Raw genomic sequence first — 144,179 nt, forward strand, 5'->3', positions numbered from 1 at the left:
ACCTCCCAACCTGCCTGCCTTCCTGCCTGTCGGTCTGCCTGCCTGCCTGCCTGCCTGCCTCAGCCTCTCCTTCCTCCGGAGCCGACTAGCCCACTCTGTTCCTTTACTTCAGTTGTTTTTTGGACTTAGACAATTTTAACTTTTATTAAACATTTTTGTTTCTTCCACTCCCTTTGTCGTGTTGTTTCTCTGAGTGCTGGGTTGAACCAGAGCCTAACAGGTTTGAGTGTGTCAAGAACTGCAACCCTGCTGGGTTTTTCATACTCAACAGTTTCCCTTGTGTATCAAGAATGGTCCACCACCCAAAGGACATCCAGACAAATTGACACAACTGTGGGAAGCATTGGAGTCAAAATGGGCCAGCATCCCTGTGGAATGCTTTCGACACCTTGTAATCCATGACCTGGCAAAGTTCAATGTCTGTAATGGTAGAAATCTGAGGATGGATCAACAACATTGTAGTGACTCCACAATAATGACCTAAATGACAGCGCCCCTACTTCCTGCGGTGCTATGTGCATAGGCCTACAAAAAGTGCATACCAAAATAGACCTTCATAGCCTATTATTGGAGAATGGAAAATGCAATATGCAGAGATGTATAGATTTTTGACTCTGACACTATTGCATTACTAACAGGTTAATTATTTGGCATGAATTATTCTGGGGCTGAAAACAATGGGGTGTTGAACTAATTATTATACTTAACTATGTTAAGATATGTCGAATTTTGTTCAAATTGAAAACAGCACTGAAATGGAGATCAATTGAAACAGATATCCTTATTCCCCACAATTTAATATGATCTAAATAGAGATTATTATATAGGCCTACGTCTGGTCGGTGTATGCGCATCCAGCGCGTAATGACGCATGCACGGCCAAGGCCGCACTGTCCAAAGCAGCAACATATCTATCTCACCAATTTACCTCTAATCAAAATGTCATGACATCATAATCAATCTCTATTTAAGTGATAATGCCCGAGAAGCCGGTGTTTGGAGGATATATTGGCAGGGGTGTTGTTATGCGAAGTCGAGGGCCAGCAAACCGTGCCAATATATCCTCCAAACACTGGCTTCTCGGGCATTATGACTTTTATACAACGGGTTACCCCTTGGAGTTAGAATAGGAGCCAGGGTTAGGGGTACGATTAGAATAAGGGTTAGGGTCAGAATAGGGGTTAGAATAGGGGTTAGGGTTAGGTTAGGGTCTGAATAGGGGTTAGGGTTTAGGGTTAGGTTAGGGTCAGAATAGGGGTTAGGGTTAGATTAGGGTCTGAATAGGGGTTAGGGTTAGGTTAGGGTCTGAATAGGGGTTAGGGTTAGGTTAGGGTCAGAATAGGTGTTAGGGTTAGATTAGGGGTCAGTTCTCCACCGTTCCTAAAATTATTTTCATATTTTTATTTTCAGATGAGAGGTTACAAGAAAATATCTGATCGTGGTGGCTATGGTGACGAGGCGCTTCGTTGTGCCCTGAATGCTATTTAAAATGGGCAGGGCATTGAGGCAGCTGCCCCTGCTTTTAATGTGCCACCCAAAACCCTGAGGCGCCACCACTGTTTAGTGTGTGTGTGTGTGTTTAATCAATATTTAATCAGTTATATTCCAATACTTTTGTTCAAACATTTTATAAAACATTACAAACTATTGAAAACCGTTTGCTCTTGAATTTCATTTTAAAGACTGCTGGGATTTAAAATCTTGCCTTATTCAAATGATAATGAGTTGAGTTTAACTGTACATAATGTGTGTAAGGAAAAGGTAAAAGAAGAAAGAGAATATATGTGCAAGTAAGGTAAAAAAAAATAGGGACACATCAGTGAAACCCCATGGCATAATCCTCCATTGGGATAAATTGATAAATCTGTCAACTGTAGCCATGAGTTTTCCTTTATTGTTCTTTACCTTAAGCATGGCCATCATCCACCCCCAAAAAATTATCAAAACGTTGCTTTTTTTTTCAGCAATTAGACATACCCTACAGAACTCTAACTTCATCTGATCTGAGTCCTACTATGAAGCCACAGACGGCGTGGATGGCTAGACACCGCGATGACAAGGTGCTGCCTGCCTGCTACCGATTCTCCCCATTGACCAACTCCCTTAAATTGCTTGTTTCTTGTTGTTGTTGCTTACTGCTTAGCTTTACAACGCTTTGAGATTTCTTTATGTAATGAATAGCTAGCTTTATAAAAGTTAAATACAATTATTATTATTGTTATTATTATTGTTATTATTATTATTGTTATTATTATTATTATTATCCTTGTCTGTAACACCACCTGTCATTCCGGATATCATTGATTAGCCCAGTCTTATAGGGGTGAGTAATCTATCTCATTGCTCTGAGAAGTAATCAGGTACATAACAGTCGCATTAGGAACGTTGAGAGATAGGGGAGGATACTGACCTCAGATAACCGAGGCTTTTTTGGAGGTGCCCAATGTGCACTGCACATCATTGGTATGCGAGAGCGCCGTCTAGTGTGAAAAGATTTTGTGAATGTAAAACGCCTTGTCTGAAATACACATAGAAAAAAAGCGTTCAAGCCTTTTCGTATTATTTTAATTCACCTAGGTTCGTGAAACAAGTAATCAGCGGGCATAGATACATTTAATGATTGGCCATACATTTAAATTCATCAACAAAAATTATGAATTGCTCTAGGACTATTTCATTCCTATAAGGTTATCTTCAACATGTCCCCGATTCAACAGCATGAACATGGACTATGTATGTCTTCTCAAACTGATCACAGGAGTCTAATCTGTTTTAATCACAAAAATTACAGATTTCGGTCTTTATCTTCGTGTTTGATTTGAAGAGGTGGCTATGTTTTTGTACCCTAAATGTGTGAGTTTTGATCACATTTATGTCAAGTTTAAATTCACCATAGGCTAATGGTCTTTTGACGTCACTTTCCTACCACACACGGGTTTTGTTGTAAATCATGCTATTTCTTCATTTGGAGTTCTTCATTTACCGGTAACCACAGTGATTCATCCCAAAAGAAGTGCCAGATATCGACGTGACAAGTTTGAGTCTGCAAAAAAACGGACCCTTGGCCGTGTTCCCCTCTCTCTCTCTTTCTCTCTCTCTCTCTCTCTCTCTCTCTCTCTCTCTCTCTCTCTCTCTCTCTCGCACACACTCTCTCTCTCGCACACACTCTCTCTATCGCTATGTCTCTCTCCCTTCCTCCATCCATCCATCCATCTCTCTCTCTCTCTCTCTCTCTCTCTCTCTCTCTCTCTCTCTCTCTCTCTCTCTCTCTCTCTCTCTCTCTCTCTCTCTCTCTCTCTCTCACACACTCTCTCCATCGCTGTCTCTCTCCCTTCCTCCATATCTCTCTCTCTCTCTCTCTCTCTCTCTCTCTCTCTCTCTCTCTCTCTCTCTCTCTCTCTCTCTCTCTCTCTCTCTCTCTCCCTCTCTCTCTCTCTCTCTCTCTCTCATGCAGGAGCGCCTGAGAGAGTTGACGGGAGGTAATCCCCGCCATGTGAGAGGGCGGCACGAGCTGTGGAGGCGGGTTGTTTTTCATTCAAATCCTGCTGCACCTATAAAAAGCATAACACTGGGAGGCAGAGGCTGAAAACATATGGGAAAAGGTGACTCACGATTGTCTCTTATCTTCCTGCTTGCATTGCTGGCCGGACATCATCTGCAGGACGAGATGCAGAAGTCTGCAGGTGTCCTGACGGTGCAGGCCCTGAAACACACAGCCCTATGTCTGGTTCTGCTTCCCCGGTTCTTCCTGGCAGCGCTGATGCTGTGTCTCCTGGACTTCCTGTGCGTCAGGAGGAAGGTGCTACTGAAGATGGAGGGCAGCAGCCCCGACGACCCGCCTGTCTGCGTCTCAGACTCCAACAAAATGTTCACCCTGGAGTCGCTCAGGGCCGTGTGGTATGGACAGAAATTAGACTTTTTCAAATCGGCGCACCTTGGATTTATCGCGCCCAACACCGAGGTGGTGCAGCTGCAGGAGCGGCGCAGGGTCAGGGTCCTAGACTATGTGAAAGGGAGGAGACCTCTCATCCTCAACTTTGGCAGTTGCTCCTGACCACCGTTCATGACGCGCCTGGCCGCGTTTCAGCGCGTCGCGAGCCAATATGCGGACATCGCCGACTCCCTGATTGTATATATCGAGGAGGCGCATCCCTCGGACGGCTGGGTGAGCTCCGACGCGCCGTACCAGATCCCCAAGCACTGCTGTCTGGAGGACAGACTGAAAGCCGCTCAGCTGATGCACTCGGAGTTTCCCGGCAGCAACGTGGTGGTGGATAATATGGACAACTCGTCCAACGCGGCGTATGGAGCCTATTTCGAGAGACTTTATATCCTGAGGGATGAGCGAGTCGTGTATCAGGGGGGCAGGGGACCAGAGGGCTACCGGATATCAGAGCTGAGGAACTGGCTCGAGCAATACAGGAACGATTTGGAAAATTCCAGCAGAACAGTGGTGGTCCACGTTTAACTTAAAGATAACCATTAGGCTACCGGCGGCGCGTGAAGTGTCCACACAGTGAAGAAGTATTCAGATGCTTCTACAATCTCTTGACACACTGCACATATGCCTAGGCCTATACATGTTGTTTTGGTTCAGAAGCATTATAACATGACGCAGACAGATATTGGTCATGTTTGTTATGATGTAAAACGCACCATAGGCTTAGCTGTTCAGTTGCGCTCGTCTTGTCCCTAATTATTTGTTTGGTTGTTTGTTTGTTTTTGTAAGGAGCTGTCATTGATTTTAACCTGTGCAAAAGTTGTACTTATTTCAGTTTGACCTTCATTTGATTATGATCACTTTATTTTTATACTATATGGTCTCTACCTTGTGTGTGTGTGTGTGTGTGTATGTGTGTGTGTTGTGTGTGATGTGTGTGGTGTGTGTGTGCGGGTGGTTTAACCCTCCCGTTGTCCTAGGGTCAAAATGACCCGCCACTGTGTTGAATCAACTTTATTTAACTTTTATATTTTTTGGATCATTTGTGAGAAGGAGGCAGTGATACTTTCTTTAAAGTCTCACTGACTCCTTCTCACAAATGATCCCCAAAATATAAAAATTTAATAAAGTTGGTTCAACACAGTGGCGGGTCATTTTGACCCTAGGACAACGGGAGGTTTATTAAATGGCTAATACCTTTTACTCTAGTGTTGTTGTGAAGTTCAGTTTTTAAAGGGTTTTAAACCAGAAAACTGATACTGATGTTATTTGATACTAGAGTACTTGGCAACTAGCAATGTCTTCAACGAACAATTGCCAAACGTTCTGTAAATTGTTTATATTTTATTGAACAAATATTTTTAATAAATGTTAGAACACATGGATCTTATGACTCCTGAAAGCATCTTACTGACAAGTAGGTCTAGGTCTATTTGTTCAATATCCTACGCTGATGTTATGTCATCCAAATCTTTTCAACGCACATTTTCCACTTCACCTGCAAGTTCAGAGAGAGAGAAATACAGCTAATAGCTCTGATGTGTCTCTGGTTATCATTGATTAGGTGGCAATGATTAGGTAGGTGTAGGCTAATCATTAAATTCCTTTTTAATTCAACCAAATCAAGAAATCAATTCAAATTCAATGAATGAAGTGAAAATTGTTGATGTGTTCTGTTTTTATTTATTTTATTTTAGCTTTATTTGACCAGGTTAGTCTCATTGAGATAGAAAATCTAGAGCGACCTGCCTAAAATAGCAGCACACAAAGTTTTAGACACAATTACAACATAAAATACAAAGCACTACAGTTTAAAAAAATTTGCCGAGGAGATCTTAGTCGTGCAATTTTACATCTAACTAAGATGTTTGGTGCAGTATTTCTCAATGAAAAAATGCGCATGAAAAAGAGTCGTCTATCGTTGAATGACAACAAACACTTCATTGAAGAATCCCTACTGTTGACCAATCACAGACGAAGGGGCGAAGACTTCGTGTACACGATCACCAGAAAAAAACCTTGCCGAAGACCAAAACAAAGAAACGTCACAAAATGTCTTCATAATATACGCACAAACTGTTCTGAACTGTTTTGGATGGGAAGCATAAGGATGCCTTTAAGGCACAAATTATTTGGGGAGGTGTGATGCATCTAGGGGTCAAAACATTGACAGCCCCCAACTTCATTGTCCCTAGCTTTAAACTCATTTAAGGAGATGAGCTCATGCAATGTCATGTCCTTTTACAACTCATTCGAAGTGGAAGGGCCAGAGAACGCTTTTTTACAGAGCTCTGTACGGTCATTTTGTGACAAACTGTTCATCGTATCTAGTTCATCTCCCAAACTGAAGTGTAATTGATCCTTGGCACCACCTCAATTGTATCCAGATCGTAAACACCAAGTATACACATAGCTACAGTATATTGATTTGACGAAGTAAACCATTGTGTGGTATTATATGTCATGTTGATGGGTGAATCCGCTATAATGGAAGGCACTTAATGCTGTGATTTTGTTTAGCCCCAAGGTGCTCTCTCTCTCTCACACACACACGCCCTGGTGCATGGCTCAGCGACGCGATTAAGATCCACGTGGCCTGCACCGTCCTTGATTTCATGTTATCAACTCTGTTAGTAGCCTCTTAATCTCTATCTGAATTAGCTCTCTCTCTCTATCTCATTCTCTCTGTGTGTGTGAGTGTATTGCTGTGACGCAGAGTCCCTCTTCAATACAGACCATAGTAAGGCCTGGGGCTAGATCAATCAACTACAGGCTTAGGAGGCTTTTACACGCACACAATCACGCACGCATATGCACACACACACACACACACACACACACACACACACACACACACACACACACACACACACACACACACACACACACACACACACACACACACACACACACACACACACACACACACACACACACACACACACACGTGATCTTTCATCCCCATATCACCTGTACAACTCACTCCAACTCCACACCATTCACACAGTGTTTATATTGGCCTAATGTTCTTTGTGTGTATACCCTATTTGACCTGAACCTTGACCCCCATGGCCAGACCTCATCCTATACTCCTGGGGCTTGTTAACCCTTTCAAAAGGCGAATCTGCTTGACCCATGCAGTTGTAACAACAGAGCTGCGCTTTGTGTTGCCGTGAAGACATCGCAACCACTCAAAGAGAGACGTACCAACAGTAACTGTCATTAAGGAATTCAGAAGAACAGTGGGCTTCTTGGCCCTGGATCTGCCAATACAGATACAGAACCAGGAATGACAAAACCAGGAACAGATAAAAGGAAATTAAATAAAATGAAATGGTGTCCACCCACTCTGCCCAGAATGGGTGAAAACGCGCTTTGGTGATGAAATTCTATTTCCTTTTGTTATAAAATGCATTTTATCTGCTATGCTAATGAGGCAACATTATGAACACTACCCTATAAATACAAGCTATACTGATGAGGTAACGTTATAGACACTACTTATAAATACCTGCTATGCTGATGAGGTATCATTAAAACAACTACCATATAAATACCTGCTATGCTGATGAGTGAGATAGGAAACGATGTGAATTTTAGAGTTTACTAGATGAATGAGTGACGATCCATTCAGACCAGCCTTACTGATTGAACTTTCATAACTACATTGAAAATACAGTTTAAAACATATTAAATACAGATGAAATACATATTATAAACAGATTATAAACATTACGTACAGAAAGCTACAGTGATTTAGTCATAGATAAAGATCCTGCACCCTCTCTGGCCCCAGCTAACTCCACAGTCTGGTTGATTCATTCATTTAGTGATTTATTTTACTGATTTAATTAATTAGATGGTTTAAAACATACATTCAAAACATGGAAGCAATAGCAGTACTTTGGTTATTTATTAGTTTATCAATCATTCAGTACTTTTGCAGGTTCTTAAAAAACGAGGAATAATGTCAAACAAAAAAAGCTATCATTAGGTATATTGATATTAAACAAATATTAATTGATATGAAAATCTATTGATAGAGGGGAACATTTAATTGATAGAAAATCATTCATTTGATAGAAAAAAATATTCCATTGATGTGGTCCTTACTACTCAGTACACTGTAGACCAGAATATTATAGCAGAGCAGAGACTAAAGAGGACAGTTATTACATGAGGAATCACAGTAGGCTGCATGCCTTTAATAAACTCTGAGCAGATTACCAGGCTGTGATGGGTTCACTCTTCTTCTCTGGTGCCATGGAGAACATGGCTGCCTGCTATACTATACCCACCAGACAACCACCTTCAATCTATTCAGTTATGTGTTAGATGCACCATTGTTGCAGTTTCATTTATCTCATGATGTCCCCATAATAAGTGTGGCGTTTCATCCTCACATAGCATCAAAGGTTACAACATTGGTTATGGTAAACCTGTAAACTCACTTGATGAACATTACATTGAGCTGATTTGATTACGGGGTTTTCCACAGAATCCTTTTTAGTGGAACCCACTGAAAATCTGGCGTGAACCAAACAAATACTGTACACACACACACACACACACACACACACACACACACACACACACACACACACACACACACACACACACACACACACACACACACACACACACACACACACACACACACACACACACACACACACACACACACATCTAAATCAGATCAAAACATCTAAATCAGCTCATTGAAGTCGTAAAATGTGTTTAAAACCTTCGTCACAGCTTCTCCTGCTGAACAGTGGCTCCTTTGACATATCTGTCTCTGAGTTCCTAGAAAACCACATTCCCATGGTCTCAGCTGAGAGGGTGAACTCAAATCAACTCCCTTCGTCTCTCCTCAACTCTCCCAACCCCCCAGCCACTTACTAAGCCAATCAGTGGAGAGGATTCTGGTGCAAAAGGCCCGCTGCGCAGTGTGCATCACGCAGGTAGTTGTTACACATAACCACCTGACAATATAAAGCCATTTGAGTTTGAGAAACAGTGCTCTGTACCTGTATATGCAAATCATTGTCATTTAGAGAGGCAGGGGATGTAAAATGTCCCCCACTCACTGAACCATCAGAGGCAGTGACAGCATCACTATCTGTAGGTAGAACAGAACCAGAGGCTGAACATCAGGTGACTGGAGTCATAAGAGAGTGGTGGTCACAGATCTGGGACATCTCAGGGCACGCTAGGCACTGTGCACGGGACAGTGTGCACGAGACATCTGTGCTGGAATGAGCACAAACCAACTGAGTACAAACCAACTGAGCTAAACCCTTCCCTCTGCCCCAAAAATACTTCACAATCAATTTATTTTTATTAGATTGTTTAAAATGTCAATTTAAAATGTAAATGTAATGATCCGGCCCTATTTGAGAGGCTGTATAAACAAGCAATTGGACAGAACTAGAAGCTATATAATGGCAGTATATGTCCCAGAGCAGGATGGGATCAGAAAGCCATAACAACGGTCGCATCTGTATGTGTATGTGTGTGTGTGTGTGTGTGTGTGTGTGTCATGCTTAATGTGTAATTCACCGGCCCCATGCAGACCACTGTGAGGTTACGCTGACATTGCGTGAGTGGTCTGTACATTGCTTGTCCTCTCCGGCACAAATTGGATCTTATGAAACGGCCCCACTTGGACTATGCTCCAATTAAGTGATGCACAGTGGAGGTTTGCTGAATTGTATAACTCAAAGTGAGTGACTGTTAAGTTAGTTTTTACAATTACATACTGTATATCTATTTATTAATTATTTGTTTCGGGTTTGTTTTCGATCATCTTCAACATTGCAGATAGATTTGGGGTTCTATCAAACGAATTGTTTGCATTATTTTTATTACATACAGTTGAAGTCGGAAGTTAACATACACCTTAGCCAAATACATTTAAACTCAGTTTTTCACAATTCCTGACATTTAATCCTAGTAAAAATTCCCTGTTTTAGGTCAGTTAGGATCACCACTTTATTTTAAGAATGTGAAATGTCAGAACAATAGTAGAGAGAATTATTTATTTCAGCTTTAATTCCTTTCATCACATTCCCAGTGGGTCAGAAGTTTACATACACTAAATTAGTATTTGGTAGCATTGCCTTTAAATTGTTTAACTTGGGTCAAACGTTTCGGGTAGCATTCAACAAGCTTCCCACAATAAGTTGGGTGAATTTTGGCCCATTCCTCCTGACAGAGCTGGTGTAACTGAGTCAGGTTTGTAGGCCTCCTTGCTCGCACACGCTTTTTCAGTTCTGCCCACACATTTTCTGTACGATTGAGATCAGGGCTTTGTGATGACCACTCCAATACCTTGACTTTGTTGTCCTTAAGCCATTTTGCCACAACTTTGGAAGTATGCTTGGGGTCATTGTCCATTTGGAAGACCCATTTGCGACCAAGCTTTAACTTCCTGACTGATGTCTTGAGTTGTTGCTTCAATATATCCACATAATTTTCCTTCCTCATGATGCAATCTATTTTGTGAAGTGCACCAGTCCCTCCTGCAGCAAAGCACCCCCACAGCATGATGCTGCCACCCCCGTGCTTCACGGTTGGGATGGTGTTCTTCGGCTTGCAAGCGACCCCCTCTTTCACCCAAACATAACAATGGTCATTCTGGCCGAACAGTTCTATTTTTGTTTCATCAGACCAGAGAACATTTCTCCAAAAAGTACGATCTTTGTCCCCATGTGCAGTTGCAAACCGTAGTCTGGCTTTCTTATGGCGGTTTTGGAGCAGTGGCTTCTTCCTTGCTGAGCGGCCTTTCAGGTTATGTCGATATAGGACTCGTTTTACTGTGGATATAGATACTTTTGTACCTGTTTCCTCCAGCATCTTCACAAGGTCCTTTGCTGTTGTTCTGGGATTGATTTGCACTTTTCGCACCAAAGTACGTTCATCTCTAGGAGACAGAACGCGTCTCCTTCCTGAGCGGTATGACGGCTGCGTGGTCCCATGGTGTTTATACTTTCGTACTATTGTTTGTACAGATGAACGTGGTACCTTCAGGCGTTTGGAAATTGCTCCTGTCACGATCGTTAATGAACGGGACGGACCAAGGCGCAGCATGATATGCGTACATGTTTATTTATATAGAATAAACACCACAACGACAAAATAACAAATGAAACGAAACGTGAAGTCCAAGGTAGCATACAACCAACATACCTTACACGGAACAAGATCCCACAACTAACAGGTGCCAAAAGGCTGCCTAAGTATGGACCCCAATCAGAGACAACAAGCTACAGCTGCCTCTGATTGGGAACCACCCCGGCCAACATAGATCTACACATTCTAGATCTAAAACATAGAAAACAACATAGCAAACACAACACAGAAAATACACACCCTGACTCAACAAATACAAGTCCTCAGAGTCAGGGCGTGACAGCTCCCAAGGATGAACCAGACTTCTGGAGGTCTACAATTTATTTTCTGAGGTCTTGGCTGATTTCTTTTGATTTTCCCATGATGTCAAGCAAAGGTAGGCCTTGAAATACATCCACAGGTACACCTCCAATTGACTCAAATTATGTCAATTAGGCTATCAGAAGCTTCTAAAGCCATGACATCATTTTCTGGAATTTCCCAAGCTGTTTAAAGGCACAGTCAACTTAGTCTATGTAAACTTCTGACCCACTGGAATTGTGATACAGTGAATTATAAGTGAAATAATCTGTCTGTAAACAATTGTTGGAAAAATTAGTTGTGTCATGCACAAAGTAGATGTCCTAACCGACTTGTCAAAACTATAGTTTGTTAGCAAGAAATTTGTGGAGTGGTTGAAAAACTAGTTTTAATGACTCCAACCTAAGTGTATGTAAACTTCAGACTTCAACTGTATATAACCTGAGTATACAAAACAGTAAGGACACCTGCTCTTTCCATGACATAGACTGACCAGGTGAATCCAGGTGAAAGCTATGATCCCTTACTAAAGTCACTGGTTAAATCTACTTCAATCCATGTAGATGAAGGGGAGGAGACAGGTTAAAGAAGGATTTTTAAGCTTTGAGACAACTGAGACATGGATTGTGTATGTGTGCCATTCAGAGGGTGAATTGGCAAGACAAAATATTTAAGTGCCTTTGAACGGGGTATGGTAGTAGGTGCCAGTTGGACCAGTTTGGGTGTGTCAAGAAATGCAACTCTGCTGGGTTTTTCACACTTATCAGTTTCCAGTGTGTATCAAGAATAGTCCACCACCCAAAGGACCTCCAGCCAACTTGACCTGTGGGAAGCATTGGAGTCAACATTGCCCAGCATCCCTGTGGAATGCTTGACACCTTGAAGAGTCCATGCCCCGATGAATTGAGGCTGCTCTGAGGGCAAAAGGGGGTGCAACTCAATATTAGGAAGGTGTTCCTAATGTTTTATACACTCAGTGTATTATGCACTGTACTTTACGTAAGCTGGCCTGTCCTCCTTTTGCTTGATTGTTTAGTTTGACCTCATAGAGAATACATATGGCCGCTGTATAAGTAAGTACAGTGAGGGAAAAAAGTATTTGATCCCCTGCTGATTTTGTACGTTTGCCCACTGACAAAGAAATTATCAGTCTATAATTTTAATGGTAGGTTTATTTGAACAGTGAGAGACAGAATAACAACAAAAAAATCCAGAAAAACGCATGTCAAAAATTTTATAAATTGATTTGCATTTTTATAAGGGAAATAAGTATTTGACCCCCTCTCAATCAGAAAGATTTCTGGCTCCCAGGTGTCTTTTAACCAGGTAACGAGCTGAGATTAGGAGCACACTCTTAAAGGGAGTGCTCCTAATCTCAGTTTGTTACCTGTATAAAAGACACCTGTCCACGGAAGCAATCAATCAATCAGATTCCAAACTCTCCACCATGGCCAAGACCAAAGAGCTCTCCAATGACGTCAGGGACAAGATTGTAGACCTACACAAGGCTGGAATGGGCTACAAGACCATCGCCAAGCAGCTTGGTGAGAAGGTGACAACGGTTGGTGTGATTATTCGCAAATGGAAGAAACACAAAATAACTGTCAATCTCCCTCGGCCTGGGGCTCCATGCAAGATCTCACCGCCTGGAGTTGCAATGATCATGAGAACGGTGAGGAATCAGCCCAGAACTACACGGGATGATCTTGTCAATGATCTCAAGGCAGCTGGGACCATAGTCACCAAGAAAACAATTGGTAACACACTATGCCGTGAAGGACTGAAATCCTGCAGCGCCCGCAAGGTCCCCCTGCTCAAGAAAGCACATATACATGCCCGTCTGAAGTTTGCCAACGAACATTTGAATGATTCAGAGGAGAACTGGGTGAAAGTGTTGTGGTCAGATGAGACCAAAATGGAGCTCTTTTGGCATCAACTCAACTCGCCGTGTTTGGAGGAGGAGGAATGCTGCCTATGACCCCAAGAACACCATCCCCACCGTAAAACATGGAGGTGGAAACATTATGCTTTGGGGGTGTTTTTCTGCTAAGGGGACAGGACAACTTCAATGCATCAAAGGGACGATGGACGGGGCCATTTACCGTCAAATCTTGGGTGAGAACCTCCTTCCCTCAGCCAGGGCATTGAAAATGGGTCGTGGATGAGTATTCCAGCATGACAATGACCCAAAACACACGGCCAAGGCAACAAAGGAGTGGCTCAAGAAGAAGCACATTAAGGTCCTGGAGTGACCTAGCCAGTCTCCAGACCTTAATCCCGTAGAAAATCTGTGGAGGGAGCTGAAGGTACGAGTTGCCAAACATCAGCCTCGAAACCTTAATGACTTGGAGAAGATCTGCAAAGAGGAGTGGGACAAAATCCCTCATGTGATGTGTCCAAACCTGGTGGCCAACTACAAGAAACGTCTGACCTCTGTGATTGCCAACAAGGGTTTTGCCACCAAGTACTAAGTCATGTTTTGCAGAGGGGTCAAATACTTATTTCCCTCATTAAAATGCAAATCAATTCATAACATTTTTGACATGCGTTTTTCTGGATTTTTTTGTTGTTATTCTGTCTCTCACTGTTCAAATAAACCTACCATTAAAATGATAGACTGATAATTTCTTTGTCAGTGGGCAAACGTACAAAATCAGCAGGGGATCAAATACTTTTTTCCCTCACTGTAACTGTCCAGTGTTTCCAGATTTCGATGGAATATGAACTATAATTAATTACAATATGAGTGAAATAGTTTTCCTTCCAAAAAAGTGTCATTAAGTATGGTGTTGGACTACCCCAACAACAGAATGGTGTGTGAGTATACCGGTCATTAAACATATTCATGCGAGTAGACCACTGATTGGCCAGCTCATCCTCCTCAGGAGGATGGCATAATATTCTATGAGGAAATAGCAAGCATTTTTGAAGTGTTTGTTCTTCTCCAATTTATGCTTTGGCTACAAATACGAGTATAGGACGAGTCAACAACATTATTTTGGTATGAGTTAACAAGATATTAACTATTAAAAGTGAGAATTTCACTGGACAGTTACTTTAATATACATGGCATTCGGAAAGTATTCAGACCCCTTGACTTTTTCCCCATTTTGTTACGTTACAGCCTTATTCTATAATTGATTAAATTGTTTTTTCCCCTCAATCTACACACAATACCCCATAATGACAAAGCAAAAACAGGTTTTTAGACATTTCTGCCAATTTATATATAAAAATATAAAAATATATCACATTTACATAAGTATTCAGACCCTTTGCTACGAGACTCAAAATTGAGCTCAGGTGCATCCTGTTTCCATTGATCATCCTTGAGATGTTTCTACAACTTGATTGGAGTCCACCTGTGGTAAATTCAATTGATTGAACATGATTTGGAAAGGCACACACCTGTCTATATAAGGTCCCACAGTTGACAGTGCATGTCAGAGCAAAAACCAAGCTATGAGGTTGAAGGAATTGTCCGTAGAGCTCCGAGAGAGGATTGTGTCGAGGCACATATCTGGGGAAGGATACCAAAAAATGTCTGCAGCATTGAAGGTCCCCATGAACACAGTGGCCTCCATCATTCTTAAATGGGACAAGTTTGGAAGGTGGCCAAGAACCCGATGGTCACTCTGACAGAGCTCCAGAGTTCCTCTGTGGAGATGGGAGAACCTTCCAGAAGGACAGCCATCTCTGCAGCACTCCACCAATCAGACCTTTATGGTAGAGTGGCCAGACGGAAGCCACTCCTCAGTAAAAGGCATATGACAGCCCTCTTGGAATTTGCCAAAAGGCACCTAAAGGACTCTCAGACCATGAGAAACAAGATTCCTGAATGCTAAGCGTCACATCTGGTGGAAACCTGTCACCATCCCTACGGTGAAGCATGGTGGTGGCAGCATCATGCTGTGGGGATGTTTTTCAGTGGCAGGGACTGGGAGACTAGTCAGGATTGAGGGAAAGATGAACAGAGCAAAGTACAGAGAGATCCTTGATGAAAACCTGCTCCAGAGTGCTCAGGACCTCAGACTGGGGCGAAGGTTCACCTTCCAACAGGACAATGACCCTAAGCACACAACCAAGACAACGCAGGAGTGGCTTCGGGACAAGTCTCTGAATGTCCTTGAGTGGCCAGCCAGAGCCCGGATTTGAACCCGATCGAACATCTCTGGAGAGACCTGAAAATAGCTGTACAGTGATGCTCCCCGTCCAACCCGACAGAGCTTGAGAGGATCTGCAGAGAAGAATGGGAGAAATTTCCCAAATACAGGTATGCCAAGCTTGTAGCGTTATACCCAAGAAGACTTGAGGCTGTAATCGCTGCCAAAGTTGCTTCAACATAGTACTGAGTAAAGGGTCTGAATACATATGTAAATGTGATATTTCCGGGGGGGTTTTATGTCTAAAAACCTGTTTTTGCTTGGTCATTATGGGGTATTGTGTGTAGATTGATGAGAAAAAATGTTTTAAATCCTTTTTTAGTATAAGGCTGTAACGTAACAAAATGTGGAAAAAGTCAAGGGGTCTGAATATTTTCCAAATGCACTGTATTGCTTTGTATCTACCTGGTTGAATATATGTTATGTATCAAAATGGTAACACTTATATACATGTTACAGAACAGGACCAAACACGGGTATACAGGACATGTGCAGAACTTGTTGCTCATCCACTCCACTTGTGGCACAAAAGCATGTACTATATGGCATTCAAACTTATCAGTCAGAAACAATACGTACACACACACACACACACACACACACACACACAGAAATGGCAGACAGCTACAGAGGAGAGAGAGAGGAGCAAAGAGAGGAGCAGATTTCTGGTGGGATGACGTTTCTCTCGATAATCTGATGACCTTTTATGATAATATTTCATTTGATCAAACACTCCTCTCCTCCAGGGAGACTTAAAGATAGATGAAAGCCTGGGTGGCAGACACATGGAGAGGAGGGGTGGCAGACACATGGAGAGGAGAGGTGGCTATAAGTGTCTGTAAAACACAGGACCAGTGTTCTGATTGGATACAGGAAGTTATGCTGTTATGAAAGCCATAATGCACCATTAAGTGGATATCTATTCTCTAACCAATCTGGTGAATATAGGAATAGTGCAAAGAATACGTCTAAGACAGTTAATGTAAGACACAAATTGAAGTTTAGGTAATTACACACATTATAATTACACAACAGTGCTAAAGTGGATGGGATCTAATAATAGTATATTAGAGAACTGTCAGGGGATGGTGTGAATGTTGCAATGGAGAGATGGAGAACAGAAGAAAAGCAGGAAGAAAAAGAAGATGAGACGAAGTCTTCAGTTTTTTAGGTTATATAGCATCCAATCACTCGTCAGGTCACCTCAGCATGGAATCTGTATCCCGGATTGCCATGGCGACATGGTTGCTATGAGATCAATCCATCTGTAGATCACACAGTGGCTTGTGGACAACACCGGGCGCCTTTACTCTCCTCTCTGCTCAGAACGGACTCAGTTACACGCAGTTAAAACACTAACTCCTAGCTTTTACACTCTGGCTTGTCACTGAAACAGAATCATATCACTTATTACAAAGATTTATCAAATATATATATTTCTAAAGGAAGAATAATCTATAGCCTTAATGGTAATGCTCATGCTGGAAAGAGAAAGAAGGAATGATTGATTGATTCTCCATAAGCATTTCTTTTAATGAAGCATCATTTTAGAGTGTGTTGAATGTAAGATGGACTGTTAAAGATCTCCTAACCACTGTTTCTCCCCTCACCCTCTGGTTCATAATGAGTGAGGTCAGTGACTAACTGCAATATAGAATAGGTCCTACGCTCCACAGTTTCCAGGTAAAAACAATTGGTAGGACTTGTCTTGACAACAGCATCAGTCATACCAAAATAAACAGTGTCAGACTGCGATGCGGGCGGAGCTAGCATGTTGGAGTGAACGGCTGTGTGTGAGAGGCTCCCGCAACTTTTTTGCGAAATAATCTAATCTAACTTACTTTATTGCACTTGTTACAACAAACTTTTCTTTCTAATACAATATTGTAACTTTCTATGTGAAAATGCCTAGTAATAAGCGACCAAAGGACAATAAATCCACATCAGAGGCCTACTCCCCACCAAACAACGAGACAAACATGGCGGAAGGCACAGGTAACAATGTGACACTTACAGAACTTACCCGGGCTTTGGGAGAACTACGTGTTGCTATAGCGGAGGATCTTAAGGCTACTATTGCTGAACTGGACACTAAAATCGAGAGCACCATTCGAACGGTCGCTTCGCAGGGCCAGAGTATTGTGGATCTTGAGAAAGCTTCTGAATTCAACGCTGGTAGGATCAACGAGTTAGAGAAGCTATGCACGTCATTGCAGGATAATGTGCAGAGGCTTTCTGTGAAAGTGGTCGACCTGGAGGGCAGATCCAGGCGTCATAACCTTCGCGTTGTGGGTCTGGCAGAAGGGGTGGAGGCGGGCTCTCGCCCCACCGACTTCTTCGCCAAGCTACTGAAGGATGCAATGGGACCGGATGTTTTGGCGTCGGATCCCCTACTGGACCGTGCACATCGCGCCCTTGTCCCAGTGCCTGGACCTGGCCAGCGTCCTCGCCCAGTAATCATCTGTTGTCACAGTTTCAAGACCAAGGATCTTATCCTGCGCGAGGCTCGAATGAGGGGCAACCTGTTACATAAAGGGCACCCCTTTCGTGTCTATGAGGACTATGCGCCCGATGTGGCAAAGCACCGCGCTGGCTACAGAGATGTCATGACCAAACTCTAGAAACTCCATCTTCGCCCAGCCTTGCTCTTCCCTGCAAGACTAAGAATTACCCCGCCTTCCGGGGAGAAGATTTGGCTCTCCTCGGTTTTGGACGCAGAGAAGTTTATCCGGGAATATACACCAATCCCCCGTACAGGTTAGAGTGCCTTGTCATTGTGTGTTAAGGTCTGCTCATTGACTCGAATCCATACCATACCATAACGGGTGAAACCGTATTAAACGGTCTCAGCAAGGGCTACCGAACATGTAATACGATGAGCTGACCAATGGAGGGCGGTCAGAGCTCTCACTTAACGTTAATTTCACTTTCATTCCGACTGGGTTTAGAGCGATGCCTGTTTGGGAGGCCTTCCAGGTCGGATCATTGACACTTTCGGATGGATATACTTATATTCCCCCATTTTTGTTTTGTTTCGTTATTTATTTTTCAATTCTTACATTATTCCTGTGCGTACATATAATAATTATTATTTGTACTTTATTATTATTTTCTCTTAGCATTTTAGTATTATGTATGTGTATATTATGTGTGTATGCATGTTAAATGTGGGTTGATGGGGGGGGGTAAAGGTTGGGGAAAGTAGGGGAACAGGGTAGAGAGTAAAGGTGCTTGCGGGGGGGGAGGGGTGGGTTGGATACTGCTCGGGTGTAGGTGCAACATATGCTGATCGTGATGGTTTGGTGCGCTTTCTTACCTTTTTAGTGAGTTACATGTTATGCAGGCCACCATAGGAACTACAAATGAGAGGAGGGCGGGACTTACATTCACTTCCTGGAATGTCAAGGGTTTAAACGAACCAATTAAGAGAGGCAGGGTCCTAGCCCACTTGAAAGCACTTTCGTCTGATATTATATTTTTGCAAGAAACCCATCTGAAAAACAAATCTCATAACAGACTTAAATGTAAGTGGGTGGGGCAAGTGTATCACTCTAACTTCTCTGCCAAAACGAGAGGCACAGAGATTCTGGTACGGAAAGGAATTCCCTTTCTACATAAAACCACTATTGTGGATAAAGAGGGTCGTTATGTGATCGTAATAGGAGAGATCCATTCTACTTCTGTAACTCTACTAAATATCTATGGGCCAAACATTGATAACCCCTCTTTTTTCAAAAGAGTCCTTGCCCTGATTCCAGATTTCTCCCATACTAATCTGGTCATTGGAGGGGACCTTAACTGTGTACTAGACCAATATTTGGATAGATCCTCTACCCGGCGAACCCCTACCTCCTATTCAAGCGAATTCTTGAATACCTACATAAAAAATTCTAACTTATTTGATATATGGAGGATCTCTAACCCTACGGGTAGGGAATACTCCTTTTACTCTCATGTTCACAATGTATATACTCGAATTGACTACTTTTTGGTTGATGCTAAACTACTCCCCTATACCTGTAATGTGAGATATCATGATATTATAATCTCTGACCACAGTCCACTCACCTTCTCCCTGAGATTGGGTGACATCGTACCAAACGAGAGGGTCTGGAGGTTGAATCCTCAGCTCCTCACAGAACCAACATTCTGTGAACATCTTAAAGACCAAATTAAATTTTTCTTTGATACCAACGACAACACAGAGACTTCCCCAGCATTATTGTGGGAAACGCTAAAGGCTTATTTGAGAGGCTGTATCATCTCCTTTCAGACTGCCAGGAGTAGGCAAAACAGAAAAAAATTGGTAGAACTGGAGGGACAAATTCACTTACTGGATAGGGAGAATGCTAGACATCCATCTATGGAGAAACATAAAAAAATTATGTCTTTAAAATGTAAATACAATCAGATCCTCTCGGCTAAAATTGCTAAATCTTTTCTCTATGCCAAGCAAAAATATTTTGAGTTTGGTGACAAACCACACAAATTACCCGCCAGACAACTTCGAAAAAACGTGAGTGACCGAATGATTCACAAAGTTAAATCTGCATCTGGGGAATTACTCTCCTCCCCCAAAGACATCAATGACAGATTCCGTCAGTTTTATGAGACTCTATATACATCTAAAGCGGATCCTAACCCCTTAATTATGCCAAACTTTTTGGAGGACTGTAATCTTCCTGCCCTGAACCAGGAAGACTCTAACTTCCTGAATAAGGAAATATCTCTTGAAGAAATTAGAGAAACAATTACATCTCTAAAGAGTGGCAAGACCCCGGGCCCAGATGGATACCCTGGTGAATTCTATAAAACATTCAGCAACATGCTCTCTCCCTACCTGCACAAAATGTTGGTTCGGGCCAATGAGGATGGAGCTCTCCCATCTACTTTGGATGAGGCGTTTATTACAGTTATACATAAGAAGGGTAAAGATCCGGAAGAGGTAGGGTCATACAGACCAATATCCCTCCTTAATACAGACCAAAAGATTTTAGCAAAAACTCTGGCTAACAGGCTTAGCACTTTAATTGGCAAATTGGTCCATTCGGACCAGACCGGCTTTATCCCTAATAGAAACTCATTCTTCAATCTCAGGCGCCTCTTCAACATGATGTATTCTCATAGGTTACCTAACGTGGACCTTGCCGTTATATCTCTTGACGCCGAAAAGGCCTTTGACCAAGTTGAGTGGCCCTATCTATTCAAGGTCCTACAGAAATTTTATATTGGAGATGGGTTCATAAATTGGATCCAGCTTTTATATAGGAACCCCTGTGCGAGAATACTCACTAACCAATCAATGTCGCCCTGATTTAATCTTCACAGAGGGACAAGGCAGGGTTGTGCACTGTCGCCTATGCTCTTCGCCCTAATTATTGAACCTCACGCTCAAGCGATCAGATCTCATTGTGACACTCTGGCTCCGGGACTTTTGTATTTGAGCCAGGGTGTATTTGTTTTGTTGGGTTTTGTTGTGGGGTTTGTTGTATAGGGTGTATTTGGTTGGTTGTGTTTTGGGTGAGTTAATTGTGGTGTCGTGTGACTCCCAATCGGAGGTAACGAGTGTCAGCTGTCGGCTCGTTATCTCTGATTGGGAGCCATATTTAAACTATTTGTGTTCTCATGAGGGTTGTGGGTTTTTGTTCCAGGTTCAGTATTTGTCACTGTTGGACTTCACTATCGTCTTTTGTTTTGTAGTTACGTGCTTTATCTATTAAAGTCATCATGTTCACTCAACGCGCTGCGTATTGGTCCGTTTCCTCAGACGATCGTGACAGAAAAACCCACCATAAAAGGACCAAGCAGCGTGTCAAGCGGCAACAGGATTCATGGACGCCTATCAAGGATTCATGGACATGGGAGGAGATACTGGATGGAAAGGGTCCTTGGGCACAACCGGGAGAATATCGCCGCCCTCGTGAAGAGCTGGAGGCAGCTAAAGCCGAGAGGAGGTGGTATGAGGAGGCAGCACGGAGTCAAGGCTGGAAGCCCGTGGGTACTACCCAAAAATTTCTTGGGGGGGGGCTTAAAGGGAGTGTGGCGAAGTCAGGTAGGAGACCTGCGCCTACTCCCTGGACTTACCGTGGAGAGCGAGAGTACGGGCAGACACCGTGTTACGCAGTAGAGCGCATGGTGTCTCCTGTACGCAGGCATAGCCCGGTTCGACACATTCCAGCTCCACGTATCGGCCGGGCTAGATTGAGCATTGAGCCGGATGTCATGAAGCCGGCCCAACGCATCAGGCCACCAGTGCGTCTTCTCGGTCCGGCGTACATGGCACCAGCCTTACGCATGGTGTTCCCGGTTCGCTCTCATAGGCCGGTGCGGGTTATTCCACCTCCCCGTACTGGTCGGGCGACGGGGAGCACCAACCCGGGTAAGGTTGGGCAGGCTCAGTGCTCAAGGGGGCCAGTAAGCCTGCACGGTCCGGTATTTCCGGCGCCACCTCCCCGCTCCAGCTCAGTACCACCAGTGCCTACACCACGGACCAAGCCTCCTGTGTGTTCCCCGAGTCCTGTGCGTCCTGTTGCTGCTCTCCGCACTAGGCCTTATGTGAGTCCCCAGGGTCCAGCATGCCCTGTTCCGGCTCTCCGCACTAGGCCTTATGTGCGTCCCCAGGGTCCAGCATGCCCTGTTCCTTCTCTCCGCACTAGGCCTTATGTGAGTCCCCAGGGTCCAGCATGCCCTGTTCCGGCTCTCCGCACTAGGCCTTATGTGCGTCCCCAGGGCCCAGCATGCCCTGTTGCTTCTCCCCGCACTAGCCCTGAGATGCGTGTCCTCAGCCCGGTACCTCCAGTTCCGGCACCACGCATCAGGCCTACGGTGCGCCTCAGACGGCCAGAGTCTGCCGTCTGCCCAACGGGGCCTGAACTGCCCGTCTGCCCTAAGGCGTTTGAACTGGCCGTCTGGACTGAGCCTGCAAAGCCGCCCGTCTGCCATGAGCCTTCAGAGCCGTCCGCCAGACCGGAGCCGCTAGAGCCTTCCTCCAGACAGGATCAGCCAGAGCCTTCCGCCAGACAGGATCAGCCAGAGCCTTCCTCCAGACAGGATCGGTCAGAGCCTTCCGCCAGCCATGAGCAGCCAGATCCGTCAGCCAGCCATGAGCAGCCAGATCCGTCAGCCAGCCATGAGCAGCCAGATCCGTCGGCCAGCCATGAGCAGCCAGATCCGTCAGCCAGCCATGAGCAGCCAGATCCGTCAGCCAGCCATGAGCAGCCAGATCCTTCAGCCAGCCATGAGCAGCCAGATCCGTCGGCCAGCCATGAGCAGCCAGATCCGTCGGCCAGCCATGAGCAGCCAGATCCGTCAGCCAGCCATGAGCAGCCAGATCCGTCAGCCAGCCATGAGCAGCCAGATCCGTCAGCCAGCCATGAGCAGCCAGATCCGTCAGCCAGCCATGAGCAGCCAGATCCGTCAGCCAGCCATGAGCAGCCAGATCCGTCAGCCAGCCAGGATCCGCCAGAGCCGTCCAGCCAGGATCCGCCAGAGCCAGCCAGCCAGGATCCGCCATTGAGTCCGGTGCTGCCCCTTAGCCAGGTGCTGTCCCGTAGCCCGGTGCTGCCCCTTATCCTGGTGCTGCCTCTTAGTCCGGTGCTGCCCCTTAGCCAGGTGCTGTCCCTTAGCTCGGTGCTGCCCCTAAATCCAGGTGGGGTAAGTTGGAGGGTGGTCATGTGGAGGAGGCTAGGGAAGCGGGTGGTGACTAAGGTGGGGTGGGGACCACGACCAGGGCCAGAACCGCCACCGTGGACAGACGCCCACCCAGACCCTCCCCTAGACTGTATGCTGGTGCGCCCGGAGTGCGCACCTTTAGGGGGGGGTACTGTGACACTCTGGCTCCGGGACTTTTGTATTTGAGCCAGGGTGTATTTGTTTTGTTGGGTTTTGTTGTGGGGTTTGTTGTATAGGGTGTATTCGGTTGGTTGTGTTTTGGGTGAGTTAATTGTGGTGTCGTGTGACTCCCAATCGGAGGTAACGAGTGTCAGCTGTCGGCTCGTTATCTCTGATTGGGAGCCATATTTAAACTATTTGTGTTCTCATGAGGGTTGTGGGTTTTTGTTCCAGGTTCAGTATTTGTCACTGTTGGACTTCACTATCGTCTTTTGTTTTGTAGTTACGTGCTTTATCTATTAAAGTCATCATGTTCACTCAACGCGCTGCGTATTGGTCCGTTTCCTCAGACGATCGTGACACTCATTCAGCAATACACGGATATAATACTAAAGATACTCTAAATAAGATTTCCCTATACGCAGATGATATTCTCCTCTATGTAACAGAACCCCAAGCTAGTATTCCAGCTATTCTTGAGGTGATTAATTTGTTTGGTACCTTCTCGGGATACAGAATAAATTGGAACAAGAGTGAATTAATGCCCATACGGTTGCAAAACACCTCCTGGCTAGAACATCTTCCAGTTAAGTTATCTTCAGAAAAATGTATCTACCTTGGAATTGTAGTTACCAAACAATACTCCTTACTATTTAAAGAGAATTTCCCTTCTCTGATGCAAAATCTCAAGGCAAACATACAATTTTGGAGAACTCTCCCAATTTCTCTGCTCGGAAGAATTAATGCCATTAAAATGGTCTTCCTCCCACAACTGCTCTACCTATACCAGAACATCCCAGTATTCATACCTAAATCCTTTCATAAACAACTGGACTCTATTATCAATCCTTTCATCTGGGATTATAAAACACACAGGATAGGTAAAAAACACCTATGTAAATCCAAGATGGAAGGAGGATTGTCTCTCCCAAATTTTATATTTTACTATTGGGCCGCTAACCTCTGCGCTGTTACGTTTTTGCTGGATGACGCACCCCCGCCATCCAGCTGGCTTAGCATGGAGCGGGAGGAGTGTCACCCTTTCTCTATTGGTGCCGTGATTTTGTCACCTGTCAATCTGGAGATGTCACTTTACCATAACAATCCTATTATACATAGCACAGTCCGAATCTGGAAGCAAATTAAAGTCCACTTTGAGCTTAGACCAATATCATTCATGCTCCCTGTTGCCAGGAATCCCTCCTTTGCCCCCTCTAACCTTGATAACACCTTTGAGCGATGGGGAGAGTTGGGGATAAGTACCATAGGGGATTTATATATAGGAGGGACCTTTGCTTCCTTTGAAGCGCAGAGGGAAACTTATAACCTTCCCAGAAGTAACTTTTTCAGATACCTACAAATTAGAGACTATGTTAGAAAACACCTCCCAATATTTGAGAGTGCTAAACCTTCCATGTTTGACGGATGCATAAAAATATGCCCCACCTCAGACAAACTGATATCTCGTCTATATGACGCTTTTCAATCTATTAGCGCACCCTCTACAGATGCCATTAAGGCAAAATGGGAGGAAGAACTAGGGACTGACATTTCGGTGGCAGACTGGGAGGATAGCTTGGAGTATATCCACACCTGCTCCATTAACTCCAGACATCGTCTCGTACAATTTAAGGTATTACACAGATTACACTATTCCAAAACTAAACAGCATAGGATATTTCCTGATACATCCCCTATGTGTGATAAATGTCAGGCTGAGCAGGGTACACTACTCCACTGCTTTGCCCTATGCTCTAGTCTGTATGGTTATTGGTGTGGAATTTTTGGGGTCCTCTCTGAAGTTCTGGAGACTTCAATAGACCCAGACCCGCTTCTGATTATCCTGGGAGTGTCCGATTCCCTAAACGGATTAACCAACTCCCAAAAACAACTCATCTCTTACAGTCTCATTTCGGCAAAAAAAGTAATCTTGTTGTTTTGGAAAAGGAGGGAAGCGCCCTCTACCAAATTATGGCTCAGCGAATTGGCAAAAACTGTACACTTAGAAATAATTAGATATATTCTGAACAATAAATTATTAACATTTGATCAAATCTGGCAGCCTTTCCTCTCTTAACTGGACCAGTCGGTGCTGTGAATTTGTACTTTTTAACGCACTCTCAATTGTCATATTGTAATCTACCTTTGGGCAGCGTGTGCTGGCCCCGACACTCGAGCAGTCGGGAGGGGAATAGGGTGGAATAAGGGGGGGGGGGGGGGGGGGGGGGGGGGGTAAAGGGGGGTATAAGTGGGGGGGTTACATCTACCCCTTTTCTTTCTACCTGTCCCTGTTCTGTATGTCGTGTTTTGTAATATTTGTTTTGTGTCCAGAACTCTGGGTCTTGTTGTTCATGTCTGTTCTCGTATGTTTAGATAAGAACTGTACACATGCCTTTCATACCTATACACCATTCTTGTGTGTGTTCAATAAAAAATATTTGAACAGACTGCGATGCGTAGCTAGTTATGACTAGCAGTCATCCCCTACCCAACCAGACTGTCTCCCTCCACCTTCCTCCCCCCTTTCCCTCCCTCTCTTCCCCCTTCCCTGCGTATCCCAGTGACTCTCCTGTCATCATGGTGTCCCGTATGACGCTTGGCCTAGTACCTCTGATGTGGGGTGGTGTTAGAGCCCTGGCTAGCTGTCAACATACAGTTCACTCAAGTGAGTGAGTGAGTGCGAGTGTGAGTGTGAGTGTGAGTGTGAGTGTGTGTGTGTGTGTGTGTGTGTGTGTGTGTGAGTGTGAGTGTGAGTGTGTGTGTGTGTGTGTGTGTGAGTGAGTGAGTGAGTGAGTGAGTGAGTGAGTGAGTGAGTGAGTGAGTGAGTGAGTGAGTGAGTGTGTGTGTGTGAGTGAGTGAGACCAACTGGGGACATTTTGTTAGTCCCCACAAGGTCAAATACTATTTCTAGGGGGCTTAAGGTTAAGTTTAGAATTAATATTAGGGTTAGAATTAGGGTTAGGAGCTAGGGTTAGTTTTAGGGTTTGGGTTAAGAGCGAGGGTTAGGGTTAGGGTAAATAGGATTTTGAATGGGACAGAATTGTGTGTGTCCACAAGGTTAGTTATACAAGACTGTGTGTGTGTGTGTGTGTAGGAGGGAGGTGGAGTTGAGAGAGTTAGATTGTCAAGGCTTTGTGTTACGCGTGGGCCTGGCCTCGAGATAGTCTCATGTTACATGGATGTTAGAGCCTGTGGCCTCATACGACCTACCCTATGTTGTACTGGGAGATATAAATCACAGCCACAGCTGTTGGCAGAGTCTACAATACAATACAGTACAATACAATATAACGTTATTGTCCACTTGTCACAATTGGAAATTGGTCTTCACACACACACAACGGAAATTGGTCACACAATAGAAGTTTAACTCACACACACACATTTTAAGAAGACCACAGGGTCAGGGTCAGGGTTCAAAGGTCAGGGTCAGACACAGTAAAATGCCCCTGCTCCTGGTTATCAAACAATCTCTGGAGGGAAATGGGGAGCACACAAACGGTTTGACTTTTTCGTAGCATAATGCAGCCAGTACCATCCCACCTGAATCTGAAGGAGGTTGTTGTCAGAAGTTGTAAGTGCAATGCGGAGGCATCGGATCCAGATCCTCAAGACATTATGCAGGAACTCTGAGTCTCTGGTCGGCTTTTCTCTTTAGAGTTTAAGCCACAGAGAAGTGATAACGCGTCACAACAGAATCAATCTGTGGATATCATAAAATCAATCTGAAAGTTACAGTCTCTGTTCCAATAGCCCGCCATGGACCCTAACTTTCCCCTGTCTGGTGTTGATGACATTCAGTGCCTTTAGAAAGTATACATACCCCTTGACTTATTCCACATTTTGTTGTGTTACAGCCTGAATTCAAAATGAATTAAATAAAACAATTTTCTCACCCATCTACACACCCCTTAATGACAAAGTGTTTTTAGAAATTTTAGCAAACTTATTGAAAATTAAATATATAAATATCTCATTTATATAAGTATTCAAACCCCTGAGTCAATACATGTTAGAATCCCCTTTGGCAGCGATTACAGCTGTGAGTATTACTGGGTAAGTCTCTAAGAATTTAGCACACCCGGATTGTCCAATATTTGCACAATATTCTTTTCGCATTTCTCCAAGCACTGTCAAGTTGGTTATTGATCATTGCTAGACAGCCATTTTCAAGTCTTGCCATAGATTTTCAAGCCGATTTAAGTCAAAACTGTAACTAGGCCACTCAGGAACATTCAATGTCGTCTTGGTAAGCAACTCCAGTGTATATTTGGCCTTGTGTTTTAGGTTATTGTCCTGCTGAAAGGTGAATTTGTCTCCCAGTGTCTGTTGGAAAGCAGACTGAACCAGGTTTTCCGCTCTGATTTTGCCTGTGCTTATCTGTATTCTGTTTCTTTTTATAAATAAAAAAACTCCCTAGTCTATGCCGTTGACAAGCATACCCATAACATGATGCAGCCGCCACCATGCTTGAAAATATGAAGAGTGGTACTCAGTGATGTGTTGTGTTGAATTTGCCCCAAACATAACGCTTTGTATTCAGGACATGAAGTTAATTTCTTTGCCATACTTTTTTGCAGTTTTACTTTAGTGCCTTATTGCAAACAGGATGCATGTTTTTGAATATTTGTATTCTGTACAGGAATGTCATTTAAGTTAGTATTGTGGAGAAACTACAATGTTGTTGATCCATCCTCAGTTTTCTCCTATCACAGCCATTAAACTCTGTAACTGTTTTAATGTCATCATTGGCCTCATGGTGAAATCCCTGAGCGGTTTCCATCCTCTCCGGCAACTGAGTTAGGAAGGACGCCTCTATCTTTGTAGTGACTAGGTGTATTGATACACTATCCAAAGTGTAATTAATAACTCACCTGCTCAAAGAGATATTCAATGTCTGCTTTTTTATTTTTACCCATCTACCAATAGGTGCTCTTCTTTGCGGGGCATTGGAAAACCTGCCTGGTCTTTGTGGTTGAATCTGTGTTTGAAATTCACTGCTCGACTGAGTGACCTTACAGATATTTGTATGTGTGGGGTACAGAGATGAGGTAGTCATTCAAAAATCATGTTAAACACTATTATTAGTGCTACTTAAATGTCTAAAATCATAATTCCACTTTGACATTATGGGTTTATTGTGTGTAGGCCAGTGACACAACATCTCAATTTAATCCATTTTAAATTCAGGCTGTAACACAACAAACTGTGGAAAAAGTCAAGGAGTGTGAATACTTTCTGAAGGCACTGTAACCTTGACTGTCACGGATCCCCCCGGTACTGCTGCTCATTGCGTTCACCAGTTCCGGAGGTCTACGTCACCGGCTTTCTAGGCTTCACTGACATGGATCATTATCACCAACCCTGGACTGGTTCCCATTCCCCCTGATTAGTATGTGTATATATGTGCCCTCTGTTTCCCATTGTCCTGGTCGATTATTGTCCCATGTCCGTTGGTCTCGTGAGTACCGTGTATTGTGCTCTTGTTGTTTACGGGTCTCATCCCGTGTATTGTGTAGAGGTTACCCCTCGCTCTTTGATTGGGTTACATCCCTTTTGTATATATATATATATATACGTGTTTGTGTTGGGTGGAGTAATAAAACCCCTAATACGTATTCCTGCGCCTGTCTTCTAATCATTATACAACGTGACAATGACTCACAGCTGAACATCTGAATCTGGCGCCAGAGGTTACACTCCTGATGTCATGTGGCCACTCAATCTTTTGACTGCATCCCCCCAGGAGAAATTGAGAGAGAGATGGAGAGATGGCTTGTTGCAATATTAATCAGGAGGATATGTTCTGTTCTGTACAACAAGGAAGAAACACCCTGGGATTGAAAGATTACTGCAAGTCTGAGACAGCTTGGAATTCATCAGCGTTTACTAAATTGATAAATTAACTGACAGAGGGGAGACCAAAATTAATTGCATTGATACTGTACTTCTAAGAGCAATGAATGATTAAAAGCAGTTTTACTGTGAGCCTGGCAAAATAGTAATTTATCCATTATTCCCTTTATTTAACACATCAAAGACATTCATTATGGAAGATCTGTCAAGTTCATTGTCTGCTCAAACAGCTTAACAATGAAGCAGTTTTTTCTGTTTATTTCAATGTTCTGATGGTATTTCATAAAACATGTATTTTGTTGATTCATTATTATAGTGCGGAATTTAACTTTAAGAAAAATTACAGTATGTTACAAGTGTTTTTGCTATTTTGTGTTGAAACAGAGTTTAGAGAATTCGACCAATAGTGTGATCGTCTTCATCAATTGGATGGTAAACACTGTGATTAAATGTCTTACTTACTTAATACGTAGGCTCATAGGAACCATAGGCAATAAACGACTCCTCTCCATCGCACCCTGTTCTGGACTGTCTTCTCAATCTCGTTCCACCCCATGCCAGATCTTTTGGTGTCTGAAATTAAATGTAATTTATATCAAATTGATAATTAGTTCATTATCATGCTGCAAATATCATGTATTTGTCAATGCACCTTTGATATGTTGCACTTGGCTGTTACAAATACACATCAGTCTACATGTCATTTTTCTTACTCAAATGTACAAATGCTCAATCCAAGCAGAAACACACCGGATTCTTCAAATCAACTAATCATAGTCTTTAATCAAGGCTTTGATTAATAGAATTAGGTGTGTTACAGCGTGGCTGGAAAAAAGCCTGGACCCACACACACACACACTGGCAGCGTAAGATTTCCCACTCCTGTTCCTGACAGGCAGAGTGTGGTCTTGGCTACCTGTGGTTTTCCAGTGTGGTCCGAATGTACAGCTACTGGGGCAGCAAGACACACAATTACCCGTCCCTCAGACTCTCACACAGAGGGTGTTGTTGTTGCCATTTGACTCTGGTAGACAATAGCATAGTCCCTGTGTGTGTGTTATAAAAGCATTATCTGAAGATGGAAATTCCTCACTGCAGGAACAATAGATACTGAGGAAAGAGCCTCATTCTGGTCCATGCTACATTTTTTGCAGTGTGTTAAATAAAATAACTTTTTTTGCAAGCAATCTAATTTCGGCAGGGAAAATGTATTTGAACTCACATTTCACAATCTGACATAAGGGTAGGCAACCTTTATCCTTTACATTAGGAATGTTCTATTTTTCATGGGTTTTAATCCATTTTCAAGCACAAAGAGCATTTTTAGGAGCCATATTAACGGCTCATTTTGGTGATCGGAGCCAAAAGTTCTGGCTCACCAAAAAGACTCGGAATGCCCATCACTCATTAACCCAGTCAGCTCTGATCAGTAAATATTTTCAAGTAAACATTTTGTGTGTGTGTGTTCTGCTACAGAGGGTGACAGGGGCAGAGTGTCCTGGTGTAACTCTGTCATATCCTGACAGACAGCGGTCCCAGCTTCCCTGTTGATTGGATTACTGCTGAGGATACCAACACAGCTTTATCCCCTTCACACACACACACACACACACAAACTGCACCGCCTGTCCCGCCTTATCAGCTCAACTCAGATCACGGCGTCTCTCCTCCTCTCACCTCGTTTTACCTCAGACGAACTCTCAGCACTCAAGTTTTATACATACTCCCCCCACCCTCCCGGCTCCCACTCCAGCGCAAAATAGAGCTCTCGGAACAAATCTTTAAGACACTTCCTGGGCAAGAGTTCAGCGAGAAAATACCCACCAATCACAGAAGACCTCTCTGCTCCTAGAAGACACAGGAGAGCCAATCAAGATATGAGTTTGTGGAAGTCACATCTTCTTCTATTAAGAAGCGTATTTATTTGAATCTTAACAATAACAACATAGTCACTAATAACTGTACATTGACAAAGTTGTATGCCTTATTACTTTGTAATTACAATGTACAAAGTCAACATCCAATGGATATTACAGAGCAGTTACAGACAATGAGCCTGTTCTAATACTATAGAAATGCATTTCCCTTCCTTTCTTGGCTAGTTAGAGAACAAAATTAGATAGCCAAGACGCCACGACATTCATTAACCCAGTCAGCTCTGATCAGTAAACATTTCCAAGTAATCACTTCCAAGAAAATCTTATTTTCAAGAACTAGACTAGAACATTGTTGAGCTGTCTTTTTTTTAATTTTCAGGGCCAAGTATCACTCTTATTCTGTAGGGAAAAGGTGTGAACTGCAAGTCTAGCCTATCACAGGCCGATATATATTATTATGACTGGAGTGAACTCTGAGTGAGGTCAAACCGAGTTCATAGAGTACCATCGTAACACTTAACAGCAGATTCATAAACCAATTAACAATGCTGGCCTCCCAGAGACCCCAACCCCATGGACTCTCTGCTTTCCACCTATTGTCCTTTCTCTGTATGGCCTTCACAACGACCTCAATCGTGGCACATTAATAGCTATGTAACCCTCCATTCAGACAGAACAAAACATCACCAACTCTATATCTGTTCCTTGTAAAACCTGTTAGGAGTAACTACACCCCCTTTAAGATACTAAATAGATACCGTAGCTCACAGAAATGTTTGTTTCTGTTTAACCCTGCTGAAAAAAACATCATGGACCAGCATAGGCTTTCACTGTTTTGGACACTGGTGACCAGCCTTCGCTGTTTTTTTTGCTGGTGCTTTTGCTGTGTTTTTGCTGGTGACCAGCCTTCGCTGTGTTTTGGACACTGGTCACCAGCGTACAAACATATGCTGGTCACCAGCAAAACCAGCATCAAAGTGCTTAATTATTTAGGACAATACATTACGTACATTATATTATAATACCTTACTTTAAAGGCCTAGTTATTCTGGCCTGCAAGTCACATTAGAATAATAAATAATATAGAGAGTGCTTATATTTGTCCTATTTCATGCACAAGTGTGTATCATACGCATGTGTGAATAGAACATTTTTTTGAATGTTTTTTGCGTATCCCAACTCTCCCTGAGGCACCCTCGTTGAGTGGGGTCATGGCCAGGGTCAGCCATTATCAACGCCGACCCTGGAGCAATTAGGGTTATGTGCCTTGCTCAAGGGCACATCAACAGATTTTTCACCTTGTCAGCTCAGGGATTTTGGTTACTGGCCCAAGATTAACCGCTAGGCTACCTTCCACTGGCTTGCAAAGTTATGTTTAATTCCTATTGGAATCCAGCTAGAGTTGGGATATACAACAATTGGAAGTTTTATTCACCCACAATCTGCATTTAGAATGACTGCCAGGGTTAGACCATGTAACCTGGAACAACCATTTCAGTAACAGGTGCAATAAATCCAACTAACAGATTGGATTAGTTTAGAAAAATGTATGTTATTTATCTTTGTGTATGATACAATTAATGAATCAATCAATGTACATGCAAAAACACAACAAACAAAAAAGATATTGAAACAATAGAGCATGCTGGGAAATATGCTAATGATGGCCGAAGTTTTGCCAGACCATCTTGACCAGCTAGACCATGCTGGACCAGCATAGACTAGCATGGACCAGCTTGGTCACAAGCATACCAGCATCACCAGCATACCAGCATAAACTGGTCACCAGCATACCAGCATCATCAGCATACCAGCGTGAGCTAGTCACCAGCATCACCAGCTTGAACAGCTGGTCGGCCAGCCTAACCAGTGTCATGACTGTCCCTGGCTGTGCCGGTCTTGACACCTTAACACTGCCATAAATTAGAGAGGAGGAGCATCTCTGGCCCTCTAGTATGGTGAAAGGAATGCCTTTGTTTCAGATACTTTTTGTCGCCCAAAAACTTCAACATCCAACAATGAACATTGAGACAATATATTTCAACATCCAAATGTTGGGAATGATGAGAAATGGAATATGGAAAATTAATGTATATTTTGTGATGTCATTAAAAATGTTATAAAGGCGTTATAACGAAAACATTGTGACTTGAAGAGCTTTTACACTGTGTTTATCAGGCTTACATCCTTTACCTTGTGTAGAAAATATCAAGGAGGAAGACAATGTTTTCGTGAAGATAGGAATGTGATTTTAGCCTTCTAACGAAATCATAGTGATGATAATACTTTTGCCTCGTAAATAGCCACACCCAAGGGAGCTCAGAGAGTGTGTCAGTATGACAGAAGCGCCCCTCTTTACCAGAGTGCATAAAATATTGAGTTAACAATTACCAGACTAGACGGACCTCAAGCTGCAGCTAGGTCCATATTGGTCCCGACCCTGAAAATCAACACAAGGCGAAGACGACAAAGTTGCCTCCACTAACAATCAATGTTACGGCTGAGTAGCTGTTCTAAGTACTGTATCTAAGAAGGTGAATTTAAGTGGGACCTTCCTGTTACTCTCTTCAAACCATCGTCTACTACACTGCTCTCATCACCCCATAGGGGATCATCAACACGACTGATTAGCCGTCCTCAGAAAACCACTTCCAGAACGAGTGAAGAAGAACATTGTGACCTCTTGTGCACAATCTGAGCTTTACATCTAAAAGGCCATCCGAAAGAGAAGGCCCAATCGACCCCTTCCCACGAAGGCCTGGGTCCAACAGAGATACACGACGAAGACCTCCAACACGTAAATACATGCATTACTTCTTACCAAACGGGCAGCAGTTCGGGGCAAGGTATTAGGATTACTGTGAGCGTAGGTCCATGTGTATCCAAGTGTTTTCTCTCTCTCTCGCTCTCTTTAACTCGCCATCTTTTGTAACAAGTGTCATATTGTGTTCGTCCGCTAGGGACCCGTTTTCATTATATTAAGTTTCTAATCCCTACCTATACCGCGTACGTGTTTGTATCTTGTGTTATCATTTTTTATTAGTTAGTAAATAAATAAATACATTTGTGTGGTACGGAATGATCAGTAAGACCCGGGTTCGTGCAGACTTAAAGAGCCTACAACTTTCAGAATGAGACTGATATGAGGTAAATTGTTAATAAACTACTGTTAAATGACAAGAGATATCTAGATATCTTTAGAGTTAATTCGGGAAACGGTAACTCGTTAAACAACTTTTCCCGTGGTGGCCCAAATTCCTAATGAGTTAATTGTTACATGATTAATTTAATCTAGTAACAATTAAACATAGCAGGTAATTACTCGATAAATAATAGTCATCACAATGATGAAAGTCACGTCACGACACCAGCTAGACCACACTGGTCAGACTAGCTTTACCAGCATAGACCAGCATGGATCAGCTTGAAATTTAGGTTGGTCTATGCTGGGGGGTTTTCAGCAGGAAATGCATTTATTTGTTAAAGGCATAGTTAATTGAAATACAGTAGGCTACTGAAGTCTAAGTCTGAATAATAATGCTTTGAGCCTATTTCTGAATTTACAGCCTCTTTTATTCAATATGGAGACAAAGAAGGAGACTTTGAAGCTATGATAAGGTGTGACTGATTTCAGGAGCTTCAGCAGACATCTTGTGTTATGGTTATCTACATGTAGACTGGACCAAAAGCCAGTCTCGAGGTTGTTGTCCCATTGTGGCCTCGGACAGGGTGAGAGAGGACGTTGGCTCGACTCCACCCACTCTGTTGATACTCATGTTAAGTCAATGTTGCCTCTCTCTCTCTCATTCTCTCCACCCCACCTCCCTCCCACTTTCTTTTAATTGTTTTCTTCAGGGTCAATTGAAAGTGTGTTTCATGAATTGGAGGCTACATATATAACCCCTGAGCTGAGAGACACACAGGACCTTGCTCCTGCACCAGTAAGGACGGTTATTATTTAGTTTTTTCCAGGCTATTTTTTATGTTCTCTGACAAATGTGTTAATTTATTAAAGCAAGAGAGCATTGTAAAGTGGTTATCCCACTGGCTATAGGGTGAATGCACCAATTTGTGAGTCGCTCTGGATAAGAGCGTCTGCTAAATGACGTAAATGTGCCCTTGAGCAAGGCACTTAACCCTAATTGCTCCTGTAAGTCGCTCTGGATAAGAGCGTCTGCTAAATGACTAAAATGTAAATGTAAATGTAGAGCACCACAGGGTGAGGTAGCAAATCCTAAACTAGGTATGTCCCTTAAGCCACTCATTTACACTCTCCCTCTCCTTATATATTGATATTGCTCTACCCCCCCATTCACATCTCCCTCTTTCTCTCACTCTCCTACTTTATCTCCTTCTCATTCTTTCCTTTTCCAGCCCTCTCTTCCTCCCCCTCCTTCCGTCTGTCTGCCAAATCTCTCACCCTCCCTGCCCCATGCCACACCACTCCAGTCAGTGTGCTGACCACAGAGAGAGCTGTTTTGGTGGTGGATGACTGAGTGAATGGATCGCATGGTCCCATGATGACTGAGGGAACAGACAGAAAGTAAGTCAGGGAAAACAAACACATCCCTCTCTAAGAAGCAGCACAGCTGAGGACTGAGATATAGACAGATAATTAAACAAGAGGGAGTCACATCACTGCTGCTCCAGACATCCATGGCAGTGAGTCAGTTTCCTGATTCTCAGTAACTCCTTCCTGGGTAGCTGGCCCCCTCCGTGCCCCTTCCCTATCCCATTCATCTACAGACTGCTGGAGAGGGGTGCTGAGTCATGGAGAGCTGGGAGAGGAACACACACAGGCGCACGCACGCGCACACAGACACACACACACACACACACAGAGCCATTGCAACGAAAGTAATGCTCACTGTCGAATGCGTTTCCTCAAATATGATTGGACGCAATCACAATGGAGTCGATGCTTAAAAGTTCAGAGCCGTGTTCCCATGGCAATAAGAGCTGACACCATCCGGTCGTGACAAGATGTCTTTGTATACAGAGACCTGGGATAGCGCTGCAGCGGTACAATTTAACACTGAAGGTAGAGGGAGGTATACAGGAGAACAGGCACATAACAAGTACGTTATCCTTTCTGGAAATCCCTGGTAGCCTAAACAAAACGCTATAGCTGTCGGCAAAAACATTCAGCGACTTCAACGACCTCGTCTGAGAGACAGAGAGAAAGAAAGATAGAAAGAGCGAGAGAGGAAAAAGGGAGATAAACTACAGGGGGAGAGAGAGAGAGAGATAACCATTAGACAACCAGCCGTTTACTTATTTTCTACATCTCAGATTCCTCAGAGAACATTTGTTTTGGGATAAATGGGAAGCAATGTGTCGATGATAAAGCTAATTATTTGTTTATAATAAACACCTCCAAAAGGGTCAAAACGGGGACACTATTCACTTACATAAAATAATGATTATGACACAGATGAATAGTTCTTAGAAGTTGACCATTGATTCCCTTTTCCCTGCTAACCTAAAACGATTTGTTATATAACGAAACATGCAAAAGCTAAACTGAATTAAATACTGGGAGAAAACTGAACCTAATGTAGTTGGCATGACCACAGAGACTGAGGTTCGCCTATGCCTAATGTTGTTCTAACTGGGAGTGATCCACACTGTCTATAGACAACGGCTCTACAGACATACACACGAGTCATCACCCTACACAATACAGACCAGAAAACAAAATAAAGAATTACTGTATTTGTCAATCATAACCATCACAATAATCATTATTATCATCCTGATAATGATCATGGGTTTGAGTGAGCATAATAATTATAGATATGATTCCCTGTGTGGCTGAGTGTGTTGGTCCATTGGATGGATGGTGTGAGGACAGGGCAGGGGTGCTAGACACAGGGTAGCGGCCGCCACATGACAGTCAGCCCTGTCTGCTCTCTAAGTGGCTGGAGAACTGCATGACCCTAAAACAACCTATTAAGTCAGGAGCTGGCACCGTGTAGCCAATTGGCTCACTACACCACCTCCGAGAGTGCACAGAGACAACACAGCACAGAAATAGCCTACACTTACCTCATCTATGTGGTTATATTGGTAGATAACAGCGAAGAGGTAGAGGTTTTGCCTCAAGGTTAGGAAATGGTGTTCTGAGGTTCTGGTCATATATCCATACTAGCCCAAAAGCTAAGGAGGTGGACCTGTAAGCAAAAGGTCGCCGGTTCAAATCCTGGGCTGGGTGACAAATTTCCGTTGTTCACTGTATATCAAATACACAATAAGTGCTATGCTATGGACATTGGAAGGTAGCCTGTTTGATCACATCATACATAATATCGCAGAGAGACCGTCAAACTAACCAGAGACCTCTTGCCCAATGTGAGTGAACACTTTAATCTGGACTAATCTCAACAGAGTACTTGGTTGTACCCTGATCTGATTCAGTTGTGTAGCCCCGAGACTTTGACTAAGCCCTCTAACAGTCAGTAGGTCATCCCATTTATGCAACAGGCTAACTGAAATTAGTCTAGTATGTCAAAACAATAACAGGCCCTTCCTGTATGCTCCATTGAATCAGTTTTATGCAACTGGCCTCTTGTATAGTACGACAAATGCCAGACTAGCAAATCTCTTCAGAATGTCACTATGATCTAAAGATTACTTGTATTTGATTTTCGAAGCTCAGTGTTAAAGTGACCGTTTTAAACCACAAGATGGTAGCAGAGGGTTACAATAGGAAGCTCTAGTCTAGGAGCTTGATCCTGGGGCGTTTCAATGCTTGGAAAATGCTTGCTTGCTTCGAGAAATTGTAGGTGGTGTAATATATATTTTTTAAGATAGTGAGAATTATTGCCTACATTCCAATGTCCTCATACCAGTATAGCATACATGCCCGTGAATTTGATTATAAGACACTATAAGGGTGTCAAATGCTAATAACATGACTGCAGGCAAACATCCTACACATGGGTTCATTCTAAATGGTAGGCGAGTCTGGTGTTTGACTTGTAAATATTCTCTCAGGGTTGATGTGTTGTGGTGTAGAGAAAAAGGTCATCTCCAGATTCTGAGTGACGGAGATTTGAGTCTGAACCCTTGATAAGTGATCGGTGTCCACAGATACAGAACTAAATAAGAGGGATAGGAGATGCAATCCGTCAAGGAGTAGTCTCCCGTGGCCTCCTTTCAGATCTTGTCTCGTGGGCTTCAGAGGCTAGTCAAGGAGGAATGAGGCAAATCATGAAAACACTCAATGGCTGTTCTTGGATGAAAATATAAAAACACGTCTTTATTTACTATATATAGGTAGATGTACACCGCTGGTTTTGGATAAAAGCGCTCACAAAAAGCTCATGTATGTTGGATCTCTTCACATACTTTTTTTTTAAATGCTGAAACAAACAATTTTGAATTACAAATCAATAAAAAATATTAGAATCCAAATTCTTAACGGTTCTAAATCCAAAATAGTTACGTGTTGTAGTCTGTGCCACATCCCAAATGTCTGCAGTAGCTAATAACCTTCGTTTCCTGTACAAATGTACGAAATATGGAATTTACCATTTAATAATAGACAGAACATAAAATAAAAGTACATTATATGTACAATAGTAGATGAAGCCATTTAGTACAGGATGTATACTAAAAGGACACTTGCAGTATTATTCTTTTGAAAGAAAAACAAAACATAAGCTTATGTAAAATAAAGAGGGCTCCAAAGAAGCTATAATATTAAAGCCATTTGATGAAGAACAACAGTCACCAATGTGATGTCCTCTGTTCTCAGGACATTGGGAACAGTCAGGGATGGACTCCATTCTATTTACATTGTCAATTCAGGAAGTCAACTGAAGAGCCAAGTCTCCCCTTTGAGAAGCAATGAATTGAAATTTAAGTTTACTTCCTAATTTATGAAATTGTATAATTGAATTGACCACAACCCTGGTGCCATCCAGTTGTTTGTGCCATCTATAAAAAGGCACTCTAGACTTCCTTTTAGTCAATTTACAGCAGAATAGTTGGAGTGGGAGGGGATGGCATAAATTGGTGAATGTTATTCTTTAAGAAATAAAATAATCAAAAAAGAAACAGCAAAACGTGACCATGGTAGTAATTGTAGTATATTTACAATTTGCACATTCAATCTGAACATCGACAAGAGTTTTTGCAGGCAAAGGAAGAGACCTTGCAAGCATCCAGAAGCAGTGTCTCACATACAAAGCAGCACCACCTGAATAGTGAGCTTCTCTACAGGGATACAGCCAGAGTCCTTGTCTGTCTGTGGGCTCAAACAATGGTACTGCAACAGACACATCAATACTCTTGGCAGCGTCTCAAATGGCACATTATTTCCTATATTTTGTGCACTACTTTTGACCACGGTCTATAGGGGAATAAGATGCCATTTGGGACAGAACCTAAATGGAACAGGGAATAAGAGGTTATTGGGAAGCATCCTTCTATACACGTTATTTATCAGGCACACAGAGGAACTGACAGAACCGAGCAGACCAGATAGCATGACTGATTTCAACTCATTTTGGATCTTTTTATTCTTCCAAGTTTTAAATCAGGAAGTGCTTCTATGTTAAGTCATTGAGACTACTCCACTCCTCTCTAGCTTAACCACCATCATCTGCTTTGTAGATTTAACAAGGCATGTAACTCTAGTTAAACAGCTCGTACGCGTTTTACACTCGACACGGATGTAAATAAATACGGAATATTCTAGGGCAGTGTGTGTTTCTCGGTGTGTTTTGACGCGTCTCTCTAGTCTGTTGGGAAGCTAATGATAAATTTAACATGGTTTGGCATTCAGATAACGTTGCTATTCTATTCTTTCTCAGTTTAGGATGATGTCCCCCCTTGTACAATAAAGGCACTATGAAAAGAAAGGCTTGTGTTCAAATTCAACTCAGTTTCTCCAGACAGAATGGTCTTTATGACTGAACTAGGCTACTACTTGCTAACACATAGCAGCAACATCAAAAAGAAAGGGGTCTTGGTTATGAAGATTAGAAAAACCAGCGATGAGTATTCCTCTGTGTGTAGCCCAGTTTAGTTCCTCTTGTCCCACTCACATCCTAAAACTCAAATGGGAGTCTGTAAACACTGAACTACAAAACTAGACCTTGAAGTTTTCACAACAATAACATGACAGGAGTTGGATAATATTGATCAATACTGATTATTAATGAAGACTGAAAGACTGATAGGGATTGTGAAGAGCACAGATGGACGAGTCTGTCTTTCGCGTTTACATGGACAGTAAACTTCAATGGATCCAGAAAACCATGAATGTGCTGTGTCCTCGGGCTTAGAAACCATTGACCATTGTGTGAACAACCCAAACACACTGCAACCTGGGTCAACTTATTGCCTACAATATCATACAGATAAAATAAAGGGGGGGATAAGCAAAAAAGAAAGAAAGTGAAGTTGGCACCAAACTAGGTTTGTACAGACCAGCAGACGTCCAGTAGAGGACAGAAGAACCCCCTCCTGTCCCTCAGCCTCAACTTTCCTCAGGCCAGCACATTTAGATCCACAAAACTTTATTACAACGTCTGTTGACCAACAGACACAGTCCGCTGACTGTCCCCAATGCTTCCCCTCCTATTAAATCAGTCATAGCAGAACAAAGAAAAATACATAGAGAGAGAAAGGTAAAGCTCATGGCAATAGTAGCTGTAATGGGGCTCCGAGGAAGAAGTGCGGTGCTTTCCTTTCTATGCTCAAGTAGAGAGAGATAGAAAGAAAAGAAGAGAGAAAGTGTTCCCCTACCAAGCTGCTTCTTCCTCCACCCATTATGTACAGTATGCGCCTATAATACATGTCTGTCTGCCAGTCCTATTGCCAAAACACATGACATCTTGAATGAGAGAAAAAGAACGACAGAAACAAACCAACAAATAAAAACAAGAAAAGAAGACCTGAGAGAAATTACCAGAAGGGGGCACCACTGCACCCTGGAGCGCTTTTACAAGACAGCGAGAGCGGGACAGAGAGAAGGATAAGGAGGTGGGGCAAGAGAAACAATGTCATGTTTGGTCATGCCATAATGTCATGTGCCATTGACATCTGTTGCGCAGGGCTGGAGTGGACTGGGGAGCAATTGTCATAGTTGGACTGGGCTAAGTAGAGTTGTGCTGATTTGGTTTGAGCTGCAGCTTTTTTTTCAGCCAGGTCATTCTGTTCTCTTCTGTGCTGGACTGTTCTGGGCCTTTGGGTGCTGGTCCGTCCGTCATGTCCATCCGTCCTATTGTGTCCGTCAGTATGCATCGGACTGTACTGTGTGTGTGGGGTCTCTAGTGGCCGTCGTGTGGTGTGACCATGTCCTCGGCCCTCCGGTGCGTCTCCAGGGCTTTGACGGTGGAAATGTCCTGAGGCAGCTCAGACTTCCTCCTGACCAGCGGACGCTCCTTACGCTCGTTTCTCTGGAGCTATCGGGGACAGGCAGGAACAGAGGGAGAACAGTTACGCATAGTCCATTCATACCAAAAGCTACAACATTGTAAGAAATTGCCAAGCTCTCCCATTTTTGGGTGTATTCTCAAAATAGCAACCACAACTTCACGTTGGCTGTTAGCCTATCCAGCACGGTGTCGAAGCTAGCTAGCGAGACCCTCCTCTGATTGGTTATTGGTCGCTGCTAATTTGCATAAACGTGGGATTCTTAGTTGCCGACCATTAAGTTGCTGAATGTATCCTCGTGTCTCCTCCCCCCATTGAAAACGAATGATCTCCGGTAGTTTATCGTTAGAGATAGTGCCTGGTGTAATCAAAGCATTGGACTGATCCCACACCCATACAGGTTCCTCTGCACCAAGAGACAAGGGAACGGTTACACATCCAGAGTGAGTTCACCCCCTGAAACAAACATTCTCTAGTCCTTCATACTACTCAGTGCCGCTAAAATAGAAAAATAGCACATTTCACTAGGTCCATCACGCCTTGACTAGATCTCAACTCAAAGTGCTTCATATTGTATCGCTAACTCAGCCCAATCCATCAGCGATCACGAAACCCTCCTAGACATGTAGTAGTCTTGCATGAAGTGTACACTATGCTGTGCATTGTAGGGCAGCGGTTCCCAACCTTTTCCGGGGACTACCAAATCACTGTCAAAAGCTCTCGAGGACAATCACTCGCAGTCACATTTTCATTTTTCAATAAAATATCTTGGCAGGAAAATTTAGTAAATTTTAGAGGTGAATTAAAACAAATTAAAGGCCTATTATTATTATTATTATAATTATTATAATAAACAATGTGCATTGTGATAAGTTATGAAAAATTGCTTATAATACTATTAATACTCCAAACATTATTTTGGAAGAAAAAACGTCAAATACATAAATTAAAATATATGTGTGGCCAACTTGCAATACACCCACAGACCACAGGTTGAAAACCACTGCTGTAGGGAGTACACTACAGTACGGTGTAGTATTCATTAATGTCAGCTCTCCGCTGCCTTTGAAATGTGAGCTTGCCTATATCTGATCCTGTCAATAAGTGCGTCACTCACAGCCCTCTCCCTGACCTTGTTCTTCACCTACAACCTAGATTGCGTCCCAAATTGCAAACTATTCCCCATGTAGTGAACTACTTTTGACCAGGGCCCATGCTACCCGTGCTACACTGCTCATACACATATCCCGTCTCTCCACCCATTTAAAACTGCAACAAGGTGTGAGATGGCCCACAAGATGAGTTCTACTAATGTCACACTGGTGCTACATTTCATACAGTGAGGGAGACACTGTGCTCTGGACATTCACGTGAACACACACACTAATGCAATGCACTGAGTAACAGCATGGAGGAGGACAGAGGAAAGGAACACACACACACACTGTTCCAAACCCACAGTACCTGTGTGGCCTCATCCTCTATAGTCCTCTTCAGCATGTTGAAGTCCTCCATCGTCATTGGTCCGTCTGTCTCCATGGGACTACCCAGGCCTGACGGGTCCACATACACCAGGAACTAAACAAGGAGAGAGAAAGCGGGAAGGATTATAATGAGATATCAGTAAGTACACCCAGCAAGAGAGTGATGAGGGACTCCCAGAACCAAAGATAATAATATACATTTTTAGATCATTTGGTCAAAATATATGATGATGTGTCAGAGAGGATTTCCAGCCTTGGCTGTGTGTCAGGTTCTGCTGGGAGGTTTTTGGGCTCTGAGCCATACACAGAGTACAGCCATAGAGTACATCTATTTATCTGTTGCTGCCTGGGCTGTTCTGTCCTGTGGTGTGGTGGGGGACTAGGTGCTGGACTACTGGGTTGAGAGAGGAATAGACACCGGGGATGAAGTAACACGCAGAGACAAATAGCGACGCTTCGTGCTCACCTGAGGGTTGGACTTGGCCAGATTCTCGATCTTCACCCACGCTTCTTCTCGCTCTTTCCACTTGGCCTTCTCTCTACGCACACACGACGACAGGGGAACAACAGTCATTTCAGAGTCATGGGCAACACGTGGGGTGGACGTTGTGAATAAATGAATAGTTATGAGAAAGGTGTGTATAAGTTAAGGCTTCTTACTTGTTCTTCTCTGCTCTGAACTGCTGTGTGCAGTCGTCAAATAGCTTCTGGTTCATCTCCATGAAGAGCTTCAGGGCGTTGTAGATCAGACCGTGGATCGTCCTGTACACACAGACACGCAAAGAGACACGCTCACAAATACGTATGAACCCAGGAATGCGTAACAATAAAACATATGTTGTTCACTTCCCTATCATAGGGCAGTAAACGGAGACCCAGAAAGAGAGGCAGCACCATAGTGGTAGTTAGTTGTTAGCAGTGACTCACTTGTTCCAGTGGGTCTTGGAGTTGCGGTAGAGCGAGGGGAACATGATAGGGAGGATCCTGGCGGCATTGTCACTGATCAGACTCATGATGTACTCGTTGTTCCAGTAGTACAGCGCTCTCTCTGCCACCTGACACACGAGGGATGCTTGGTCAGGTAACGTCTTAGCACAGATAACCACTAACACACGGGCAACACACTACCTGAGCAAACAACACAAAACACACCTGGAAGTGCGGGCTGGACACACACTTGGCCAGCTGTCTGAAGAGGGGCTCCATGACCTTCACGAACTCAGAGGGTTCGATGACGTCCAAAATCTCCTCCAGCTCGTTGAGGAACATCACCTCCTTTGGACTGTGGGTCTTTGGCCAGTACTTCAACAGAGCCATCACTGTCTGTAGGAGAGAAGAGTAGAGCCATACATTAACACAGCACTAACTAGTCGCACACAGAGCTGTGGGTCTTTGGCCAGTATTTTAACAGAGCCATCACTGTCTATGAAGACGGTTCGCACATTAACACTGAACCAGCATTGGAGCAATGTACTAATCTCACACATTGGGACTGGTGATATTTGCCCAGCGAACTGGAAGATGTCTTACCGGTTCTGTGAGGGTGCTGTCCTTCTCTAGAAACTGCACCACGCAGTACGCCAGCTAGTAAGAGAGACACACAAAAGAGCATATTAACTACAACTATTATGTCAACAACGCTTACTACAACTGGAATTAACATGTATTACAACCTATAACACTGTAGGCCTATATCAAAAGGTTTCTTCTAAAGTAGGCCTAAGGCTTCTTTAACAGTAACGTGTTTACACCAAAGGGAGGGTTAAGAGATGGGGCTAGACACTATACCTGTGGGTGATAGACACTAAGGGACTTGACTTTGTGTAAAGGCAGCAACACTTTCAACAGGAATATCTTGTGCTCCTCTTTCAACGGTAAGGCAAACCCATTGATTATGCTGCAAACAGACAGAAAGAGAAAAGGTTGTGATCAGTAATATAATACAGGTGATCAGCAAAACAATGTAGGCACAAAAACTATTGGAAATAATTACAATTTGACATACCTCCCTAATATTTCCAATAACTCTGCTATTCCGTTATGATGTTCCGTTTCATAAATGAAGCTGCAAAGAAATGACAGTTCTCAATTAAAATGACAAAAGACCAAGCGAAACAGACCAGTGAAATGAATGGTCATTTAAAAACATTGCCACTCGTCGTGTCAAGTGTCTCCGATGATGACACGACTCAACATATGACTACAGTGCCGTATTAGGGCCATTTACTCACCTATAAAATATGTTATTTATCTGTTTCCTGATGTACGCTCTCAGGCCCAGGAACTTGCCGTAGATGCGATGCAGAGTTGTCTTTAGAAAGTCCCTTTCCCTGGGGTCTTCACTGTCAAACAGGTCCAATAGCTATGGAGACAACACAGTGACCTTACAACACCTGTTCACAAAACACACACACACACACACACACACACAGAGAGAAAAACACACTCACAGACAGTCCCACACAGACACACAACCCATGTTGCTTTACTTCCAGTAAGAAAGGACCAGTGCTTACCTGCATTACAAATTTCTGGTCGATATACTTCTTGGCTACATTTGGTTGAAAGTCTGGAGACTCTAGAAACCGGAGGAAGAACTCATAGACGAGCTGGAGAAAGAGGAGCAGAGGCGTACACATTAGTGGTATGAAACAGTGTGCGTTCATTCATGTACGTGTGTGTGTGTGTGTGTGTGTGTACCTGTAGGTGTGGCCACGCGGCCTCTAGCGTGGGCTCATCCTCCTCCGGGTCAAACTCAGCCCCTGTGGGGTTGGATGATGGAGGCAACGTCCTGAACATGTTCACTGCAAACTGAAGGACAGAGACAGGTCACTAAACAGAACACCACATATTACTACCATCAGAGCTATCACCGACAGGTGTCAAAGATCAGCTTTATAACAAACTCTGGCACTTTCACATTGACATAAAAACGGACCTTTTGATTAATGTGTATTGTGTATCAAACTAAATAGAAGATAACGGTACAGATGTTCATCTGACCTCTTCACCCATCAGCCTGTTTCTTCTTGTTCATTTATGTAATCATTTTTACATTTCAAAACCTTTTCTGTCAATGCAGCCAAAAGACGAAGCAAAACCCACTACTGCTGCAGACTAGAGGGTAGAGGAAAGAATGACAGGACCTTTAAGATGACATTTACAAGGCCTCTCTCTCCATCTCTGTAAACAAAACAAGTAGCCTAGATAATTGCTTTCTTTTCACCACTCTGTCCATCTCCCACAACCAATAAAGCAGCAGACATCTCTCTTTTCATCACTTCGTCTGTCAGAGTAGATGTAGGTCGAAGCTTAGTCTACTATTTTTCTCATCTCTCTATATCTCACAGCCTTTTCTCACCTCTCCGAACACTCCATCCCTCCACACCCCCGGCAGGCAGAGGTCAACATGCACTCGCTTGTCAATGTTTACGTTCCGAGAAACCATTTTACCCCCCCCCCCAAAGTGTGTAACTGTCAGTCTAATGGACCACCAAGTCATATGAACAGGGAGCGCTTTACAAATCTGAAGCTGATACGTCTGTAACAATAGTGCACTTATCAAAGAGCCGTCCGTCGTGGCCTATTATAACCATAAAGAATACACCCTTTACAGTGCACTTTGTCCATCTCTCTCCATACTTTGATGTTAAAAGCAGTGAACACTTCAAAGTGAAGGGGGCAGGAAGGGGAGAACTAAAGTAAACCAATAACATATTTTTATGCGGATTTGGCAGCAGCCTTGCATTTTCTGCTGCACTGATCAAATAGAGGCAGGATCAGGAGAATAGGGGGACATTTGCACCTCGATCATCCTCGGTTTCCTGCGTAGCATTGAGGCCTGCTTTGATAAACATCAAAGGCTTTCATTCAGACCTGGCTGGCAGGCAGCACCACATCTGCAGCCATGTCCACAATGGACTCGTTTACATTTAGACTACTACACAGACCCAGTATTTCATTCACTCAGCTACAGCTAGTAGGCTGCCTGACCTGCTAACCAGGGCTGAACTGAGGGGACAACGTGGAGACTGTTATAGAGGTAGGTGAACCGATGATGATGAACACCAATTAGATTTTTTGTCAACTATGTGGCCTAAAACAGATTGAGCCCACAGTGCTAGCCTTTGGCTGATAACAGCTAGCAAGCTAATACTGGTAGAGAACAGGCCTACTGCTAACCGATAAGATTTAAGTCCAGTGAATGTAAAGGCGTCAGTACGCTTCAGTTTGGCTGGCGGCTAGCCGAAGTCGGCTAGGTGAACCGAACGAGTGTGCTCGTATACTCCCTTAAAAAGACTTTGCCTTGAAAAACTAGAAAAAAGCAGCAATACTACTGTTTGTCCATTCTGAGACACCGTAGCCAGTATGCACTTCCTCAAAATAGTCAGTATTAATCTACGATAACTCAAGAAATCTGTAATTAACGTTTTTGCCAAGTGGATCTTAATCGCGCAATTTTACATCCAACTAAGATGTTTGGTGCAGTATTTCTCAATGAAATATGTTGCATGAAAACAAGGTTGTCTCTCATTGAATGACAACAAAGACTTTGAAGAATCCCTACTTTTGACCAATCACCGACGAAGGCTCCGAACCTCGGCTTGTGTGCCCGAACAGCCGAAAAAACCCTCACCGAAGTCCAAAACAAACAAAAACAAAAGTATACATAATATATGCACAAACTCTTGTGAACTGTTTCGGCTGGGAAGCATGCGGATGCCTTAAAGCATGGACTAATTTACATTTAGGGGCTCCCGAGTGGCGCAGCTGTCTGAGGCGCTGCATCTCAGTGCTAGAGGCCTCACTACAGACCCTGGTTCGATTCCAGGCTGTATCACAGGCCGTGATTGGGAGTCCCAAATGGAGACGCACAATTGGCCCAGCGTCGTCTGGGTTTGGCCGGGGTAGGCCGTCATTGGAAATAAAATAAAATAAATGTATGCACTCACTAACTGTAAGTCACTCTGGATTATGACTAATAATAATAATATCATGAAGAATCTGTTCTTAACCGACTTGTCTCGTTAAATAAAACACTTCTTTTTTTTAAGCAGTTGCATTATGCCCTGGGTTCACACAGTTCATCTGATAAGGAATGGGGAGTGCCTATGCCTCAGGAACTAAAATACAACATTAACTAGAACTGAAATAATCTGCCACAGGCAACCTCGACAAAAAAAAAACAGAAATGTGGAAACTTTGTGGGATTTGAAAGCTTCTCTCAATTGATTGAAATAGTTTATGGCTTTTGTGATTGTTTGAGGATGGCAGGGTTATGATGTCAATAAAGGCAGAGAACCATGCACAAAATATTTGTTTGTATGAGGGGCTTATAGGTCTACCTACACCCGACCCAGGACAAGACCTCTAGGGGAAACACTGGGTTGTCTCTGGTGAACATTAAAAGCAAGTGTATGAGGACAGTATCAATGTCGTCTTGATTAGTCCTATGTTCACCACACAATCAGCATGGAAGGAGAAACAAACGGCATGATAGGCATTTGTAAGTGCATGAGGCAAGGCCTTGTCCACTGTGACTGTCTACTGACCACGTGCACCACCTCTGGGTAGATGGGCTCTGTGATGACGTTCCGGTTGTGGGTGATGTACTCCACCATCTCGCTGAGCGCCGCCCGCTTCACCTCCTTCCATTTCAGGTCGCTCAGAGGATCCGACAAAAAGTCAAACAGGACACAGCACTGACGCAGCTTCTGGACAAACAGCTTCTCCTGCTCTGCCGGAGGGACATCTGGGAGGAGAGAGAGAAAGAGAGAGTCAGATTCATACGTTGTCCTCCCCTCACGAGGGAAATTCCTTTTCACTGCTTGACAAAATATGCCGGAAAAACACATTTGCAGCTAAAGCTGTAGGCTAAATAACCAAACGGAGTGGCTGCGGATCCAACTTTTCCTGGACCCTTCTTTTTTCAGGAGGGAGCACATGCAGCTATTTAGGCAAGCTAAAGGCAGCATATCAAAACACAAGAAAGACAGACAGGTAGTCTAAATAGCAATGTTCTTTTTTCACCATCATTGTAAACATTGTCAAAGCAGGGGGCAGACAAGCAGTCAAAGTAAGTGTTATTTTTCAGCAGCTAAGGCCACGATATGGCAGCATAACTGTACACCTTTTTTAATTGCTTTTTGAGGAGGAGCGGAAGTGATCCCTGGAACCCAAAGAACTTCCGGTCTGTAAACAACAGCTGTTCCATCGCGGCTGTAAACAGCTAGCTAACTTAGTCTAGTTGTTTTCAAGGACAACATTTGCATTTGACCATATTATTCACGGGTGGGATGGTCCTTACGACCGGGAAGGAATCTATTTTTTCAAAATTAAAGTTGATAGATTTCCCAAAGAAGCATCGCAGCAGGATGTAGTGCCTCCATTGGATAGTAACGTTAGCAGCAGGAGGTGGCGGCGCCAGGATGACTTGTAGCAAACAGGTAAGTTCTTTATCAAGTTAACCATCTATTCTAGGTAACATTAGCTAGCTACATATAAATAGGATAGACAGCCATCCAATATTAGTTAATGACAAACAGCTTTATATGCTAAAAACAATATTAACTACCTAGCTAGTAGCTAAGCTAGATAATTAACACATTTCCAGTCCCAAAGATATAACACAAAAAATATTGCGAAATATCAACAATACATACATACATTACATTACATTATATACATATATCTCACTTGAGAATAATAAAGCAAGTTCCAGTCTAATTTCTGTGTTTCTTAACCTCAGTACAGAGACCTGTGAAAGCTGCTAAACCCTGTCTGCGGATGAAGGTCCCAATGAAAGTCCCAAGTCCTGAAGAGACAAGAAGGCTAGATCTCCAATGGGTTATATGCTACTGGTTTACTGTTAGAATTTGTTGTAGGAATACAAGAACTGTTAAAGTAACAATGCTTAGGCTTAGAACATTCATGGCCTACCTTGCTCCTAGAGATCTAGATACTGGGTGTGCAGGTTTCTGTTCCAGCCCAGCCCTAACACCTGACATTCTGCTTATTAATTGTAAAAGAGAATTTAACTATTAAAATTATCTTGTTTTGGAGTAAGGTGATGTATAAACCAACTAACCATTTACATAGGTGTTCTTTGCATTATATGAAATAAAGTGTTGATTCTTTGAATTAAGTATAGTGTATTTTATGGTCAATTAACATTCCCTGTTTGTCGGTTTAATTTGGTTGTCACTCATTTTATCTGATGATATTGCACAGATGTGCAGCTAATCTCCTTGATCATTGGTGTGGGTGTAACAATCCCTGTATGGCTGACCTGGGATGCAACCCCTGTCCACAACAGCACTTTATACCCGCAAAGCAGCGTCCATTATCCTACCAAATTCATGATCTTGGTTGGGCTAGGATAACACCCGCAAAGCAGCGTCCATTATTCTACCAAATTCATGATCTTGGTTGGGCTAGGATAACACCCAAAAAGCAGCATCCATTATCCTACCAAAACAATGATCTTGGTTGGGCTAGGATAACAGTACTTTAGGTCTCAGGGCGGGTGACATCCCCACACGATGGCTACTAGGGCTTTGTCTCACTTTGTCTTTCCTTGATTCCTCACCTGTATTGTATCACAACTGTATTGGAGGAGAAGGTAAAAGGTTCCTCCCCTCTGACTTTCTTCTACAATGGGTTGAGGAGGCGGCGGCAAGGAATCGAGGAAGGACGAATAGAGAAAGAGCCTAGCACTCACCTGTAAACTAGCTCACGTGCTACACACTTACCCCTCTACTACACTCACTTCCTCCTTCTCCGCATCAACCTCAGCAGCCAGCAGAGCAGACTGAACGGAGTAAATCTAGCTCCAACAATTAATTTTGCGGGTATATTTAATTCTGCTACATTGACTCAGATCACAGTCGGTGGCTGAGTTATACTGTCGGCGGCTTAGGAGGTGGTGAAAGGTTAATGACTGTAGCGGAGGTGAGCTGCTGTAAAAGTGACCCTTCACTGTGGTCACTCTCCAGGGTATTTCTCTCTTGCCACCACTATCCATGCACTACCCTTTTGGTTCCATTGCTTACAGTGGATGAGAGATGATTTATGGCATGCATGCCCAATTCAGACATATGATGGGATTAGTATTGGCCTTGTGGGCATGTCCAATGCATGTGGCTTGTCATTTCCATACTGAAACAGGATTAGTCAATTCTCACACATTGTTTACATTTATTTGACAAGTTCTCCATTTGAAATGATACTATTAGAAGTAGTAAAAGCACTCACATCTGAGGTAACTTGTGTGGGAATCATTTGATGATAAAGAAAAGGCTCATACTGGTAAGATGAGTGTGGGGTTTTTTCCTTTTTCATTAGACAATTAATGAGGCTAACCATGTTGAAGGATACCAGATTTGACTTCTACAACTACTCTACATGCAGTCATGAAATGTATTAGTGCAAGCCCTACCCTAGCTACAGATTGTAACACCAGATCTGATTTAACCCAAAAACGTTGGTCGCCATTATACTGGGAGTTACAGGTTTGCCTATACAAAACGTTGCCAGAGATTTAACTAACCTTGTATTGCCGATACTATCTTATTTCACGAAACAGGAGTCTCAATGTCCATGTGCAGTTGCAGGGGGCCCATTTGAACTTAGAAAATGCTCTGCTACTAAAATAAATAAATATTTTGCTCCATGAAGTAATCCAACAATGTGTAAGCCGCCATCTTGTCTATTTCAAATCTTCTCTCATTGTAAGAGACAGGTGAGTGTCATGAAATGCGGCACTTTGGGGTGGACCCACAGGTCTCGATCAATGAGAGAAAATTTGAAATAGACAAGATTGCGGCGTATACATTGTTGGATTACTTCACGGCGCAAAAACAAATACATTTTATAACAGAGCATTTTCTAAATTCAACTGGACACAGACATTGAGACTCCTGTTTTGGTTAAATCACATTATTTGTGTTACAATCTGCAGCTAGCCCTACCCTCGTAATGACTGTAGGCCTTAAGGATGACACGCACAGGAGAGAGACATTATTAGCAAATACTACAATCATGAGGGTGTGCACAGAAAGGAATATTTTAAGGTTAATTTGATTTCATTTCTATATACAATCGCCAAATGTTGCTTCAAATAGTCTTAATGTTATGTACCATCCTGGTGTTATGATATGCAGTTCAAAATGATCACCACAAGGTGTCAGTGCTAGCATCTGTATAGTCTAGCTTTACTGTAAACAAACCACTAGCTAGGTCTCATAAGGTGGTCGATAATACACAAAGAGCAGTGTTGCCAATTTAGCGACTGTCGCTATATTTAGCGAGTTCAGACCCCTCTAGCGACAAATTTTCAAAAAAGCGACTAGTGACTTTTTCTGGTGTTATTGGAGACTGACGTGAAAGCACGCATCGTTCTTACTCTTCTCAACGAGCAGCGGGTGCTTTGTTACCCCCGTCCCAAAGCACTCACAGGTGGCCCAGTCCTCACGCAGCAGTCCCTCCCAGCTGCAGTCAGAGCAGGAGATGTTCACCCCTCCGCGTCCAGACTGCAAATGAATCGCGCATGCGGGAAGCCGCCGCTGGCTGATCCCGCCCTGGCTTACATTCAGGGCGGGATGTAAATGTAGGGTGTTTTTTACTCACTTTGTCTCTCCCACAACGTTATTCCTCTCTCCTCCATCACAATTACATGCACATGGCCAATTATGCAAATTAGGTGACGACGTCATTTATCGATTTCTAGCGACTTTTAGGACAGCTAATAGCTACTTTCCTTACTGAGGAGTTGGCAACACTGACAAAGAGGCCAGGCTTTTCTAGTGTTAATAGAAACTAAGTGGGAAAAACACCTGGGTAAAATATAGTTGCGTTTTGGAGGAAGCAGACGAAGAGCTGAGTGACAGATTGATGAGGGGTTGATAGTGGGGTATTTACTGCTGCTCGCTAACTTTTGATGTAAACAATGTGGCCGTCAAACACTGGACTCATAATGCTAGCTACATACAGTGGGGGGAAAAAGTATTTAGTCAGCCACCAATTGTGCAAGTTCTCCCACTTAAAAAGATGAGAGAGGCCTGTAATTTTTATCATAGGTACACGTCAACTATGACAGACAAATTGAGATTTCTTTTCTCCAGAAAATCACATTGTAGGATTTGTAATGAATTTATTTGCAAATTATGGTGGAAAATAAGTATTTGGTCACCTACAAACAAGAAAGATTTCTGGCTCTCACAGACCTGTAACTTCTTCTTTAAGAGGCTCCTCTGTCCTCCACTCGTTACCTGTATTAATGGCACCTGTTTGAACTTGTTATCAGTATAAAAGACACCTGTCCACAACCTCAAACAGTCACACTCCAAACTCCACTATGGCCAAGACCAAAGAGCTGTCAAAGGACACCAGAAACACAATTGTAGACCTGCACCAGGCTGGGAAGACTGAATCTGCAATAGGTAAGCAGCTTGGTTTGAAGAAATCAACTGTGGGAGCAATTATTAGGAAATGGAAGACATACAAGACCACTGATAATCTCCCTAGATCTGGGGCTCCACGCAAGATCTCACCCCGTGGGGTCAAAATGATCACAAGAACGGTGAGCAAAAATCCCAGAACCACACGGGGGGACCTAGTGAATGACCTGCAGAGAGCTGGGACCAAAGTAACAAAGCCTACCATCAGTAACACACTACGCCGCCAGGGACTCAAATCCTGCAGTGCCAGACGTGTCCCCCTGCTTAAACCAGTACATGTCCAGGCCCGTCTAAAGTTTGCTAGAGTGCATTTGGATGATCCAGAAGAGGATTGGTAGAATGTCATATGGTCAGATGAAACCAAAATAAAAACTCCAAAAAAAAACAACTTGTCGTGTTTGGAGGACAAAGAATGCTTAGTTGCATCCAAAGAACACCATACCTACTGTGAAGCATGGGGGTGGAAACATCATGCTTTGGGGCTGTTTTTCTGCAAAGGGACCAGGACGACTGATCCGTGTAAAGGAAAGAATGAATGGGGCCATGTATCGTGAGACTTTTGTTATTGACCAAATACTTATTTTCCACCATAACTCGCAAATAAATTCATTAAAAATCCTACAATGTGATTTTCTGGAAAAAAATCTCATTTTGTCTGTCATAGTTGACGTGTACCTATGATGAAAATTACAGGCCTCTCATCCTTTTAAGTGGGAGAACTTGCACAATTGGTGGCTGACTAAATACTTTTTTCCCCCACTGTAGTTACACTGCTGGCTCTACCTTCACGTCACACTCTGTGGTGTTATTTGCTGTGCTAACCAAATGCAACACCATCGCAAACAGAGAATATACGTGAAATAAACGTTGTCTGATTTTGTTTAGTGGATCTGGTATCAAGTCAATGTGTTTATATAAGTCGTTCGTATCTCTTGATCCAACCAAAAAACAGAACAAACTTTTTTTGCTAGCTAGCCAACTAGCTATCTAGCAATTATGGCACGCTGGAGGGCCGGATATTTACTGGGGAACCTCTTCGTTGTGCATGCGTATAGAACGTGTTATTGTTTTGACAGTTGAAAAGGTGTATACAGATCACATCACAAATATAAAATAGCGATGGGGGAAAAAATAAAATCGCTAGTTACATATCGTGATATTATTTTGGGACAATATTATAATGATTTGACTCCAAGTAACGATAAAAAATAAAATAAGAATCATTCTACTGTAGGTAGCATTAGCTAGCGCTAGTCGGCTGTACCTGCACCACAACTCTGGTATTTTTCATCCTATAGCTTGTTCTCCACCTTTTTAAATTGTGAGCTAACATGTTGTTTTCAGCACTTTTATTTCCCTGACTGATCAAAACTAGTTCTTATGCTCTCATTTCTCTGCAGCAGACATACTGAGAGCAATATGTTTGGAACATCAAAACACAAAATTGTGGTAGCGAATCGCAACACATTGTACCAGCAACCTAGTATCATGATAACATCGTATCGTGAGGTCCCTGGCAATTCCCAGCCCTAATCTACAACACTTGTGGTTAAAACGCATATTGTTTTGCCCCAATGCAATGTGTAGACTTCGCCTTTCTTGTGCTACTGCAATAGCCTTAGTTACAACAGACAGAAGGTTGTAGCCTAAATCACCCTACAAAATGCATTTATTTTTGGAAAGTTAACTCAAATAGACACTGGGTTTTTATTTCTGCTGTTCAGAAATATGAGGCAGAAACATAGGCTACATCATCATGTTGATCCAATTGGTTGAGGGTTCAGAAGAGGGTGAGTAAAGAGAGAAATGTGAAGGGGGAGTTTGAGCAGCAGATACATAAGAAATGTGAAGGGAGGGGGAGGGTGGGCAGCAGCTTCCTAAAAAAAGTGTAAAATAACATGCACATAACAGGAATGAGTGATTGATAGTTTAATAGAAAGCAGTCTAAGACACTGAGTCACTCCTGACAACAGTGCCTGCCGAACGTGGTTTTCCCGAGTGGCGCAGTGGTCTAAGGCACTGCATCGCAGTGCTAGCTGTGCCACTAGAGATCCTGGTTCGAATCCAGGCTCTGTCGTAGCCGGCCGTGACCGGGAGACCCATGGGGCGGCGCACAATTGGCCCAGCGTCGTCTAGGGTAGGGGAGGGAATGGCCGGCAGGGATGTAGCTCAGTTGGTAGAGCATGGCGTTTGCAACGCCAGGGTTGTGGGTTCGATTCCCACCGGGGTATGAAAAATAGTATGAAAAAAAAATAAAATAATGTATGCACTCACTAACTGTAAGTCGCTCTGGATAAGAGCGTCTGCTAAATGACAAAAATGTAAATGAACGAATACAAAATGTAAATGCTTTCAATCATGCTCCAGGAGAACAGAGTGTGACAGCCACCATAAAACCATTAACTTCCAAATAACCACTCATTATCAGTCTCCTGGATGAATGCTCACTCGCGTAGATAGCTAGCTATTGCACACTCATCATTGCCGAGCAGCAGCCTTCTGTCCTTGTGTGCACTGCGCATGTGATGACAGACCACAAAACAGCCGGACAGAAATCAATGTTTAGAACAAAGCAGCCTCATACACTACACAACCATTCCAATCTGCAAAGGAGACAGATGCAGTCTAACATGGGTCTCCCGTGGCCTCAGACAGTTCATTCTGGTAAACCACTCAGAATGTTGCTTTTAACCTGTTCAAGTACACAAATGTTTTTTTCTTTATGAAATGACTGCCTTTCATTATTTTTTTTTGCAACGTCTCAGTGTAGGCCTAGATCCTGGAGCTTAGTGCTTTACTGACCTACCTGTACCTGACTGCTTCTATCTGTACATCACCACTGAGACAGGAGAGAGACCAGGGGCTGTAGGTATCAAGCATCTCAGAGTAGGAGTGCTGATCCAGGATCAGTTGTGCCTTTTAGATCATAATGTATGGACAGTGGGACCCAATGCTAGATCAGCACTTGATACATACAGCCCCAGATGACAATTCTAATCCCTCAGATATCTTCCCTGGGTATTGCTGTTGGTTTATGTTTTTGTGAGTTTTTGGCCAAACTACGCTCGCATGATGGGTAGCCTAACCATGCCTGGCTAGCTGAGACTTGAAGATACATTTGAGCTCCCATAACTAAAATCCCTTGGCTTTAGCTCATAGGGATAATGGTCCTCTGTAGCTCAGCTGGTAGAGCACGGCGCTTGTAACACCAAGGTAGTGGGTTCGATCCCTGGGACCACCCACACACAAAAAAGTATGCACGCATGACTATAAGTCGCTTTGGATAAAAGCGTCTGCTAAATGGCATATTATAATAATAATAATAATAATAATAATGCGGTCTTGAGTTCGATACAGTGCCATGACACAGTTATCCAAGATAGAACCCTGTTCTGTTCATTAGGCTTCTCACACACACAAACACACACACACACACACACACACACACACACACAAAACAAGCAGTTCATGGATATCAAGGCTGAGGGAGGCATCTACACTACTCTATGTATGTATTTGGACAGTGACGCTAATATTTTAATATGGCTCTAAAAAACCCAGCATTTAGGATTTTTATACATAACTGCTTTACCGTTTAGAAACCAAAGCACTTTATATATCTAGTCCCCCATTTGAAGATGTCATAAGTATTTGGAAACATTTCACCTTTATTAAAGTAGTCAAAAGTGTATTATTTGGTCCCATATTCCTTGCACACAATGACTAACTACATCAAGCTTGTGACTCTACAAACTTGTTGGATGCATTTAAAGCTCGTTTTGGTTCCGTTTCAGATTATCTTTTGTCCAATAGGAAGTGAATGGTAAATAATGGTGTCATTTTAGTCACTTTTATTGTAAGTAAGCATGAATGTGGATGCTACCATGATTACGGATAATCATGACTGAATCGTGAATGGTGATGAGTGAGAAAGTTACAGAGGGACCCTGGCTTCAGGTAGCCTAGCGGTTAAGAGCATTGGGCCAGTAACCTAAAGGTCAGTTCCTATTGGGCAAAACATGACTCAAAACACAATCAAACCAAACTGCGAATGCATCCAATGAGTTTGTAGAGTCACAAGCTTGATGTAGTCATTGCGTGCTAGGAATATGGTACACTAAGTGAAATTAGTCCAAATACTTATGACATCTTCAAAATGGGGGACTAAATATATAAATTGCTGTAATTTTTAAAACTGTAAAATCCAATATGTATGACAATACACTCAAATAAAAAAGGTGACATTCTGTACTGTCACCTCATATTAAACATTTGATGTCAAATCCTAAATGCTGGAGTAGAGAATTTATTTTAGAATCACTGTCCAAATACATATGTAGGGGAGTGTATACGGACATGCTGGATATAGGCTAAGCTAAAACAAATGAGAGATACTGAGAAGGCAGACTGAACATCCAACAATAACGTCACACCAAGCACTCAACCTTACCACAGAAACAACACACTGCCTGGCACTCTCAGCCTTTCCCAGTTCCCACAGCATGACCAAGAGGCAGTGTTCCAAATGGTACCCTTTTCCCTATGGAATGGGCTACTTTTGACTAGAGCCTATTTGGGACGCAACCCCAGAGAGAATCCTACAGAAAAGGTTGCGCAAACAGGGACGAGGGCTGTTGATCATCGAGCACAGCAAACCTTGAGCATTTCACTCAAAGGGAATAATTTGCATATGAAATATGAGTAGTGCACCAACCTTAACTAGGCCTTAGACCGGTGTTATTCACAAAGTAAAAAGACACTACCTGACAGCCCTGTTCTAACAGGTCCCTGTCTATCTCTTGTTGCACCACGCTGCTCCTGCTGTGGCACATGCCTGTCTCAGGTGTGTTGAGGCACGTGGTGTTGCTCTAACATGCGTGTCCCATGATCCTCTCCTCCATGCCAACCGTACCCCTGCTCCCCTTACAACAGTACAAGGGTTTCTCAACACGCCTAAAATATTAAGGGATGCGCTGTGGCGTGCGTCACACACAGCTGACAGACACACACACACAGCGTGCGTGCATGGGCTCATGACCTTTATGCCCCCACAGGCATTTACAGTTTAAGAGAAAGCATCTGAACATTCAACGGGTGTAAAAGGCAGAGATCTAGAACCAGCTTCATCAGAACTCCCAGTGAAGACAAGCACATCTGAAGGGTGGTTGCACAGACCCAGATTCAGCCAAGGCACTTGTGGTGGAAAGTCTCTGTTGAAAATGCTTTTAAGTCCAGTAGTAAGCTTAAACTGGGTCTCTGCAACAGCCCTGTAGTGTGGCAAGAAGGGCCTACTCTCAATTTTAGACCAAGCTGAAAGTGTGGACTGCTCTCCCTAAACCAACTGCTTTGAATGTTTGCATCATTTATATGCCTAATAAATGGCATAAATGCATTTCTCATGGCTAGGTATAATAACACAAGTCCCTACCTCAAAGCCAAAACGGCAGTGTCAGTACTACAGTGTCTCACTAGACTACTCGCAACAGTGCCAGTGGCCATTAGCTTTTATGGATATTTGAACGAGTGCTGACGCATAATGCATTGCCCCCCCAAAAATGTCATGATATCAATATGCAGCAGCAGGTCACAGATGTCTTGGCAAAATCTATATGCATAATAAAACAAGATTAGTGTACTGTCCCCATCAACACATAATACAGTTTCCATAAACATTTACTCATATTGCAACCAGGAAACACTTGTTTCTTCAAAAACAGAAAACACCAAACGTATTGTCGATAATGAGATATTATTAACACCCCCATCATAAATAGGATGGGGTGATTTTATATCCTTCCCCTGTGTTCCTGGCCAAGCAGAAAATAACCCAGTTGACTAAAACCTAATTCACCATGACAGCTTGGTGCTAGCAAAAATGATTACAGGAGAACAGAGATGCACACTTCAAGTCAGTGTGTATCTCTGTTTATGTATAGCCTACAATGAACAGGGACAATTTATGTTGATATCGATGGTGTTCTGAGACATTCAACCCAGCAGCAAAAGGACATCAATGAATTCAAGTCACGTCCACACTTTCACCATAGTCTGCTGCTGTTGTACTCATTTTCTCCTTCAAAGCTGCGGTGTAACACTGAGGAGGATGTATGAAAGAGAAACCATTTCCACTGCGAGGGACAGAACATAGCCAAAGGGCCCTGCCGCTTTAGGGCGACACCAAACGCATGCACACGGCTGTGACGTCAGCAGTCTTCCTTTGACGTCAGCAGTCTTGGTGGGGGATGGGAGAGGCAGAAGGCAGTAAAACTAGCCCCCCTCCCATCGCTCGCTCTCACTAAGCGATCCTAGTTTTCATAGGACAAACACACACAACCTCCTTTTCCTGCTCCAAATACACCCCAGCTGCCCAGACAAAGATAACAAAAGACACCCTTCCCTGCCTCCTAAAGCAGGCTTTACTCTCAAACTGTTTCTATCGCCAAAGCACACTAAAAAGCTACAGATGGTAAATGGCAACATTCTTGTCCACCTCCCCCTAACACACACACACACACACACACGATACGCAGACAAAGCCAGCCAGCTAGCGTTGCTCACCTCTAAAATGCATGAGGGCCACGGGCTGGAAAGGCCCATTTGAGTTTGGTGCATCCAGAACCATCGCACTGGCAGCTCTAGTACATGTCAACATCTAGGGGCTGGGGTAGAGGAAAGGATAGGGTAGCCCAGGCTAAGGAGAGGAGCCAGCCTCCATTTTAGCACCAAACACTCAGAGCAGAAAATGAAGCTCTGCCCTGCTGCTGGAGGGAACAGGCTCGTTAGTGATGTCATCCCTCTAGGAAGAAGCCTGATTGGCCAACCTGGGTCACATGGGGAAGGCTGTTAGAATGCATAACCATGAGGCAAGGGATTGGCTGGTGGGCTGAGGCAGGGGATTGGCTGGTGGGCTGGGGAAGGGGCAGGACCTTTGCTGTGATTGGAGCAGAGGCAGGAGGTCTGGCTAACTGAGGCTTAGCTAACCTTTCCCCTCATCTCTTTTCCTCTCAGGCTCACACACGCACACTAGTCTACCCTGCCCCCACACAAATTACAATACATTACATTCCCAACATGCAGAGTTTTTTGCTTATCCTAATACATATCACCTCCTTATCTTCACTCTAGGAAAAGCACAGAGAGTCCATTGATACATCATACAAAGTAGGTCAGTTCTGACATTTTTAGGCTATATCTTTATCTGGCCTTTCTGGAGCCACAACATGTGGATTTCCCTTCAAACAACATAACAATAATTACACAGTGAATGATCAGAGACGTGAACGACAAGCAACACTTGAAGGGAAGCATTGATTATCATTCAGTAAAAGTCTGTTATAAACACAGTATTCACTGCTTATGTGTGTGTGTGTGTGTGTGTGTGTGTGGACAGATGGCCCAGGTGTGAGAGAAACAGGAAGCCACGATTATAAAAAACAGGAAGCCAGTGAGCTCTGCCTCAGCTGCTCTCCCAGAGTGAGCAGTTACAGTGCTAACACCAACGCAATGTCCCCATCTGCACCACAGAGTGCATGCACACAGCAATGATGGCTCACATCCGTCTATTGTTCTTAGTCAGGTGTGTGTGTGTGTGAGACCTTTCTGCTTTATAAGACTTTGACAGGAGTGTAGACTGACTAACTATGGTCATTGTAAGTGTTTAATGTCACATGCACAATTACAGTGAATTGCCTTTCTTGCTCGCTCTTTCCCAACAATGCTGTAATCAATATCTGTAGTACTATAAAAAAATTAATCAGGTATAACAAAACACATGAGAAATAGAAATAAGAACATGAGAAAGTAAGCTACAGTATATACAGATTCAGTTCCAATACCATATTTACAATGTGCAGGGATACTGGAGTGATAGAGGTAGATACTCGATGTATGTATGTATGTATGTATGTATGTATGTATGTATGTATGTATGTATGTATGTATGTATGTATGTATGTATGTATGTATGTATGTATGTATGTATGTATGTATGTATATATTAAGGGTAAGGGGACTAGGCATCAGGATATATGATAAACAGAGTAGCAGCAGCGTATATGATGACTGTATGTGAAGAGTCAGTTTGAATGTGTGTGCGTGTTGTGTGTGAGCAAATTAATCGTGTGTGTGTGTTGGAGTGTCAGTGTGAGTACGTGCGAGTGAGTGTGTAGAGTTTGCGTATACAGTGAGTGTGTGTGTGCATAGAGAAAATAAAATAGAAGGGTCAATGTATTCCTCCTACTGTGGTTGATGACCTAAATCCTTAGGTGAAATTAGTAATTGTGCATCCAGTAAACCAAAATGTGTTTTCAGAAAACATCCCAACTCTAAGTGGGACTCCTTGGCTTTGTTTGTAGCAGGTAAAACTGAACTTGACCAGTCAGGTTATCTGCTCAGTGTTTTTCGGTCTGAATGTTGTAGGTCCTGGGCTGGGTGGCTATAGGAAGGTGTGAGTAAGCATTGATGTTGCTATAACTTTCTACAAAGTTATTGATATAGACCTGCAGCCTTTGTTAGCTAGATTTGGAGTTCCATCTGTTCTGCCCAGTCTTACCAAACGTAAAGCTGATGTTGTAGCATTTGCCTCACTCATATCCCGTGAACAGATTTTACTCAATTGGAAATCCTCCAAAACAACCCAACTCACTGTATCATCCCACTGTCTAGTCATGGGGCATTCTCCTGTCTGAAGAGCTGTTGTTCTTCTGATACAGACCAAATAAGCACACACACGCGTGAACGAACAAACACACTCTTTCTCCATCGGTCTGTGGTTATCCTCTAAACTCTCCTTTGGCACATGCAAACGGGCTCCAGTTATTTATAAACTCACGCTAGCCTCTACATTCGTGCAGAACGACAGGGTTGATCTTGTGACTGACTCTGGCTATTAACGTTAACAAAGTCTGTTTTGTAGCGATTTCAAAGAGGAGTCAAGATAGGAATTGAAGACTTCCTTTGAGTCTGCTGACACTCAAGGTTCTATTGACCTCGATTACAAAGATCTCATCTAAAGACTTTAGGCTACTACTACTAAACTTGAAGCCATTTATCTTCCAGCCAATCACAGTCACACACAGTGAACTTTATCCACTCTGAGACGACAGTTCCCATTCTCCCCAGCAGAGGGAGGAGACAGAGCGTGAGAAACTGTATCCCTCCCAGGACAGTTCCTCTTTTCACACTATCAACAGCTGTTGTTCGTTCACTACCTTTTGGCAAACACTCGCAGTGGGAGAGTTGAGGTGAAAAAAACAAAAACAAGCCACCCGTCAAACACTGTGGTGTTGTTTTTCCCCCAAAATAACATGTTTCTGATGCTTATCAAGCTGTGGAAAAATGACAACATTATCCTGCGACTGTGGCACAGCTTTTTTCAGGCATCACCACCCCATGAACAGGGTGCACACTGCATCTTCCACTTAGCAATAATGTGAGGTGGTATCAGGCATCTGTCCCTGCCTGTAGTCTGCTGTCCAAAAGAGGCACTTACTAAAGCTCTGTGTAGCCCTCAGCTCTTTGGCTAAATAGAACTAACTTTCCAAAAGGAGCACTCTACTGCTTTGTGTAGCCCAAGTCTGCAGAGCAAGCACTTTGGTAAAGCTCTGAAAACCAGCCTTGCCTGACTGCCTGTTAGGACAGGACCACTGATAACATCCATGGCCCATGGGACAATACTTGGAAGCCCTCTTGTTGTTGGGCCGCTGGACGTGACCAGCTGTTATCACAAATCAGAGCTTATGGAATGTGTTGTAAAGACCATAGTAAATCCAAGATAAAGGTCACATGGTAAAGGTCTTGCATGATCAGAGATAACAGTCCTTTGTGTCTGACAATGTAGGCTGTCCAGCGTTTCCCCTGTATTCATTTAGCAGCCGTGGCTCTGCCGAGACACGCTTTTAAATGGATAGTCATTAGTTCAATGACTTGGAGTCTATGGAACAGCTAGCAGGTCAATGCGCTAACGCTACTAGCAATTCACTAACGCTAGTAGCAATGCACCACCACTACCCTTGCCACCGCTGCTGAAAAAAATCCTAGGTGGAAGTACTGCTGTCTGACAGAAGACAGGGAAGAATGAGAGGTGAATACAGGACATGACACCGTATCACTGCTGAGACAGTTGGCTTGGTTGGTTACTGTAACAAGGCAACTGTGGTGTGTGTGAGTGCGCACGTTCAGCTGGATTGTCTCCAAAGCTCTACTCTAGACTGAGTTGAAGCCAGATAGAAGCTCTCCATTTTGCCCTAGAGAGGTTTGGTGGTTTAGGTCATGGTAGATTAGCATGGAGAGGAACCACACAGTGGTCCAAACACAGCAACAATAAAACTCTAGAAGCTCCTAAACACTAATGTCTGAAGTTATTATGGACTCTGCAATACTGCATCGTCTCTCCTGTAAAATCTGCTGGATGTGCACTTTCCACATCTTTAAAAGTTTGGCCATGGAGAGCCAACTGCATGCCAGTCACTCAAAGTAGTAACATGATAGCATTGCATTGGATATGCATGTGCCAGTGCTGATATTTTCCATGAGAGGAGCAGGGGATGGGAGGTGGGTTGTAGTTGTACACCGTAGCTCCATGCCAGCCGCTTATCTAGGCACCGGCAGCATCCTGAAACACAAGGACCTGCAGCATTAAAGCCTTATCTCTGGATTACCCCCTAAATATAGACGCTTGGGTTAAAACCAGCGCAAAATCAGTAATGTACATCCACTGTTTGTTCCCATGGCTTGCGCAACACTGTGGCTGTGTGTTTTATAGGTGTGATTTACATCAGATAAGAATGCAAGAGGGCTTTTGGAGATGGCAGGCAGCTATGCTAAGGCTTACCAAGGCTAAACCTAAAGGCTCAGCCAAGGCCAGGGGAGATGCATCAGTAGAGTAGCTGGGAAACCAAACCTTACCAAGCCTATACATGGTTCTGTCCTGAGAGACTAGTTGACTAGAGTCAATCAAAAGTGGTTGCGTGTCTTCTAGGGTTGGGAAATATTACGATAGTATCGGATATCGAAGATGGACAGCCAACGTTGATGGTGATGACATCGTGATGTGACAGACGATGTATAGCCCATTTCAACTTGACTGGCACCACGCAGTAAGGAGCTGACCGGGCAGCCCACAGCAGGGCCATGCCAAGTGGCCTATTCCTTTTATATAGCCTGCATAACCTATTTCAAGATGTTTCTAATTTACAGAACGCAAGAGAACAATGTAGACAGCGGTAAGATTTACACCAAAGCAGCACAAAATGTCCAGTCAGAAAATAGGTTTGTTTTTTTCTCTCTCAATGTTGGATGATCTGGGACATATAGCCAAAGCCTATTTATTTTTTTAAAGCCTAATTTGGTATTTTCTCTCCATTTGGTATGAATATGACTTCGGTTTTTATGCATGCTGGCTTTCTCCCGCCGCACAACCTCATGAAAAATTAAGTTGTTTTTGAATAACCTAAAAACATGATAGGCCTAAGGTAATAATGAGAGAGGTAGAACAAACAATAGTTAGATAGAAAAATAAAACGATAGTTTGAACAAACCTTACAGTTGAAAGCTTAGTTAATTATAAAATAAATTATTCATGCAGCCTTCTCATTGCTGTTGTGAACCAAATGGCCAAAAGCCAAATCCTACTAATTAAAACAGCCTATCAAAAGCATTAAGTTATGAAGATATTTCTCAAATAGGCTATTCTAATAAAAGTGTTTAACGTCCTAAAGTTGCAGCTTTCAAATGGGAACAATTTTGAAAGTCAGAGTCTACAGGTGATTCTCTATTACAGCTTTATTTTGAATGACAAAATATTACAGGCAACAAGAAGTGAAATTTAGCAAACAAGATCAAGATGGAAAAATCTAATGAGAAGTCAAAAAAAAACATACAGCTGAGTAAAGCTTATGAAAAACATGTGTAGAGTAGGCCTATTTCCATAGTCTATTGTTAGCAATGTAGGCTACAACCCACCTACAATGTATAGAAGCCTAGGCCTAATAAGAATGTAAAGTTAGACAGAAATTTGAATTATTGAATAATTATCCAGTTCTGGGGACAGCAGAGTTGTGTGCTGTGCAGCCGGGAACTTTGATTTTAGCTGCCTTTTTTTTTCTTTCTCTAATTAAAAAAAATATTTAAAATAACGTGGGGGGGGGGGTTGGCCAATAGCGGGTGATATCATCATATATCACAATGGTTTATGGGTACTTAATCACAATAGGACAGGGTGACCAACAGTGTCCCCTGTGTTTATATCATATACTGAGCAAAAATATACACACAACAATTAAAAATATCTTTAAGTCATACCACAGATTCTCAATTGGATTGAGGTCTGGGCTTTGACTAGGCCATTCCAAGACATTTAAATGTTTCCCCTTAAACCACTCAAGTGTTGGTTTAGCAGTATGCTTAGGGTCATTGTCCTGCTGGAAGGTGAACCTCCAGTCTCAAATCTCTGGAAGACTGAAACAGGTTCTCAAGAATTTCCCTGTATTTAGCACCATCCATCATTCCTTCAATTTTGACCAGTTTCCCAGTCCCTGCCGATGAAAAATTGTGTTCTCAGGGTGATGAGAAGTGTTGGGTTTGCACTAGACATAGCGTTTTCCTCGATGGCCAAAAAGCTCAATTTTAGTCTCATCTGACCAGAGTACCTTCTTCCATATGTTTGGGGAGTCTCCCACATGCCTTTTGGCGAACACCAAACGTGTTTGCTTATTTATTTTCTTTAAGCAATGGGTTTTTTCTGGCCATTCTTCCGTAAAGCCCAGCTCTGTGAAGTGTATGGCTTAAAGTGTCCTATGGACAGATACTCCAATCTCCGCTGTTGAGCTTTGCAGCTCCTTCAGGGTTATCTTTGGTCTCTTTGTTGCCTCTGATTAATGCCCTCCTTGCCTGGGCCGTGAGTTTTGGTGGGCGGCCCTCTATTGGCAGGTTTGTTGTGGTGCCATATTCTTTCAATTTTTTAATAATGGATTTAATGGTGCTCCGTGGGATGTTCAAAGTTTCTGATATCTTTTTATAACCCAACCCTGATCTGTACTTCTCCACAACTTTGTCCCTGACCTGTTGGGAGAGCTCCTTGGTCTTCATGGTGCCGCTTGCTTGGTGGTGCCCCTTGCTTAGTGGTGTTGCAGACTCTGGGGCCTATCAGAACAGGTGTTTATATACACTGAGCTCATGTGACAGATCATGTGACACTTAGATTGCACACAGGTGGACTTTATTTAACTAATTATGTGACTTCTGAAGGTAATTGGTTGCACCAGATCTTATTTAGGGGCTTCATAGCAAAGGGGGTGAATACATATGCACACACCACTTCTCCGTTATTTATTTTTTAGAAATCTTTGAAAAGTTATTTTTTTCATTTCACTTCACCAATTTGGACTATTTTGTGTAAGTCCATTACATGAAATCCAAATAAAAATCCATTTAAATTACAGGTTGTAATGCAACAAAATAGAAAAAACGCCAAGGGGAATTAATACTTTTGCAAGGCACTGTTTATAACCATTTCTGTTGGACCAAACCTCAAATGCAAATAGCGAGTTCAAACCGCTTGTCAGTGGGAGAAGTGATCTCTCATCTTTGTTGTTGTGAGTGCCAGGGTGAGAGGCTTTGTGTGTGTAAACAAAGAGGAAGAGGCGAAGCGAGAGGTTTCACTCTCACCAAAATCTGTCCAAAATAAGCCAAATGCATTTCTATGGGCTTATTTTTTACCTAAACTTGTCGCCTCCCTTTCCGCCTTTGGGACAACAACTCCCATTGTTAGGGCGGTGACATTAGCATCTCGTCATTATATACAGATTTCTGGTGTAAATGGGAAGGTGCACACCACAGAAGGAACGAAGGAGGCGAGACCAAAAAGACAACATGAGAACAAGCAGACAAATGCTCATAAAAAAATAAAGAGAAAACCTTGATTCTTGCAATACAGGCATTTGGAATATCGTCAAAAACTATTTCTAATTTATTTAACTCGATATATCGCCCAGCCCTAACTAACCTAGGCTAGCAGTGGCGTACTACGCAGTCATACTTCTGAAGGCAAAAGAATGGGCTGCATTACGGCAAGGCAAGGAATAGACTAGATTAGGTCCAGTCATACCTTTGAAGGCGGGCAGCTTTTGCAGCTCTCTGTTGTTGCTGAGGCTGAAGCGGGATGAGCTCTGCCTCTTGTCCTTCTTGACAGGCGTCTGGGAACCCAGCTGCTTGCCCTTCAGCAGCTGAGTGGTAGGAGGGACACTGTTACTGCCTTTTCTGTTGGAGCCCTGCTGTATGAAGGGGGGGAAAGAGTAGAGGGGTGGATCAGAGCATGCACCTGGGTTTGTTCATGAGACACCAAATGAAAGAAAAAGGACAAACAGGGAGGGACTATTCATTTCAAAAGGTTTTCCCTTATTGAACACAACCCAGTGTCGTCCCCCGTCCCCCTAGGTTGGATATGGAATCTGGTGAATGTGGGCAGTTTCTCCTGTCTTGTCCCATCTGTCTGCTGGGATCCATTCATCACCACACACACACACACACCCCCCGACAACAAGGGGGGAGGGGGGATTTGTCAAATTAACTTTGAAACTAAACTAATTTTGCCCTTCACACTATAAAACAGGGGTTTAGGGTTTTAGGCCTTCTTAGTGAGCCGCCGGCTGGCTGACTGTCTGGGAGGACTAAAGCTTCTGGACCCCATGATGGGCCTAGATTACTGACTCATGTGACCCAACCGAAGGTCTTCTCTCCCGCTGATTCATTTACCCAATGTGTGCCAGCTTCTTATAACAGTGCTAGCTTCTTATAACAGCATTAGCTTCATAAGCGTGTGGGCTTTATAGCCGTGATAGCGTCATATACTGTATTTGCTTCATTCTGCGGCTGGTCAGGCCCTTGGGTGAAAGATTGAGAAAGAGGTGTGGTTCACACATCCAAAACACACAGGAGATGGATAGAAAATAGGTTTAGTTATATGCAACCAGAGAGAGGCAGAAATGTCTGTTCAGAAACCAGCAGAATATATATCAACAGACCTCTCTGCTTGCATTTAGTGCCCTTTTAAACCCTGCTCAAACATTGAGAAGATCATGCCAGCTCATAGACCATTGGTGCTTAAACAAAGGGCATTACCAAGCCTGAACCAGCCTGTCTAATATGACTCCCATGTTTTTGTCATTGTCCAATTGACGTCGAAAGCTTAGAGCCCTAGTGCCCACAAGCATCCGAGAGGAGAGTGGAGCCTGGCTGTACTCAGGGAAGGGGTTGGGGGAGTAATACAGCGACAGCTTGTTGCCCATTGATTTATATTTGACACAAGGTTGGTGCATTAGCAGATCTGCTGCATGGCTGATGTCACACAGTACAGATAGATAACCCCAGATTAAAGCCCCAGAGAGAGGGGGTGAGGGGCAGACAACACAGAATAAAGAAATGCATTACTGGGTGTTAACCAGGGACATCTCTCATTCTATGTGCTTTTCATCACTGGTATGTGTTTCTGTGGGTTCAAGGCCACACCTTTGTTTTGGTCTTCAGTAAATTTTCTGATTTGAACTGACATAGCTAGCCATCTCAAGTGGTCTCAGAGCACAATGGTAAAGGCTAATGTTTCGCAAACATTATTTCCCCATCCATTCTGACCAAGTGAAGGGATAGTGGCTACCTAGTCTGATTAATCAGTCTGTAATACAAAATGTAATACAGTCAAACTAATGCCTGCAAAATTGTGTAAATGTTAATTATAAGCCAGAATGTTTAATAAAATTACATTTAAACTTACTCTACCGGTTGTCTGTGCGGTTTGTCTTTCAGCTGTGAAAACGCGCTTTGGTGATGAAATTTCACTTCCTTATGTTATAAAATAAATTTTACCAAGACAAATATGATTATTAATGTTCTGAATCGTTCAATGGGGTCTTTCTCTAACATAACATTATATCAAAAAAGTCTGATTTTGTAACCTAATACATCCGATAATAAGCACCGAGCTCTGCTGATATAGCGGTTCAGGTTTCTCGTAACAACTTTCGAGGATTTTATATTTTGTGGTCGTTGTCGTCAAAGTTGTTTCCACGGGTCACGAAAAGCAAAATTAGCTTGACACGAGCTGAAAGAAATGTAAAAGGCTTTGAAAATAAAGTTTGGTATACACTCAGTGCCCCATTGACATTTCACAGAGATACGCTTGTTTTTGTGAGAAAACGTAAAAAACTGGAATTTCAAATTAATATGAAAAGTGTACACTAAAAATAGACTGGTTGGTTGTTTAGCAACAAAACCGATGCGTGTGCAACTATGGGGCAAAACAGGGTTGGCTTAGACTATTGACAACGTGCAAACTATATTTAGTCTCCAAATATTTATTGAAAACATAAATAGATTTGCACAATAAGCACTTGTCTCTCAAATACATTGTTACAGTTGTTGGTTAGCTAGCGAATAATTGCCATATTAGCATAGACATGACATCAGTCAACACCTCAAAACAAGACATGGTATCAATAACAAGATACGAGCCACCTACGATTCCCCACATGGCAGCTTCTTGTCATTGTTGCTAGTGATCTGACCATTTAGAATCATAACGCACGCCTTCCGTCCACATCGATGCGCGCATCATTTGTGTTGTCAGCCAACCAATTTATAAAACAAATACTACATGTCATGTCTCAAAATCGATATGTCCAGCTTACATCTATATTGTTTTATGTCCTGCAGATTCGAGATGACGAGTTCAACGGGAAAGTGAGCCGGTCAGGTAGACAGTAGCCTTAAAGCTGCAATATGTAACTTTTTGGTCAACCCCACTAAATTCACATAGAAGTGAGCATTTCACTACACCCGCAATAACATCTGCTAAACATGTGTATGTGACCAATAAAATTTGATTAGTGTTATAGATCTGTCATTCTAATTGAAAGCAAGTCTAAAAACCGGTAGATATGTTCTATGTGCCCTGTTTCTATGCTTCCCTTTCTTAAGGTTAGTTTTTGCATCTTTTACTTTAGGTTTTGTACACCAGCTTCAAACAGCTGAAAATACAATATTTTTGGTTATGGAAAATATATTTCAGAGGGTTAGACGGTAGAATGATTCTCTACACTATGCTTGCTTGTTTTGTCACAAACTGAAATTAGGCAAACTATTATAATTTTTGCAGCCAGGAAATGGTAAAGAGATTTCTGCATAATCCATCTTTAATTCTTGCACAGAACCCAGTCTTGCTGACATGATGCAATTTTCCTGATTTTGTACCGCTTTTTTCTCCGGCCTCCATTAGTCACCCTAAAATATTGCCATCCTAAAAGGGTAAACACTCCCATAACTTTTGAACGAATTATGATAGACATGAGGTTTGGAGCATTGGTTTTCTTAGAGTATCTACACAATTAACACATTATTTTACCTATTAGTCAAAAGATGCGTTTTGATTGGAAACCCTAAAATTTGAGACAAAATATCCACAGGACAGTATTGTAGTGGCTACCATGTTTTTTAAACTGACTTCAACACTTACAGCTAGTGTATGACTATGCCAGGGTTGTGGGTTCGTTTCCCACGGTGGGCCAGTATGAAAAATGTATACACTCACTAACTGTAAGTCGCACTGGATAAGAGCGTCTGCTAATTGACTAAAATGTAAATGTAATGTGATTCAGGTTGAAAACAGCTGCTTGGATAGACCAAATGGCATCCAGATTAAAACACTTACATTCAAAACCAAAGTTATTTAATATTTTGTTGTTGGTGCTATAACGTCCCACATCCCGTTGCAAAATAATTGTTATTCAATCATTGCACCCACACTGCACCTGCGCGTCAACGAACGTCTGCGTAACGTAAAATATAACTAGTTTCTATTTGTGACGCTCGAGCCTCTCCAATCTCCTCGTTGTTTTTTAGGAGCATATACCCACGTGGGTGATTGAAAGATGAACTGAGGTTCACACTGCATTAGGTGGTGGTAATGCACATTAAAGTTGGTTGCCAACCGCCATATAAAGTCCACATAAGAAGACTGAAGGAGGAGAGATTACTAGAAACGAACTCTGTTTACCTTTTTATCTGTGGATGAATTGTCAAGAGTAGAGGACCTTGTGCATTTCAAGTAAAATAACAACAGCAAGCTAAATTGTCAAATATTTAATGCTTTGCGACCTGTCCCCAAATTAATAGTTGGTTCAGAGTTCGTTTTAATATTTCAACCTGCGTGTCCTGATTGCGTCTGGTGTGGGTTGACAAAATCAACATGCGCTCGATGGCGCATGCGCGGTCTGGTCAGCATGTTAGTGTTTATCATGTTACCTCATGGTCTGAGTTCTCTTGTCCTCCAGTTTTACCAACTTTTCCAGATTTAGGAGACTCCTGTAAAGAAAACAAATATTTGAGGGATGCATTATTCACCAGTTTTGACTAACGTTAAATTAGCTAGTACTTAATGTTAACATTTACATTTCATTTAGCAGACGCTCTTATCCAGAGCGACTTACAGGAACAATTAGGGTTAAGTGCCTTGCTCAAGGGCACATCGAGAGATTTTTCACCTAGTCGGCTCGGGGATTAGAACCAGCGACCTTTCGGTTACTGGCACAACGCTCTTAACCACTAAGCTACCTGCCGTATATAATGTTAACCTTTCCGCTAACTAAACTAATGTTGTTTCTGACAGTTTCGTTGCGGTTAAAGTTGAACAAGTTACTGTGACTTTAAAAAGTGTAGTTTGTTTGTAGCAGACGTTGACTAGCTATGCGTTTTCATGTACCACAAGTCGTACATACTGTAACGTTAGTTACTTCTCGTTACAAACTCTGGCTAGCTTCACCACGACACTCAGCTAGCCAAGTTAGCTAGCTAACTGATAATGGGACATTGCAAATATCGCGTCGATGGGTGTCTGTTCGTAGTTTAAAACAAACTAGCTAGTTTTGTTGTACACTCCACTATTCGTATCAACGGTGTTACAAGCAAACTCCTAACTCACCTTCTCTTTTTTCGCTTTATTCGGCATTGCACAAAAATAGCCGCCGTCGTTCTCCTTTCCACACACTCCAAACCTAAATCCTGACAACTCTCCACTGTTCAAGCGATTCGCCTATCCTCTCGCATATGATAGGCTGATTTCTGTCAGGTGACTCAACGCGCTCTGAAAGTGAGCGCATGGGAGGGAGTTCTTTATACCTCAGTGATGGAAGCACCCTGCCAGCGAGACAAATTACAGCAGGGGCTGGTTGGCATAAGTGAAGTATACAGTCATTGGGTGAGTCTTTCTGGCTCCCTCTCCAACGTGGCAGGTAGCAGTTTTTCCTTTTAATGTGTGGTGGTAACTTTTTTTTATGTTAATCTGCTGGAGACCCATTCAGAATTCTTATGTCAACAGTTATCTATAAAGTATTATTTGTATGTTGGTGTCAGATGCTCTGACTACGACATATCTATTTCATAAAGAAATAACCTTGCACATTAGCAAATATTTGTATGTAGCTATTACTAGTAGCATTAGCAAATATTTGTATGTAGCTATTACTAGTAGCTACTGTAGTTAGTGCCTTATCATAATGTTCAATATGCCGACCTCTTTCAGTCACTGTGTGGGGTAGAATCATGGACGCAGATGTCATCTGGTGGCCAAGCTCTCTGATGCAAGACAGTGTAGGTTTCGCACACTGCTGTGCATATTTATTCAGATTATGGCGTTCTTCCTCTTCCATTCGTGGTGTGCATGCACAGGATATGCAACTATGTAATTATGTACTGTGTAATTGTTATCGTAGACTAAATTATTGTAATGCAAAGTATTTCTCAGCACAGTAAGTGACCAAAGAAGCTGTATCTCATCACCTCAAACTTTGGAGTATTTGTACAGTATTTAACTAAATCTCTAAAAGAACTAATTTCATTCAACAACATAAATTGCGAAAAGGAAGGAATGGAATTGGTTAACATGGTGCACTTTATTTTTGGGTCCCACCATTTCAAGTTACAGTATCAATTTGAGAAAATATTTACAGTCAAGTCAACACACAAAAGAAAGTTGGAATGTCAATAATAAAAACTCAAGATACAAAAGTAGTGTCAACAGGCTCTTGTTTTCCTTCAAAATAAAAAGGTAAACACTAACACTTATGGGAATGAATCTGAACTGCATGTGATCAATGCGGGTCAAGGTATTTTGGATCGAGTAGGAGGGCAAGGGGGGAAATTCCAGGCTCATGAACAAACATTAAAGTAATCCTGTCTTAATTTACAACATTACTAGGGCCAAAGCTATAACACCGCAGCTGAGTCAGTTGGTCTAGTCAACCTCCTCCATCCTGGATGTGTCCTCGTCTTCCTCCAGGGGAGGCATGTCCTCCACAGGGGCTGAGGTTGGCTCCTCAGGGGTCAGGTCTTCCTCGTCAATACCTGGACAGGGGAAGGGAGGGAATTGAGCGTCTCGGTCAGTTACTGAAGCTTAAACAAGCTTTTCTCTCATATCTAGGCCACTTAATGCTGAGAAAACGAAGGAGGGCTAGATGGAGCCATTATGACCTTATTGATTACACCAACATGGGTCCTTCAGATCAGCAAACACAAAAGGAGTACAGGCAAGGAAAAAATAAATAAAATGTATGCACTCACTAACTGTAAGTCGCTCTGGATAAGCGCGTCTGCTAAATGACTAAAATCTAAAAAATCTAAAATGTAAATGTAAGGGACTAGGATTGATCATATATTGACAGCAAACATGGTCCTTGTTTGAGCAAACTAACTCACCCAGTCCTAGCTTGATCATTCTGTAGATGCGGTTGGAGTGTGTCTGAGGATCATCCAAGGTGAACCCAGAGGACAACAGAGCCGTTTCAAACAGCAGAATGACCAGGTCCTTCACTGACTTATCATTCTTATCAGCTTCTGCCTTCTGCCTCAAGGTCTCCACGATGGGGTGGTCTGGGTTGATCTCCAGGTGCTTCTTGGCAGCCATGTAGCCCATGGTGGAATTGTCCCTCAGGGCCTGGGCCTTCATGATCCTCTCCATGTTGGCCGTCCAGCCGTAGGTGCTGGTCACGATGCAGCAGGGGGAGGAGACCAGGCGGTTGGACACTGTCACCTATATGGGGGGGAGAATATAGGAGAGGTTGATTATTAGGGAGATGGATCAGATCAACATTGAATCAGGCAATTGTTGTACTGTCAGTGAGCATGTAAATACAGTGGCAAATATTGGTGGCATTTTAATGTTAACGTCAGGCCTGCTGACATTTGCCTTAACATAAAGAACCCCTTCAGCAACATGATATATGTAAGCAGTGTGATTAACCATTCTCACACCTTCTCCACTTTCTTCTCCAGGATGTCCTTCATGATCTTGCAGAGGTTCTCAAACTGAGACTTCTGCTCTTCCTGTCTCTTCTTCATGTCCTCATCCTCAGGCAGCTCCAGACCCTCCTTGGTCACAGAGACAAGGGTCTTCCCATCGTACTCCTTCAACTGCTGGACACAGTACTCATCAATGGGCTCAATCATGTAGATTACTTCCAGGCCGGCCTTTCGAAGGCGTTCCACGAATGCAGAGTTAGCCACCTGGTCTCTGGTCTCGCCTGAAACATGCAGTAGATAAAGCAACTTGAGAAACCAGGTTCTTATCATCTAACAACCTATGAACTGGGCTGTACAGAGAGGAGTGTGTTTCCTCACCAGTGATGTAGTAGATATGTTTCTGGGTTTCCTTCATGCGTGTGACGTAGTCTTTGAGGGATACCATCTCGTCCCCTGAGGCCGAGGTGTAGTAGCGCAGCATGTCTGACAGCCTCTTACGGTTCTGAGAGTCCTCATGGATCCCCAGCTGGGAGAGAGAAAACACAGGAGAGGTTAGGTAGCCCTTTCCTGCAGTCAATGACCAAAAGCGCCCTCTTTGGCCTCATGGGTGGAATGTTTATTCATATTTTTCATAATTAATAAAGATTATTTAAAAATATAACTACAAAAATCCGGTTTTCTATGTCTAACAGTTTTGTTATATTTCAGTCTTCTGTGATGTATATAAAGTGTCATATTGGGACGCAAACTCAAAATTGAATACATTTCAACTCTATATCTGACATAGTACAGGTGTCTCCTTTTTTTAAAGTCCATAACCATGTGTGTGAAGTGTATACTTTTGTTTCAAAGTAGATTTAAGACTACCAATAATATATCTCTGTGACCCAGGTTAAATAACAACTCTCCCAAAAAATATTGATGATGTGTTACAAGACTTTGACATTTTCCAGGAAGTAACCCAAGTTCTGTAAATATGATACTTACTTGTCAGTAAGGTTTTTCTAACTATGTAATTAGTGGACTTATGCAACAAAACAAAAAATAGATTGTGGGGTAAACGTCCCCTTTAAGATTAAAACCAGACAGATTTCACATAATTTCGGCAGACATGAGAAAGGTGCACCCCCTGCAGATTGTTTCCACATGGAATCCAAGGTTTACATTAAGACATGTGCAATAACTGTAATGATATGCCATAGAGTCTGACCCTAGTCATTTAAACCCACTCCAGAAAGCCAGAAGATGGTGGTAAGGAGCTCTGTGAATGACTGGGCTAAGCCGCTTATCTCAGGTTTAGAGGAGACAAGATGGCGAGGGGATCAGACAGGTGACGACCAGTTAAAGGTTAGTGGAACATTCTACAGCTACACCTTTCAGAATGTTCCCCAAGGATTCTTAAAAGAACAGGTGGTGACAAGGGTCATCATAGTATCCACCTAGATTATGTCTACCACTAAATACAAGGTGACTAATGCATCCTAAATTCAGTTCAGGTTGACCTTGAAGGCAATGTTACATAATGATGATAGCTGATGTGTGGTAAGCCTGCTAGCACAAAATGGCTGCCCTGTATCACCCATGTGGTGGGTGCAGCTACACATCAATTGTCAGAAAGAACTAGTGAGAATCTCTGTATAAATAATGCAATCCATTTTTACTATGTTCTATACTGTTACGTAAAAAAGTATAAAACTGACCTTGATGTTCTTGGAGAACTGCTCGTAGTACTTCTTGTAGTTTTCTCTGTCCTCTGAAAGCTCAGTGAAGAGCTCTATACACTTCTTGACCAGGTTCTTGCGGATCACCTTGAGGATCTTGCTCTGCTGCAGCATCTCTCTGGAGATGTTCAGGGGGAGATCCTCAGAGTCCACCACACCCTTGATGAAGTCTGGACAGAACGACAGAGACAATTGGTCAGACATCTTCTCAATTTGATTATAGCTCATTCCCAGACCTATGTGAGCATCTACTTCAGTTCTGTCTGACTTACTGAGGTACTCAGGGATAAGATCGTCACAGTTGTCCATGATAAAGACCCTCCTGACGTACAGCTTGATATTGTTCTTCTTCTTCTTGTTTTCAAAGAGGTCAAAGGGTGCACGGCGAGGCACAAAGAGCAGGGCACGGAACTCCAGCTGGCCCTCCACTGAGAAATGCTGTGTAAGTAAACAAACAGAAGGTCAACTACTGAAACCTTAATGTACATGTATATTTGTCATTATGAAATTACCTCACCCATTATCAACTGACCAATACTGGAACTATCTATGACTTTACACATCAGAGAGGGAAACGTATTAAATAAACAGTGTGGGAACTTATTCTGTTGGCCAATATGAATAGAATATCCTCACCTTGACAGCCAGGTGTTCCTCCCAGTCGTTGGTCAGACTCTTGTAGAACTCTCCATACTCCTCGTTGGTGATGTCATCGGGGTTACGGGTCCACAGGGGCTTGGTCTTGTTCAGCTCCTCCTGGTCAATGTATTTCTCCTTGATCTTCTTCTTCTTCTTCTTGTCCCCACATGCGCTGTCGTGGTCATGGTGATCCTCCTCGTCCGAGCCTACGTCCTCGATCTCGGGTTTGTCATCCTCTCCCTTCTCTCCTTCTTCCCTATCCTTCTTCTCCTTCTCCTTCTCCTCCTCCTCCTCATCGTCACTCACTTCCTTGTCGCGCTCCTTCTCTACCTGAACAGAGAGAATCATGGGAATGTTAGGGGACACATTCATTGAGTTGATGTACTGTAGCAGACTTTATGTGGGTAGTTGGCTGAAATATTACATTCACTGTGCCTGTTTTTCATTCAATATAGAAATGCTAAAAGTGAAAGATATCAGCATCAATTTATCGTCCAGTCATTTACTTGTCCAATCCGAATCACTCAGTGGAGTTTCCACTATCTCATGCCTGCTAGTTCTTACAAAGAGTGTGATGGGGTATCCGATGAACTGGGAGTGCTTCTTCACGATCTCTTTGACCCGTTTCTCCTCACAGTATTCTGTCTGGTCATCCTTCAGGTACAGAATCACCTTGGTGCCACGACCAATAGACTCAGCTATAGTAGAGTGACACGGGAGTTTAGTGAGTGTTTAGAACAGACCACACCAGTAAAACAACAGTCTGTGTAACTGTAGGCCTACATATCTCTTCAGTTCACACAATTCATTTCATAACATGTAGGCCTAGCTCTGGTACAGTTAAGTGTAAAGTTATAATCTGTCCTTGCCTGACGTGTCGACTTTGACAGTGAAGGATCCGCCAGCGGAGGATTCCCAGATGTACTGCTCATCATCGTTGTGCTTGGTGATGACAGTCACCCTCTCAGCCACCAGGTAGGCAGAGTAGAAACCCACACCAAACTGCCCGATCATGGAGATGTCGGCTCCAGCCTGCAGGGCCTCCATGAAGGCCTTGGTGCCAGACTTGGCGATGGTTCCCAGGTTGTTGATCAGGTCGGCCTTGGTCATGCCGATGCCGGTGTCAACCAGGGTCAGGGTGCGTTCCTCCTTGTTGGGAATGACCTCGATCTTCAGGTCCTTGCCAGAGTCCATCTTGGACGGGTCTGTGAGGCTCTCATAGCGGATTTTGTCTAGAGCCTAGTTTAATGAAAATAAATAGGTCTAAATAAATCTGGCTTTTGACAACACACTGGCCTCAGCATTAGATTAACAAAACTCTTAATTATATGTAAATGTATTCTGCAGGCTATGTCAATATTTAATGTAATAAAATATGAATACATCCTAATAAACTATCTATAGATATGTAATAAAATATGAATAGTGGTGTAATAAACAAGTAATTAAAGTAACATGCCTGTGTGTGTGTATTTTGTAAATCATCAAATAATACTAAACTACCAAGTAGTCTAAACGCCTGTGGTACCTGAAGTACTCACATCTGAGGAGTTGGAGATGAGCTCCCTAAGGAAGATCTCTTTGTTGGAGTAGAAAGTGTTGATGATTAGGGACATCAGCTGGGCGATCTCAGCCTGGAAGGCAAAGGTCTCTGCCTCTTCCTCCATCGGGGTGTCATGGGCTTCCGGCATCTGTGGAGACACAACACACGCTGAATTAATATACTGTAAACACACTCTGTGGAGGAGACACAACACATGCTGAGCACAAACACACTGAGGAACGGGAACACAACACACCAGTTGAGCATAAACTAGCTCTCGAGAACCCAAGGGGGCCCAAGTTGGCTTACAGACGGTCCCTGTCTTGGGTTCTCAGCTGATGGTATGGAGAACAGCTGGTTCCATGTGAACTGCAATCCCAGAAGCTGTTTTAACATTTAGAATCCTTGAATCGTTTTTTGGGAAACATTTGGAACTTAACTTTCATAACAGCAATAAATAATATTTCAAAAACAAAAGATACATCCTGGTTGCACCTGACAGAATTTTTGAAAACACAGCCCCCAGCTGAGGTACGAAACTTCCTCCCCAGTTATGCTCCATAGGAGACGTTTTGAAGCAAGAATTGGAGGGGAGGAAGTGTAGTCTCTGTTGGAGGCAGTGTTCTTGAAAATACAGCCAGGTGCAACTTTCCTAAACTGCGTACAGTAAGTGTATCTTTTGTATTTTAAAAATGATTTCCCTCACAAGGTTAACAATACCTTTTAACTAGCACTTACAGTACCAGTCAAAAGTTTGGACACACCTACTCATTTACTATTTTTTACATGGTAGAATAATAGTGAAGACATCAAAACTATGAAATAACAAATATGGAATCATGTAGTAAAAAAGTGTAAAACTAATCAAAATATATTTTATATTTGAGATTCTTCAAATAGCCACCCGTTGCCTTGTTAACAGCTTTGCACACTCTTGGCAAATATATAAAATATATTTTGATTTGTTTAACACTTTTTTGCTTACTACATGATTCTATATGTGTTATTTCATAGTTTTGATGTCTTCACTATTATTATACAATGTAAAAAAATGTACAAATAAAGAAAAACCCTTGAATGAGTAGGTGTGTCCAAACTTTTGACTGGTAGGCTATATCCCACCTCGCCACACTAGCAAAGACAGTACAGTATGAATATAGGCAAAAACTGCTTCTCCAATAGAAATCCCCGATCACAGTTGGTGGCATTGTCATGGTGACTTTGGCTCGCTTAACTCATGCGCAGAAATACGTCATCGGGGCTTCAAATCAAAGGTACTCCTTCAATATAAAGTTGTTTTTGACGAAAATGAAGCGTATCACTTTCACGAGATTGCTTGGAGTAATAACATGTTCAACTACTTAAAGACAGTGGTTCGAATCTACATTGTGCCTTTAGATTTCGAGATTATTAACAATTGAGGAAGAATTTTACACTTCTCTCATTGTCTTCGCAAACCTCGGCCTGGTCTGTTTCGCAAACGTTCCTGGAAGTCTCGCGATGTTGCGCCACAGGGTTTCGAAACGAGCGTGCCATGATGTCGCGGAGAAATAGCATAAAGTTCAGCTCTCCGCAACTTTGGTCCCGCTCTGATCACGTCCCTCGCCCATGCTCGCATCGCCCCAACGGTCCTCTACCCACTTCGCTTCTCTTCCATTGGAAATGAATGGCTTTCCGTAGTTTCAACGCCCACATCGTCTTCAGTTAAGAGGCAATGTAAAGGGGGCGTCCAATAAGTTAATGTAATACAATGGAATTGGAGTCATGAATAAGGGTTAAGCGTAAACACATACTGAGAAGGAGACACTACACACACGCCCTGGCACGTCATTGTTTTCCGACACCTTGCATCACTCCTTTGACTGTTAGTGCAGCCGAAGCTGTGCTATCTGACTTAATGATACACACTGAGCAAACAGCCCCTTGCAACCATCAAAATAATTAATATCTACTCCATCCCCAAATAAAACACTGTGTATCAGCATGTTAGTCACTGTATGGTTATGACAGTCCGCAAGCCTACTTCCGGTCAACGAGAGTCAGTGAGACTCACTACACTCTTAGAAAAAAGGGTTCCAAAAGGGTACTTCTGCTGTCCCCATAGGAGAACCCTTTTTGGTTCGAGGTAGAATCTAATCTAATTGTATTGGTCACATGCTTTGTAAACAACAGGTGTAGACTAACAGTGAAATGCTTACTTATGGGCCATTCCCAACAATGTAGAGCAAAACATAGAAATAGTAGGAAAAAGAATAGAAAAAAAATAACAAGGAATAAATACACAATGAGTAACAAAAACTTGCCTATATACACAGGAGCCCTACTTGGTTCCAGGTAGAACCCTTTTGGGTTCCAAGTAGAACCCTCTGTGGAAAGGGTTCCACCTGGAACCAAAAAGGGTTCTTCAAATGACTCTCCTATGAGGACAGTGAAAAACCATTTTAGTTCCTAGATAGCACCTTTTTTTCCTAAGAGTGTAGTAGGGATGTCACTGGCACAATACTAGTTTTCTCAAAATCATTAGACAATGCTGGAACTGACATTTGGGCAGTGAGTTTCAGTCTTAAAGCTATGACAAACAGGTGGTGTAACAGACTGTCCTCTCTGTTTATCACTGCTGAATTTACTTAATTACTGTAATCCACCCAGTGCAAACCAACAGCAGAGAAGCCACAGGTCCTTGCCATGTGGTGAGCTTACTGCTTTCATTTTTTAGGTAACTTATTTCAGAGACAACTTAAATAAATTCCTTGTAAGGAAATTGATAGGCATATCATAAATTGATCATTTTCTACTATGGACAGGTGCACTAGAATAGAATCAAATGGAATCAAATATTCTACATTCCACATTGCTGATAGACTATGTAAGTACCAGCCATAATGATGATGCGCTTATACCGTTTTTAGAAGGACGGATATATTTTATTGATTTTCATTCAGTCATTATTCCATATCTCAGCGTAAACTGACCGAGTGCAACGGCCAAACATACTCCCCCTGCCGGTCGCGCGGCTAATAACATGATTCTAGAAACTACCAGCACCATCGATCATACGTTTCCATCCTATCTCAATCTCCTTCTCGCGACCGGGTACCATAACGAGTTTCAATGTGAATCTTTATGAATTTCCAATTTGAATAAATATTAGCCAAATCGTTATGGATAGTTGTCATGTCTACAGTGAAGTGACGTTATTAAAATCATTTTATGAAATGGATTATCAAAGCATGTGTGGCAGTCAAGACCCAAATTGGGATGTATTGGCATAGGTTTTATAGGTCAACTTTAATAGAGAATGTGATAGCCTATTCTGAAATAGCGGACTAATTCTGAAATAACGTCGTTAGGCCTACACATTACAATGCAATTGTAATGTTTTGAGTGAATTATTCTGATGGTAAAATATATTTGAATATATTATGTTGATAGTCTGGACTTACACAGACTCTATTAATTGGATAGTGACACACACTCTCATCATCGTGTTGGAACATAAATTGTCTTTCATGTCTTACCTTGCTGTGGAAATATCCCTGTATTCTTCTTCAGAAGTTGGTCCCCAACCAAACGCAACCTAGCCAGCTATCGGAAAAGATGGGGAGAGGATAACTAGCTAGCTTTTATAGACGCTGAGAGTGTTCGAGAAATCAGCTTCCAGAACCGTCTGGAATCTTCCTAACGCTTCTACTGTGTGTATGATGAGTGTGTATACTGAGAGGAGTGATGGAATATCAATCAAACCCTACAGTTTCTCTGTCCACGCCCCTCTTTCATTTAACTCTATGGTGAAGGCGGGTTTATGGGCGTGGCGGTATCAAATCAGTACAGTGGGTACATACTGTACCTGGGATATTCGTCATCATTCATGACCCTCACAAGATTTCACGATTAAGCTAAACTTTTTTACCTCCAGTCTACTCTAGAAAGATCTGAAATACAGGGAGCCCTTATGGGGGTAAGGTGATTGCAAAAGTATGAATGAAGATGCAAAATAGTCTACTCTAGAAAGATCTGAAATACAGGGAGCCCTTATGGGGGTAAGGTGATTGCAAAAGTATGAATGAAGATGCAAAATAGATTGAATTATAAACATCCATCACAAGAATCCAGACTATTTGATAAAGGGAAAACATGTAAGAAGTGTTTCAAGATATTTTTTTTATTATAAACCTTGTCGTTTTTCATAGAAAATAGCTCACAGAAATACAAAAAGACACAAGTCAAATCCCGGTTGACCTTTACAGTTGAATAAGGTTGAAAGCAGCAGATATACTATATGATTATGGTATTAATTAATTATGATTAATTAATTACAATCCTTTCCCCACGACTCGACAGTCATGTAAAATGTAAAGTATATTTGGGACACAATAAATTAACTTAAAAAAGAAAACGTTAAAAGGGGAAAAAATAATGTACTTCTGAAATATCTTTAGTCAACTTCCTCCATTCTTGATGTGTCATCATCTCCCTCCAAGACAGGCATGTCATCCTCACTGGGCTGGAGGATGTCCTCCACTGCTGAGTCATCATCATCGATGCCTGTAGAGGGGAAGAAATAGCCCACATTAGAAAAACATATTCACATCGTGTACAATCTGCTATTCAGACAGCCAAAGTATGGGAAAAGCAAAAGCCATATTCCTAACCATTGTGATACCATGATAGTTCTATAAGTTACTTGGTGTTTACAGACCTGTCCTGTAAATTGCTCTAGGAGGAGCCTTTAAACCCCATCAACCAAGACAACAGTTGAGGGCAAATAATGCATTAAGGCATGTAACTCACCCAGGCCAAGCTTAAGCATCCTGTAGATGCGGTTTGCATGGGTCTGAGGGTCGTCCAGTGTGAATCCAGAAGACATCAGAGCAGTCTCGAACAGCAAGATGACCAAGTCCTTTACGGCTTTGTCGTTCTTGTCAGCCTCAGCTTTCTCTCTCAAGGTCTCGACAATAGGGTGGGTTGGGTTGATCTCCAGGTGCTTCTTGGCTGTCATGTAGCCCATGGTGGAGTTGTCTCTGAGAGCTTGTGATTTCATGATCCTCTCCATGTTGGCCGTCCAGCCGTAGGTGCTGGTGACGATGCAGCAAGGGGAGGAGACCAGGCGGTTGGAGACTGAAACCTGTGATTAGTAGACATATTGACAGTTGTGTATAAAGGGGTATGTTATTAAAAGGCGTAGACACATTGCAGAGGGATTGGGTTCAGGTAAATTGTGCTTGTACCTTCTCAATCTTCTTGTCCAGGATGTCCTTCATGATCTTGCAGAGGTTCTCAAACTGAGACTTCTGCTCTTCCAGTCTCTTCTTCATGTCCTCATCCTCAGGCAGCTCCAGACCCTCCTTGGTCACGGAGACAAGGGTCTTCCCATCGTACTCCTTCAGCTGCTGGACACAGTACTCATCAATGGGCTCAATCATGTAGATCACTTCCAGGCCGGCCTTGCGAAGGCGCTCCACAAAGGAAGAGTTGGCGACCTGTTCCTTGGTCTCACCTAGAAGAGGATACACAGTTATTAACAGTTAGATTACACTGGTTTTATTTGTCACATTGATTTAACAAAGGAAGAATAATGGAGAGTGAAAATGGAGAGCAGCTCACCAGTTATGTAGTAGATGTGTTTCTGGGTGTCCTTCATGCGGGAAACATACTCCTTCAGGGAGACCATTTCTTCAGCGGAGTTGGAGGTGTAGTAGCGCAGCATGTCTGACAGCTTCTTGCGGTTCTGAGCATCTTCATGGATTCCCAGCTAGACACAAAGATGGAAAATGTTCAAGCTAAAGGTCCTTCAAAAAGAGAAGGAGAAGTTCTGCGGGAAATTGGAAAATCCATTTCAAAGGGAGGAAGACCTTACCTTGATATTCTTGGAGAACTGCTCATAGAACTTCTTGTAGTTGTCCTTGTCTTCTGAGAGCTCGACGAAAAGATCCATACACTTCTTGACCAGGTTCTTGCGGATCACCTTGAGGATCTTGCTCTGCTGCAGCATCTCTCTGGAGATGTTCAGGGGGAGATCCTCAGAGTCCACCACACCCTTGATGAAGTCTGGAGATAAGACAGTGGCAATTGGTCAGACATCTTACTTACAGCTTTACTCAATGTCATGGTTGAGTGAGGTGCTGAGGACGTATCCACGAAAGGCTAAAGGTTCAAGGTACAGTACTCACTGAGATACTCTGGCATCAGCTCGTCACAGTTGTCCATGATGAAAACCCTGCGCACGTACAGCTTGATGTTGTTCTTCTTCTTCTTGTTCTCAAAGAGGTCGAAGGAAGCCCTCCTGGGCACGAAGAGCAGAGCGCGGAACTCCAGCTGGCCCTCTACTGAGAAGTGCTGTGGGAATAATTAGATAAACGTTGACTTATACAGTTATACTAACATATTATTTCATAGGTTGGATCAAGACAAACCCTTAAGGGTTGAGTTTTGATTTTCAGTTTGCCATCATAGTGACTCACCTTGATAGCCAGATGGTCCTCCCAGTCATTGGTCAGACTCTTGTAGAACTCTCCGTACTCCTCATTGGTGATGTCATCAGGGTTACGGGTCCAGATAGGCTTGGTCTTGTTCAGCTCCTCGGCGTCAATGTATTTCTCCTTGACCTTCTTCTTCCTCTTGTTCTTGGAGTCCTTGGTGTCCTCATCCTCATCAGAGCCGACATCCTCGATCTTGGGCTTGTCTTTGTCCTCAGCTGCAGCGTCTTTATCAGCCTCCTCGTCCTTTTCTCCCTCCTCAAGGTCCACCTCCTTCTCTCTAGACTTCTCCACCTGGACGAAAATGTTTGTTATTAAAAAGTTGTAGGATTTGTCCAGTATGGGGAGCAATGTTTGTGTCCACTTTTATCAACAGGTTACTTTCCTAGTTTATACAGTAGATTTCAGTCAATCTTGACATATTTTACAACATTGTTACAACCAAAGAAATATAAAGTTCTATTAGAACTTACAAAGAGTGTGATGGGATAGCCAATGAACTGGGAGTGCTTCTTCACAACCTCCTTGACGCGCTTCTCCTCACAGTATTCAAACTGGTCCTCCTTGAGGTGCAGGATCACTCTGGTGCCACGGCCAATGGACTCCCCTTCAGATCAGAAAAATCTGACTTAGTCATTGGATCTAAGCTTACTTCCTTTTTAATTACATTGTTGAAAAGAAGATTCAACTGATCCAGGAAGTAGGTTGATAGTGTTGGAGTGTATTGGAGAAAAGTCAATGTAGCAGCATATTAATCAATACTGTTGAAGTGGCTTACCAGTGTCAACTTTGACAGTGAAAGAGCCACCAGCTGCAGACTCCCAGATGTACTGCTCATCATCGTTGTGCTTGGTGATGACAGTCACCCTCTCAGACACCAGGTAGGCAGAGTAGAAACCCACACCGAACTGTCCGATCATGGAGATGTCGGCTCCAGCCTGCAGGGCCTCCATGAAGGCCTTGGTGCCAGACTTGGCGATGGTTCCCAGGTTGTTGATCAGGTCGGCCTTGGTCATGCCGATGCCGGTGTCAACCAGGGTCAGGGTACGTGTGCGCAGGTCAGGGGTGACCTCGATCTTCAGCTCCTTGCAGGAATCCAATTTGGTGGGGTCTGTCAAGCTCTCATATCTGATCTTGTCCAAAGCCTGTCAGATCATGGTAAAAAGAGGTCACAAGGGTAAAAAAAAGTGTAATTGTTGATACCTTGAGCTCATTTAACAACATGGTTAGCAGCTAACTCTGGGATATAGCTTTTTTACTATACTGGCTCACAGAGCAGTGTATAAGTGGCTGGTTACTAAGGTAAAATGTTACATGGGTCAATTCAGCATTATGATTAATCTACTCACATCTGAGGAGTTGGAGATGAGCTCCCTAAGGAAGATCTCTTTGTTGGAGTAGAAGGTGTTGATGATCAGGGACATCAGCTGGGCGATCTCAGCCTGGAAGGCAAAGGTCTCCACTTCCTCCTCCATGGTGTGGCCGGCTTTCTCTGGCATCTGGAAGGAGAAACAAAATAGCAAAGATTGTACTTCAGCCTGATGGAGACTTTGATGCCTCAACACTTAGATTTTCATTGTGCTTCTATTATCCTAACAATTATGAATATCCTTGTATTAAGGCTATTCATATTAAATGTTTTTGAAAAGCACATACGGCTTTTTGTTGTATTTTGCAAAAAGTCTTGCTTCAGCTAAATAAAAAATAATACAACTTATAGTAGATAACTAATGGTCATTGTCTGACATTTTGACTTTTTTTTTTACTGCTTTTAAAGCCAGAGACACCTGCTTTTTTGTAGAAAGCCTCTAGTCTAGTCAGACCACATGGCAATGAGGCAATGAGGGATAGAAGTACTGAGGAATAGAGGCACCTGTTACAGCCCTCCATCAGAGGCTCCTGTTGCACAGGCCACATCTGTCAATCAAGGCCTCTGCCATTTGAAAAGCGGTTGGAGTTTCCAGACTTTTTCACACCCCCTTGCTAACAGCTGCAGTCGTGCCATGTGATACCCTTTCTTTGAAATGGAGGATTAAGATGAAGCAATACTTTTGGCTTGAATAGAGTAATGTAGAGTTGTATTAATAGAGCTTCTTTACCCTACACTACTTTGACGACAAACTAGGTCCAGGAGAGATACTTGTGTAGTGTAAAGAGACGGATCTATATTCAAATCTCTCTTTAAGAGATTTCTCCCACACTACCTCTGCAGGTAGTGTGCAAGACATCTACACAACATCCCTCTCTGAGTGGTACAGTGTAAAGACAATGGCTCTCACACACCACATGTCCCTGCAAGAATTACCTTAATACCAGTAAACAGCATTTTTGCTCTGTTAGCCAAATTGAAAATGAAAAGCTTTTAAAATATCCACACATTTGTGAATCATTGCATTAACAAAGTGTGCAATATGTACACTATGTGCAATATGGTTTAGATGAGAAGCTCCTGTATAGTTTGAATTGCTATCCTTATTTTGTTTTATGTTTTTTACAGTATGTTAATAGCTGCAGTCACACTTTAAGCAGGAATGTGGATTTGGCTACACCACATCCAAGGCTAGTGTAAACAGAACAGTTTCAAATCTGGTGTTGAAGAGAGATAAATCTCACTAGACATATTTTACTAATGTAAATCCACCCATAGGGTGTCTTCAGCATTGCATTGTCCTCTCAAGTATAGGGTTTTGTATGTTATTCACTTTCAGCAAAAATATTATAGTTGCTCTTAAAAGTTCTGATTGTTTAAAAGCACTGATATACTGAGAAGTATTCATCAAATGCCATTAACACTCTTCCCCATGAAATATACTTTTTCCTAAAGCAGCTGCTTATCAATAAAAAATATCAAAGGCTTGATCATAAAACTAATTTTTCCAGTTCAATGAATGAATGAATCCATCCTTGTCCTTGGCTTCAAATTGACTGTATGAACCATTATCAGACACTTTCAGGTCTGATAATTGCATTATTTGATAATTTGTTATAGATAACTTGATTGTAATAATTATGTGTGCTGGCTGCCAGGCCTCCCTTCTTTCTCTTCAACAGCCATGTCTCTCACTCCTTCTAACCAGGGTCATATTCCATGCCATGTTCTCCTCTCTTGCCATACACTCACAAAGGGTTTTACCAGGTCCAGGGTAACTGTCTATTAAATTCTCCTCACTGATTTAATGTCATTTCAGATTAATACAGTACAATTCATCCCCATGATACATTATTCAATTTAGAGTACCAATATATTGTAGGCTGCTTGCTTCCTGCTGGTGTTTCACCTTTATAATATCAATGCATAATGTATTTCCAGAATATTGGCTGTTGATCTTCCTTGCACCCCTGAATTGCAAGTAGCTACTTATTTGTTTTGCCTTTCTCCCTGACACCCTCTCCCTCTTACCTTGAATAGATAAGAATGAGCGCCTATGCTTCACTTCTCGTTTGCTGATCGCTGTAGATTGAATCTCTGAGCGTTTCTTCTGCTCCTCTGCAGATTAATGTAGTATTTAAATATTTGTATTTCACTGCTCCTAATCCTCTATGGCTTCAGGTGAATGTCTTCTCACTTTCTGTATCTGAGGACCCCTTGGCCTACTCCATTCTTTTTATACAAGGGGCGGCTTTCTCAAAGCTCCCGTTCAGAAGCTTCCAGAAGGAATGTCCAGTCCCACCACAGTACAGGGTAAGAGAGAAGTTAAAGAAATGACCAGTAGGGTGGGTGTGATAGTGAAAGCTGTGAGGGGTCCGCACCATAAACCGCATGTGTCCTTATAGGGCAGTACAGTCACAAGGGGTGACTGCCACTCAGGGGCCCGAGGCGTACTGATAGTGTGTGTCAGGCCTAGCCCACCAGGCCCCACCATACACCCCCATTCCCTGTCAGCGATGTCACAGCTGTGCACAGCCTTTCCCACCACCTGCTCCCATTGAACCATCCGGACAGACAGATGCAGGGCAGAAGGCCTCTGAAAAGATAACAGGCCGGCCACAAGTATTTTTTTGGGCCTGTGAGATTGGGAAATAATAGATGTGTTAAAGTAACGGTTCAGTTCTAGGCCACAGAAACTGTGATGAGATTGGCTAAAGAGTTTACTTCTACATTCTTTGATCCCGCCAATCCATAATACACATGTAGGCCTATAGAAAGACACTATTTTGTGTGGTTTTAATCCCAACAAGAGGGCATGTTTTGTGTCCTAATGGTGACACTACTGCTGATTTAGTTATAATGATGATATAAACATGATGTGCAATATGTTGATTTTGTGTGAGGAAAGACTGTAACATGAGGAAGCTAACACATATACAATACACATATTGATCATAAACAAGAGATGAGAAAATCTCTGTCAAATCATGAAACACATACAATTATGGAAAATACCAGAATTCTCAGGCATGGGTGTACTGCACAGTGCTTGACCGAAGACTGACCAGAGGATGGCACTATTAGCAACAGGCGAGTTATTAAAACGAATCTAGTTGTTTGGAGAAGTTACTGTATCTTCCCTGATGGATGGAAACATCGAGAGGAGACCGAATAATTAGATTTTGACTAGGGTCATGCTACAGGGAACGTTTGGACAGGACAAATAATGAACAATAAGGAATACATTTAATTGCTTGCAACTCTGATGATTGGACTGGATGCCTAGAGTATGCAATTTCAATGGTCATACATTTATGTAATTAATCCAATCAAATATTCATATTCGCAACATTAATATACATTTCATGTAAAGGGATCGCATCCAAATGGAAAGATGACTTCTTTTTTTACATTCTCGAGCGTGTTCAGCATGATATGATATTCCAAAGGTCCACCATGATTCAAGGACCCCCACAGAGACCGCATTCTCCACAATAAGAAATTACACATCCATGCAATTCCACAAGAGCGTTTAAACTAGATGAAAATATTACATGTATTTTGTCGAGGGTTTAGAAGTTAATTTCGTCTTATGAAATACCTCACTGCTTTCGCTAAACTGGAGCGTCACTTCTCACTTCTTTGATGCTTTTAGCGCATGGGTTCTAGAATCAACTGTCGAGCGCATGCTCTGTCGGTAAGATCCGGGTTTTGGACAGGATGAACTCCAATTTCCAAGATGGCGGCGGAGGGAGGAGGGAAGGAGATGAACGAAATTAAAACTCAATTCACCACTCGGGAAGGTGTCTATAAACTCCTCACTCACTCCGAATATAGCCGCCCTAACAGGGTGCCTTTCAATTCACAGGGCTCGAATCCGGTGAAAGTCTCCTTCGTGAACGTCAACGACCAGTCGGGCAACGGCGACAGAATCTGTTTCAATGTGGGCCGGGAACTGTATTTTTATATCTACAAAGGCGTAAGAAAGGTAAATAGCACTCATGTGACAATGCCTGTATTATCAAGAAGTGAATGTGCGTGTTCAAACGCATAGAAATTTGCTGTCCAGTTTAGTAGTTTCACTGACGTGCGCAGATAGCCAGACTAGGCCACTTAGCTATGGTGGCTAGCTAGCATCGCCACAGTTTGTTTTGCCCGCACCTTGTGGAGATGTGCTGGTTTACATGTCACCCACCCACCTAGCTAGCTAGCTAGCCAGTTAACCAGTTCAATTCTAGTGAAGGGCCTTCGTTCTGTTATGGTGGACTGTTTACGCATAGGCATGAGATTACTCTTGTGTGATGCCCATTTGCTCTATATGAATAAGCACGCTTTAACCTTGGAGTGTGGGTAAAGGCTCGTGCCCGTCTTCAGTTCTGACATGTTGATTGACATCTTCTGCAGTTTCAGAGTATGTTAAATTCGTCGTTGATATATTGTGTATTTTGAGGTTAGTGATAATTGACTACAGTGGTCTTTTTAGTGCTCTTGTTTTATTGATTCTGCACAGGTTTTTTGCAATCATAGAATATACGACCATTGTATAGCAAGCTAGTTATGTGCTATGCTGCTGGTCCTTCAAGGCCCCAAAGCCAGCGTTGTACTGTATTGTGAAAGTGTGTTTAGTTGGAATTGAGCGGTGTTTGTTGATTCGGGATGATGTCATGCAAGTGATCTGTCTGGTTCTGACAGTGGTGGTGATGCAATATTTGGGGATGTCACTGCATCGAGCTGTGTGCTTGTTTACCGTATCTAGTGACGACGATGATGATGATCATATGTCTGATTGTGTCCACACATTTCTAAACTTGTTCAAAACATAAAACAGGTTTAACCTAAAGACCATTATCAGACACCAGTAAATAATCTTGTGGCTGCTAGAGGCTTTCTATTGTTATGATGAGGAAGATGTTGGACCACTTCCAGGACTTACTGTGTTGGTTTTAAAGGTCCAATGCAGCCGTTTTTATCACAATATCAAATCATTTCTGGGTAACAATTAAGTACCTTACTGTGATTGTTTTCAATTAAAATGGTCAAAAAGAAACAAATAGCTTTTTGGTAAAAAGCTATTTCTCAAGCAAGAATTTAGCAGGACTGTCTGGGAGTAGTCTGAGTGAGGGACCTAATTGGATGAGCCTAATGAGAGGGATATGTAACCAGAAAACGAGTTGTTATTGGCAGAGAGGTTTGAAACTCTTTGTTATTGGTCTATTAACTTATACTGCCTGGTGATGTTGCCAGGCAGACCAAAACAATAATAAACGCCCCACATCGAGCATCACATTGGTTCCTGCATGAACGCCCCCCTTTGAGCATGCCATCTTCATCCTTGTGACACTAATGATATTCTGTATTTTCCCTGATTGGCCTTGCTATTAAAATGTGGGTTAAAAGGGAAATAAAATCTGCTGTGTACCGGAGTCTTCCTAGCTAGCACAGTGTTATTCGCTCCAACTTGCCGAACACCTGCCCTCGCCATCATTAACAGAACTAGCAGTGCCCGACAGGCAGGGGCGAAGGACACTGTCTACCATTGTCCTAGCTAGCCTCTTCTTCTTCTGTGGGGTTTATCGGCAGTTGGCATCCAACGTTATGGGGCATTACCGCCACCTACTGTACTTGAGCGCTCCCCCCGCTGTACTGAAATCCTAGTTTCAGGCGGTCTTTTCAAACAGTTCTTACACTAAAAGGGAATTATCATTTTCACAGTATTATTCCAACCTCATAGTGTGGAAATATACACTGAACAAAAATATAAACGCAACATGTAAAGTGTTGGTCCCATGTTTCATGAGATGAAATAAAGATCCCAGAAATGTTCCATACGCACAAAAAGCTTATTTTTCGGCACACATTTGTTTACATCCCGACTAGTGAGCATTTCTCCTTTGCTAAGATAATCCTTCCACCGGACAGGTGTGGCATATGAAGAAGCTGATTAAATGGCATGATCATTACACAGGTGTACCTTGTGCTGGGGACAATAAAAGACCACTCTAAAATGTGCTGTTTTGTCACACAACACAATGCCACAGATGTCTCAAGATTTGAGGGAGTGTGAAAATGGCATGCTGACTGCAGGAATGTCCACCAGAGCAGTTGCCAAATAATTGAATGTTCATTTTGCTACCATAAGCCGCCTCCAATGTCATTTTAGAGAATTTGGCAGTACGTCCAACCGGCCTCACAACGGCATACCATGTGTATGGCTTCGTGTGGGGGAGCGGTTTGCTGATGTCAACGCTGTGAACAAAGTGCCCCATGGTGGCGGTGGGATTATGGTATGGGCAGGCAGAAGCTACGGACAATGAACACAATTGCTTTTTATCGATGGCAATTTGAATGCACAGCTATACCGTGACGAGATCCTGAGGCCCATTGTCGTGCCATTCATCCGCCGCCATCACGCCACCATTTTCAGTCAAATATCGCAAGGATCTCTATACAATTCCTGAAAGCTGAAAATGTCCCAGTTCTTCCATGGCCTGCATACTCACCAAACATGTCACCCGTTAAGCATGTGTGGTATGCTCTGGATCGATGTGTACGACAGTGTGTTCCAGTTCCCGCCGATATCCAGCAACTTCGCACAGCCGCTGAAGAGTGGGACAACATTCCACATGCCACAATCAATAGCCTGACCAACTCGATGCAAAGGAGATGCCAGGGTAGTGGGTTCGATCCCCGGAACCACCCATACGTAAAAATGTATGCACACATGACTGTAAGTCGCTTTGGATAAAAGTGTCTGCTAAATGGCATATTATATTATATATTATATGTTTCGCGCTGCATGAAGCAAATGGTGGTCACACCAGATACTGGCTGGTTTTCTGATCCACGCCCATCTTTTTTATTTAAGGTATCTGTGACCAACAGATGCATATCTGTGTTCCCAGTCATGTGAAATCCATAGATTAGGGCATAATTAATTTATTTCAATTGACTGAGTTCCTTATGAACTGTAACTCAGTAAAATCTTTGAAATTGTTGCATGTTGAATTTATATTTTTGTTCAGTGTATATATAAAACACAGGAAAATCACGTTTTTGACTGCACTGCCAATTTAACATGGGGAACTTGTGCGCCACTTCTTGGATGGAGTAGATCTGTGTGGGAAATTGTAAGGTATTTTAACACTTGTTGTCACCAAGTTTTGCAAGTGTTTCTGACTAAATAGATGGTCTAGTGACCTTGACACAATTTATACAACAGGTTTTGTGCCAGAGGGCCTGGATGTTGCTTTGTGGGCCTTTTTCCCCATCTGGAAAATAATTTAAGGGACAGACTGGTTTAATGCATTATAAAGGCCTACTTCTTCACTGAGTTCACTCCTGTCACCTAGTCATTTCCTGTAAACATTGCTCTCTCAGCACAGGTCAGTAAGATTGGCAAATCTGCCCTCCTGCATTCATCCCCAGGACTGGACTCAGCAGGTCTCTATGTAGTCCTTCCTGTAGTCAGTGAAGCATTCCAGAGGTTATACCACAAATCAGGATCAAGAAGTTAGCCAGCTAACTTGCATAAATATTCTGATAACTGTTTATTTTTGAGAAAGATAAGCTTGAAATGTGCATTGTCTAATTGATTAAACAAACTAAAACACATATCTAAGTTTAGCTTTTTTAATGAACAAGCAAATCAATAGTTATTTCTGCAGTCATATCAGAGTTAGCTGGCTAACTCATTGATCTTGTTTTGTAGAATACCCCTAGGTATAGGGCTGCAGAGCTACTGCCTGTTCAGAAAATCAAGCAAACAGCTGAGATCGCAGCTAGCCCAGTGGGTTGGTTTTGAGGGTGCTGTTTGGCTTCATTGGGTTGGTTTAAAGCAGAATACATATTTCTGTTTCGCTGTGACAAGTCATTTTATAGCAGGGAATAGGCCTACAGTCCCTCGCTCATTACCAAAGAGTTAGGACATAGTCTGTGTTAATCTCCTAATGAGTTTAATAGTGGCCTTGGATTATATTTTAGCAGTGTCTGTGTAGACATTTCTCAGTTAATGACAAGGAAGCAGAAGGCTAACCATCCTCTAGTCTATTTGGCTAAATTGATCTTTGTTGTCACTAGATAGTTTTCCATCCATTTGGAGACGATTTTCATGCGAATATTCTAAAATCATAAAAACAATATGCGCATTTTCCCACCAGAGATGTTTCCATCCAATTGACTTGTTGTGGATAAAAGGCTGTGCATGATGACGTAGTGCACATAAAAAAACGTATGTGGTTAAATTCCCATTTACCGAATTTAAAAAAGTTTAATGGATTTCCATCTCATTTTCAACTCTACTGATGGTTTTTTCACAAAAAATGTTGCGTTTATATAGCGAATGTGCCCACTCTAGTCTAGCCAACCGCTCGGAGATACAGTGCGATATAGCCTAAGCCTACATTATTAAATTATTATGGACAAAAGAGTGAGATTCTTTTTATTTGTCAAACGCCAGCCAAGCATCGATTTATCATTACATTTTAGTCATTTAGCATACGCTCTTATCCAGAGCGACTTACAGTTAGTGAGTGCATACATTTTCATACTGCCCCCCCGTGGGAAACAAACCCACAACCCTGGCGTTGCAAGCACCATGCTCTACCAACTGAGCTACAGGGGACTGGAATAAGACCCTTGATATTTATTGGAAAGGAGCATCAAGCTCATCACCGTGCATTTACACCACCATGTGAAGTTCATCATAACTTATTTCATCTGTAGCGTATTAAACTGCATCCATTCCCAAGTCGTAGTGGGAGGACCACACAACACATTGCATGACTCCAAGTTTACTTCGATATGATGGTTATTATATCAATATTTGCCCTTAAAGGCATTTCTACCACCATTTCTCGCATTTGTATTTTTACACAAAGATCCCACATTTGGAAAGTTTACAGACAAAGTTGCTGTTTCCATCAGGCCTGTCGTGACATTTTCATTTATCCAACATGTACTTTACTCGCATAAAAAGGTTGGATGGAAACTAGGGATGTGACAAATATTAAACAATTCTTAACGTTTAAGCTGCAATTTTTTTCCAGTTTCCGTTAAAATAATAAGAACATTTCCTAACATTCCACACTAATTCACAATGCACCTGCGCTGCTGCCAGCAACGGGTTGGGTCTCACGGTGTGTCCCTTTTTAGATGTACCTGGACTACCATTACTGTACCTCAATTCCACCTCGCAAAGTTAGCATTTCCTTCTCATTTAACTTCTGAAAGTATTGCCAAACAGGAGTTCGCTGCTGTCGCTTGCCTTTCTCTGCCATTTGTCCAACTGTTAACGATGATAACGTAGCGGTAGAGAGTCGACTCCAAAAGAATTGATTCCTCTAATCATTGCACGTCGACTCCCATTTCTGAGTGTCAGGATTCGATTCCGCTATGAATGGACGCTTAAGATTCAGTATTTTTGGAAAGGAGGAGTCTGATTACTTGCCGTACTTCCGAGAACACAAACACTCACAATTTTCATAGCGAGCAATGAGGGACTGAGCGCGAGGGGAGGGGCACAGTATAGGCAGGTCGGCCACCAGGCAGGCAGACAGAACTGTGCACTAGGCCTTTCAGCAATCGAAAGCTGTATCTCTTGGCTCGCAATGTCTCACAATTTCAGTAAAGCAGGGCCTATCAATTAATAGGCTATGATATTCTACACGCAACATACCGAAGACTGAACACACACTTGCGTCATTAGCGAAGAGAAAGAGCAAGGGTGTAATCATTAGTCCAAACCAGTGGTCACCAACCGTTCGATCGCGATCTACTGGTCAATCTCCAAGGCATTCCTAGTCGATCGCCAAACATTTCTATAAAAAAAAAAAAAATCTATGTTTGCGGTAGGTGCACTTGATTCAACAAGTGTTTCCATTTTGAGCTATTTAATGTGTCTGAATGTACAAACTCCTCCTACCCGACAGGCCGGGAGAGCAAATCAAGTGTCCCTATTCGCCTTATTCTGGAACGTCAGTGATCGCGGCGAGTTAGTTGCAATTGTGTTTCTATCTCCGGCAACATTCGCGCAATGCTAGAGCATGAATAAATGGTACATTTAGTTGAGCGCATGATAGTTTTACACTGACAGAACCGCACAAAATCCTAAAATCGATCAACATGACAAGCGTTATATGTTCAGTACGAGGCTGTCACAATAATTGGATGAAGAGGAGGCAGTTTTTACAACAGCAATGTTTTGAACACCAACCTCTACGTCGATCTGAATGTACCCGTGGAGCCCCATACGACCTGCTTCCACCTCCTATAGACGCAGAGTCTTTGCGGCTCTGGCTCAAAGCGTTGAACCTAAAGAAACCACCAAAACGTCCCTTTGTGTGCTCCTACCACTTTGACAAGAAGCCTACAGTGGAGCATCCTTACCCAGAAAAATGGCTTGGCTACGATGCTCCACTCGTGAAGAAGCATTGGGTGTTAGTCAGGCAGTCATCAGTGACCGGTAAGCTAAACGCTTGAGCAGTTTGCCTGCTCTCACTTTGTGTCACCCGCTTGCTCTTGTATCTAAGCACAATCTCATAATATCACCATTTATTTCCTCTACAGCTCAATACATTTTTTCCATTTGATATATACGTAATTATTATGATTATTAAATATGACTAGGAGCGTCCATGCAGTATGGTGTTTGTTATAAATTTTCCATTGACTTGTTTAACAAGCCATACTGATTTCTTAACAGATGACACAACAGGCTCAAGTGTTCACCAAATTGAAAATGGGGATTGACCAACACAGAAGGAATGGATATGCCTTCAGAGAAGAATGCCCAAACCCAATGGGAAGACCCATATCTAAGTGATCACAACTACAGCCAAGTGATCGTGTAAAGCCCACTACCTGTGAGGCAGGGACACAGTGCCCAGCAGAACCTCTCTACAAAACCCTGCTGAGGAACGAAGCACTCTGTACACTGCATACAGGCTTGCCTGTTGCTGCCTTTTCTACCCTGGCGGAACATCTTCTACCCCTCTACAAAGACAGCTTTCAGTTAGACCTGACAGACCAACTCCTGATGACACTGATGAAGCTGAAGCTCAACTTGCTGCAGCAGTACCTAGCAGAAAGGTTTAGTGATTCCCAGAGTATTGTCAGTCGAGTGATTAGTTATTGGATTGACATCAACCTCTCATCTAAAATGGACAAAATACTTTGAATCTGTGCTGCCCTGTGTAACCTGCTTGGTGATATCATTCATGAAGATGCTGAATGAACTGACCAGTCAAATGCCATTCACAGGGTAGATTTCCCAATATGAATTAAAGTTGTGTCAAAAGTTAGGTTAAATAAATTTCAATTAATTCTATAACAACTCTACTTAATGATTTGTTTTACATACTCATTAATATGAATAAAAAACAAAGCCATAAAAACAATTTCCACAATACTGTGACTGTTGATGCATTAAGTCAGGATTTTTAATTGAAAAACAATTTGTTAATAGTAACTGCAAACAGGAGGACATCTGACTGCAGTGAGGGAAGAAAGTATTTGATCCCATTTACATTTTAGTCATTTAGCAGACGCTCTTATCCATTTTTTTGTACGTTTGCCCACTGACAAAGACATGATCAGTCTATATTTTTTATGGTAGGTTTATTTGAACAGTGAGAGTTAGAATAACAACAAAAAAATCCAGAAAAACGCATGTAAAAAAAATTAGAAATTGATTTGCATTTTAATGAGGGAAATAAGTATTTGACCCCTCTGCAAAACATGACTTAGTACTTGGTGGCAAAACCCTTGTTGGAAATCAGAGGTCAGACGTTTCTTGTAGTTGGCCACCAGGTTTGCACACATCTCAGGAGGGATTTTGTTCCACTCCTCTTTTCAGATCTTCTCCAAGTCATTAAGGTTTCGAGGCTGACGTTTGGCAATTCGAACCATCAGCTCCTTCCACAGATTTTCTATGGGATTAAGGTCTGGAGACTGGCTAGGCCACTCCAGGACCTTAATGTGCTTCTTCTTGAGCCAGTCCTTTGTTGCCTTGGCCGTGTGTTTTGGGTCATTGTCATGCTGGAATACCCATCCACGACCCATTTTCAATGCCCTGGCTGAGGGAAGGAGGTTCTCACCCAAGATTTGACGGTACATGGCCCCGCCCATCGTCCCTTTGATGCAGTGAAGTTGTCCTGTCCCCTTAGCTGAAAAACACCCCCAAAGCATAATGTTTCCACCTCCATGTTTGACGGTGGGGATGGTGTTCTTGGGGTCATAGGCACCATTCCTCCTCCTCCAAACACGGCGAGTTGAGTTGATGCCAAAGAGCTCGATTTTGGTCTCATCTGACCACAACACTTTCACCCAGTTTCACTCCTCTGAATCATTCAGATGTTCATTGGCAAACTTCAGACGACCCTGTATATGTGCTTTCTTGAGCAGGGGGACCTTGCGGGCGCTGCAGGATTTCAGTCCTTCACGGCGTAGTGTGTTACCAGTTGTTTTCTTGGTGACTATGGTCCCAGCTGCCTTGAGATCATTGACAAGATCCTCCCGTGTAGTTCTGGGCTGATTCCTCACCGTTCTCATGATCATTACAACTCCATGAGGTGAGATCTTGCATGTAGCCCCAGGCCGAGGGAGATTCACAGGTCTTTTGTGTTTCTTCCATTTGCAAATAATCGCACCAACTGTTGTCACCTTCTCACCAAGCTGCTTGGCGATGGTCTTGTAGCCCAGTCCAGCCTTGTGTAGGTCTACAATATTGTCCCTGACATCCTTGGAGAGCTCTTTGGTCTTGGCCATGGTGGAGAGTTTGGAATCTGATTGATTGATTGCTTCTGTGGACAGGTGTCTTTTATAGAGGTAACAAGCTCAGATTATGAGCACTCCCTTTAAGAGTGTGCTCCTAATCTCAGCTCGTTTCCTGTATAAAAGACACCTGGGAGCCAGAAATCTTTCTGATTGAGAGGGGGTCAAATACTTATTTCCCTCATTAAAATGCAAATCAATTTATAACATTTTTGACATGCGTTTTCTGGATTTTTTTGTTATTCTGTCTCACTGTTCAAATAAACCTACCATTAAAATTATAGACTGATCATTTCTTTGACAGTGGGCAAACGTACAAAATCAGCAGGGGATCAAATACTTTTTTCCCCTCACTGTATAGAGCAGACTCCCCACAAACAGATTCAGGTGTCTCAGGCTCCTATTCAATTCCTCCTGTGAGTGGAATGCAAGGGTGGACATTCTGGACGCTTTTCTGCATATTGGTCACTGGCCGTATGGTGTGTGAAGTCAATGCTGTTTAACCGCTTTGGCTCAAGGTTCCTCCGAGTCCCTGCATTCCATTGTCGCTGCTCATCAATGCAGGCTATGCCAGTTAGCCCACTGGACACTGTTCTGCACCTGTGATAGAATGTTTGTTACAAAAAAAGACATTCAGAGAAAATCCCATTATTAACAATTGTGTGACTGAGGACTATGTGATCAATTTAATCAAAACACATGCAAGTTTCATCAAACTTACCTTGTTCCCAATGAGACGAGACCACTTATACTTACCATACTTTAGGCATTACCCCCAACCACAAGGATGTTTTACAAACCTTATTCACCCAGAAAAACAGTAACACTAAAGAAATACATGTGATGCTGACATGTAAAAAATTAAATTAAATAAAAATGTATGCACTCACTAACTGTAAGTCGCTCTGGATAAGAGCGTCTGCTAAATGACTTAAATGTAAAATGTTATACCCTACTCACCTGGACTCCATAAACCTACCTTGCTTCACCAACATGAGATTTGACAGGATACTTACAGATTCCCCACATTAATACAGCAGTTTTGTTGATTCACAAATACATGTTAACATATCCAATAAATCGTGACATTCTCAATTCAGCTTTCATCCAACAAAACGTTTGGTCTAACTGCTATGCTAAGCCTGACTATTTTATCATTCTGTGTCTAGATAAGGCAGTATTGCAAACTTTCATCTATAAAAGGAACGAAGAAAATAGGCTATAAACATCAATTACAAGACCAAGTAATGCGGAGGTTGATCATATATATAATCTGAGAACTTTTATCATAACGTTAGCCTATGGATTATAGTAACTGTCACCACAACACATGTAGGCTGCCTGTATGCTGTAATCGCTTATGTTAAGTAATGCTAGACATAGAAATGCAAGTGACTTTGCTTATTAGCCTACCTTCCACAAAGTTGAGGAGGCATGACTTTCCAAGGCCAGCGATGCAAGCGCATCCAGCCGTCTCTACTGATCCATTGTTGGATACAAGTACCCAAGCAGAGTGGTAAGAGCTGCTTGATTGGCTGGGCTGAACATCAGCCTTCAAAAATACTGATCCTTTTCCCTCCTCCTGGTGAAGAAGAACTCGGCCCACCTTACCACTGTGGAGGTACTGATAGGCCTCTGTACTCTTGTAACTTTTCATAGTAGACCCATCCACTCCCAAGGAGAGCACGAAGTAATTAAAAATGTCCCCATACGTAATTTCAGGCCATTTTATATGGGGTATGGTGGTACCATCCGACCTCCGAAGAGCCATTTGTTTGTGTTCCCAAATATGAGGCAAGTTTTTGTTTATTTGTAAAGATATGTTAATGATGCGCGTTTTTTAATTATTAGCTGCTCTGAGGTAATTCACTAGCGTTGACGGAAGTTGTGAAATGAAAACACAAACACAATGGCGTTCGAATGGAATTGGATCAAGTGGGCGGGGCTACATAAGGCGAATAGGCCTACTGCTGGCCAATCAGATCACCATGTCTGCGGCATCCACGAGCCCATAGCGAGGTTGATACTGACATTTCTAAACTTTTACAACCATGACTAGAGAGAGACTGTCAACGAATACAGCAAAGAACTGCAGTTTTTATGACTGAGTTCATGTTTGAAGTTGTTTTTTTCCAGCGCTGTCAACACTTTATTCAACACTTATGAGCCAAAAAATGCTCATCTCCCTATCCACTCCCGCTACAAAGTGTATCGATAGGCTTATGTTATTTGCGGCTTGTCTTTTTAATATCGAGGAATATTTAATGTTCTCTGGTCATAGGAGTAAGAACATGAATTCATGCATGAGGCAGAAATAATAAAGTGTGGTGGAAGACGGTGTCCCCTTTTTGGTCAGTCTCAGTGGAGGGAAGGAGAGCTGAGTGACGGTGAGAGGCAGACAATCAGATGCAGGCACCATCATTCCAGTAAAATAAAAACGAATTATTTCAATTTATGCTCACTCAGCTGTGCCTCACAAGTAATACAACACATTATATATTACCAGTGTATTCGTATACCTCAAGTTTTGAAATATAATTTTAAAATGGTCTGAGAAGAACAACACTGGCAGGGAAATTCATGCATAGCCAATATGCAATGATAATGTATTGGGACTATCGCTTACTGCACAAACCTCGTTGCTACAGAACTGTTTTTAATAGGTTAGTAAAGGTGCAATATGCAGAAATCGCTCCGCCATTTCCTGGTTGCAAAAATTCTAATAGTTCGCCCAATTTGAGTTTGTGACAAAACAAGCAATGTGTAGAGAATCATTGTACCATCTAAACCCCTGTGAAATATTGTTTCAATAAACAGCGTTTTTAAACTGGTGCACAAAACCGAAAGTAAAAGACGCAAAAAACAAATGTAAGAACTGGAAGCATGGAAGTAGTGCACATATGCGCATCACAGCTTTTTCTGCCTGCCCTCTCTCCCTCGCACTGTGAACATATTTACCGCTTCTTAGACTTGCTTTTAATGAGAGTGACAGATCTATAGCTCACTTTTCTATGTGAATTTGATCGGGTCGCTCAAAAACGTACATATTGCTGCTTTAATGTTGCATAGGCTTACGGAAAAAAAAGCTGTAGATCTCGGCCTGCATTTTGACTCAAAGTGATCACGGCTCACAAAAAGTTGGTGTCCACTGGTCCAAATAGTTGCAACACTTTTTGCAACTAAAATTAGAATTTCTATTGGACAAATGCAGGTAGGTTGCTCCCTGTTTGCTTCCGTTTAAGAAACGGTTTGCAACAGAATCGGCATAATGAATACGGCCCAGGCGAGCCAGTGCGAGGGAGAGAGGGCAGGCAGAAAAAGCGGTGACGTGCATATGTCTTGGTAATCTGTCAAGCATGCCTCGCAAATTCATCAAAGTAGCCTAAAGTTCTATTTAAATTACACAACTTTCCCCAGGCCTTTTATAGCCTGTCATCTAGTTAGGCTATAACACGGAAAATCTAGTTTTGTGATAACTGCACTGCTATTTAAATTTTGTGGGACAAAAAAAACTACATTTTTCTTAACGTTAAGGATCCCAATTTCGTTTCAACGTTTTTAACTTTAAAACGTTCACACCCCTAATCGAACCTGGTTATTGACATTAATTTTCAGTCACTCACTCACTGTCCTCACTTAATCTCCCGAGTGGCGCAGTGGTCTAAGGCACTGCATCGCAGTGCTAGCTGTGCCACTAGAGATCCTGGTTCGAATCCAGGCTCTGTCGTAGCCGGCCACGACCGGGAGACCCATGGGGCGGCGCACAATTGGCCCAGCGTCGTCCAGGGTAGGGGAGGGAATGGCCGGCAGGGGATGTAGCTCAGTTGGTAGAGCATGGCGTTTGCATATTGCTGTTGTGGGTTCGATTCCCACAGGGGGAAAAATATATAACTGTAAGTCGCTCTGGATAAGAGCGTCTGCTAAATTTTAGCTAAATGACTAAAATGTAAATGTGAATGTGCTGGAGCTCGGAGTTAGCAGGTCTGACAGAGCATTTATGTGATCCCTGTTGTGGCTCTTGGTGTGTGTGTATGATTGCATTTGTCATGGTGTCTTTCATCTGAAGTTACACAGATCAGCAAGATATGTTCCTGAGACATAGGCTAGGCCTAATCAATTACCTGTCTTTTGTGTGTTTTGAATGAGTTTCACATGAAATTAGTAAAAGTTGAAGTACCATGGAGAGAATAGGCCTATGTTTATTGGTTTGGCATATCAAAGTGTGCTGGCCCTGCTCCGACAGATCTGTCAACAGTCTTATGACATAGCCTTATAATCTCCCTCACTGCCTCCAATGGTTCTCCACTCAGTTGCATCACCAGGGTCTCACAGACTGACTTCTACAGTATCATCCCTTGGGCCAGGAGTCTTTCTGGATTTCCTCAGAAAAACTTTAGGTAAAACTATGGCCAGGAGTTTTCCTTGTCAGTTCACGTGGACAGGAAAAACTTTTGGCCCTAATCATCCCCAATAAAACGACTTATTATCTTACCAGTGATAACCTAGCCTATACTTTCGGGGAGCCTCAAATCCAACTGCAGTGTCCTGCTGAACCACACACTGCCTAGTACCGACCAGCTGTCCACAAACCCAGTGCTCTTAGATGTTTTACATCTATGAATTTGACAACAGCTGTTAAATTACCGACATTACAAATGACCCCTCTTATAGTGTTTATACAGCAGCATCTCTCTGGTTAGAGACAAGTTGTCACCCCAGAGGCCTGTCTCTGCCCTAGCCACCTGTTAGTAGACATTGGCACTGCAGCTCTCTTTCGCTCTTTTTCTCTCTGCCTCTCTCTCTCTCTCTCTCTCTCTCTCTCTCTCTCTCTCTCTCTCTCTCTCTCTCTCTCTCTCTCTCTCGGGGCTAATGATTGGTCGGGCATCAGATAGGCAGCAGGACCAGCGTCTTGTGCCTCTGGAGGTAGCCTAATAATGCTTTTACAGACGTGATACCTCTAATGCCCTTGATATGATAGTCATTGGGCAAGTTTGACAGAATGTTGCTACTTGCTAGGTTATGATTTTTTTGAACGATTTGTGTGTGTGAGGGATGGTGGATCTGACTATGCATCCACATACCAGTATGTATTTTAAAATAAGGTCTCTAACGATATGTTGATACAGTGCTAAAGAAAATAAAAAACAATAGACAAATTGGAATACTTTACAAAAAAAGTATGCTTTTATCACGCTATACCACAATAAACAGAAGTTCAAATGCAGAGACCATTGAGTGCTTTTGACCAAGAAGTGATAGGTTGGCGCGAAGTCTCCGATGCGCTCTACCAGCACCATGGACAGTTGGATTAGTTGAGTTTTCCTCGGGTGTAGCATGCTTCTTCTGTGCTGACTGAAATAATTTGTCAAAGTGGAAAATGAGTTCTCGCATGAAGCTGTGGATGCCCCAAAAGTCAATCCATGTGCAGTAAGCACGGTCGGCATAGCAGAGAGAGGCCCAGAGATTCGTTGCACGATATCAAGTGGGTCCATTTGTCCTCATTGGAGCCGGAGCAGGCGATTTCAGTCTGCAAAAACTGGCAAGTGACACTAAACTCAGCTTCCACCAAATCTGTTTAGCTTAGATCCAGCAGTGGTTTCACCTTTTTCACATCTGGAAAGTCATGGCTCTCTGGGTCAAGGGCACACAGGGCCTCCACCAGTTGACTGTTGCGTTCGCTGAATCGTTCAGACATTTCACCAATGAACGCATCCAAGAACAGTCTTTTACACTCAGTCTCTTCTCTGTCCATATTGCTGGAGATTTGTACTTACATAACGTTGTCGTTTGCTTGGAGCTGGTGGTGAATCGGCACTGAACTGTGCCCAAATGGCTTCGAACTCTGTCACACCTCAGCTTCTCAACACACTCCAACGCACTGCGGACCAGTTTGACTCCAGTGTACAGATCCATTGCTTTTGCATGGAGTAATTTGTTTGGAGGATCGAGAAGACTGATTCTGTGAACATTGTGGCTGTAAACTTAAAGCCAGGGTCTGTCACCGCCTTCAGCAGCCATGTAGCCTCGAGTCTTACTTCTGTGTTGTACAAACACGGGCATTCAATGTCAGAGAGGAACTTCACAATGCTGTCACAACTTTTAACAACCACTGACACAGTTGCCATGTGTCCCCTTCTCCTTTGGCTTTGTTTGAGTACTTTAGCGAAGCCAATTTCTGATATCCATCGTGGCAGATTAGCTGGTTCGAGCTAGCTAAATAGGCTAAGGCTAATAACACTAACTAAACTCTGTAGTGGTGGGGCATGAGGGAGAGTTGAGAGAAGCAGCTTCAACTGTGAACTTGACTCCCGCCCTTATAAATCTAAATCAAATATTACAGGTGGAGGCGTGTCATGTTATTCACTTAGCCTACCATAGGTGAAGTGTTTTTCCACGCTTTTTATGGAAACCCAAAGGAGTCATACCTAACCCACCCAAGTGGCTTTCCATAGTCCCCCTATATACACTGGCACGCTCTGTCCATTGTGCAGATTTTGCGCCAACTTGTCACTCAATCATTCTATTTTTATATTGGGATATAAAACTTAAAACTGAGGGGGCACAAGTTTCAACAAAGAGGGCTAAGCCCCCTTTTGCCCCCTCGTGGATCCGGGCCCGCATATATACTGATTGTTTCAAGCAAAACTACCAAAACTATTGGTGATGGTGAACCTGAACAATCAAATAAAATCTAATGTTAGCCCCGATCCGCATGTAGCCTACATATAGTCAGATGAGTTGTCCCCGGTGGTAGCTTAGGCTATTTTTATTCTGGTAAAACACAATTTAACACACATTTGATAAAAATAACCTATCAAATTACTTGGTTGTCATTTGACTAATAAAGCCTAATGTTGCCCAAGCCATTTTACAAACATTGTAATGCTGAAGGTGACGAGCAGATGTGCCAGATCAGGAAAAGGCCTACCTCTCATTGGTCAGCTCTCGGCACAGCGTAGTTTGACTAGGCTACTGATATTGCCTGGGGTTGTTCGACATGCAAAATGACTTGTAGATCAATGACTGTCAACGTAATTACATGCTTAGCTCGACACTGAAAGAGCGGACGCAGTTGTCATAAAAGATGAGAGGTATTTTCGCAAGGTAAAAAGTAATTTGAGCAAACATTTTTAGTGAACCGGGGATTCGTAATGTTTAAATTGATTTTCTGACCGATGCATGCTTTTAAAATAATTTTCTGACCGATGCATGTTACATTTGGATCATTTGGGTCCAGCAGACCAGGCCGTTGCACTCGTATCTTAAACATTTGAACTGGGGACGATGCTTATCGATGGTGAATCGTTGCATCTCTACTAATATTGTTGCTATAGGGCAATTCCACGGTAAGGGAATTGTGCTGAGACTCAGATTTTTCACTTAAAATGTATGCCAAACAAAAAACATTTATTTCAAATTTTCTAGTAAACCATACAACTATGCTTTTAACAATTTACACAAAATACTGGAAGAACTGTGCAGATGCTAAGTTTGGTAACATCTCCCTCAGTTTATGTGTCCTGGACAAACCAATAACCATAGGCCGATTTATATCCATGGTACTTTCCAAGAACTCTGTTAACTATCTGCTCTGAATTAAGATTCAACGATGTCTGCAGAAAGAATGGGGTGTCAGCTATGTCATGACACGTCTTTTGGTTATTGAACTACAGTAAGTGAAGTGGATTTAAACCCGGTAACGGAATTTCATCATAGGTCCCTGATCTGTACTATACAGAAATGCATAATTATGGATATGAATTTCACTCTCCATGGTGATGTATCCTAAATAGGTACCCAAAGGTAGAACTATGCAATATCCTCCTTTGCATGTTTGGGTATTATTGTACACTATTATTTGAATGAGCTCTGCCCCCAAACTACCAAATTTGATTGGTCCAGACCGCACCAAATCTGCACCAATCATAGACGTCTATGTTTCACAAGTTTGGACATCAAAGTACAGCACCGTAGAGTACAGTAGAGTGGAGTACAATACAGTACATTATAGTGTACTCAACTCTGACAATACTCTACTTTTCTTTACTGTGCTGTCCAAACTTGTGAACTCAACTGTGGTTTGTGGCTACTATGATTTCCCATTGTAGCCAATTCAATTGCAGAAATTCTCGTACCGATTTGTTTAGAAAATTCCATTACTGTAATTTTTGAATAATTAATAAACACATTTGCTATCTGTAAAAACACGAACTAATTAATAGGTCTACCTTTACTTGTTACTTCTGTGAACTTTCATTATTCTCCCTCCATGAGGGAGAGCGATTTGAAAATATCTTAAAGATATGTGGGTTTTTGGTAACAGAATTAAGGCACAAGGCAATGTTTCTTAAACTTATAGAATGCTGAACATTGTTATGTATTTCCTTTTTAGGACTTTTTCTGGTAGATGTTTTCTAAAAACCATTTTCCATCTGTTTGACCAGAAATTAAAGCCTTTGCTTATTCCAAGTTTGTAGGATGGAAAATGGTTGAACAATTTATATATGCCTTAATTCCTCAACATTATAGACTCTTAGCTTTCATTTGACACCCAATTTGACATTCTCCTATGAACTTCACGTTGGTGCTCATGGGTCCTTTTACATGGAAATGATACAATTTCTCATTAGGTCAGTGCATTATCTGCAGGTCTTATATAGACAGGAGGAATGGCCTTAGAAAATAACTGAGGTGTATGTTCAAGATAATTGCTGTGCCTGTCTGAGTCGGACTTTGTGTCCTGTGTTTCTCCACATCTTTCCAGGCGGCTGACCTGAGCAAACCCATAGACAAGAGGATATACAAAGGAACGCAGCCCACGTGTCATGACTTCAACCCCCTCACAGCCACAGCGGAGAGCGTCTCCCTGCTGGTGGGCTTCTCGGCTGGCCAGGTGCAGCTCATCGACCCAATCAAGAAGGAGACCAGCAAGCTCTTCAATGAGGAGGTAGGTTTAGCAGAGTTGACTTTAGCCAGGCTGGCTAAGATGGGTGTCCTGTGGTTGAATATCAATGTATGTTGTTGACTGCCTACTGGGAGGAAACTGTTTTCTAATGCAAAATGAGAGTAAAGGTTCCGTTCCAATATCCAATGTATTAGGCATCCATTTAAGTGTTATGCTAGTGTTGATATGTTGTTTGAATTCATGTCTGACAACACTGAGTTATTTGTCTCTCCCTGACAAGCCACTGTCTCCCCCTCTCTCCCTCAGAGACTGATAGACAAGTCTCGTGTGACGTGTGTACGGTGGGTTCCTGGCTCAGAGAGCCTCTTCCTAGTGGCCCACTCCAGCGGCAGCCTGTACCTGTACAATGTAGAGCACACCTGTGGCACCACGCCACCCCACTACCAGCTCCTCAAACAGGGCGATGGCTACGCCGTGCACACCTGCAAGAGCAAGTCGGCCCGCAACCCCCTACTGCGCTGGACGGTGGGCGAGGGGGCGCTGAACGAGTTTGCCTTCTCTCCCGATGGGAAGTTCCTTGCGTGCGCCAGCCAGGACGGCTTCCTGCGCGTGTTTGGCTTCGACGCAGCAGAGCTGCACGGCACCATGAAGAGCTACTTTGGCGGGTTGCTGTGCGTGTGCTGGAGCCCAGACGGACGATACATAGTGGCCGGGGGGGAGGACGACCTGGTGACCGTCTGGTCCTTCTCCGACTGCAGGGTGATCGCCAGGGGCCATGGCCACAAGTCGTGGGTGAGCGTGGTGGCGTTCGACCACTGTACGACCAGTGTGGAGGACAGCGACCCACCCGCTGAGTTCAGCGGGAGCGACGAGGAGTTCCACGAGCAGATCCACTTTGGAGGGGGGCGGGACCGGGCCAACAGCTCCCAATCACATCTCTCCAAGAGGAACTCTACAGACGGCAGGCCAGTCAGCGTGACCTATCGCTTCGGCTCGGTGGGCCAGGACACCCAGCTGTGTCTGTGGGACCTGACTGAGGACATCCTGTTTCCCCACCTGCCCTTGTCCCGCACCAGGACTCACACTAACGTCATGAGTGCCACCAGCCCCCCAGCTACTGGAGTGGCCACTACTAATACTAATACTAATACTAATACTAATAATACTACTACTACTACTACTACTACTACTACTACTACTACTACTACTAATAACCCACCTGGTACCAATGGCAACAACACCATGAGCAGTAGTAGTGGTAACAGTGGCGCCCCCGCTAACTCGCTCCCCGCCCCTCTGCCGCGCTCCAACAGCCTGCCGCACTCCTCCGGCCCCGCAGGGGGCAGTACCACATCTAACAGCAACACGAGCAGCAGCAAAGGAAGCAGCATCATCGACAGCACCTTCATCGCTACGGGCGTCAGCAAGTTCGCCACGCTATCGCTGCACGACACGCGCAAGGAGCGCCACGAGAAGGACCACAAACGCAACCACAGCATGGGCCACATCAGCAGCAAGAGCAGTGACAAGCTCAACCAACTGAGCTCTGCGGCGCGGACGGCCAAGGCGGATGCCGCTAAGACTCTGGGCACGCTGCTGTGTCCGCGCATGGAGGAGGTTCCTCTGCTGGAGCCGCTGGTGTGTAAGAAGATCGCTCACGAAAGACTCACTGTGTTAATATTCCTGGAGGACTGTCTGGTCACAGCCTGCCAGGAGGGCTTCATTTGCACATGGGCCAGGCCCGGTAAAGTGGTGAGTCTGTTACAAACCCTAACCCCTAGACATATGGGCCAGGCCTGGGAAAGTGGTGAGTCTTAACCCTTAACCCTTAGCCACTTCCAACCCCAGACACTTCAGTTTGACATCCAACACCTAGACACTTCTCATAAATCTCTGAAAATGATTGAGAGGGGAGGTAGGGTTTGCGACGCAGTATCCTCTTTTGCCCACTGTGATTCGCTTACAAGGGTGATTATCAATCCAGGATCTTGATTTGTTTTTCTTTATGGTAGTGAAAATGTACCGTTTCCCCTCAATGACACAAGTTTTGAATTCAAATTGTTTTGCCGTTCGGAGTGTCCAAAAACCGTCTCTTCTCCGCTAACTCATTCCCCTCTGCTCTCCTCCGCAGGGCTTACTGTCATCTCAGAACCCGGCCAACTCTCCTAGTGGAACTGTAGTATAGCCCTGGTGCTAGTGCTGCTAAACTAAACCAAGCTCCACCAGACCACAGACAGACATGACGGGACAGGATGACCTGGCCACCCCTCGCCACAGCCCTGCAGCGCTGTTCTTCTCTCTCTCACCTTCATCACAATCCCCACTACTGAAGCGCTCTTTTGGTTCTGTTAATCTTTAGATAGAAAGATGGATGGCTAACGTTGGCCATTGAGGGTAGATGGAGTGACCCACAGTCTGAAAAGAGTGTAAACGATCATGTGAAAGGTGCAGAACGCTTGAAATCGTCCAGGAGGATTGAAACTGTTGTTCAGAGAGAGAGGGAGGCTGGCTGCGATGTGTTTAGTTTGTTTACGCCTTCCTTCCTCTCTCAACATTCTCTTGCCCGGTCCAAAAACAACCCCTGTAAAAGCTACAGCTTGTTTTCAGACTGGGCTTGTCTCTAATAGCTTGGCCTCCTCCAGAAACAACCCCTAACCACTACTACCCCCTAGGCACTTCATGTATATCTGAAAGACTTGGATAGGTTTAATCAATATGGTAGTAGGCACATTTCTCCACTATTCAGTCCTCTCAGATCTAGCCTAGGTATTAGGGGCTAGGTGTTGTCTTGGGACAGGTGCTACCTCTTTCAGCTAGTTCCTCATCCCTGACTAACCCTGGTGGAGTTGAATCACACGTTCACAGCAAAGGGAGACGGGAGCAGTTTGCTTCCTATAACTACAAGAAAAACAGCTTTTTGAATTTAAATCAGAATATCACAGCTTGAGTATGTTGCACTGATTTTATTGTTTCTGTTTTCTGTTCATTTTTATTCATAATTATGATCTGACAAAAACAAGATGGTTGAAGACAGCCTTTGGATGCACTTGGGTTGTGGCGAGTAATCTCTGTCTGGACGCTGCAATCATAGTTTTTTTTAAAGAAGAAAAAAATAGAATTATTTGCACTTAATAGTTTGTTAGAAGAGAATGTGCAAGGACTCCCCCAACAAGGTTGTTAAAAATATAAATAGAATTAAAAACCTTTGTATCTATTGAACATTTATTTTAATATTGTTTCAGATTTAAATAATGGGCTCTGTATTATATATGTAAATATTGTACTTCAATGATTTGGTGAAATGATCATTATTACACTAGTTTGAAGGTCTTCATTTCAGAAAATAGTGATATTTCTAATTCAGAAAAATATACATAATATTAAAAATGGATCTTGAATATGCAGGTTCATGTTTTTTTCTTTTTTCTGTTGTACATAAAGAGAATTCAGGTGTATTTTTCTTAATGAAATGTTTGTTATAGGAGATGTCTCTATGAAATCCTCTTTATCTAGTAGGGAGTGCTGAAAGCTAGCCTGTCACTGCAGACTCCTCTATGTAGAAAGGTATTCCCGGTCCCAGACTCACTCCTAGCCCCTGCACCATATACACTTGTGAAGACCTGAGAGCATGGCCGCAGGAAGGTGTTTTGGGTTGGGGGCGTTGTTGACGAGGGGGAAGGGAGTTCCTGGTAATATTTTTCACTGGGCTATGCTGAGATGATTATATAGGTATAGGCAATGTGGAAATTGAAAGACTGCATATAATCTTCACCATATTGCTTATCTATCCAATCTTCTTAGATCTCCACAAGTGTCACAGAGCTTAGGTGCTAGTGGATGGTTTGGGACTGGGCCGTAGGCTAAGGGTAGGAGCCGTCTAATTCAGCCATCACTCAGAGCTCAGGTAAACCACGGAAGACTAACGCTAACATAGTTCGCTTACCCATTAATAGGCCCCAGTACATAAAACATCTGTGTGAATTCACCTACCTAGTATATAACAAATATGACTAAACCGGTGTTATAGGTGTGTGTGTTGACTATGGCCGCTACATGAGTAATGACAACAGGACTGATGTTGAAAATGTGTGTGAACTAGACAACTGACACTGTTGATAAACCTCAATACTTGATGGCGGTATGAGCGCTGGGTCTTGTTTACGGGGGTGCAACGTTACGAAACGTTCACATAGAAATGTATTGTCTAGAAAATATATGGGAATATCTGTCATGTAGATGGAGAATAGAGTTAGCTCTATTCATTACATTTCTAGGTGCACATTTCAGCGGCGCGTTTTACGAATGCTTCATAGCACTGAGATCATCTTACAACCATTGCCTACAATGGACTTCTATAACGATTATTTTAGCGCTATGAAGCGTCCGGGAAACTTACACCCAAGCATTTCACCTCCCTGAACCCACCCCAGGAGACGAGGGAGTGTGAAGCACCCAGGTAGGCAGTGTGAGGATTCTCTAAGGTCTAACAGTGGGAGTGTTTCTTTTCCCTCCATGTGACACCTATTAAACAACTTCGACAGACCTCGTCTCCGATCTCCAGTCTTTACTAGTAGGCCTTTGGGCTGAATGAGTATGAATGGACAGTCAGTCAAGTATTTCCTCTCAATGTTGTTTTATTCACACAAATGAAACCATGTGTGTTCAATTGTTATGCGTGTAGCTGTAGCACTGTTTTGGTAGTAGTGAGTTGGCAAATGAGACTGTCTGTTCAAATGAAATCGGTCTCAAATCACTGAACGTAATGTTTTGTTTGACCAACTGTTTAATAACGTTATGACTAAAAGAGCGGAAATGGTTTCTTGGAACATTGTGTCTCCACCTCCCCCACCCTAAACATAGGCCTGGGAGTAGTGAAGCTGTTAGTGTTTTGGGTCTGTGTGGACCCCTCCACAGGTCCAGCCCAGGGGGGCGATAGGACTCCTCTCTGCTTGTGTCTCCTGAGTGGCGCAGTGGTCTAAGGCACTGCATCGCAGTGCTAACTGTGCCACTAGAGATCCTGGTTCGAATCCAGGCTCTGTCGCAGCCGGCCGCGACCGGGAGACTCATGGGCGGCGCACAATTGGCCCAGCGTCGTCCAGGGTAGGGGAGGGAATGGCCGGCAGGGATGTAGCTCAGTTGATAGAGCATGGCGTTTGCAACGCCAGGGTTGTGGGTTCGATTCCCACGGGGGGCCAGTATAAAAAGATATGTATTCACTAACTGTAAGTCGCTCTGGATAAGAGCGTCTGCTAAATGACTAAAATGTAAATGTAATGGGCTAGAGGGACAAGTAGACAGAGCCTATAATCATCTTTATCGGAGTAGCCAGTCAACATCTCTCCACCAGACAGATTCTCAAATGTTGCCAGCAACATCAACCATTTCCTCAAAGCATACAGCTGCAGCTGCTTTTGAAATGGTTGGATCAATTGCAAACGATATGAAGAGCCTTTTCCCATCCTCAGAGTCTTCTACTACTCTATGGCAGGCAGACTCTATGCTTCAAGAGAGGGGTGAGAAAATCTCTGAAGCCACTGAGGCCGCACCCGCAGGCTCCCAGTCTGGTGTGGAAGTATCTGAGAAGAAGAACTGGACAACTGCAAAGACTGTTTACCACAATCTGAAGACAAAGATGATCAACTATTTCACACTAGTAAAACAAGCCAAAGCAACGATGGCACAAGCCAAAGAAAACCTCAGCCATATTCTGATTTCCATCCAGAAAGAGCTGTCGAAATCTGACCAAACGGTGACAGCAGGAGAGCTTTCACAAATAGAGAATGTGGTTGGAATTATGCTGGATGACATTAAGAAGGTAAGCAGTGGATGTGGTGAGGACCTGGTCTTGGAAGAGCCACAGTGGCCATTTTCCTCAACTTCATCAGCCAAATCAACATCAGCCAAATCACGGAAATCAGAGTGGGAATTTGCGCTCCTTTGCACTCCCATCCCTTCTGAATTACCAGAGAGGACTACTCTGCCCATTGTGAGACTGTATGAAGAGAGCTGTACAAGGCAAGACATTAAAAACGCCAAGAAGAATTATGCAAATATAATCAGGTAAATGTGCATATGAAGAGAACTGTGCAAGACAAAAAAACACCAATCAATAGTTATGCTTAGATAAGGTACAGCTGACAGAGAGCTTTACAAGGCACAAAATATAAGAACTATTTAAAAAAACTAAGTATTAGGCCCCGAGCCTAGATACCACATAGATGAACATATTTGGAGCCCAGTTAGTCTGCCTGACGAACTCATATACTATCCTTGGCAGCATATGTGGGAAAAAGAATGCCTTCAGTTTAAGGATAACATCAGCACAGAACTTCACATCAAAAGGCACAACAACAACCAGCCCAGATGGCAGTTTGAATCTCTCCAGTCCTGTGCAGAACATGCCCATTTGCACCTGCATGTAGTACCCACAGGCTCCATTAGAGTTTGCCAGAGACTCACACTTCTTACTCAGAACATTTGGCCACCTGCTCATTCTCCTTGCCATATGTGGTAGCTGAGTTCCCATGGAACCTGGGGAAGAGATGCTCCTGCACAAAGTGGTCAGGATTTGTTGAGGTGCGCACAGGAACCTTCTTTGCTGAGCTAGCAGTGATCCGAAGTTGAAGTGCGTCATACCACGCATAGGAGGCACTCTGTGCTTTAGTGACCTCCTCCAAGCTGGCACATTTACACTCATCCAGCTTAACATAAACGTCATAAAATGACGAGCATTTCTGACACTGCATGTTGATGCCGTGTTCACCATGAGGCTGCTGTAGGCTACTGTAGGCTACTGTAGGCTACTGTAGGCTACTGTAGCTGTACTGTGTGGCTGCTGCTGGAACTTGATGACTGTTTGGTTTAGCTTTGATGCACTTGTGCAGAAGGCTCCCACTGGAACATTGGCCCCTTCCAAACTCTTAAGTGCGTCGTGGGAGTGGTACGCAGGGGTTGGAGGTAGAGATGGAGAAGCGGCCGGGGTGCTGTCAGAGAACTCAACAGATCTCGCTCAACCTTTTTGGAGCTAAATTCCGCTGCGTCCCCAAGTTCCACTGGCATTGCTCATCTGTACAGGACACCCCTGTCAATCCTCCATACACAGCATTCTGCACCTTCAACAAAAAACTGTTAGAATAGTCAATTACAGTACATAACACTAGTTTACATGGTGTTCACAGTTGACTAGTTTACACAGTTCCCTTTTAACTAGTAGGTTTAGGTTATGTTGGTAATTTCCTATTTGATTGTAAAATTCACCTTGATTCTGTACCTACCTCATTGCCATTTGAGATTAGACTGAAATACTTATACAATGAGCCATTGAAACCAAGAACTGTGTGTGGATGTTATGTTGTAATAGTTACTGTAAGGTTATCAGTTCTGGTCAGCGGTATGGTATCATCACAATTAGCTAGCTAGCTAAGTAACTAGATAACATCAAACGTATCAGTCATAGAAAGGGCAAGTTATGATAAACAAAAAGCCAGCGAGCTACCTTCGATAGTATTGTCGCTGCATGACTGCAAGACTTCGACCTGCCCTGCAACACAAGAACACCCTGTAATCTCCACCGTGCCGACAGATGATACAAGAATCCAGGCAGAATGATGATGTATGAAAAAATGTATGCACTCACTAACTGTAAGTCGCTCACTAACTCACTAACTGCTAAATGACTAAAATGTAATATAAATGTAATGTTCAGTCATCGACATGAGTGAATCCACTGAGGCAGAACATTGGTGTGTGGTGCCAGGAAATCCATGTCTGCTATAGCAGATACCGTCATGAAGGAGGTACAGTTGAAGTCGGAAGTTTACATACACCTTAGCCAAATACATTTAAACTCAGTTTCACAGTTACTGACATTTAATCCTAATAAAAATTCCCTGTCTTAGGTCAGTTAGGATCACCACTTTATTTTAAAATGTGAAATGTCAGAATAATAGTAGAATGATTTATTTAAGCTTTTATTTCTTTCATCACATTCCCAGTGGGTCAGAAGTTTACAAACACTCAATTAGTATTTGGTAGCATTTCCTTTAAATTGTTTAACATGGGTCAAGCGTTTCAGGTAGCCTTCCATAAGCTTCCCACAATAAGTTGGGTGAATTTTGGCCCATTCCTCCTGACAGAGCTGGTGTAACTGAGTCAGGTTTGTAGGCCTCCTTGCTCGCACACGCTTTTTCAGTTCTGCCCACAAATTTTCTATAGGATTGTGGTCAGGGCTTTGTGAAGGCCACTCCAATACCTTGACTTTGTTGTCCTTAAGCCATTTTGCCACAACTTTGGAAGTATGATTGGGGTCATTGTCCATTTGGAAGACCCATTTGCGACCAAGCTTTAACTTCCTGACTGATGTCTTGAGATGTTGCTTCAATATATCCACATAATTTTCCTTCCTCATGATGCCATCTATTTTGTGAAGTGCACCAGTCCCTCCTGCAGCAAAGCACCCCCACAGCATTATGCTGCCACCCCCGTGCTTCACGGTTGGAATGGTGTTCTTCGGCTTGCAAGCGTCCCCCCTTTTTCCTTCAAACATAATGATGGTCATTATGGCCAAACATTTCTATTTTTGTTTCATCAGACCAGAGAACATTTCTCCAAAAAGTACGATCTTTGTCCCCATGTGCAGTTGCAAACCGTAGTCTGGCTTTTTTATGGCGGTTTTGGAGCAGTGGCTTCTTCCTTGCTGAACGGCCATTCAGGTTATGTTGATATAGGACTTGTTTACTGTGGATGTAGATACTTTTGTATCTGTTTCCTACAGCATCTTCACAAGGTCCTTTCCTGTTGTCATGTGATTGATTTGCACTTTTCGCACCAAAGTACGTTCATCTCTAGGAGACAGAATGCGTCTCCTTCCTGAGCGGTATGATGGCTGCGTGGTCCCATGTTGTTTATACTTGCGTACTATTGTTTGTACAGATGAACGTGGTACCTTCAGGCGTTTAGAAATTGCTCCAAAGGATGAACCAGACTTGTGGAAGTCCAAAAAAAAAATTCTGAGGTCTTGGCTGATTTCTTTTGATTTTCCCATGATGTCAAGCAAAGAGGCACTGAGTTTGAAGGTAGGCCTTGAAATACATCCACAGGTACACCTCCAATTGACTCAAATGATGTCAATTAGCCTATCAGAAGCTTCTAAAGCTGTTTAAAGGCACAGTCAACTTAGTGTATGTAAACTTCTGACCCACTAGAATTGTGATACAGTGAATTATAAGTGAAATAATCTGTCTGTAAACAATTGTTGGAAAAATTACTTGTGTCATGCACAAAGTAGATGTCCTATCCGAATTGCAAAAACTATAGTTTGGCAATTCGTATTTGGTCAATAACAAATTTGGTCAATAACAAATTTGGTCAATAACAAAAGTTTCTCAATACTTTGTTATATACCCTTTGTTGGCAATGACACAGGTCAAACGTTTTCTGTAAGTCTTCACAAGGTTTTCACACACTGTTGCTGGTATTTTGGCCCATTCCTCCATGCAGATCTCCTCTAGAGCAGTGATGTTTTGGGGCTGTGTTTGGGATCATTGTCATGCTGAAAGACCCAGCCACGTTTCATCTTCAATGCCCTTGCTGATAGAAGGAGGTTTTCACTCAAAATCTCACGATACATGGCCCCATTCATTCTTTCCTTTACACGGATCAGTCGTCCTGGTCCCTTTGCAGAAAAACAGCCCCAAAGCATGATGTTTCCACCCCCATGCTTCACAGTAGGTATGGTGTTCTTTGGATGCAACTCAGCATTCTTTGTCCTCCAAACACGACGAGTTGAGTTTTTACCAAAAAGTTCTATTTTGGTTTCATCTGACCATATGACATTCTCCCAATCCTCTTCTGGATCATCCAAATGCACTCTAGCAAACTTCAGACGGGCCTGGACATGTACTGGCTTAAGCAGGGGGACACGTCTGGCACTGCAGGATTTGAGTCCCTGGCGGCGTAGTGTGTTACTGATGGTAGGCTTTGTTACTTTGGTCCCAGCTCTCTGCAGGTCATTCACTAGGTCCCCCCGTGTGGTTCTGGGATTTTTGTTCACCGTTCTTGTGATCATTTTCACCCCATGAAAATGTCTTCCATTTCCTAATAATTGCTCCCACAGTTGATTTCTTCAAACCAAGCTGCTTACCTATTGCAGATTCAGTCTTCCCAGCCTGGTGCAGGTCTACAATTGTGTTTCTGGTGTCCTTTGACAGCTCTTTGGTCTTGGCCATAGTGGAGTTTGGAGTGTGACTGTTTGAGGTTGTGGACAGGTGTCTTTTATACTGATAACAAGTTCAAACAGGTGCCATTAATACAGGTAACGAGTGGAGGACAGAGGAGCCTCTTAAAGAAGAAGTTACAGGTCTGTGAGAGCCAGAAATCTTGCTTGTTTGTAGGTGACCAAATACTTATTTTCCACCATAATTTGCAAATAAATTAATTAAAAATCCTACAATGTGATTTCCTGGATTTTTTCTCCTCAATTTGTCTGTCATAGTTGACGTGTACCTATGATGAAAATTACAGGCCTCTCTCATCTTTTTAAGTGGGAGAACTTGCACAATTGGTGGCTGACTAAATACTTTTTTTCTCCACTGTATCTCAGGGGAGGATTGGTGCTCTCTCCCGTGGTCTTACTCACTAAGTCAACCGCATCTTTTCTGACAGCAACTTGACCCCTCTGGTTTTGACAGTGGCGGCTGGAAAGAGTGCATCCGATACAGTCCTTACTAAGCTGAGGATAAAGGACAAGAAGGCTGGGATGCCCACAGCTTACGAGCTGGTTCAGCGGTTTGCAGAGGAGTCTGGGAAGCGCCTCCTGCCTTCTTTAGCTTCAATGACTTTGGCTCAGGGAGTCAGTGTGTCAGCTAGCGTGTCCGAAGATAGGATTTCCTGCTCCTCTTCCTCATCAGTATTCAGTGACACAGTCAGTCTGTTTAACAAAGTTATGGTAAGCCAGGTCATGGAATCTGTGGTTTCTGATGCCAAAAACAGCATATGCCTCGCCTCCATCCCAATCCTCTGACAACTCAGACAGTGATAATGACTTCACCGGCCTCATCAGCATGATAGTGGTGAGACTTATGTCAAAGATCCAAACCAAAACCGATCTATACCCAGTTGACGTTGCACGCACGTCACAAGACCTGATCCCGAAGGTCATGGCTGTCTTCAGTGCAATGTCAGGCTCTTCTGAGACCCAAGTTTAGTCTAAAATAACTGTAATGTTAAATAAAATATAGGCTTACTTCGTTCATACAGTGCCCACAGTAAGTATTCACACCCCTTGACCTTTTCCACATGTTGTTGTGTTACAGATTTTGTTTAACTGGCCTACACACAATACCCCATAATGTCAAAGTGGAATTATAATTTTTACAAATTAATAAAATATGAAAAGCTGAAATCTCTTTAGTCAATAAGTATGCATTATGGGGTGTTGCATTTAGGCAAGCCTAAATAAGTTCAGGAGTGACTTGCTTAACACGTAACATACAGTGCATACAGTATTCAGACCCCATAACTTTTTCCACATTTTGTTACGTTACAGCCTTATTCTAAAATTGATTAAATTGTTTTTTTCCCTCATCAACCTACACACAATACCCCATAATGACAAAACAAAAACAGGTTTTTAGACATTTTTGCTAATGTATTAAAACAAAAAAAAGTATTCAGACCCTTTACTCAGTACTTTCTTGAAGCACCTTCTTGGGTATGATGCTACAAGGTTGGCACACATATATTTGGGGAGTTTCTCCCATTCTTCTCTGCAGATCCTCTCAAGCTCTGTCAAGTTGAATGGGGAGCGTCGCTGCACAGTTATTTTCAGGTCTGTCCAGAGGTGTTCGATCGGGTTTAAGTCCGGGCTCTAGCTGGGCCACTCAAGGACATTCAGAGACTTGTCCCGAAGCCACTCCTGCGTTGTCTTGGCTTTGTGCTTAGTGTTGTTGTCTTGTTAATAAGGTATTATTTTATACATTTGCAAACATTTCTAAAAACCTGTTTTCGCTTATGGGGTATTGTGTGAAGATTGATGAGGAAAATGTTTTATTTAATCAATTTTAGAATAAGGCTTTAACGTAACAGCAGGACAATAACCTAAAACACTGGAGTTGCTTACCAAGAAGACATTGAATGTTCCTAAGTGGCCGAGTTACAGTTTTGACTTAAATCTGATTGAAAATGTATTGAAAGACCTGAAAATGGTTGTTTAGCAATGATCAACAACCAATTTGACAGAGTTTGAAGAATTTTGAAAAGAATAATGGGCAAATGTGCACAATCCAGATGTGGAACACTCTTAGAGACTTACCCAGAAAGACTCACAGCTGTAATTGCTGCCCAAGTTTATTCTAACAGGTATTGACTTAGGGGGTAGAATACTTATCTAATCAAGATATATTGGTGTTTTATTTTTCACAAATGTTTTACAAATGTTACACTTTGTCTTGCACTTTGACATTAAAGTATGTTGTGTAGATCGTTGACAAAAAATGACAATTAAATCCATTTTAATTCCACTTTGTAACCTAACTAAATGTAGAAAAAGTAAAGGGGTGTGAATACTTTCTGAAGCCACTGTAAATGAAATAATCAAATATTCAAGACATACAGTGAAAAGGATATCAACTGTTTTTTGTCTTGTTTTTTCAAACTCATTGAAGAGAATCTAGGGTGCCCTAATTAATACATAATACATGTCATACCTGAATAAATTCAGTAGGGGGACACATATACAAGGCAAAGGCAGGACCGCTACTGCAGTTCTATCATCAATCACTCTGTCTGGAGCTACAGAGAGATAGAGGCCCAAATGATAATGTATAGTGGTATAAAGTACTTAAGTAAAAATACTTTCAAGTACTACTTAAGTCATTTTTTGGGGGAATCTGTACTTTACTTTACTATTTCTATTTTTGTTACTTTTACTTTTACTTCAAAATAATGTACTTTTTACTCAATAAATTTTCCCTGACACCCAGAAGCACTCATTACATATTGAATGCTTAGCAGGACAGGAAAATGGTCCAATTCACACACTTATCATGAGAACTTCCCTGGTCATCTCTACTGGCTCTGATCTGGCGGACTCACTGACCACAAATGTTTGTTTGTAAATTATGTCTGAGTGTTGGAGTGTGCCCCTGGCAATCTGTAAATAAATAAAAAAAACAAGAAAATAGTGCCGTCTGGTTTGTTTAATATAAAAAATGTGAAATGATTTATAATTTTGCTTTTACTTTTGATACTTAAGTATATTTTAGCAATTACATTTACTTTTGAAACTTACACTACCAGTCAAAAGTTTGGACACACCTACTCATTCAAGGGTTTTTCTTTATTTTTACTATTTTTTACATTGTAGAATAATAGTGAAGACATAAAAACTATGAAATAACACATATTCAATCATGTAGTAAACAAAAAGTGTTAAACAAATCAAAATATATTTTACATTTGAGATTCTTCAAATAGCCACCCTGTGCCTTGATGACAGCTTTGCACACTCTTGGCAATCTCTCAACCAGCTTCACCTGGAATGTTTTTCCAACAGTCTTGATGGAGTTCCTACATATGCTGAGCACTTGTTGGCTGCTTTTCCTTCACTCTGCGGTCCAACTCATCCCAAACCATCTCAATTGGGTTGAGGTCAGGGGATTGTGGCCAGGTCATCTGCAGCACTCCATCACTCTCCTTCTTGGTAAAATAGCCCTTACACAGCCTGTGTTGAGTCATTGTCCTGCTGAAAAACAAATGATAGTACCACTAAGCCCAAACCAGATGGGATGGTGTATAGCTGCAGAATGCAGTGGTAGCCATGCTTGTTAAGTGTGCCTTGAATTCTAAATAAAGCACAGACAGTGTCACAAGCAAAGCACCCCCACACCCTAACACCTCCTCCTCCATGCTTAACGGTGGGAAATACACATGCGGAGATCATCCGTTCACCCACACCGCGTCTCACAAAGACACAGCGGTTGGAACTAAAACTCTCCAATTTGGACTCCAGACCAAAGGACACATTTCAACCGGTCTAATGTCCATTGCTCGTGTTTCTTGGGCCAAGCAGGTCTCTTCTTCTTATTGGTGTCCTTTAGTAGTGGTTTCTTTGCAGCAATTCGACCATGAAAGCCTGATTCACACAGTCCTCTCTGAACAGTTGATGTTGAGATGTGTCTGTTACTTGAACTCTGTGAAGCATTTATTTGGGATGCAATTTCTGAGGCTGGTAACTCTAATGCACTTATCCTCTGCAGCAGAGGTAACTCTGGGTCTTCCATTCCTGTGGCGGTCCTCATGTGAGCCAGTTTCATCATAGTGCTTGGTGGTTTTTGCGACTGCACTTGAAGAAGTTATTGAAATGTTCCGTATTGACTGACCTTCATGTCTTAAAGTAATGATGGACTGTTGTTTCTCTTTGCTTATTTTAGCTGTTCTTGCCATAATATGGACTTGGTCTTTTACCAAATAGGGCTATCTTCTGTATACCCCCCTTTACCTTGTCACAACACAACTGTTTGGCTCAAACGCATTAAGAAGGAAAGAAATTCCACAAATGAACTTTAAAGAAGGCACACATGTTAATTGAAATGCAATCCAGGTGACTACCTCATGAAGCTGGTTGAGAAAATGCAAAGCTGTCATCAAAGCAAAGGGTGGATATTTGGAGAATCTCAAATATGAAATATATTTTGATTTGTTTAACAATTTTTTGGTTACTACATGATTCCATTTGTGTTATTTCAGAGTTTTGATGTCTTAACTATTATTCTACAATGTAGAAAACAGTACAAATAAAGAAAAACCCTTGAATGATTAGGTGTGTCCAAACTTTTGACTGGTACTGTAAGTATATTTCAAACCAAATACTTTTAAACTAGTATTTTACTGGGTGACTTTCACTTTTACTTGGGTCTATGAAGGTATCTTGACTTTTACTCAAGTTTGATAATTGGGTACTTTTTCCACCACTGATAATGGGGCACCTGTGTGACATGAGCCACAATAACGATTAGCCACAATAGTAGAATATGATGTTTACCTTCAAAATAAATGTCCATCATTAAAAGTGATGCAAATTGATAAAAATAGTGGAATCATGACATATATTTGGGCTAAGTAAAGCTAAACAAGGTTGGAATGTTGTTACGTAATTTAAAATTAAATACAATAATGAATTTGACAATAAACAGAAAGAACTGTTGAAATCCCACTGTGGATGCGTTAGACTGCATAATTGCAATGAAGGCATGCTTGTATGCAATGTACAGCCTTACATATGGATTGTGCACCCATGAAATGAAATATCAGTCTACTCAGTGATACCGACAGAACACAATTCTCAAGGGTTTACATAAATATTAACGTCTTAGCTTTTATTGCTGCACTTTGACTGTGGGAAATCACCTCACTATTCAGCCTATTGTGCATATTGAATATTCATATTAGACGTATTGGACATGCATAGCTCTTATTGCGGGACTCTGAAACCACTGTGAAGTGAGACACATTAGCTCAACAGTCAACCTACTATGTGTATTGGACATTCATATTGCACTGTACAGCCTACTCAGTGACACCCACAGAACACAACTATGTAGACGCTAATATTTGTTTAAACACATAGTTGTGTTCTGTCCCACTGGGCACAGATGTCAATTCAACGTCTTTTCCACATTGTTTCAATGTAATTTCATTGAAATTACATGGAAACCAAGTTGATTAAACCAGTGTGTGCCCAGTGGGGCGGGTGTCTCTGAGTAGGCTGATACCCCATTTAATTGGTGCACAATCCATAGGTTAGGCTCTACAGTTGCAATATGAATGTCCAATACACAAAGTAGCTTGACTGGTGAGCTTAATGTGGCTCACTTTACCGTGGTTTCAGAGTCCTGAGATAAGACCTAACGCGCTAATATTTGTGTAAACTCTACATAGTTGTGTTCTGTGGGTGTCACTGAGTGGGCTGATACCCCATTTCATGTGTGCACAATCCATAGGTAAGGCTGTACAGTGCATAAAAGTATGTCCAATGCAATTATGCAGTCTAATATATCCACAGTGGGATTTCAATTGTTTTCTGTTTATTGTCAAATTAATTAATTGTTGTATTTCGTTTTTTGAATTATGTAACAACATTCCAACCTTGTATAGCTTTATATAGTCCAAACATATGGCATGGTTCCACTATTTGTATTCGTTTGCATCACTTTCAATTAGGGACTTTTCATTTAAAGGTGAACCGCAAATTCCACTGTGGCTAATCGTTATTGTGGCTCATTTCACACAGGTAAATGAACCTTGCGAACTGAAGTTGGTGGTACAGTGAGGGAAACAAGTATTTGATCCCCTGCTGATTTTGTACGTTTGCCCACTGACAAAGAAATGATCAGTCTATACGTTTAATGGTAGGTTTATTTGAACAGTGAGAGACAGAATAACAACAAAAAAATCCAGAAAAACGCATGTCAAAAATGTTATAAATTGATTTGCATTTTAATGAGGGAAATAAGTATTTGACCCCCTCTCAATCAGAAAGATTTCTGGCTCCTAGGTGTCTTTTATACAGGTAACGAGCTGAGATTAGAGCACACTCTTAAAGGGAGTGCTCCTAATCTCAGCTTGTTACCTGTATAAAAGACACCTGTCCACAGAAGCAATCAATCAATCAGATTCCAAACTCTCCACCATGGCCAAGACCAAAGAGCTCTCCAAGGATGTCAGGGACAAGATTGTAGACCTACACAAGGCTGGAATGGGCTACAAGACCATCGCCAAGCAGCTTGGTGAAAAGGTGACAACAGTTGGTGCGATTATTCGCAAATGGAAGAAACACAAAATAACTGTCAATCTCCCTCGGCCTGGGGCTCCATGCAAGATCTCACCTTGTGGAGTTGTAATGATCATGAGAACGGTGAGGAATCAGCCCAGAACTACACGGGAGGATCTTGTCAATGATCTCAAGGCAGCTGGGACCATAGTCACCAAGAAAACAATTGGTAACACACTACGCCGTGAAGGACTGAAATCCTGCAGCGCCCACAAGGTCCCCCTGCTCAAGAAAGCACATATACAGGGCCGTCAGAAGTTTGCCAATGAACATCTGAATGATTCAGAGGAGAACTGGGTGAAAGTGTTGTGGTCAGATGAGACCAAAATCGAGCTCTTTGGCATCAACTCAACTCGCCGTGTTTGGAGGAGGAGGAATGCTGCCTATGACCCCAAGAACACCATCCCCACCGCAAACATGGAGGTGGAAACATTATGCTTTGGGGGTGTTTTTCTGCTAAGGGGACAGGACAACTTCACCGCATCAAAGGGACGATGGACGGGCAATGTACCGTCAAATCTTGGGTGAGAACCTCCTTCCCTCAGCCAGGGCATTGAAAATGGGTCATGGATGGGTATTCCAGCATGACAATGACCCAAAACACACGACCAAGGCAACAAAGGAGTGGCTCAAGAAGAAGCACATTAAGGTCCTGGAGTGGCCTATCCAGTCTCCAGACCTTAATCCCATAGAAAATCTGTGGAGGGAGCTGAAGGTTCGAGTTGCCAAACGTCAGCCTCGAAACCTTAATGACTTGGAGAAGATCTGCAAAGAGGAGTGGAACAAAATCCCTCCTGAGATGTGTGCAAACCTGGTGGCCAACTACAAGAAACGTCTGACCTCTGTGATTGCCAACAAGGGTTTTGCCACCAAGTACTAAGTAATATTTTGCAGAGGGGTCAAATACTTATTTCCCTCATTAAAATGCAAATCAATTTATAACATTTTTGACATGCGTTTTTCTGGATTTTCTTGTTATTCTGTCTCTCACTGTTCAAATAAACCTACCATTAAAATTATAGACTGATTATGTCTTTGTCAGTGGGCAAACATACAAAATCAGCCGGGGATCAAATACATATTTCCCTCACTGTAGGTACAATAGGTGAGCTGGCCTCTGTTTAATGCTAAGTATAGCGCTAGCTCTCACAACTCTCTCAACGGGCCGCCCTGCTGCATTATGTTACCAGTTTTCATACATTTGGTCAGTAGGAGACAGTATAATTCTCAATTATCAGAAGGTGTAATTGTTTTTGGTAACCTGCAAAAACATTTGACTTTTTATGGTCTGCTAAACATTTCGTAGAGGCAATTCGTGATGCAGATAAAAAATAAAATACAAAGACAGTTTCGATGTCTTGACAAGGCTGCACTGCAGCATTTACTCACAGGCGCTATCCCACTACTGGACGGCATGGGGATTTGACCTGCTTCGTTTCCGACCTGAGCAGGTACACCCCTCCTTAGACGCCCTGGTGGTCCCGGGATCCCCATATCAATACCGAATTTATCGCGGACACCCTTTCGACATAGCGTGCTGCAGCCCAGAGCTCATCAGTTCAATCGATCCGCCAACCTCAGCCTCCCAGTGACTTGGATTACAGGCACGCGCCACCGTGCCCGGCGTGAAACTCAGCTGCAGGTAACGATGATAAAAGTAGGAGTCTTGACGTAATTTCGAAGGAATTGCGAAGGAATGCTAAAAGATTATGCTAAAAGATGAGAATACTCTTGTATCAATACATCTTCCAGCACCCTATGCACTATTAGCAATATTGTAAAACATTGTAAAACATTTATAATCCTCTCTTACTCAAACAGTAAAGCTACAGAGAATTCAACGTTTTGGTCCAGCAAAGGGAGAAGGATTGAGGAACAAGGGATCATTCCTCCAGGACCTGAAGCTCAATACCAGAGGCTTCTTCTATACAGAGAACAAAACAACAACACACACATCAGACATGTCAGACCATTCATTCTGCAACAGACTGTAAAGATGGAATAGTTCATATGGGTTTAGATGGACAAGATGATTATGTCAAAATACTCTTTATGACTCATTAAATAGTTGTATGCTCCAATTGGCATGTGGATTGTGGAACCATCCATAATGTTTAGGTCTATCCAGTCCTTTAGGATCTGTTAACACTGAAGGTGTGGTAGCCAGGGGGAGCTAGGAACCTAAATGGAACTGGGGTGCGTTCAGTTCGATAAAGTGTTTGCTACGTTGTATGACGGTTTGTATTGAAAGACACGTTTCCCCTAATCGTTGTTCAATGTTCTTGAACAGATCTTGAGTTACGGTTTCTCTGTTTGGTGGGTGTGGCTGGGTGTGGCAGTGACTACTCTGACAGCGTACCCCAACCTAAAACCCAACCCCTCCCTGTTTTTCAAATGCTTGTTCAGAACAGCACAGTTTCTGTTTAATTGCACACTGCACACTGTTTTTTCGTACCGAACGCAGCCCTGGGCCAGTGCCTGTGACACACCACGCTGATGGTCGTTGTGCCTTGGGTGGGCGGTTCCTCCTGGTTTTGTAAACAGTGACCATGGCAACCATGATGGTCCGTGCCACAACGAGCATAATGCTTATGATGTGCAGCTCAATTACAAAATGTTAGCTGCTACGTGCTGAAATTAAATAAATTAATAAATGCTGAACTTGAAGTTAGTAAAACCAAGATGTGTGCTTAGCCATAAAGAATTGAGTCCACTGTCTTTTAGGTTTAAGAGATTAACTCAGTGTTTGAGATGTTGAAATGACAATCCAAACTTCTTTCCCCCATAGCATCTAACAGCCTACCCATCAAGAGAAAAGCAGTGGTGATCAGTAACTCCATCAGAAGAATATTACCTATGTTTGTCAAAAGCCATGACCTGTCTCTGTGTGTTCTGTGTGTGGAGTAATATGGTATGTCTCTATATAGCCACGTGATATCCTCTAAGTAGAATCAAACATGTAACTTTGTCTTTCAGTATGAACCACACAAATCAAATCACATAGACACATTTTGATGACTTCAGATAATTTGTATTGTAGAACGTTTCTTGACGGAGGGGCCATGTCATTCTATGTGATGTACATTGTGTTCATTTGGTTCACAATTTATTGGAAGTGGTCGGAGCTCAAGGACATCCACTGAGAGAAGGACCAGTTACAGACTGCAGTCATAGACATACATCATTGGTTGCAGTTACATTCACCTCTTTAACAATTGAAATATTTACATATTTTCATTACAGACACTCCATTACCAACTTTCTGACAAGAAGATTTTTGTTGTTCCAAAGTGTTAAAGGTAACATGTGCTATTATCCTCTACATGAACCTACATCCACCCCTAACCGTCAAAAACGGTCTTCTTTTGAAGGTGTGAAATGACTAGCTATGTTCTTTTAGGGTGAGGTGTGATGCTGTGGTTAAATTAAAAGACAACCCATGACCACGACCTCTTTCTCTTGCTCTCTCTGCTCAACCTCAGGAAAACAGAAGTGTTCTGAGCTCAAGGACAACCACTGAGAGAAGGACTAGTTGCAGTCATAGACATACCTATTTATTCTTATTTTTATCTAGATCTTTCCCTATTTTAGCTACAATCACAGTAAAAAATTGCAGTTCAGCCCTTGATAGGTTTAGGTTTATTTGAACATATTGGTACATACAGTCAAAGTCGGAAGTTTACATACACTTGGGTTGGAGTCATTCAAACTCGTTTTTCAACCACTCCACAAATTTCTTGTTAACAAACTATAGTTTTGGCAAGTCGGTTAGGACATCTACTTTGTACATGACACAAGTCATTTTTCCAACAATTGTTTACAGACAGATTATTTCACTTATCATTCACTGTATCACAATTCCAGTGGGACAGAAGTTTACATACACTAAGTTGACTGTGCCTTTAAACAGCTTGGAAAATTCCAGAAAATGATGTCATGGCTTTAGAAGCTTCTGATAGGCTAATTGACATCATTTGAGTCAATTGGAGGTGTACCTGTGGATGTATTTCAAGGCCTACCTTCAAACTCAGTGCCTCTTTGCTTGACATCATGGGAAAATCAAATGAAATCAGTCAAGACCTCAAAAATAAATTTGTAGACTTCCACAAGTCTGGTTCATCATTGGGAGCAATTTCCAAACGCCTGAAGGTACCACGTTCATCTGTACAAACAATAGCACGCAAGTATAAACACCATGGGACCACGCAGCCGTCATACCGCTCAGGAAGGAGACGCATTCTGTCTCCTAGACATGAACGTACTTTGGTGCGAAAAGTGCAAATCAATCCCAGAACAACAGCAAATAACCTTGTGAAGATGCTGGAGGAAACAGGTACAAAATAATCTATATCCACAGTAAAACTAGTCCTATATCGACATAACCTGAAAGGCCGCTCAGCAAGGAAGAAGCCACTGCTCCAAAACCGGCATAAAAAAGCCAGACTACGGTTTGCAACTGCACATGGCGACAAAGATCGTACTTTTTGGAGAAATGTCCTCTGGTCTGATGAAACAAAAATCGAACTGTTTGGCCATAATGACCATCGTTATGTTTGGAGGAAAAATGGGGTGGCTTGCAAGCCGAAGAAAACTATCCCAACCGTGAAGCACGGGGGTGGCAGCATCATGCTGTGGGGGTGCTTTTCTGCAGGAGGGACTGGTGCACTTCACAAAATAGATGGCATCATGAGGAAGGAACATTATGTGGATATATTGAAGCAACATCTCAAGACATCAGTCAGGAAGTTAAAGCTTGGTCGCAAATGGGTCTTCCAAATGGACAATGACCCCAAGCATACTTCCAAAGTTGTGGCAAAATGGCTTAAGGACATCAAAGTCAAGGTATTGGAGTGGCCATCACAAAGCCCTGACCTCAATCCTATAGAAAATTTGTGGGCAGAACTGAAAAAGTGTGTGCGAGCAAGGAGGCCTACAAACTTGACTCAGTTACACCAGCTCTGTCAGGAGGAATGGGACAAAATTCACCCAACTTATTGTGGGAAGCTTGTGGAAGTCTACCCGAAACATTTGACCCAAGTTAAACAATTTAAAAGCAATGCTACCAAATACTAATTGAGTGTATGTAAACTTCTGACCCACTGGGAATGTGATGAAAGAAATAAAAGCTGAAATAAATAATTCTCTCTACTATTATTCTGACATTTCACATTCTTAAAATAAAGTGGTGATCCTAACTGACCTAAGACAGGGAATTCGTACTAGGATTAAATGTCAGGAATTGTGAAAAACTGAGTTTAAATGTATTTGGCTAAGGTGTATGTAAACTTCCGACTTCAACTGTATGCAGAAACACAAATGAAATGTGATGTCATGCACAAACACGTAAAAATATATCATCAGAAGTACATCATCAAAAGTTGTACACAACAAATAGGCAAAACACCAAATCAATAGATAGGCATATCAAATGTCTTTAGTGATGGAGAATATAATTTGCCTAGTTTGAGAGCTCTTACCAAGAATGATCTTTGGGTGTGATAACGGCGACACAGGGAGTCAGGAAGCAGGTGCAGTCGGTGAGTTTAATAGGAATGAACATGTAGTGAATACAAAAACAGGAGTAGAGTCTAAACATGAAAACAGAAAACAATACAACCTAATGGCTGATACAACAGAGTGCTAGATAAAGTGAAGTAATCAGAGAGTGATGAAGTCCAGGTTGTCTCATGATGGGGCGCAGGTGTGTGTAATGATGGTTGCCAGGTGTGCGTAATGACGGGTTGCCAGGTGTGCGTAATTATGGGTTGCCAGGTGTGCGTAATGATGAGTTGCCAGGACTGGTGGTTAGTAGACCGGCGACGTCCAGTACCCCTGGCAACCAACCGGGCCCGTGGAGCTGTTCGATGGCGGCCGGCACCAAGGGGGTAGTGGTACTTGGTGGTGATGGCATTGAGACCTCTAGTCAATACACGGACAAAGACCCCTCTCCTTCTTGGCCACAAAGAATAATCCTGCCGATGCAGGGGAGGTGGATGGGCGGATGAAACCCTGTTGGAGAGCCTCCTGGATGTACTCCTCCATAGCCTTGGTTTCAACCACCGACAGGTAGATGCGGCAGCGCAGATGATCAGAGTCTGTAAGCAGGTCGATGGCACAGTGCGATGAGGAGGGAGACAGGTGGCGCGGGTCTTGGAGAAAACCTTCCGGAGATCCTGATAAACCTCCAGGATGTCGGCCTGGAGGGCAACCACAGGACCCTCAACTGATGTGGAACCACATGGTAAGGGAAAGCAGGTCTTCCGACATCCGGGTGCCCAGGCAGTGATCTCCATCGTTGACCAGGAGATGGTTGGGTCGTGGCGTTGGAGCCACGAAAGCAGAGGATGACTTTGTGTACGGGTGCCTGGAGGATGAGGAAGGGTGTGTGTGATTGTCCCAGATCCCAGTGGTCGGTTATCCAGCGCTTGAACCGGAAGAGGAGAGTGGGTACGATGTTATGTTCAGGGAGGAGGCAAGGGCCTGGTCAATAAAATGTCCTGCGGCACCAGAGTCCACTAGAGCTGTAGAAACAACACATGAGGGACAGCCAGCAAGTGAAATCAGTACTAAAAAGGGTTTGGTGGAGAGTGATGATGATGGAATACTCAGACCTACTCAAGAAGATGGATGATCACAGGGCTGTCTCTCTGCTCTAGTGGCTCCTGGGTTGGGATGGAACGGACACTGTTGAAGCTGGTGCCCCTGCTGACCACATTCGGGACAGAGCCCAAGCTGTCTCCGACGGCGTTGCTCAGCTGCGGGGAGGCGTGGCCCCTACCTCCATGGGTTCAGGCTCTGACTCAGAACGGTCAAAGAAGGAGGTTGCGAGGCGATGGGAGTGCCGACGCTCTCGAAGGAGGTTATCCAGACGGATGGCCATTGCGATGAGTGCGTCCAATGAGAGGGTGTCGTCTCGGCATGCCAACTCCATCTGGACCTCCTCGCGCAATCTTCTTCTGAATAAGATGCGGAGCGCCGGCTCACAGTGGTGGAAAAAGTACCCAATTGTCATACTTGAGTAAAAGTATAGATACCTTAAAAGTTATTCAAGTAAACGTGAAAATCAGCCAGTAAAATACTACTTGAGTAAAAGTCTAAAAGTATTTGGTTTTCAATATACTTAAGTATCAAAAGTAAAACTAAAAGTATAAATCATTTAAAATTCCTTATATTAAGCAAAGCAGACGGCACCATTTTCTTGTTTTTAAAATGTATGGATAGCCAGGGGCACACTCCAACACTCAGACATTACAAAAGATGCATTTGTGTTTAATGAGTCCGCCAGGACAGAGGCAGTAGGGATTACCAGGTGTTCTCTTGATAAGTGCTTGAATTTGACAATTTTCCTGTCCTGCTAAGCATTCAAAATGTAATGAGTAGTTTTGGTTGTCACGGAAAATGTATGGAGTAAAAAGTACAATATTTTATTTAGGAATGTAGTGAAGTAAAAGTAAAAGCTGTCAATAATATAAATAGTAAAGTAAAGTACAGATACCCCCATAGCCCACTCCAACAACCGTGCCAACCTTGGATGTCTCGGTGGTGGGGGCTCCCATCTGATAAGTAAAATAGAGGGAGCACTGGAGAAGGAAGCTACGACATTTGGATGGAGTCCCGTCACATTTGTCTGGGAGGGACAAACGGGCATCGCTGACCTAGGCGGACTGCTGAATGGGCTGGGGTGCTGGCTCGCTGGGTCGACTCATGGTATAGGATCCTACGCTCATTGGAAGTGACGCACCTTGAGGAAGATCTAGACGTTGAAGAACACGGAGAACCTCAACCATCGCCGACCCTAGTTGCGCCAGCTGGTCCAACTGGGGACGTCGACGTCGTGAATAAGAGCAAGGGAGCGGGAGTAGACAAGACAGGTGTCTGGTAGTGCGGTTTGTTATTTTTTATTGTTATTTTTATTGCAGATAGATTGTAACTTCCATCAATGTAATTATCTGCATCACTTCCAATCCTCCATGTTTTTATATATATATATATACATATATACATACACATATATACACACATACATACATACATACATACATACATACATACATACATACATACACATACATATCCTTTAAAAAATATATATTTCCCTTTATTACTTTCCAACCCCACCACCCTTTCCCTAATTGGAGTAAACTAGTGAACAACAATGCTTAGGCCTCTACTTCCAGCTTATATTTACTATACTGTATACATTTTATGGTCAATTTTACAATAATTATATTTTGTTTGTTTTTTCTCCTGAACTTCATCTACTCTCAACCTCTCCGATAATTTTCATGATGTCCATCCGGTTTGCTTCTATATGCCATATCTTTCTAACTGTGCTCACAAAAGCTCCCAACCTACAACCTGTATACTTATTATAGACACAGTATGCTTACATTATCTTGTTGTTATTAGTTGTTATTAGTCCCATCCTTCAACTCCATTCAACACCACCCATCTATCTCTTAACACCATCCATTTAGGATTTCTATTTGCCATATATTTTTCAACTGTACTGTGATGTTTTACAAATGTTCTGAACATTTCTATTCTCATTGTTTCTACAGATTGTAAATTGAAAATAAACATTTTTGCTAAAAGTATTATATTATTGATCGATTTACTATGACTTTTCAGATAACCCAGTAATGCTATCTGCAAGGTTAGCTCCAGGTAAATATTGCAATCCTTTAGCCATTCCTGGACCTGTGTCCAAAAACAAGCTACAAATGGACAGTACCAAAACAAATTATCTAATGATTATATCTCTTCGCAGCAAAATCTGCAGAGCTGGGAAGATTGTATCCACCATATAAATTACATTCTATTGGTAGCAAGAATTTAATATAATAGTTTAAATTGAAAGATTCTAAGTTTTTAATCCGGTGTCGTTTTGCGTAGCAGTTCATAAACATTATGCCATGGGATCGGTACGTCAAAAATCTCTTCCCAGCTATTTTGCAACTATTAGTGCGGCTTGTTGCCTTGAACTCCTGAGAGCATACTGTTGCTGTGTACGGGTTAGAAATGTGTGCAGAGCACTTGTGCGATGGTGCAGGAGCACAAGTTGTAGGAAGTACCAATGATGTGGCAGCAGCGTCTCTGAATGCTTTCCAAGTCCTTGGAGCAGGGCCGGCCCTGGACGTCCTGCCGCACTAGGCAAGACATAAAAATGGCCACACCCCTCCTATCCCCGCTAAACTATGTACAACAGGGTCCGGCAATAGGTTTGACCTTGGGACCATTTTAATCTCAGCTAAATGTCACAGGAACAGAACATAATAGCAGCCCAATTAATAAGCCTATGCTACAAAATAAATACAGTTATTAACACATCTGTTTATTAGGCTATATAATCAGTTCAATGTCAATAACATAGTCAAAAAATGTTCAATCTGATTACAGTGATAAAATCACCAATGTCTCTATTAAATTCGTTTTTTATATTTCTTTGTGAGTTGATTGGGGAAAAACAGCTTGCTATCAAGAGAAAATGTTGTGCTGAAAAAGTCAACAACAAAAAAATGTGGATAATGAAAATAGAAGTTTCAGGGAAGAATGGACAGAGAAATAGGCATTCTTACCATATCTCTCCAATGTCAAACCAGAGTGTCTTGTTTGCAACGCTGTTTGCAAATAATTCAATCTTTATGAATCAAAGCATGGCACTTTCAAAAGTTACCTTTGCACCCAGACAGAGGCTCTACCGACGCATAAAAATGTAAGCTTCAACTGCTGGCTACTCGTCCATTGCATAACCCAACATCACAGATTTAAGCAGTGGTATAGAACGCTTTACATAATCTGGATACTTTTTATGTATTTATTTCAAAATATAAAGCAAACAATTACTTATACTTTTGAAACATAAGTATATTTCAAACGAAATACTTTTACTTTTACTCAAGTTGTATTTTACTGGGTGACTTTCACTTTTACTTGAGTCATTTTCTATTAAGGTTTCTTTACTTTTACTCAATTATGACAATTGGGTACTTTTTCCACCACTGATAATGGGTAACCTGTGTGACATTAGCCACAATAACGATTAGCCACCATAGTAGAATATGAGGTTTACCTTGAAAATAAAAGTCCCATAATAAAAGTGATGCAAACGGATACAGAAAGTGGAAACATGCCATATATTTGGGCTAAGTAAAACTAAACAAGGTTGGAATGTTGTTACTTAATTTAAAATTAAATACAATAATGTATTTGACAATAAACAGAAATAACTGTTGAAATCCCACTGTGGATGCGTTAGACTGCAAAATTGCAATGAAGGCATACTGGTATGCAATGTACAGCCTTACGTATGGATTGTGCACCCATGAAATGGGTTATCAGCCTACTCAGTGAAACCCGCAGAACACAACTATGTACACACTAATATTTGTTTAAACTAAACATAGTTGTGTTCTGTGTGTGTCACTGAGTTCGCAGACCAATCCATAGGTAAGGCTGTAGAGTGCAACATGAATATTCAATATGTCCAATAGGCTGATTGTGAAGGTGATTTTCCCACAGTCAAAGTTCTGCAATAAGAACTAAGATGCTAATATTTGTGTAAACTTTATATAATTGGGTTCTGTCCCACCAGGCACAGACGTCAATTCAACCTCTTCTCCACATTGGTTCAATGTAATTTCATTGAAATGACTTGGAAATTCAACCAGTGTGTGCCCAGTGGAGCGGGTGTCACTGAGTAGGCTGATACCCCATTTAATTGGTGCACAATCCATAGGTTAGGCTCTACAGTTGCAATATGAATTTCCAATACACAAAGTAGCTTGACTGGTGAGCTTAATGTGGCTCACTTTACCGTGGTTTCAGAGTCCTGAGATAAGAGCTAACGCGCTAATATTTGTGTAAACTCTACATAGTTGTGTTCTGTGGGTGTCACTGAGTGGGCTGATACCCCAATTCATGTGTGCACAATCCATAGGTAAGGCTGTACAGTGCATACAAGTATGTCCAATGCAATTATGCAGTCTAATATATCCACAGTGGGATTTCAATTGTTTTCTGTTCATTGTCAAATTAATGAATTATTGTATTTAATTTTAAATTACTAACAACATTTCAACCTTGTATAGATTGACCTAGTCCAAATATATGACATGATTCCGCTATTTGTATTAGTTTACATGACTTTGAATGAGGGACTTTTAATTCGAAGGTGAACCGCAATGTCCACTGAAGTGGCTATTCGTTATTGTGGCTCATTTCACACAGGTAAACTGTCGATGGTCGTAGGCGAGCTGGCCTCTGTTTCATGCTAAACATAACGCTATCTCTGCCAACTCTCTCAAAGGGCCGCCCTGCTGCATTATGTTACCGGTATTCATACATTTTGTCAGTAAGAGTGAGTATAATTCTCAATTATCAGAAGGTATAACAGTAATTGTTTATGGTAACCTGCAAAAAATTGGCGCCTTTTTCATGTTCTGCTAAACATTTAGTAGAGGCAATTCGTGAGGCAGAAAAAATTTAAATAATACAAAGCTTAGGTTTCGATGTGTTGCCAAGGCTGCACAGCAGCATCTACTCACAGGCGCTATCCCACTACTGACCGGCACGGGGGATTTGACCTGCTTCGTTTCCGACCTGGGCCGGTTCACCCCTCCTTAGGAGACCTGCTGGTCCCGGGCTCCCCCAGGAACACCATATCGATACCTTACTTAGCGCGGACACCCGTTCGACATAGCGTGCTGCAGCCCAGAGCTCCTCAGCTCACTCGATCCACCAACCTCAGCCTCCCAGTGACTTGGATTATAGGCACCCGCCACCGTGCCCGGCGTGAAACTCAGCTGCAGGTAACGGTGATAAAAGTAGGAGTCTTGACGTAATTTCGAAGGAAGGCTGTTGGCTACAGTCCTTTGCATGGGAACAGCTAAGAAGTGCTGCTGACTAGGTTGTCAGAAATAAAGTAAGGTTCATGCGTTACCATACATACATTGTGGAAGTGTAGGCCTTGGTTAAAAAAACACACACACACCTGCAGTGGCGGCTGGTGAAAAATATTCTCGGTGGGGCTGTGCCATACTTTTTTTTTCCTGTAACCATCGCGATATATTTTAACACAAACTGCAGGACAGCAGTGCTCAGTGAAACATTCACTAATTATTTAATGCCAATATTAAAAAGTTGAGGCATTCTTACACAAAAACATATTACACAAACCCAAGCCTTTCATTTGCATTTAAAGTGAACTTTTCACCATTGGTAGTAAACAGGCAACGCAACAGGCATGCTGTCAGAACAGAGTGGAAAGTGGACAATAACATGAAATTATTATAAAGTTTATAGGAAATCTTACACTGTATAAAAGGATGTATAATATAGAAATGGATATCAAGTGGATGAACTCAAACCTTTGACTGGAAGAATAGCATACAGTATTTTATGATCATACTAAATGTGACTAATTGTTAATGTGCTCCAGAACTGCAACAATTAATTGATACAAAACAACATATATACAGTAATATTAGCAAAGACACTATTAAGACTTTCTAGAGTACCATATATAACTGGATTTTTTATGCTAAGGTCAACTATATACAAAGAAACATGCGGCCAGAGCTGCTCTGTGTGTGTGTGTCTGTCATCTTATTTGTACAGGAATTTTATATATATATATAGACAGACAGACAGACAGACAGACAGACAGATAGTGTGTATATACACACAAACTATGTCTAGTAACTGCTTTTAACCTGTGATGTACATAATTAACTGATGTTATTACGTTTTAAAGCCTTTTTCTATTACATTTGTGAGAGGGATGCAACATCATTTTGTTCTGCTGTGCACTTAGCAATAAAGTTAATCTTCAATAACAACTAGGCCTCTTCTAGAAATTGACCTGGTGGACACCTGAATAATTATTACAAACTGTGTAGTACTTTCCTGCATTATTATCAACGTCTGATTGTGTCTTCTCTTTCCTTTTAAAATACTAAAACAAATATAATTGTGACGGCTCTATGATAATCACTCACTTTGATGACCAGACACACTTAGGCTTTTAAACTGTTGTAAGTGAACTATTCATCTTTCTAACAACATCTTTATCAGCCAATAGTAAATATAGTTATTTACCTGATTGTTAGCATGCTGTCTGTGAACCTCTGGACAAGTGCTTTAATGAAGACAGGGTCGATGTTCCTCTTCTGCAGCTGGCTGAAAAGCATGTCCACATTTGGCATGATCTTGTGGAACAGTGCCAGGAAAAAACAGAAAGCCTCGTCTTCGAGCATCCTCACAAAGCCCCCCGCCTCTCTGACAGTCGGGGCATCAAAGTTCCCAGAGTCTCTGATGGTCTGGAAACACGTTAGTGGGTGGAAACGTCAGTCGTCTCGTCAGCTTGAATGGCGATAAAATCAGCACTCTTTACTTCCTCCAGGATGTAATCCTTAAGCACTGACAGCATACATTCCAACAGCTCGTTCTGTATCGTCTTTGACGTGCCCTTAAAAACGGTAGCTGTCTTCAGGTGCTCCTCCAGCACACTGTCGAGGGAGGCAACAAAATCCACTAAGCCCCGGAAAATGCCGGGGTTGTCCGAGGAGTCAGTCTCCTCGTGCCCACGCAAGGCCAACTCAAAAGCCCCACAGAACTTCACACAATCGATAATTTTGGATAGAATGTGCCTGTTTTTATCCACCTCCTCATTGTGTTTCCTCACCGCAATCCTGTGGCCGTCATCCAGCTGCGTAGCAATGTTCACCCTTCCTAATACAGCTAGCTTTACAGAGTTGTCCATGTGTGCCCTGGTGTTCTCATGTTTCTTTACCTTCTCTGACAGGTGCTTCATATCCCTCACTCCGGTACCTGTCCATGCTGAATCTGACCCCGTCGTTTTAAAAAGCAAGCACGGAAAGCAAAATAAAGCATTAGCATCAGTGCACCCAGCTAGCCAAGCCTTCCTGGTGTACCAGCTACGGGAGAAGCCGCGCATATACTGCTTCCCTTTCTCGCTAGCCTGCTGTCTGATTGAGAGGTCAGGTTGATCTGGGCCCAGCTCTTTCACCCGAACTTTCTCTGACAAAGTTCTCCTCTCAAACGGATCTTGGAGGAGAGATTTCACCGAGTTAGGGTTGGGTCTTGGAGGAGTAACGTTTGCGCTCGCCATTGTCGTCTAGTAAAAATGGCGCCACTGGAGCCCGGTCCTTATTTTATCAGGGGCGAGCTTGGGGCGATAAAATAATCGCCCTCCTTGGATTCGAATTAAAATCGCTGATTAGCTACATTTTATGTCATACATTCATATCTTAAATTAGCAATTGGCTTAACTGCTACGTAGACCCGCCTCCTCGGGGCACTTTCTGTATCGCCCAGAGCTGACGAGGCGTTTGACAGGCAGAGGAAAGGTTGCGATTGCGAATATGATTTTCTATCATATCTTACACATATTACTGTGTGCATTCCATATTTCAAACACACAAATATTGACATACTGATGTTTTTATTATTATTATTATTATTTTTATTTATTTTTTATTTTATTTTTTTAAATAATTTTATTTAAGGGGGCGGCGCCCTAGCGCCCTCTATCGGCCAGCCGCCACTGCACACCTGTGACGGACAATGAGTCTAACATATTATATTTTTATTAATTTATTTAAAAACAATTTCAGAAATTCTATATAATGTTTGGAAAAATCATTGTGCTCATTTGAAAATCTGAAAAGGTAAAGAAAAATGTTGATAAACAAAACCAAAAAGATTCTCTATGCTGACTTCATTCACAACGGATAGCAAAGAAAAACGTACTGTATCATTCACACCTCAACAGCACTTTGCTTAATTGATGTCTGCACCCCTGCTGCATGCAAGAACCAAACAAAAAGGTGTGTAAAAAGATGCTAAAAGATTATGCTAAAAGATGAGAATACTCTTGTATCAATACATCTTCCAGCACCCTATGCGCTATTATCAACATTTTACATTTTAAAACATTGTAAAACATTTATAATATTATTTTACTCAAACAGTAAAGCTACAGACAATTCAACATCTTGGTCCAGCACAGGGAGAATGAGTGAGGAACAAGGGGTCATTCCTCCAGGACCTGAAGCTCAATACTAGAGGCTTCTTCTATACAGAGAACAAAACAACAACTCACACATCACACATGTAAGACCATTCATTCTACAGCAGACTGTAAAGATGGAATAGTTAATATGGGTTTAGATGGACAAGATGATTATGTCAAAGGACTTTTTATGAATTAATTCCATTTCAATTTACAGATCTGAAGAATAGAATATGTGAGAGCAATTAGTTGTATGCTCCAATTGGCCTATGGATTGTGGAACCATCCATAATGTTTAGGTCTATCCAGTCCTTTAGGATCTGTAAACAATAAAGGTGTGGTAGCTAGGGGGAGCTAGGAACCTAAATGGAACTGGGGTGCGTTCAGTTTGATGAAATGTTTACTATGTTGCGTGACGGTTTGTTCTGAATGACACGTTTCCCCAAATCGTTGTTCAACGTTCTTGAACAGATCTTGAGTTACTTTTTCTCCGTTTGGTGGGTGTGGCTGGGTGTGGCAGCAGCCATTCTGACAGCGTACCCCAACCTACAACCCAACCCCTCCCTGTTTTTCAAATGGTCATTCAGAACTGCACTGTGTCTGTTTAATTTTATACTGCACATCCGTTTTTTTAAAGTTTTTTTTTTTTAGAACTGAACGCTGCCCTGGGCCAATGCCTGTGACACACCCCGCTGGTGGTTTTCGAGCCTTGGGTGGGCAGTTCCTCCTTGTTGTTTAAACAGTGACCATGGCAACCATGATGGTCAGTGCCACAAAGAGCATGATGCGTCTGATGGGCAGCTCAATTACACAGTGTTACCTGCTACGTGCTGAAATTAAATAAATTAATAAATGCTGAACTTGAAGCGAGGAAAACCAAGATGTGTATTTAGCCATAAGGAATGAAGTCCACTGTATTTTAGGTTTAAGAGATTAACTCAGTATTTTAGATATTATTGAAAAACAATCCAAGGCCTTCTCCCCCATTGCATCTAACAGCCTAACCATCAAGAGAAAAGCAGTGGTGATCAGTAACTCAATCAGAAGACTATTCCCTATGTTTGTCAAAGGCCATGACCTGTCTCTGTGTGTTCTGTGTGTGGAGTAATATGGTATGTCTCTATATAGCCACGTGATATCCTCTAAGTAGAATCAAACATGTAACTTTGTCTTTCAGTATGAACCACACAAATCAAATCACATAGACACATTTTGATGACTTCAGATCATTTGTATTCTAAGACGTTTCTTGACAGAGGGGCCATGTCATTCTATGTGATGTACATTGTGTTCATTTGGTTCACAATTCATTGGAAGTGGTCTGAGCTCAAGGACATCCACTGAGAGAAGGACCAGTTACAGACTGCAGTCATAGACATACATCATTGGTTGCAGTTACATTCACCTCTTTAACAATTGAAATATTTACATATTTTCATTACAGACACTCCATTACCAACTTGCTGACAAGAAGAGTCTTGTTTTTCCAAAGTTTTAAAGGCAACATGTACTATTATCCTCCACATGAACCTACATCCATCCCTAACCGTCAAAAACGGTCTTCTTTTGAAGGTGTGAAATGACTAGCTATGTTCTTTTAGGGTGAGGTGTGATGCTGTGGTAAAATTAAAAGACAACCCATGACCACGACCTCTTTCTCTTGCTCTCTCTGCTCAACCTCAGGAAAACTGAAGTGTTCTGAGCTCAAGGGCAACTACTGAGAGAAGGACTAGTTGCAGTCATAGACATACCTATTTCTTCTTCTAACACTATTTTTGCTACAAACACAGTTAAATGTGCTGCTTCTATAAGCTAGTGCATACACTGTGGTTGGATGTCCAGTTCAGCCTTTGATAGGTTTGGTACATAGGCAGAAACACACATGAAATGTGATATCATGAATCAACAAGTAAAAATATATAATCTGCCTAAATATATCATCAAAAGTGCATCATCAAAAGTTCTACACAACAAATAGGCAAATCACCAAATCAATAGAGAGGCATATCAAATGTATTTAGTGATGGAGAATGTAATTTGCCTAGTATGAGAGCTCTTGCCAAGAATGATCTTTGGTGTCTGGCAGTGCAGCTTGTTGCCTTGAATTCCTGAGAGCATACTGTTGCTGTGTACGGGTTAGAAATGTGTGCAGAGCACTTGTGCGATGGTGCAGGAGCACAAGTTGTAGGAAGTACCAATGATGTGGCAGCAGCGTCTCTGAATGCTTTCCAAGTCCTTGGAGCAGGGCCGGCCCTGGACGTCCTGCCGCCCTAGGCAAGACAAAAAAATGGCCACACCCCTCCTATCCCCACTAAACTATGTACAGCAGGGTCCGGCAATAGGTTTGACCTTGGGACCATTTTTTTCTCAGCTAAAAGTCACAGGAACAGAACATAATAGCAGCCCAATTAATAAGCCTATGCTACAAAATAAATACAGTTATTAACACATCTGTTTATTAGGCTATATAATCAGTTCAATGTCAATAACATAGTCTAAAATGTTCAATCTGTTTACAGTGATAAAATCACCAATGTCTCTATTAAATTCGTTTTTTTATATTTCTTTGTGAGTTGATTGGGGAAAAACAGCTTGCTATCAAGAGAAAATGTTGTGCTGAAAAAGTCAACAACAAAAAAATGTGGATAATGAAAATAGAAGTTTCAGGGAAGAATGGACAGAGAAATAGGCATTCTTACCATAGCTCTCCAATGTCAAACCAGAGTGTCTTGTTTGCAACGCTGTTTGCAAATAATTCAATCTTTATGAATCAAAGCATGGCACTTTCAAAAGTTACCTTTGCACCCAGACAGAGGCTCTACCGACGCATTAAAATGTAAGCTTCAACTGCTGGCTACTCGTCCATTGCATAACCCAACATCACAGATTTAAGCAGTGTTATAGAACACTTTACATAATCTGGATACTTTTTATGAATTTATTTCAAAATATAAAGCAAACAATTACTTCTACTTTTGAAACGTAAGTATATTTCAAACGAAATACTTTTACTTTTACTCAAGTTGTATTTTACTGGGTGACTTTCACTTTTACTTGAGTCATTTTCTATTAAGGTTTCTTTACTTTTACTCAATTATGACAATTGGGTACTTTTTCCACCACTGATAACGGGTAACCTGTGTGACATTAGCCACAATAACGATTAGCCACAATAGTAGAATTTGCGTTTTACCTTGAAAATAAAAGTCCCATAATAAAAGTGATTCAAACGGATACAGAAAGTGGAAACATGCCATATATTTGGGATAAGTAAAACTAAACAAGGTTGGAATGTTGTTACTTAATTCAAAAATAAATACAATAATGTATTTGACAATAACCAGAAAAAACGGTTGAAATCCCACTGTGGATGCGTTAGACTGCAAAATTGCAATGAAGGCATGCTGGTATGCAATGTACAGCCTTACATATGGATTGTGCACCCATGAAATGGGTTATCAGCCTACTCAGTGAAACCCGCAGAACACAGCTATGTACACGCTAATATTTGTTTAAACTCTACATAGTTGTGCTCTGTGTGTGTCACTGAGTTCGCAGACCAATCCATAGGTAAGGCTGTAGAGTGCAACATGAATATTCAATATGCACAATAGGCTGACTGTGAAGGTGATTTTCCCACAGTCAAAGTTCTGCAATAAGAGCTAAGATGCTAATATTTGTGTAAACTTTACATAATTGGGTTCTGTCCCACCAGGCACAAACGTCAATTCAACCTCTTTTCCACATTGGTGTCACGGTTTACTAAGCCAGAACCCAGAAGCAGACCAGGACAAGGTGAGTTGAAACGAAGGTGAGTATTTATTTAACAGATTCAAAAAACGATGTAGAATAATCCAGGGGACAGAGCGGACGGCGGAGATGAGTTGGTGGAGGTGCAGTGGTAGATCCAAGAATGGCTCGGCAGCCGCCGACAACCAGGCAGGGGTTGGGTGAAGGTTCCGGGAGATTGACTGCAGATAGAAACAAAACGGAGGTAAGTACACGGCAAGCCAACAAGGTGCAAAACAACAAAACTAACGCTAGAAACTCCAAGGCTGATACACTGACAAACATACTGTTCATGGCTAACGATCCGGCAGGGAATGGATGTCAGGTCAGGGCTTAAGAAGGGTGATGATCAGGACCAGGTGTGCAGACCGCTGATGAGATGCAGGTGCGGTTAATCGGGA

General features: G+C 42.5%; 4 protein-coding genes and 1 pseudogene across 9 annotated transcripts; 2 read left to right on the top strand and 3 right to left on the bottom strand.

Annotated features, from left to right (window-relative positions):
* Positions 1–3,551: 3,551 nt before the first annotated feature.
* Positions 3,552–4,990, top strand: LOC311108435 (thyroxine 5-deiodinase-like; annotated as a pseudogene). Its single transcript has one exon. The product of its transcript is annotated as a thyroxine 5-deiodinase-like (transcript).
* Positions 4,991–38,337: 33,347 nt separating this feature from the next.
* Positions 38,338–72,481, bottom strand: LOC311108647 (serine/threonine-protein phosphatase 2A 56 kDa regulatory subunit gamma isoform-like). 3 transcript variants are annotated; one of them, XM_084151338.1, is made up of 16 exons: positions 72,392–72,481; positions 71,716–71,775; positions 67,529–67,694; positions 48,520–48,719; positions 45,668–45,778; positions 45,484–45,576; positions 45,199–45,329; positions 44,973–45,032; positions 44,756–44,864; positions 44,498–44,551; positions 44,120–44,290; positions 43,895–44,022; positions 43,628–43,729; positions 43,434–43,506; positions 42,948–43,061; positions 38,338–41,512 (listed from the first exon to the last, which is right to left on the bottom strand). In XM_084151338.1, the coding sequence occupies exons 1-16, from the start codon at positions 72,416–72,418 to the stop codon at positions 41,378–41,380; spliced, it is 1,734 nt and encodes a 577-aa protein (XP_084007464.1). In that variant the 5' UTR covers positions 72,419–72,481; the 3' UTR covers positions 38,338–41,377. The 3 variants fall into 3 exon arrangements, with proteins under 3 accessions (XP_084007464.1, XP_084007465.1, XP_084007466.1); XM_084151339.1 differs by having other exon boundaries at positions 67,529–67,691; positions 72,392–72,468; XM_084151340.1 differs by lacking the exons at positions 67,529–67,694; positions 71,716–71,775; positions 72,392–72,481 and adding an exon at positions 59,983–60,159.
* An 861-nt stretch (positions 72,482–73,342) lies between these two features.
* On the bottom strand, positions 73,343–82,334 carry LOC311108644 (heat shock protein HSP 90-alpha). Its single transcript, XM_084151333.1, has 11 exons — positions 82,128–82,334; positions 78,608–78,757; positions 77,936–78,305; positions 77,631–77,764; positions 77,064–77,396; positions 76,700–76,865; positions 76,407–76,597; positions 75,085–75,232; positions 74,719–74,987; positions 74,164–74,497; positions 73,343–73,812 (listed from the first exon to the last, which is right to left on the bottom strand). The coding sequence occupies exons 2-11, from the start codon at positions 78,755–78,757 to the stop codon at positions 73,703–73,705; spliced, it is 2,205 nt and encodes a 734-aa protein (XP_084007459.1). The 5' UTR covers positions 82,128–82,334; the 3' UTR covers positions 73,343–73,702.
* Positions 82,335–82,890: 556 nt separating this feature from the next.
* LOC311108645 (heat shock protein HSP 90-alpha 1-like) lies at positions 82,891–88,567 on the bottom strand. The gene is made up of 11 exons (XM_084151334.1): positions 88,486–88,567; positions 86,435–86,584; positions 85,864–86,230; positions 85,559–85,692; positions 85,071–85,379; positions 84,780–84,945; positions 84,467–84,657; positions 84,214–84,361; positions 83,838–84,106; positions 83,401–83,734; positions 82,891–83,154 (listed from the first exon to the last, which is right to left on the bottom strand). The coding sequence occupies exons 2-11, from the start codon at positions 86,582–86,584 to the stop codon at positions 83,045–83,047; spliced, it is 2,178 nt and encodes a 725-aa protein (XP_084007460.1). The 5' UTR covers positions 88,486–88,567; the 3' UTR covers positions 82,891–83,044.
* Positions 88,568–90,168: 1,601 nt separating this feature from the next.
* On the top strand, positions 90,169–112,669 carry LOC311108646 (WD repeat-containing protein 20-like). 3 transcript variants are annotated; one of them, XM_084151336.1, is made up of 5 exons: positions 90,169–90,442; positions 107,987–108,169; positions 108,434–109,866; positions 109,922–109,934; positions 110,259–112,669. In XM_084151336.1, exons 1-5 carry the CDS (start codon positions 90,194–90,196, stop codon positions 110,310–110,312), a joined length of 1,932 nt encoding a protein of 643 aa, XP_084007462.1. In that variant the 5' UTR covers positions 90,169–90,193; the 3' UTR covers positions 110,313–112,669. The 3 variants fall into 3 exon arrangements, with proteins under 3 accessions (XP_084007462.1, XP_084007461.1, XP_084007463.1); XM_084151335.1 differs by lacking the exon at positions 109,922–109,934 and having other exon boundaries at positions 108,434–109,879; XM_084151337.1 differs by lacking the exons at positions 107,987–108,169; positions 108,434–109,866; positions 109,922–109,934; positions 110,259–112,669 and adding an exon at positions 97,154–97,981.
* Positions 112,670–144,179: the final 31,510 nt, after the last annotated feature.

This window comes from Coregonus lavaretus, assembly GCF_964263955.1.
Source record: "Coregonus lavaretus genome assembly, chromosome: 33".
Lineage (NCBI taxonomy): Eukaryota > Metazoa > Chordata > Actinopteri > Salmoniformes > Salmonidae > Coregonus > Coregonus lavaretus.

Excerpts from the sequence above, each read along its gene's own strand:
- LOC311108645 (XM_084151334.1), bottom strand. The coding sequence starts at position 86,584 with ATGCCAGAGAAAGCCGGCCACACCATGGAGGAGGAAGTGGAGACCTTT. Across the intron at positions 84,946-85,070 it reads AGGACCATCTGGCTATCAAG|CACTTCTCAGTAGAGGGCCA; the intron begins GTGAGTCACTAT and ends TTATTCCCACAG. Across the intron at positions 84,362-84,466 it reads AGTTCTCCAAGAATATCAAG|CTGGGAATCCATGAAGATGC; the intron begins GTAAGGTCTTCC and ends CTTTGTGTCTAG.
- LOC311108647 (XM_084151338.1), bottom strand. The coding sequence starts at position 72,418 with ATGCCGAATAAAGCGAAAAAAGAGAAG. Across the intron at positions 44,865-44,972 it reads TTATTGGAAATATTAGGGAG|CATAATCAATGGGTTTGCCT; the intron begins GTATGTCAAATT and ends GTCTGTTTGCAG. Across the intron at positions 44,023-44,119 it reads TGTCCAGCCCGCACTTCCAG|GTGGCAGAGAGAGCGCTGTA; the intron begins GTGTGTTTTGTG and ends CTCGTGTGTCAG.
- LOC311108646 (XM_084151335.1), top strand. The coding sequence starts at position 90,194 with ATGGCGGCGGAGGGAGGAGGGAAGGAGATGAACGAAATTAAAACTCAA. Across the intron at positions 90,443-107,986 it reads TCTACAAAGGCGTAAGAAAG|GCGGCTGACCTGAGCAAACC; the intron begins GTAAATAGCACT and ends ACATCTTTCCAG. Across the intron at positions 108,170-108,433 it reads GCAAGCTCTTCAATGAGGAG|AGACTGATAGACAAGTCTCG; the intron begins GTAGGTTTAGCA and ends TCTCTCCCTCAG.
- LOC311108644 (XM_084151333.1), bottom strand. The coding sequence starts at position 78,757 with ATGCCGGAAGCCCATGACACCCCGATGGAGGAAGAGGCAGAGACCTTT. Across the intron at positions 77,397-77,630 it reads GATACCCCATCACACTCTTT|GTAGAGAAGGAGCGCGACAA; the intron begins GTAAGAACTAGC and ends CTCTCTGTTCAG. Across the intron at positions 76,866-77,063 it reads AGGAACACCTGGCTGTCAAG|CATTTCTCAGTGGAGGGCCA; the intron begins GTGAGGATATTC and ends TTACTTACACAG.